The sequence below is a fragment of the Ornithodoros turicata genome, chromosome 4 (genome assembly GCF_037126465.1).
Source record: "Ornithodoros turicata isolate Travis chromosome 4, ASM3712646v1, whole genome shotgun sequence".
NCBI lineage: Eukaryota > Metazoa > Arthropoda > Arachnida > Ixodida > Argasidae > Ornithodoros > Ornithodoros turicata.
This window is the reverse complement of record NC_088204.1, coordinates 34,849,896-34,994,074: the sequence shown is the minus strand read 5'-3', so window position 1 is coordinate 34,994,074 and position 144,179 is coordinate 34,849,896. Positions and strand designations below refer to the sequence as shown.

Sequence of the window (144,179 nt, the reverse complement as noted above, 5' to 3'; positions counted from 1 at the left end):
GTCGCTGTTTAGTTGAGGAGAGTTTGCGGGGATCAAATTAAAACGAACACTACGGCACATTGGTAGAGAGTCACATGTACCTCTAAGTCTGTGTGCGTGCGCGAACGATAAACCATTACAAAGGGAGCCTAAGGGTCATAGTATACCGACATACATTCCACCGTAACCGCAACCCTCGTATAGTATACATGACATGACTTCAGAGCATACGACGTCTGTTTCGTTCGCCTATCCGTAGTCCAAACCGGCGAAGTTTTTTCTTGGACCAAAAACCGTTAAATATATTTTTTCGGTTTCCCTCCTGAGCGAAAAAAACGTATAGGGTTTCGATTCCGTTCCGGTTCGCACCAAAATAGCGGTTTTTTTCGGTTTTCGGTTCCGGTTTTCGGTTCGCTCCGACACCCTGGTAACGCTCTGAATACTGATTTGCTCAAAAACGGAATCTGTGCGTTTCTTGTACTAACTTCCCCTTATGCAAGGTTGTAGAAAAATGTTTTCAGCTAATGGGGAGGGAGAGGACATCATTCTGGAGTCTCGTTGACCTACAATGTGTCGTGTGTGAAGGTCATTTTGAAGAGTGTAGGTGGTACAAGACTGTGTTCCCACATTCTTGGCAGTGTTGACTAATAACCATAATAAAGTAGAGGGTACATTTGTTGCTTCATATATTTGTGTCATGGCAAAGTATATAGAGATACATCTGTCTCAACATGCAGGTGACAAAACTGCTTTTTATGCCTACTATGACAAATAGTTGGCTGTTCAGCACCACTAATCATGTGCCGGCCTCCATGACATGTCTGTGACATTCCAAAGTGGTTAACATGTCCCATAGATGTGTGCAATGCTGAAGATGATTGTGTACCTTCTATGGATTCTTGTTTCAAGAAAAGTACTGTGTGATTTGCTAGCAGCGCCTCGCTGTACCTTCACAATTCTACATAAAAATATGTCAAGTTTCCGGAAGGTCATCATGAAGGTCCATAGCGAAAAACCCTGAGACGAGGGATAGGAAGGGATATGCACAATGTCTCAACATACTGTGTGTATGTCCCTTCTTGTATCTCCTCTTCAGGTCTCGCCATCATGGACACTATCACCAGCTCGCTTACTGTTTAACCGTTCTTTCAACGATAAGGGTCACTTTCATGAACTGGATGGCAGCCAACATGCTGTCAATAAAAAGAATAATAGAAGGAGCTCAATATGATCCTTAGGCTGTGCGTGGTCATTGCTTTCTGACAAATGGTGACTTAGAATTTCAGGAGAGTGCCTGCAGTGGTAGTGTCTTGTGTTCTCACCCTTGACGCCCATTGTGTGTCATCGGTCACCTGTAATCTGCTAACATGCACATAGCTAAAACAAAGTGTATTTATATTTCTTTGAATACAGTTGGTACAGTACATTGTTTTTACATGTTCTTTCGGAAATAGAAATTAAAAATTCTCTACTCTGCAAGTCTCCTGTCAGCTCTACAGAGCAGCTTCGAATTTTACTAGAAGCCACATGTGAAACCTAGACCAAACTAGTGTTGAAGGTCCATATAGGTCATAGATAGATATTATTATTAGATCATAGGTCAGGCTTAGGTCCTGGTTGGTAGCAACGCATTTGAATCTTATTAAAAATTGGTGCAGGAGGTGACCAACATAACTAAATACACCAACTGACTCTCACAAATTTTGTGGCGTTATCCTTTTGAAACAACATTAATACGCTGCAGTGGTCTTTTCTCCTTTGTTCCTTTTAACCTAGAAATATTAGGTCTTCGGCATGACCAGCCTTAGTTGCTGAGCATGCAGTTATTTACGTTGAGCACTGCAGTTTCATATTTGTTTCTCTGGACAAGCAAGCCTGCTTCCCCATTTTGATAAGAGTCTTTCAGCTTTGACAGGGCATTTGTGGACAAGGAAAACATTTGGATTATTGTGTATTTTGCTATGAAGTGCACCGTACAAGGCAGAGGACACCATCAACCATTTCCACCAAGATTATTAAATTTGTGATAAGTACACATACCTTTTGTCACTGACTAATTTGGTGGCAAAGTTACTTGAGTGGCAGTTGTGCAATTTTCAGCCCATGTTTAAAAAAAAAATAGGACATGGGAAGTGCTGACTGGTTGAACATGTGGAGTACCCAATATAATAATTGGGGGTTTATGTCGCGAGACAACTGAGTGTGGAATACACAGCACAGTGTAATGTTCCTTATTCTGGCAATGTTAGCATGGTTCAAGAAGTGGGAAATGTTGCACTACCCTTAATAACATCTGTTGGGCCCAGCAAACAGGATACACATACCCTGATCTGAAGACACTATGCCTAACTAAAAAGCAATATGAGATCGACCCGTACGTGTTTATTTGCGAAACTATTATGAATGAAATATGGCCTGTGCGGTATAGAACAATGCGCACACTCGAGTAAACATGCAAAAAATACGTATAAGGGCTCTCGATCTACATACCGCGATGCGCTCTACGAGATAAACAACACACTACAAAACTACATCCAATACTTTTTGTGCGGGGCAACTCTAATGAGCACTTTCATATAACCGACGAATGATTCAACGAATGCAGTTCGAGTGGCCACGATACATTCCTACGTCGTTCATTGCAGTCGCGCTATGATGCTGCACAATATATGTATCTCGTGTAACAAGCCTGGCAATCGCACGATGTGCATGGGCAGAAATACGGCCTTCTTTCTTTGAAGACCAGTCCCCTGCAGGTATATGCTCAAACGATCACCAATTCTCACGTTGTTGCTCAATCGCTCCCATTCCTGCACTTGTAGTGAAAGCAGCAAACGGGTTGACGTGAATGGCAGCTGAACGGTTGAACTGCGAAGTTCTCGAGCACAGAATCACAATTTCACGCCGAAAATGATGTTGAGGTGAGTTCGCAGTTGTTGTTTCCATCGTTCAATAGTTCTCGGGATTACCTCGGACGAAACGATCATCGTAGCCGGCGGCCATAACTGGATTTCCTCGCAAACGCGAGAAGACGCCAGGGAAGTCAGAGGAAGCCTCAGCTTTCATCCAATCAGACGCACGATTCTCTATCTACGTAGATGGAGCAGGTTTATCCCATCTACGTCACAAAAATGGCTGCGCCCATGGCTTGTTTTGGTTTCTTTGATGAATTAATTTTCGTAATAGGAAGACAAAATTGAGAAACGAAGGTGCGTTTCGGGGGCAGTTGGATGTGCTCGTTCTGAATATCACAACCGTTTCAACACATCGGGAAATCGGCGTAGCTGACCTTTAAACATCTCAGCAGTGTTTGAGTGGCAATACACATGTACGAGATAATTTCAAAATATGTACACATCAAGTGTTACGAACCCTCAAACACAGAAAGAATAATCTTAAAACTGCCCACAATGCATACCTATACAGGTGTCCCTGTATTCAGCTGTGACTGCGTTAGGTTGCACCGTTTTCCTTTTCTCTCTCTTTTTTTTTTACTTGCGGTTGTTGACACCCTCGGCAAAAGGGAGAGGGCGCAGACTAACTAGTGCATGATGATGACAGGACGAATAACCGAGAGTCACGAGACACGCAGACAAACTCGAACGTTCTCAAAAGAGAACTTTTCATGTTTGTCTGCGTGTCCAGTTTAGCTTAATTAATAACAATTATACATGACAAAGTCTTCATCGATGTATTCCTATGGTGGTTTTAAGTTTTAAGCTTCATGGCATACTTGTGACAGTTTAAGTTCATTCTCTCGTTAGACACCCTCTATATGTAGCCGCACCTTTATAAGTCGCCAATTCGCCTGCTTCCTTTCTGCACAGCTATTATCTGCCTAGGACGAAGTAGGTGACTTGTGATTAGCTAGGTAAGGCGACCGGGATGGAATGTTGTCCACCGGGCACTAATCTCGGATGGAGAGATCGTTTGGTATAAAGCGGCTTGTATTGAATTATGTCGAAGATAGCCGGGGTGAATTACACCTGAAATAACGCCTTGGTGACTGAACAATACAAGTAACTTCTGTTGTGTCTATCCAATAGATGCAGATGCCGATGGGGGAAGCAACGTACAAGAACAGACATTTCGAATCCTGTCACGTATTCTGGATGTGTCAGTTGGAAAAGAATTCAGTCTGTATGGTGCGAAAGGAAAACGGAAGTTTTGCGTCTTGAGAACCTGGAAGATACTCTCCAGTAAGTACATAAAACATTTACCTAATATACATTTGTCCTTCAAATCCTTCAATACCCTGCAATTTGAGCATGCAATCTTTCAAGGTTAAGAAAACCTTGGAATTTTGCGCAGCTCCTGAAAAGCCCTAATTTTCTGTAGAAGATTTTCCGTGTTTTCAAGTTGCATGAGAGTCCACATTGCAACATTGAACTTTAAACAGAACTGCAAGTGTGCAAATAAGAAAAGCCCATTGGCACTGGTCATCTCATATATTGCTTTCTGTTACTGCATTCGGGTATATTCGAAAGTTTGGTGCACGCTTCTTCTTCATCCGTGAGAACATCTGTGCCATGGGCATTTGAACTGGCTCTACTATCTTGTTTATGCAACACATTTAAGCACACTTGTATGCACGAAGAGGTCATTTTTTTCTGTTGGAAGTAAGACAGCACTTATGTATGCTGTTTAGCTGTATACTAGCAGCAGTGACTCATGCTGCAAATCAAACATATTTTTATTTCATGGTTTGGCCCACTGAGACACAGTTAATAATTACCACAGTTGCATGCTTGTCGTGCAACATTGTCATGTGATACGTACCTGTAGTTTTTTTTTTCTTCTGTCATGAAGCAGTAAAATACGGGCTGCATATTAACCTCTAAATTCGATCCCCCGCTAGAACTGAGTCGCGAGATATCTTTGAGGGACACTTGGAATTCCTCTAGTATTGAGTGATAATAAAACATTAAGTGCTTTTCTAAACGTCGCAACACATTGCTATCTTCACCTGACCCCATCTCCTGACCTCATACATTTCTGTAGGAGATTGAGGGCAGCAGTGGGCATTTGTCTTTGTTATTTATAATGCAGCACGCAGCTTGACCAAGAAATTCACTAGTACCAAGCACAATGCTTGCCTACTTGCTGCATTGATCAATTTTTGCCACGCAATAACTCTTAGTCTAACTGATGACTGCTTTCATCGTTAAAACTCAGGTTGCCTAGCGGGAAATGCTCACAACGCAAGTACACTCAAAGAGGTTGAGGGCGCAGCCATGTCGTGGTTACACCATGCTCCCCAAGCACATGACAGACAGCAGCGCAGAACAACAACTGAATGAAGAGCAACTGTGGCGAGGCATTTTTAACCGTATTATTGCACGGGAAAGGCTGTCAGCTTGGCATTGTGGGTTTAAAAGGCATGCCTTCTCAACCACAACATAACTCAGTAAGAATTATAGTGCACTATGATTTGAGCTCGGTAATGTATGTATTTAGTACGATTTGCATCGTTGCTCTGGCTGCCGTGCCTATCAATACTTGTTTGTGTGCTTTTTGCGTGGTTCAGCGGAGCAGTTCGTTCATACGGCCTACAATGGGCTTTACGGCTTTAGAGCGGATTATCTCAGTCACTCAGACGAATGACAGCGATAATGTGTCAGAAGAGGACGAGTGAGACCGGTTTTCGCTGGCCAGTGGGTGGCGCTCATGATGGGCAAGTAGCAAGGCAACGCCATCAGCATGATTTACAAGTTGATTCGAACAGTGCAGTGGCAGGCTCAGTTGGGTTCCTTTGACTGTTTGGGTTAGTTAGGCTGATTTCAGTTTAACAGCAAGTTAGTTTTTTTCGGAGTTGGTTGGGTCTTGTGCATAACCCTCATTCCAGACGGTGCCACATCCGCTTGTACGGGGGACATGCCCAAAGCTGTTTTCATCTAACTTAACCTGCCAAACTATCCTTCAGACTTGGAAGTCATTGCGATTTCCCACTTGGCCATCTTGAGCGACACATGGTGGCCAGAGAAATCCAGTCTCGCTGGACCGTAGCTCACATTTGCCTCTCAGTTGCCTGACATATGGCAATAATCTGCTCTTAGACCAATATTATCCAACCGGATCACAGACCTGCTCCCGTACACCAATTCTACATCTACTGTGATATCGACTTTATCTGTGATACATTACTATTATCTGATTTAAGAGTGCTGCAGTTGACAGCCACTAACGACATATCTTGAGATATCATTGACTCATTTATTTCCTTGTGGTTTTCAGTGCTCATTGAAGTACAAAACATAATGTACTCAAAGTTCGAGGTGCAGCTTCTCAGTTGAAGGCTGCTTCCGCTTTTATTTTACTGTACTTTATGCTGCATTATAATTTGACTGGTGTAACTGCATTTTGTGATGTGTTGTCTATAGAACACTCTATACATACATTCCATAGAAAATTCCTAACCAAGTTTGTTCCGCCTGAGCGTCCTTGTGCTTGGGTAAATGTTTGTGGCAACTAGTCATATTTCAAGCCTGTCCTATTCACTTTTGATGAACCTGACACCTTTAGCTTTGTTTGTGGCCTCTAGTCATACCTTACAATTCGTGCTCTTTTTCTATTCACTTTTGATTAGCCTGGTTTGTTACTTTTTATTTGTGACCTGGAGTCATATTCTAGTGTTTGGACGCCTTATTATATGGATGCATGCAATAAGCTTTCACCTTTTGCTGCCATGCATATCATGACAAGCAAGCAAGTGGAACATGCCAGCTTTAATCAGTGTTCTTATTGTCCCTTTATTGTCAGTTTCGTCTTGGAGCGCTCCTATAATTCTCATTCATTGTACACATTTTATCAGAAACGTGCCTTCATTTTTGACTTAAAGGGACAGTCGCATCGACCACAGATCGATTCCGAAACCACAGTGAAATGAGATTCCCCGTCCTTCACTGACCATGACTCCGAAAGTCCCGTTCCGATCGACGGAATACTTTTTGCATAATTCGTGTGTAAGCGGCGCTACAGCAGACGACGGAAGCGGGCGTCAAGCGGAACTCCCTGCTGAGAATCTTTAGCAACGTCACATGGAATCTGACCAATAAGAACGCGGCGAGCCAGAGGAGTCCCCGCAGCTTGCATGAGCAAGGTCAGGGAGACGAAGGCGAAGGCACATACGGAGATGGCGGACTCGGAACGCGGAAGTGGCGAATCGTGCTGTTCAAATGCCTTTAGTAATAGCTCCCGTGACGAATATACATGTTTGATGACGGCCCATATTCGACGGATCCGCTTATTGTGCAAGTCGCTGGTGATGTACGTGCCGCAGCTGCGTTAGCGCAACAGAACGAGCCTCAGGACCACTGCTTTAGGTACGTTCATGATCGGAGTGCTCAATACTTAATCCCGTGACATTCACACTACGACGCAGGAAAGAATCCAAGTGTTTGTGCGGCGTCTGTGTTCCTCAGGAACTGGATGAGTACCTATATGCTGCAGTGCTGGTGAAGTGGTAGAGTTGTGCAATGACGGCACGCACCACACGCACGCATCACACTTTGTTCCCAGCTCCCTGTCATCGGCCAGAACTTCTAGTGGTGTATCTACCGCAGTATTGCAGCGACGATCACAGTCCTCGCCTACTGTGCCCACGCTAGATAGGCACGTCGAGCAATCCTTATTTTCGTAGTTGTCGTCGTTGTTTGCACACACGACGAATGCCCCTTGAAAGTTACGAAGGCTATAACCAACTGTGCAACTCAAGGGCCGGGTTAAAATTAGAATGATTGTCAGGAAATTACTATGCTACGTGTTTAGGAAAGTGTCCTTTCTTTTTACAGCTACGTCAGGTTCACTGCTTATTGTGTGTTTACAAGCTGAGTTTGGAGATTCCTTGGACCGAAAAACAGACGACAGATACCTGGGTGTGTCGTCCGCATGATTCGCCAACGTTTTTCCATCCTGGTCCTATCAGGACTATCATCTTTAGTGTGCCTCATTTCCTGTTCACACCTACACCATAATAGACTTGCGTAGTTTCCAATTGAGAAGTGTGAAACAGAATCTGTGTTACCACAGTAATCCCGAGAAGTGCAAGGGAATAGGCAGGAGCAATAAACTACCTGGCCATAAGTGACAGTTATACTTTTAATGATAGTGTAATGCTTCTTATCGTTGGCAGTATTATAGCATGTGAGGGATATAACACGTCAAATAATTTCAGGTAACGTTTCATAACTCACTAATGGTACAGTTACACCTCATTATCATAGTAAGTGATACATCTGTCTGGGAATGTCCAAAATTTGTCATTCCCACGGAAGATTGTTCTGCCTTGATACAGCAAAACAAATTTTGATACCTGCCATTGATCCAATTTTTTAGCACCACTGTCTTGAAAACAGCTTTCAAGACTGTAACTTCAGAGATCCTTGGCAGAGCATTACCTCTTGTCTATGTATTATAATAATTATTATAATGACAGGCAATAAGTTACGCAAATGTGAATAAATCTTTGTGTTGACTGAGTGTTGTCCATTCAAGAGCCATTGCACAAGTCCACATTCAACTCTTCACGCACAAATATTTATTATTTGCTATGTACAGACAGTTATCACCGTGCACCACACTGGCAATGTCCCTTGGGATCTGAAGCGGGGACTCACAAAAATAAAAAATAAAATAAACAGTTTTGTAAGTACTTCAATTGCAATGAAAACGGGACGATTGGACAGTAAATTGGACGGTTTCATTATAACAGTGGTACACAGGAAAAAAAACTTGGGGTGTTGGGGGGATCTGGATCGATCTCTGGGCATAACCAAGTGTAAAATTTTAGAAGGGTTAGTACATCCTGAAATGGCCCTCATGCCTCAGACCCCACTACTCGATTAATGCACCTCCCTTTTACAGTAAGAGGCCTCTTACTATCTACGGCATATCCTATCAAAGCTCACAGGACAGCAAATTTGGCCAATGCTTATGTGACAGTGCCTCGTAGAACATGCAGGTTTTCTGTTGAATTGACACTACATCTCTGGTAGCCCCTTTAATGTCTGGAGGTAGGTGCATCATTTTACATTTAACCAGCAGTAATGTATAGCATTGCAAAAAAGGAAACAAGGGCTCAATCTCAACGCTGCATCAGCATCATTCATCATCTCACAATAGCATTGTTGTTGTCAGCCTCTGCACAAAGATTTGGGTGGACCTGAAACGGACCTTTTTTTTTTTTTCATTTCCTGCTGTCAAGTTATTTTGTCTTGGCATGTAGCTGTGAGATGTCAGTAGAAGCCATGAAGTCATTCTCTTTACTTCTTGAACTTGGATGAAGAAAGCACTGTTCTGGAAGATCCTAATTTGTCAGAGGCGTCGTAAAGGCATTAGTGTAAAAACCAGGTCTCTCAGCAAAATTGCCGTGCACACACGTACATTGTTTGATGCCGTTTCATGGATGGATGGGACTTGATCAGCAGCACCTGGTCCTTCTATAACACAGAACGTCAAAAGTGCACCTCAAGTTGGCTACGACAACCGCGAAAACCGCCGCCCTACAGCACACAAACAGTTCACAAACAGAGAGATAAAAGGTAACTGGGAAGTGGGTTATGGCGCTTATGTTACGGACAGAGGTACTGTTTGTATAGTGCCTGTTTCTAACATCAGCACACAAACAGCGTCAGTTCTTCCTTTTAGTGATCGGGGTTCATAGTTTGCGAATTGTTCTGTGTCCAAAAATTGTAAACACATTATATGTATTTAAGTAATACACGTACCACTTGCGCTTGACCCTGTCGAACTGCCTGTAATACACATGAAAACCACTCAAGTCTACCACATTCCACAAAAGTCACAGGTTCAGTAACAGTGAAAGTTTCATGATAACGCGTCCGACAACGAGAAAAGTCAATCACGTTCATATGAATGACATCACTTGAACTTGTTTATTGTATTTTATTTATCTAGTTATTAATCATAGGTTAGGGGATACCTTACGTTGTACCGATTTCGTCTTTTGCTGCTAAGTTACTCACGCGCAAGAGTGACAGACCCGATTGGGAAACTACATAGACATTGTGACTTACTGTCGAAGTTGCTGGCTCGCTTTGTTCGTGGAACACTGTCGGAACGGCGTCAAGTTTCAATTCGTTCCTTTTTTGTGTCAATCCAAGTTGCACTTCCATGATGTTCTCATCCAGGTACACATTATCGGTGAAATGCGAGGAGCATACACGGACAGCATGAACACTCCTTGCTTCATCTGGATACCCGCTAGTGATGTAGCTGCTTCCAACTTTCGCTTCGTCTGGGGTCTGGCTGTAGCTGTATCCTTGGCGTGCGAAATCAAACATCGAGGTTTTCGAAGGAAGTTTTCCTGGAGTCGGGAACGCTGCGTCGGTTTCCAAACGACATCCCACGCGAAGGATGCAAGCGTAGCGATAGTATCCGAGTCACTAGAAAGTGTCACATGTGAATACGGGCGACGTGCCGGAAAAAAACAAAGCAGCCCCAGACTTGGCGGCAGACGACAGCGTCCTTCACAGCGGATTAGCCAGATTCGACCTTGCGTCACGCGATGTTGTTGGCGCTGGCGCTTTCGAGGATCAATACGAAACCGGATCTTTTAAATTCGATTCCTCATCACCCGGTCCGTTTTGAAAGGAGAAAATTTGGCAAATAGCTCGTGGTAGTGTACCGAACACATTGGTATTGGATTCGTAACCACGGTTCCGGATGCGACAGTCCCTTTAACTGTACAGTATAGCAACAGGCTGTTGTTTTATAGGTGGAGCTGAAATATATGTATATTTGAATTGAATAAATCTTGATATATATTCTTAGATTTGTTGTGCACTAAGTAGCAGATTATACTCAAAGGAGAATTGTGCTCCATAATTTCTAAAGTGCAGAGTGGGCACAATAGGGTTGCTTACGGTTCTGATATCTGTTTTGTAACAGGCTACTACTACCTCCACATATCTCAGTTCAGCGCAGGGCCAAGTAACACACAAATGCAAAGTGCACCTAGGGCGCTTCCGTATTTTCACTCTAGAGCTGTAATAGATGAAGACGAAGATAAAAAAAAGAGGGGCTTCTTGGCATATATCCGATAGAGCGCTCAAACACATCCGAATGGCATCCCGCAGGTACGTCTGCTGAACGTCTCTGTGATGCACTTCGGTGGTGCATTTGCTCGTTTTTGATATTTCTGGAGGATTGAGTTCGGACGTCCCAGGGATGTCCCCAACGTCTCCCGATTGACGTCCCAGCGATGTGTTTCGGATTCGTTTGTGTTGTCGCCTTCCACTAGTTCCAGAAAGTTACACATTGCTCATTTTAGGGGTTTGAGAGGGAAATCTGAATAACATGCATGGCTACGACATGGACAGTATGACAAGTGAGAACACAGCGGAAGGTGACAGCGTTCCGTTGAAGAAGGCGTCATTCACTACGTATTTGGTAACACAACGGCGGCGCACGTTTCCCGTTATTCTAAGAAGCTCACGGCATAAAGGGCGTAATGAGAGTTCACATACCTTCGAAATCGTCTTGCGAAAGCCCACGAGGGCAGGCAGAGCACAGCATTGACTTTGACGGTTGTGACAGTTGGGGCAAACATACTTTCTAGTAATGTGTCAATCTCGATCAGAGTGAACGAATCACCGGACTGAGCTGTGGGTGTCGATTCTTCGATCCACGCAAATATCAGTTCACCAGCTCACCCTGTCAAGACCACATCCACAATCGCCATAACAAGCACGAACAGTAGCGACAGCGGCTGCTTCTTGGCCGCGAGCCCGTCCCGGCATCTGTGAACGTTGTTGCCATCCTCAACAAGCTCTTCTGCAGCGACGGCACCAACATGCCCAGACAGCCACGGCAAGTGCAGCCGAAGTACAAGACATCCCCGTCCCTGACATCACTACCAGAGAAGTCGAAATTTGTATAAGAAAACTGGCACCCGGAAAAGCAACAGGTCCACACGGCATACCTAACGAATTTTTAAAGGCCCTTGGACCAAAAGCAATAGACGCCCTGAGACGGTGCTTTAACAGTATCATCGCAACTGGAAGCGTACCACAAACATGGAGGGAAGCGGATATAAAGCTAATATATAAGGGCCAGAAAAAACCCAAAGAAGGCCTAAATTCATATAGACCAATAGCAATCCAAAGCAACGTTTACAAACTTTTTGCTACAATTCTATGCCGGAGTCTACAGTACGAGTGCGACGCGAAATTCTCCGAAGCCCAGAACGGGTTCCGAACTGATAGAAGAACAAGTGATATTATCTTCATACTCACAGAACTGATCGAAATCTACCAAGCACAGCGCAAATTTCTCTACCTGGCCTTCTTAGATCTTGAGAAGGCATATGACGCCGTGCCGCATGACCTTCTGCAACCTAAAATGCAAGGCGTACACGTCTCAGAAGGACTATCAACGATAATTACTGTACAGCAAGATCTACAGCAGATACACCATGGAGTTCTTCACGTCCAAAGAAATTGTTCAGGAAATAGGACTACGACAAGCTTGCCCCTTGTCCCCGACACTGTTTAACTTATACATAAATGACCTCCTCAATGAGCTCGATGCCACCAAAAAGGGAGTGCACATCCGAACACAGAAGACGGATGGTAACTTTGAAGAGACTACAATAACCTGCCTTGCTTTTGCGGATGACCTCGTCCTCATCGCGGACGACGCAGCCCACCTCCAAGACCTTCTAGGTGTATGCTCTCGAACAGCTGAGAAAGAAGGCATGAAGTTTAGCCGTGAAAAAACAAACGTTATGAAGATAGGAGATAACACGCCGGGACCGCCCTTGTTTCTCCAAAATGAAGAAGTGAAATACACCACCTCCTACACATACCTGGGAATACAAATCGAAAGTAAAGAAGACTACCTGCTGGAGCACGAACAAGACCTCCTCCGGAAGATGAACAAAAGGAAAGGACACTCGTGGCACTTAGCACGACATTCGCTCAAACCATACGAAATTGGGCGACTACACTGGAAGACGACAGCCGTGCCCGCAGCAACGTACGCAAACGAAGCAATATGTTACAGTAAAACCACGATAGACCAATTGGAGAGACAACAAAGAGATCTCGGAAGGTGGGTCCTACAGGGATCGTTCGCTACACCGAACCCTGCCATAGAAGGGGAACTGGTCTGGTCGACTTACTCCTTCAGAGAAGCCAGATCGAAGACCAACTTCCTGGGAGGAGCAATACACGGACCAGAGCAAGCGTACATCACTCGCGTATTGCGGTACCTCCGGTTCACCGGAGAAAAAACAAATTCGATAAAGAGGATTAACCAAATAGACCGAATTTACAGCATATGAACGAAACGACACACCGCAACCAATTAAAAAGAATGGACCAGGATAGCCAGAAAGGAACTATACCAAACGGAAATTCAGCGCTGGACCTCATCCGTTGCAAGGAGAAAAAGCATGGCACGGATACGGTGAAAACAAAACATCCCCTACGCCGGAAAGGTTCTACCGGAGGAATAGTAACAGTGGACTGTTATTTCAAGCACGGACAGGCTCCCTCCCAACACGAAAGAGGATCAGCGAACTCTTCAGCTCGGACAATCCAGTATGCACACTCTGCAACACAGGTGAAGAGGAGGACCTGGAACATATCCTGCGATCCTGTCCAGCTCTGGAAAAGACAAGGAACCCAAACCTCTATCCGACTGAGGTCCTTTTGGGCTTCCAAACAGGGGCAGACTAAGAGGACGAACCACAAATCGCGACCACTAAACGGCATCTTCTCGCGTGGGAAACACGTCTGCAAAAGGCCAACATAGCATGGAAGCGAACATAACATGGAAGCGAAAAAGAGGATACGGACGACGCACAACCAACTTCGAGCCACAAGAGGGCCGACAACGTAGACGACGATGATCCACAACCGGAGCCAGCGCCAAAGCCACCACCAGCCAGCAGGCCAACCAGCGCAGGCACTGAAAAGTTAAACGCCTACAACTGTCCGACTGGTGGACTAGTGCAGGGCGCTACCGCCAAGCTATTGCCTGTGGCACCCTTGTGGTGCCTGCCCTGATACAAAAGGGATTATGCGAACCTGGACCTGAACCATGCTCGAAGGCTCGACGTAGCGGAGGCGGCGGAGAAGGCGTACTGTTAAGTGCAGTTTGTAAGGTGGAGAGACCCATGGAGCCGCGGGTGTTTCGTTCGTACGGTGAGTGTTCGAGGGAATCGAGAGTCGCGGAACTGACGAACTAAGCAGCTGAATCGCGGGGTGGGAGAACGAGCTGGAGGCCAGGAGTGAGATACGGGTATCGAAGCGGCAGCGGCCGTGTCGTAGTGTGTACTCGCAGCGCTGTTCGGTTAAGAGAGGCTCGCCGACGCCGTTTGTTGTTTGCAGTCGTGGCTCTCGCTCTGCCGCTGTCCTACTGCCGTATGACGGAGGGCGCCTTGTCGTGCCGACGTGGCTAGTTGACCTCAGAGGCTCATACTAATGAGTTATTGGATGACTTTCAATGCAGGAGCAATAAACGAGCTCGGAGAACGGGTGAACGGGATCGTAGCCGTGGCGCTCTGAGTTGTTTGTTGAGAAATGTTTTTGGCTGCACTGTGAGCTCCTGTGCTTTTGTGTATGTGTCGCCTCTTCCTTCTTGTGCTCGCTGTGGCATTGGTCTGCTGTGGCTTTGTGAGTTGGCTCGTTGTTTACGACTCGCGCTCTGTCGTCGTTCATGCGTTGATGTGATCTGAGAGCTGAGGGAGGTGTGGACTCCTTGTGCACGGGATGGAAGGCTGTCTCAGGTGGAAGGTACTTCTTCGTGTATCGTTTTAAGTGGTCGTGTCATGTCAAGCGTTGACGGACGCGGCGTAGCCCGTCCGACGACGAAGGCTTTCAATGACACAGCTGTGATCTGTGAGCCCGCGTTCCAGCAGACAACAGCAATGATGTGCTCATGAGTGGCAATACCAGTGTGACGTCAGAAAAACTATGACGTCACTGGTTCATGAACGAATCATTTGAACGAATCAGTAAAGTGAATTGATCGAAATGAGCCGGTTCACCAAAATGAGTCGGACTTCCTATCACTATTGCTTTCCTCACACGAGTGCCGGTTGGGTTGCTGCGGGGAGAAAGCCATGCAGATCCAGTGCGCATGCCCAGATTCCACCTCTCCCGCGAAATAACAGGAAACGCGTGTGATTTGAAACAACGAGTTGGCGGCCGTTATTTTCGCGGCGATATGTACGTATTTTTCACGACTATTTTTTGCAGTGTAGCTGTTATCGCACGTTCCTTCTCTGACCGGCAGCCAGACCAATTTCCTGGAAAAGAGTGAGAGCGAGGAGGCGAGGGAGAAGGCAGGATTCGGTATACTTAAATTGATAGGTAAAAATACCAAATCAGACCCATCGGCAAGGCTACCATCATGAGGTACGAGCGATTGTGGGTGTTGATAGTAGAGGCACGATCGTAAACAAAAAACTTTACAACGTAGGCATGGGTTGTGTGCGCACTAATAGGGTATTCATATATTTCAATGTAGAAAAAAAACTTGTTGTTGCCCCACTCGCGCACGCATACGAAATCATCTACCACCCGAGTATACATTTCCGTATCCTGCTCCTTTGCCGACGTGTCGCAGTGGGCGCGTTTATCTGTGCATCTCTGTATCCGTGCCGTGTGTCCCTGCGTTGTAATACGGAGTTTGTACACTTATTTCGCTAAACAGGAAGCGACGATCACATATCGGAGCTGTAAACTAAAATTAACACGTGTGAACATATGGATACCATTCATCCCCTGTTGCTGGCCCCGCGAAAAAAAAAAAAGAAAGAAAAAATCATAGGACGAGCGACCATGATAGCGCGAGTGTTAGCAGGAACCAGCTGTGCACCAACGGTGTCATGTTTTGTTGCAATGGCCACTCATTAAATAAATGCGAACTTCTAATCACTACGTGTACATAGAGCTCCAGGTGAGAAATGGACCTTAAGTGAACATTTCTAATTTCTGTGTGGCCATCACGATGCCCTTCTGTTTGGAGTTGTCAAAATCCGTGATAACTACATGTATTTCGAATTGATATGTTTCAATATCAACGAAAAGGGAATACAACGCAAACGAAGCGCGCGAACGTAAACGTGTCATGGCTAATTATGCACTACTTATTATTCATACTGCTGACGTCATCTCCTACGCGATTTATTTGAGCATATCGCAGTTGCGCTACCTGTTTAAATATACCTTAGACAGGAGACGTACGAAGGCACTCATTTGTAAACATAGGGCGCATGTACATGCTAGGTGCCTCTGACGCCTCTCAGGGAATGATCTCTGGAAGAATTTGTGGAACCGAGCGCCGCTTATTGTTAATGGATTATGATGCACCTTGCATAATTTTATTCAGATATGTAAATTTCAAGGTTGAAATCCAGTGTCAGACAGAAACTACACATGGTCCGCCACAGCTTGTTGTACATCCAAGTGGTGCCTTACACTCTTAAAAATGAACTTCACCGCATAGCACGCTCCTAGCCAACCATAATCTCGAATGATATCGTTATCTGCCCCGATTTGTTGAAAACGGGAGGCGTACGCCTTTTTGTGACACTTATGCTGTTCATAATTGTCACAAAAAAGGCGTACGCCTCCCGTTTTCAACAAATCAGGGCAGATAACGATATCATTCCAGATGATGGTTGGCTAGGAACGTGCTATGCGGTGAAGTTCATTTTTAAGAGTGTACTGTGGTGAATCGAAAAAAATCCTGACGAAACATGCCTTCCATTCAGCAGCTCCAGCGCCAACTTTTGCCGGATGATGAAATCTCTGTCCAGGATAACAGGCACTCCAACGCGAGTAGGTGCACAAAGCGCTGCTTTCGTCGTCTCTCATCGAAGCAAATCGAAAGCACAACAGCAGCCTAAGCTGGAATGGCGTTATTAGAAGCAAGACAAAGAGTGACATCTGTGGACCGCAAATCCACATGCCGTGGTACGCAATGCTCGTAAACACTGTCGCCTATAAGGAAAAGCAGCCTAGCTCCAGCGTCGATACGAGCGATGTAATCTCTACCCAAAATGCGAACGGCAATATTTTGTTCCTTATCCACGATGAAATCGGGGACAGAAAAAGCAGCAGGACCCAAAGCGTCTCTTTCGGTTACCTTGCTGCTTGCAAAGCCAGCTGGGTAATTCCAGGCCAAATCACCCAAAGGTCGTGCTGGACCGCCCTCAGTTTTGCTTCCAAAAATTATCATGGACTCCTCATTGCAAATAAGGACATTTTCCCGAGTTTTACTGGACAATGTTGAACCGTTGTCGATTTAGGCGGGGTCAAAGTTCGTCAGAATCGCGAAAACCATGCTACGAGAAAAGTTACCTACTGAGCAGGGTTTTGCGTCTAGGTGGACTCTAGTGACATAGAATGAAAGAGCGTGGCCCTAACATTCTGCTAATATCAAGTTCTTCCCTCGTGTTTGATTTTCGGCCAGCGAAACAGGGCTGTTTTTTTTGGCGCTATTTCTTACAACTTTGCGCCATGCTAAGGACACTTTTCGCACAAGCTGGAAGGGACAAATAAATTCAACGTGTTCTGGACCTTCCATACTTCAAAATCACATGTTTTGAAGGCCGACCACACAATACTTTTTGCCCCATTTAATCCCAAAAGCCGTACTTTTGGTAAAGTTGGCCGTATTCAACGCCATTTTTGAAAATCAAGCGGTCGGCCGAGAACAATCCAAATAGATAGGGATGACATCTCAATATATACTAAAGCATATGAAAAAATTGAGAAGGTACTTTTTGATAAGGGCGAGGAAATATTTTTTATGTCCCACATGGTTACTCGAGGGCCGCACGAGACGGCTCCCTGTGAGGCGCGCGAACAGATCGCGTGCCTCTTTCACAAGCCGCGTCCTGCGGCCGGATATGAGCATGTCCACTTTTTTGTCAGCCCGTTTTTTAGGAAACTGTGTAGTTTTTATTGTTATCAGTGCATCGGTAAGTATTGTTAGTAGGTGCTTCTCAGTCTTTCATTCGCGGCATTTTAAAGTGGTAGTCATGAGAAACGACAGCGATGTTTTCACTCACAAGAAACATTATGAGCAAACCCTTCATCCTATCACTGAGTGAGTATGAGTATATCTATGAGTATCCCTTCAAATGCGCGTTTCTTATGATTAATAGCAACGCAGGTCACGTTGTGAGCGGATGGCTTTAGCTGCATTGTAGCGTCCAAAAACGCGCTCGTGCATCCACGCAACCTTTAACACATGGCGTTGATATCCGCTTAAGAGAGCTCATCCGCGGCTCAGCTGATTAGTTCATGATAGTCTTTCTCACATGTGATGCATGCCGGGTAACCAAAAAGGTTGTTATTGCTCCAAGGTTCTCGCTCAAGTCATTGTGTTGATCAATGGCCGAAGTAGGAACGTCAGCAAATGTGCGCGTGCAAAATGAAGGACTGCGGTATGAAAGTGCGTGGCACGCACGGAAACTTCAGTCGGAGCAGCGTTCAAGACCTATCTTTTCGCCGTACAGAAGTCACTTTTAATGAGATACCCTACCAATGGTCGCTTTTGCTTTTTAACGTTCGAAAACAAAATATGAAATAATAATGAAACCGTCGTGCATTCATTTATGTGGGTATCTCTTTGCTCTTACTACAAAGTGTTACAATCGCGAACATAAAATATGTAGACTGTCTGAATTGCTAATAAACTGCTTTTATCATTCCAGCCTGCTTCGGTGATCATTAGCAGCCAGCTGTTCGGTCTGGATAGATTAACAAGCACCACATGAACGATTCGGGCTAGTACGCGGTAGTAGCATGGATGTGACTTAGCTGTATATAATGTCTGTCCTGGTCCTACATAACGGATAGGAAAACTTCCACCACACGGAAAAACTTTTTTCGCCGAACCAATCCTCGCAACCCACCCGTGCGTCGTTCAGCGTAACTATGTGTAGAGTGGGTGCGATATAAAAATTATTTTCTCGCCTTTATGAAAAAGTACCTTCTCAATTTTTTATATGCTTTAGTATAGATATTGATCTGTCATCTCCATCTATTTAGATTGTTCTCGGCCGACCGCTTCATTTTCAAAAATGGCGTTGAAAACGGCCAACTTTTACAAAAGTACTGCATTTGGGATTACAACTATTTGGGATTACAAACAACTATTGTGTGGTCGGCCTTCAAAACATGTGATTTTGAAGTATGGAAGGTCCAGAACACGCTGAATTTATTTGTCCCTTCCAGCTTGTGCGAAAAGTGCCCTTAGCAAGGCGCAAGGTTGTAAGAAATAGCGCCAAAAAGCAGCCCTGTTTCGCTGGCCGAAAATCAAACACGAGGGAAGAACTTGATATTGGTAGAATGTCAGGGTCACGCCCTTTCATTCTATGTCACTAGAGTCCACCTAGACGCAAAACCCTGCTCAGTAGGTAACTTTTTTCGTAGAATGGTTTTCGGAGATTCTGACGAACTTTGACCCAGCCTAAATCGACACCGGTTCAACATTGTCCAGTAAAAGTCGGGAAAATATCTTTATTTGCAATAAGGAGTCCATGATAATTTTTGGGAGCAGAACTGAGAGGGGTCGAGCACGACCTTTGGGTGAGTTGGCCTGGAATGACCCAGCTTTGGAATGACCAAGCGGATACTAACCGGGGATGGTAAACGTTCGCTCGCTTTCTTCGGATCTTCCCGACCCACTAAGAGAGCATTCATGGATCCCAGCTGCGACCGTTTCCCGATGGCACATCCATAGGTGGGCATTTTCCTGCGGCCTCACTCATCCTCACCTCACGAAGCAGACTTTATAGGCCTCACTCACCCTCACCAAATTTTCCTCACCAGTAACTAAACCTCAGTCGCCCTCACCCTCACGTTCCATTTTATATTTCGCCCTCACAAACCTCACCTCAGGGCATCGGGATCCCGAGAGCCCTTACCATCCTCATCCTCACATGCCTTCACCTCATGAGGCTATTCACAACACTTATGGCCTCACGGATCTTCACCTCATGAGGATCCTCATCCTCACGTGCCCTCACCTCATGAGGCCCTCATGGCCTCACGACCCCTCATCCTCATGAGCCCTCACCTCGTGAATACCCCATGGCCTGACGTGTCTTCAAGTCACTAGGAGGCACATGAGCCTCAAAAAACTTTCCGTCATGTTCACGTGACATGTATGCGTTGAACTACTGTGTCGGTAGTTGGTACTAATGATACTGCGCGACATTAAACTGTTTATAGGGTTTCGTGCTGTGCTTGGATAAATTTGGTAACAGTTGTTACTATCACAATGAGGTTTAACGTTAGTGTTTGCCATCAACAAAGAGGAGCCCGAACCCGTCACCTCATCCGTGAGTTTCCTCACGAAAGGCCTCACGGCCTCATCCGTGAAGTTACTCACAAAGGGCCTCACGGCCTCATCCGTGAGGCTCCTCACAGAATACGTTGTACTCTCAGGTATTGATGGCCTCACGATGGCCCAGGTCGGATTTTTCTCTCCAGGAGGTAAGGAAGATTTGATTGGCTTCGAAATGGGAGAGGATGGTCAGTGACGAAATAAAATAACAAGACAATGAGCGCGATGTCTCGAACAGCTTTTGGTCGCGCGTCGGCGGTTAAATAGTCTGTCAAGGGGGTGCAACACCCTTCGCGTTTTGTAAATTCCGCTCGATAGATGGAGCACAGGATGATCTAATTGATTACCTAGCGTTCACGGCGGAGGCTCCTGGTACTACGGCGGCAGACGGTTACATTTTACATTACGCGACTGATGCACCATATCAGCGGAAATGATTACAAGACACTCTTTTCCTCTTGCTTTGTTCTGTTACCTTCGACCTCTAGCTTGCCTTTATCACCTTGAGAACAGCGTCCGCGTGTTACTTGTTACTTGTGCGTGTGATAGCAGACGGATCGACAATTTCGTTCAACAGAACCTCGCGAACACATCAAATGTTTCCAACACTCGTTGTGGAACCGCGGTGAAACAAGAAGGCACAGGTGGCTGATTGCGCAGACCTTTACATGAATTTGAAAAACAGTCGCTGGCCTATTGAGAAAGCAATAGAGTGGTATGGCTTGCGGATGTCCCGATGAATCATGAATAAATTCATGGCAAGCTCACTTGTGCATCTGTGTATTCGGAATCGTCGGGATCATTTCGTGAACAGGAAAATTACTGCACCATCGTCAGCCCCAGATCATTAGTGCACTGTCCTGTAAAATTATTGGGGACTGTTCTACGATCACGGTGCTTTGACACTGGCACATCTAAAGCTGTATTTTTGGTTCAGTGTGATCGGTGAAGATAAGCCAAGTTATGTAGTCGGCAGTGCGGTCTTACGTGGCGTTCATTCTCAGTCTTGACGGCATCTGATCACCTGAACAGCGATGGGCGTCTCAGTATACTTGACAGTGCTGTTGTCGACTCATTTACGCCGACGCCACAACTTCCACACTCATATTTGTACACAACGTCTAAAAAGACGGGAATGAAGCTGCATATGACGGCGGCGGCAGTTATCTTCCCGAGCACAGTGCCAGCGGTACAGTGCTTGTGGTGGATTGTACAGCGTGCGGGGGCGTCGGACAGGTTTCTGGTCGCCATCGGTGGGCAGCAAGGGGAGGCTGTAACAACCGGACAACTTGATAGCCACACGCTTTTGTAACTAGGTGGCATGCATCAACAGCTCTGCACTGTAATTTCTAAGGTGAGCTCAGTGCACAAATTGTGACCAATGAGACGCGGACGCTGACCATCGGCCACCGTGCTTGCAACAAGTCCCTCCGTGCCCTCACCTGGAGAAGGGCGATCTGGCATACGTGAAGTTCTATACCAAGTTCTACGCCACGTTCTACACCAATGTTTTGACTGTCAGCCAAACAGTTCGCTGCCAGATGTTTTAGTACACAGAATGCAGAACATCCAAGTTGTAGAGCTGTCAGCTGTGGCAATTAGTGTTGCCGTTCCCTGAAGTATTTTACCCCATGAAAAGAAAACTAAGCAGGCATGTGAACGCTCTGTTATTTCACTGAAACTCACGCATCCCTCATGCAGCACGTCCTAATCCACAAGGACAGTTCAAGACAACGTAACGTTTGAGTGTTGTCAATAACAGGATGCGACTGCCGCACACAAATGTGATTGGGCAATAAGCTGACCAGCTACAGCGTTGTGTAGGATACGCATATTTCAGTTAAGCGACATACCGACTAAGAAGAGCTCAAAGATGTGTATGTAAAAAACTAGTATATAAAAAACAAACAGTCAAAACGGTGGTTACAAGAGAGAAGCTTCCACAATATGAAATCCACGCTTGAAATCTGTTGAACAAGTGCACAGAGCCCACAATGCTTCGCCCTTCCACAACACATTGTCCGTTTCCGGACGTTCCTGCAGACACGTCTTGCGTATTGTCACTTCTGCTAGCTCTCGATTGCTTGATTCGTGAGACTCTAATACTACTGAAAGATTATCGACATGCCTTCTCTTGTAAGGCTTGTTCTAAGTAGTATTCATACAACCCAAGATTTACACAGAAAATCCACGGCAAGTATTGCACTTTTTAGTTTAAATTATTTTAAAATTACTTTAAATAAAAAAATTAAAATCTTTAAATTGTGCAAAATCTAACTCAATGCAATACTTGTCGTGGATTTTCTATGTAAAACTCGGGTTGTAGAAGAAAAAAACTAAATAGAAAGGAAGCAGACAGTGGGAAATAATTTATTTGAAAGTCAACGACGCCATCGTAAAGAAATCACGCAGGTGCGGGCGAGTGGGGCAGGATGGTTGCAGAAGCAGGTGGCCACCTAGTTCCAAGGCATCACACCAGATGGCGTCATCATCGTAGCTCTATGCGAGAAAGACAGAGAACAACATAGTACTAGCGGCACGTAAAAATGGCAGCACTGCTCAACAAGTCTAGGTATGCGAGAGAAAAGGCCTAACCACAGTGTCACAACACTACGCGGCTAACACAAGGCGTGAACCACTAGCCACACGACGGTAAACGTGCGTCAACAGGCTTGGTACGGGACACCGCTAAACAAGTCTAAACATGCGCGTACGGCGAGAAAAGGCTTAACATGAGCACGGTAAAACAACGCGCAAACGTCTGTAAATCACTCACCTTTTTCCCCTGCGATTGCTCCATCCGATAGCCAGGCAGAAACTGAGCGGGCGCGTGGACTACGGAGCAACCGAGCGCACGTCTACTCTCCGCGACAGCCAGAGAGCAACTGACTCGGACGCCGCGCCGCGGCAGCTACAGGCTCCAACAGCTCCCCATAGAGCCCATAGTTTGAGATAATTCACACAACACTGGGCACACGACCAATGAGAGTGCAACGTTGTAGAAATTATGCAATGCCAGTCGGCCAATCAGGAGCCTTAACTTTGGCTGACCTTTCGACCGGTTCTGGCTACCATCGACTTCTACCGGATTTCACGCCTACCGCCGTTTCCCGATATTCAAAATAACTGAAGCTTCTTTTGGCTAAAAGAAATATTTATCTGACACAAAGCACTGATTCAAAGATCTGATACATGGGTGCACTGTGAATACAAAGTCCACTGCGTTGCTGACGCGCTGTAACTAAGTTCGAACTTGAAGCAAAACGAACACAGCTCTCAAAATCCGACGGGGCCCGCGCTTGTTCTTCACTCTCCAACCGCTCCAACTCACGAAGCATTACAGTTCCGGAGTTCATAGACTGTTCGTTGGATAATAGTCGTGTCCAGGAACAGCATAACACACGTTGAATCACATCGACGCATGAATAAACCATCGAACACTTCTACAAACTGTTCTGCCGATTGACGTCACCGAAACACGGAACACAAGAGGACGCCTTGCCGGCCGATTTTATGATGAGCATCTTCTTTCGTTGTTTGCAGAGCGGAAAAGGCGCTTGTGTGTCACGTAATCGTAATCCTGTCTTTGTTGTCAGGCCTCAAAATCCGACGGCGCCCGAACGCATTCTTCACGCTCCAACCGCACCAGCCAACGAAGCATTCCAGTTCCATAGTTGACAGACTGTACGTGGGATAATAGTCGTGTCCAGGAACAGCACAACACGCGTAGAATCACAAACTGTTCTGCCGATTGACATCACCGAAACACGGAACACAAGAGGACGTACGCCGAGCCGACCGATGCGAGCTATTTCGAAACTATGCTGAAATACTGAAACGGCCACCGGGACGCTGCACACTGTTAGCCGGCGCTGGGTGCGGGTCGGGAGACGAGGAGGAGAAGCGCCATCGACGAAGACATCGTCATGATCATCATCGCCAAGAAGGTGGGAGGCAGCATGCATGAAACGTTCCTCTATTGTAATCCAGTTTAATCTGTTAATAAATCGTTTTCGAGATGACGTTCGACTAATGACGACCTAACATGGCGACGAGGACAACGACCACGAAGCAATCACGTCATCAAATAGAACATCGAAAACTATCAAAATGAGAGGACACCCCGACAGCCATCACCACGAGGTGCACGTATGAACCAGTTCGTCAAGACAAACGTGCTCGTCCTACAGTCATCGGGCAGCACGAGAAAAAGCCAAAGGAAAATGGACATCTCAAACGACACGAAGCAAGAGGAGCCTGAAAGCCTACGACACGGCACGAAGGACAATGAAGGCGAGACCAAGCCCCAAACGATTATGTCCCAGGCCGCAGCTTCACCATCACCTCAACAAGGAATGTACACAGACTCCGACATTGCCAGTATGTTAGCCACCACAATGTCAATGATAGCGCACGTTATCGAAAGACAGGCTGGGCCCGTCCACGTGACGACAGGACCCGACTTGACGTCGACATTACCCACGTATGACGGAACGGACAACAACCTACAAGAGTGGATTGCGGCGGTGGAATTCATGCGCGACTTATCATCATGGAGTGAGGCCGCAACATTGAGTGCTGCAATTACACGACTGCGAGGACGCGCAATGGAGTGGCAGAAGATAGACGGCATTGCTCACAAAAAGTGGGACGAATGGGTGGCAGCCCTGGAGAACGAATTTGACAGGCCTCTCCTATTCTGTCAATGGATTGCACAAGTTAACAATAGAAGACAGCAGCCGAATGAATCAATAGTGGACTACATGTACTCTCGTTTGGAACTTATCCGAAGAGGGCACTACGATCTGTCCAACGAAGAAATCGTCGACTGGCTAATACAAGGTGTGTCAAATGCAGCAGAGAAACCGATTCTTGCCGCTTACTACGATCTACGCCAAGGAAGTTTAAGTGAGTTCCTGCAGTATGCAAGCCAGATCGAGAGACAAGGGCAGTACAACCGAGGTCACAACAAGAGCACTGCCGTGCAAAACGGGGCACCCCGATTCCAACAACAAACGCCAAATACGGTACCGAGCCACAAAAGCCCACCAGCACCGCAAGTTCCCGAGACAACTGTTAAACTTGGGAAAATACCATCAGACACATGCGCAAGATGTCTCAAGACTGGACACCGAGGCCGACAGTGTGACCAGCCAGACACACGAACGCCAGAACAAAAGGCCGAGGCAACAAGACGATGGCAACAACGCACCGATCGCACCACACCCCAGAAACATATCACCTCAGAGAAGCATGTTAACAAGGTTGTGACTGCACACCCAAGCAGTAGACAGAATGTCATTGTCCTGCCAGCAACAGTCAACGGCATTGCAACAGAAGTGATGTGGGACACGGGCTCTGCCACAACTCTCCTATCCGAAGACTTCGTCTCTTGCCACAACTTCCACATCGTCCCGGATAACGAAACTGTGCTGCGAGGACCATTTGGAAACACGAGCCAGCCACTAGGAGTCACTCAAGCGCTCATTTCAATAGGATGCGCTACAGCCACTGTCCAAGCTTGTGTGAGCCGGGAAATACCGCACTCAGTAATCATCGGACTCGATTGGAGAAAGGCAATCCCCTTCGACTATGTTGAACGCTGCAACGAGAACAGCTTCAGTGTTGAGTGGATACCAAAGGCAGACTTCACGAAAAAAGAGTCAGTGGCACTGGCAGTTGTACATACAAATCTGATAGAAGTCTTCAAAAGACCACCAGGAGTACCCACAACAAACGATGAGACTGTGCCCCATATGTATATGTCATGCGGAACAGTATCCATGTCACCCGGCAGCATCAAACTCGAGCAAGACTCTCGACAACTTCCGACACCAAATGAGGCTGAACACCTCGTGACGCATCTCAAAAATGCCTCCAACGCTACAACTGAGCAGTTTGAAGCTATGAAAGACGTGCTCGGAAGAAACTCATCAGTCTTCACGAAACCTGACGACGATTTGGGTCAGTGCACCACGGTTCAACACGAAATTGAGCTAAACGACGACAAACCAGTACGAATGCAACCATACACCACAACGGAAACCAACAGACAATTCATCGAGAAGGAAATCAATGACTGGTTGCGCAGAGGAATCATCCGTCACTCAACATCGAGTTACGCCTCACCGGTGATCGTTGTAGATCAACCACATCATGACTCTACACCAAAGAGACTCTGTATCGACTACAGATTTCTGAATGCTAAGACCGTTCAACGAGCATACCCAATGCCGCGAATAGACTTCATCCTGAGAAAGACATCTGGAGCACAGTTCTTCAGCAAGCTTGACATCAAAAAGACATTTCTTAATGTACCTATCAAAGAGACCGACATTCACAAAGCTGCATTCGTGACAGAAAGCGGACACTATGAACCACTACGAATGCCTTTTGGGCTAACAACAGCACCTGCCACCATGCAAAACAAAATGAATGAGGGACTACGAGAACTCGTCGAAACGAGACACGTTGCTGTCTATATGGACGACGTGTGTATTTTCACCAGCAACACCAGAGACCATGTCAAATTACTTGACCGCACGCTCAAGAACATCCTCAATATTGGACTGCGCATCGACATCAACAAATGCATATTTATATCAAAGAGCATACCCTTTTTGGGACTGATTCTGTCACAAGATGGTATTGCCATCGACCCAGCACGAACAGCAGCCGTAAACAACTATGATGTACCACGAACCAAGAAGGACCTGCGCTCATTCCTTGGATTTGTGTCGTATTACAGGAAGTACATCAAGGGATTCGCCAGGATCGCTAAACCCCTAACCGATTTGACAAAAAATGACACACCAATGACATGGAATCCCGAGTGCCAAACAGCAATGGACACGCTTAAGGAAAAATTAATGGAAGCACCTATACTAGCCAACTTTAGCCCAGACTTGCCAACAAAGGTGTACGTGGACGCATCGCAGTCAGCATTTGAAGCAGTCCTGACTCAACTCCACGGATCTGACGAAAGAGTCGTTGATTATGCAAGTAAGAAGGTACCTCATGCCGACCAGCATAAACATTCAACAGAACTTGAAGCAATAGCAGTTCACTGGGCCATCACAGAGCGGTTCCACCACTATCTACAAGGCCTGCCTGCTTTCGACATCTTCACAGACAACTGGGCAGTCAGCCACATAATGTCCAAAAAGGATCCGAACAGACGATTCGCTCGCATAATGCTAGACCTTTCGACATACAACTTCACACTACGACACATGCCTGGGAAAAATAATGTAATGGCCGACGGTCTTTCACGCATGCCTACCAAAGTCCAACATGTGTGTGTGATACGAGCTGAAGACTCTCGCATCAACACAGCACAGCGAAATGACAAAGATCTGAAACACATCATGACTGCGCTCGAAGGAGACGAAGAGAGCCACAAGGACTACAAGCTTAAAAACGGAATTTTAATGTATGTTACCACGCTCAATGGGAAAGAGGTCCTACAGATGGTGATTCCATCATCTCTCAAAGAAGCTGTGTTACAGTGCTACCACGACAACGGCGGTCATGGAGACGCTCAGCGCACTATCTCCAGAATCAAAAGACGATACTATTGGACAGGAATGTCACGTGACGTCACTGCATACGTCAAGGGCTGTGATCAATGCCAGCAATACAACACACCAACTGGCGTGCAGCCACGAAGACTGCTACCAAGGGAACCACCAGACGTACCATTCCAGGCAATCGCAATAGACCACGCGGGACCAATCAAGTCCAATGATGAAAATAAGTATTTCATCACCGCAGTAGACCTGGCAACGAGATTTATAATCACAAGGGCCGTCAGAGACAAGTCCACAGAACACTTGTTACGATTCATCGAGGACGACATCCTGCAGGCTTTTGGAACACCAGAAGTGATCATCAGTGATAATGACAAGGTACTAACATCACGAGCAGCGCAAGAATACTTCGAAGACCGACACATCAGGCGAGTACTGACAGTCCCGTATGCACCAGAAACCAATGGGCTCGTGGAACGTGCCAATAGCAAAATTTTGCACATTCTACGAAAGAACGTCAATGGAGACACCCACAATTGGAGCGACTACCTGCGAAGAACAACGTTCCAAGTGAACAACCTACTACACGCAGGCCTCCAGATCACTCCATTTGAAATTCTCTTCAATTTTTCTCCTAGATACCCCATCGACAACGAGCTCGAAACCGATGCAGAGGCCCGCGATGAAAATATCACAGAGAGGAGAGAAGCGGCACGCGCAAGCCTCACAGAGTACCTAGCCCAAATGAAGAAAACTGTCGACCGAAGGCACCGTGAGCCAACTTTTGCACTTGGTGACAATGTTTTGTACCGTACGCACATTCGCGAAGGCAAACTTTCGCCTGCCTTTGGCGGACCCTACAAGATAACCAAACTCAACCACGGCGCAGACGACGCCGGAGGGTGCAAAGCAAAAGAGACTGGCGATATCTACACAACTGAAGTCATCATCGGACCAACCAATCCTGGACGTTGGCACCGACACCGAGGAAATTCTTAACACAGCACGACCGAGACGTCCCCGGCGATCCCCACGCTGGATGGCAGACTATTTGGTCGATGATCGCGAGGACGCAATCTCGCACGGCGGGACGTGTTAGCCGGCGCTGGGTGCGGGTCGGGAGACGAGGAGGAGAAGCCCCATCGACGAAGACATCGTCATGATCATCATCGCCAAGAAGATGGGAGGCAGCATGCATGAAACGTTCATCTATTGTAATCCAGTTTAATCTGTTAATAAATCGTTTTCGAGATGACGTTCGACTAACGACGACCTAACAACACACATGCGCGCGTACAAAATGCGATTTCAAAACGTTGTCGACCAATCGGAGCGCGCACGCAGCCTGGGCCAATGAGCTTGCAACGTTGTAGATTGGCGCAGTGGTACATGCTCTACAGCCGCATCCTCGGTTACCTGAGGAGGACTGGCAGCTACGCATACGCGCCAGGGGAATGAACGTGTAGTATATTTCTATTGTTGGGAAAAACTCACGTGACCTCTGACGTCGGGCCAATCGTTGGGCCTCGGTAGAGTAGTTTTTTGCATTGTTTTATTTTGTCTCCCTGGGTGACGGGTGACGTAAAGCGACGCTGCCGAGGCGTTCTTTTTCCCTTTCCCCTCTGTTCTCTCCTCCGCTTTGGCGGTTCTGGATTTTCGTTCGCATCCGGTGAAATAAATAAAACGCGGAAGCGTTGGCTCTTTCTGTTGCACAAGGTGCTTTATTTTTCGGGATTGGTATTTCCAAATCACACATATGCAGTCTCCTGTATCTGCGCCAAGCACAAACTTCACATGAACATTGTTTCTGAAGTTCGAGTAATATGCCAAAGCAACTTCGCATTCACTGTTAGCTGATATGTCTCACGTGGAAGATTACAATGTAGATCAGTAAATTCACTGCACAGGCACACACATCCACACAAATCCAGCATGGCAGAAAACATGTCCATATCCCTTTGCTGCTTGTGTAGTGTCACATGTCAAGGCTGACCCGTCACAAAGCAACCTGTGCAGCTGCTAAGCCGAAAGATGCCGTTCCAACCACTCAGAGTGGTATATCCATTCTATTGCGTCCATGCAGATGCTTTTCTGAAGCACATATGAGTTGAGCAGTACCTAGTTGATACCTGAGCAAGAAAGACCAGAACAAGGATCAGAAAACGTGAAAACTAAAAATTCTACCGGTCGAAATGTTGCCTATACGCCACAGGTGGTGCTATGCTATGCTACGCTAAGCGGCAGAATGGAATAGGAACTGACTTACCTGCCATCGAGTGGGAAAACACAGTACTGATCCTTCTTGAATCGTTGTCGCGCCAAGCAAGCGAAGCAGACCTGCCTTCCACTTATCTATCACTGAATTTACTTGCACAAGTATCCAAGAGGATTCGAGTTTTGCAGAGTCGGTATCGACGGGCACTAAAAACCATCCAAAGCGGTACCGGCAGAGGCGGAGAGTTTTCATTTTCCCAGGGGGGGCAAGGGCGCACCGCGAAATAAGTACTCTGGCGGGGGATATGTTTATTAAGAAAAAAAAGAAAGGTAAGCCAGATGGATGTCGGCGTGTTATTCCAAAAAATGTGAAAGGAGAAGACAAAAAAGGAAAAGCAAAAAAGCAAAAGAAAACAAAAAGAAGGAAAGGAAAAAAAATGAAGAACACAAAACTAATCACACACTCTGGCGGGATCTTATGATGTATGCAGAACTGGTATAGAAATAAGAGGAAGGAAGAACAGAAAAAAGAAAAACAGAGAGAACGTAAACAGTGAACATGTGCACAACTGAAGGCATTACGCCTTTGAAAACTGAGTGAAAGGAACAAAATGCATTGAATCCTCGGTGTTTTGACCCGAAATGCGCGCAATATAATGAATATGGTCAATGAAATGGACCAGCGGGAGTTGAACCAGCTCCCAACGGATATGCGTTCCGAAAATTCTACCGTTGCACCTCACTGGCAGCTGCAGGTACCTTTTCGACTGCTTTCGTTTCATTGATCTGACTGCTTTGGAAATTCAGTCAATGTGGTATGTCATCCTCTGTGTTTCTTCGCCTCACCTTCTACTGTGATAATGAGTATGGTGGGCGGATACATATTTTACAAATTGCAAGATGCATTTTTGGGGTTGGTGCCTCTTCGCTCTTTTGACCCGGGCGCTCCGAGCCCCAAAGGTTGGTGTCAGTCTCTTAGCGGGACTTCCCGGGGGAGACGGCGCCCCCCCTAGTTCATGTTCCGGGGGGGCAAGGGCCCCCGCGCCCCCCCGCAGTCGGCGCCTATGGGTACCGGCAAAGATGTTTTGCGTGCGTCCCCGCTGCATCATATTTCGAAACTTTACGGCGAGCTTCTCCGGCACCCCAGACACGGCGGTGCCGGTGCCGGCTTACGCGCGCCACGAAAAGGTTAAAATTTAAAACCTACCAATGAGCGCTCGCATACCAGGGGAGCGGCCGCAGGAGCCAATGGGATGCTCTCGGTAGAGAACTCTCGCTTCGACGTAAAAATTTTGACGTTTCATGACGTTTGATGACGCGAAAGGCTCGCAGCGCCTCACTTTAGTCCGCAAAGGAACTCGCCAGTTTAATCCCCTTGTACGCGCGCGCGCGCTCCTAGCGGCCTCTGCGCCGCCCGTCCGACCGCGGGTATTTTCGGTTTTGGGTCTCTGCTCCTCCCGATGCGCGCGCGCGCGCTCCTAGCGGTAACGGGTGGCTTCTTCGTTTCCGTTTCGCTCTCGTTTCTTTGCGCGCGTTTATCTGTATAAAGGCAGCGCACACCGCGCTCGCGTCATCAATACGTGAAGATGTTCAGCTACCACTCGTTACAAAATTGTTCCCGCACCCACGCTTCTTGGGAAGAAGTGGAGAAGGAATGTTTCAACAGCGAAAGTCCCCGCAACGAGCTGGTCATCACTGCTTTTCGCTACGTGATAGACATGGACTTTGGATATCTCTAGAATGGCAAAGGCCACGTAAAGGGGGTGCGTGCATTTGACCCTCCTATTCTGCATCTCGTACAATATGCACTTGGCCCTGAGAATGCTGACTGCTGAAGGAGCTAGCTTTTCGAAGCGCGCTCTCTTTGTCGTAGGCTATAGCGTACCTTTTCATGCGTCTCACATTTTGTATCGACTTACCGAACGTACTGTTGGACATGGTTTTGTACAAAAGTCGCTCGAATTTCGTGGTGGCGGTATTCCTCAACGCAACGTTTCTGTGCACGAAGGAAAAAAATTGTCTTCGCGGAACGAAAGAATGCTGTGAACACGCTTTATTTCCATGCCCAACCTCACATACAAGGCGAGCAATGCATAATGAATGACGTAGCGTTCTTTATCGTAGCACGTCAGCAAGAGTTTCTTTGTGGGAGGGGCGTTCAGCGCCAACGCGTCTTTCAAGTGTCGCTGATAGGGGGAGAGTTCGTTCTCGTTCACACACCTGTGTTCGGGTGCCAGGGGAAAATCCCTGGTGAGCGCGTGGAGTTCTTCGGGATATGACAAGTCTACCACGTAGACGTAACCCATTTCTGAATCGTGAGGAATGTTGAGAAAATCGATCTTGCTCCACCTCGAAGGATCGCCCCACTCAAAACCACCTGTCGGGAGATGGAAAGTCATCGTGTACGGGTACAAACTATACACGTCGAGGTACTGGATAAAAGTATTTTCTTGCTGGGGATCGTAATCGTCGCACTCCTCGTGATTAGCCCGACAGTATCTGTGGAAGCTGTTACAAATGCCTCCCCTGATTCCTTTCTCGATCGTTTCGTACATCTCCTGATCACTTATGAGCTCGAGCTTGACTTTAGTGAACTTCACAGCGCTGCTCCACGCGTAACCGGCAACGGACACGGTGCGTAAGATATCTATCCTATCCGTTTCTTGTGCAATTCTCCTGAAATATAGCACGACGTCACACAGCTGACAAGTGTCGAGCGTAACGTACAGACGCGTGTAATCGCCCAGGTCCTTGCATTCTAACAATTCGAAAATCTCGAGGGCGTACTGATAGTCCTCGTCCGTGATCTCTTGGTCGTTCAGGTCGCTTTTGAAAGCTTCCTTTGGCGGTAGCGCGGGCAAATTGTCCACTTCTAGACTATCGACGAAGGTGTACGGGTAAGTGCCCTTCCTGAGGAGGCGCCGGAAACGGTCACCAAACATTTGACGGGTACAATGAAACGTGCTCTCGCCTCCGCTGGCGAGCAGAGTTTCCGCCAGGTTCGACAAGGAGAGGTTGAAAAACTGCGTGGTATCGCGGAAGTAGAGATCTCCAATATTGAACCATCTTTTATCTTTTCCGAACTCGAAGCTAAGATCTACGGTTCACCCATATTTAGAACGTGCATGTGTCCTAGAAGGGAGCTCAAATCGTATTGCAGGTTGTGCACGCACACGACGAGTTCTTTGGTGTTACGACACGTAAGGTTACACGTATCACACAGCGTCGCGGCAAAATTCGAGACCCGGGCTCTACGAAGTGGGTGTGGTCGTGATGCGACACTTTCCGTGTGTGCCGGTTAAATTCGATTCCACAAAATTCGCAGTGCGTCGCGCACTGGTGTCGAAGGCGGTCTTCCACACTCATGACCAACGGTGAGGGAAGACGGTTCAGCCTATCGATTCGTTCGCTAAATCCCTTGAGCGCGAGCAAGCATTTTTCTGCCGCGTTGGGTCCCAAATAGCCATCTACGCCGATTATTTTCCCGTCACAACTCCGCACTAGAACGATGCTGTACGAACTCATCCTGTGCACAGTCACGGCGTCCTTACAATTGCATCCTCTTCCAAGACGCTCTCCGTGTCTAGCACCGCGAAATAGGGGAAGGGATGCATGTATTGTATCTTGGTGAAGGATACGCTCTCTCCCGCTTTTGGCATTTCGAGGATCACTTCGTTTACGTCTCGACACAGACGTTCGTGCTGCTCCAACGCCTGTCTTGTCCCATCGCTGCTCGTACACTTCTCACAATAAAAATAGTCACCACGTCCCATGAAAGTGCTAAATTTTCGAATGCCATAGAAATGCTCCCTAACCTCGAGCAGATGGACTTTATCCTTATAGAGCGTACAGGGAACCCGTCCGGTAGATATCGAACTCGTCTGCTCGTCGAACACGTAGATGTACACGGAGATTTTATTTTTTCTCTCCCACAGGGTAATGTCTTCGTAAGTCACTGGGAAGCAGGGTGGCCAGTACGTTACGCGCGTCTCCGGGTTCCGCGGATTCATATATTTGTGATATCTGACATAATGGTTTCCATTCCTCTTCAACGGATGCAAGAGTGCCAGCAGCTTGGCGTTTGTGAGAGTCTTTCGTTTTCTTTTTAGCAGCTCGGGAAGCTCGATCGTGCACCCAATCCGCTTGGGTCTCAAACGCGTTAGTTTTAAGTCGACACATTGAACGTCGTTCGAGGTGAAACCGGATCCTTCTCTCGAATAGTTTTCTACGCGTTGCGAGGATTCTGCGATGGCAGCATTTATCGCGCCTTCGATTTCTTGGTGATTATGAACCACTCTCATGTGAAGGTTCACGTGAAGGACATGAGAAATCAACCTGTGAGCTCCGTCCTTCACCATGAGCGCCTTCGAGCACAGACAAAATTTGAAAGGCATGGGATAAGCTTCCAGGACGCGCGCGATTACTGGAGCTATGCTCGGTAGATAGAGACGCAAATCGTCGACGTTGTCGTCCTGGGGGGAGCAGAAAAGCGTGTACCTAGTAGCCGTTCCGTCGAATGCCTCGTCTGCGACAAAGGAAGAAAGGAATCGTATCTCCGTGACGGAGGGACGATTCTCTACGACGTGTTCTTTCAATTCTGCGATTCTACGGCCCTCGACGGGGTCCCCTTCCCTTCGAAATTCTGGGCTTGCATCTGGTGGTTCATCTCTAGCCCTACCAGACAGAGGCATGAAATCCGCATACGACTGATCTCCTTCCCACATGAGCAGCTCGTCTGCATTGTCGCGCCCATCTAGTGGTTCGTGGTCGTCGTCCGTTTCACTTATTACGAAAGCCGGACTGCTAACTCTGCCGTCGTCGTCGTCTGAAAGGACGACTGGGCTGTTACCGAGATTCTCTATTCTAGCTTCGTGCTCTCTTTCTACGGCCACGAGCATGGCATCGATGGGGTCGTACTGACATACGAGACAGCGTGCCACTGCGGTCAAACAAAATCAGTACGAGATTCCCGCTTTCTTAGACTTTCGCAAGGCCTTCGATATGGTGCCGCACCCTAAGCTTCTATACAAACTCTATCTGCTTAACCTCGACCCGTATGTCGTCCGTTCGATAGCTCAATTATGACTAATCGTACGTTATTTGTTACTTGCAACAACCACCTGTCCTCAAATGTACCTGTGCATTCTGGTGTCCCTCAGGGTTCAGTCCTCGGCCCTCTCCTCTTCCTTATCTCTATAAATGACCTTCTTTCAGGCATATCTTCCACGATTCGTCTCTTTGCTGACGACTGTGTAGTGTACAGGCAAATCCTCTCTCCTTCTGACCAACTAACCTTACAAAGCGACCTTTCACTAATCCGGCGTTGGTGCAATGAGTGGCAAATGCCTCTGAACATTGCAAAGTGTCGCATTTTGTCGTTTTCTCGAAGACGGTGAGATATATGGCTAGGGGGCAGCAGTATAGAGGAGTAGAGGAAGCTATTGTGGAAGGTTTTGTGAAAAAGTAGCAAGGCAGAAATCCTACGATGAAGGGTCAATGTGGTTAAACCGAGCTTCAATTTTATCGCAGAGACACTGCTGTCGGGACGATAGTCACAGGCTATGAACCGGGCGGCCCGGTTTTGAACCTTCTCCAAAGAGTCTATGAGGTACGCCTGATGATTTATGATTGTTTTCACATACCTGAAGTCATCTGGAAAGTGAACAAATCTCATCATTTCAAGGGCATACCCTCTCCTATAGCATGTTCAGAATCTGCTGGCATGTGTTTTCTGTAGGTCTTATAGCATCAGCTGACCATATTGGCTCAGATCATGTCAGAATGCAACGCAACAGCTTTTGGAAACAATTTATTATGATCTCGTGTGCCCTGCAACCACAACAGAAAAAAAGCCCACAGTCTTTCTTTCAGTGGAAATAGGTGTTTTTGCTGCATTAACAGAAGGTGGCTCAAAGTAATAGTACCTCCTTGTGGCCTGGGTGGAGCATGCCTCACTGTGCTTTATGTCCAGTAATTTCTTCTCCAACCTCTCTTCTCCAACATCTCTCTGTGGCTCTTTCGCTGTGAGCCACAACTTCAAGCTTTCTTTCACCCGCAAGAACAGCTTTCAGCTCTGCAGGCATTAGAATATCTGCACGCAATAGGGGGCTGCAATCTAGCCCTATAGGTACCAACGTTTTAAATGGTACTGCGAACACAGTCATAGTACCCTTTATCACGGCGCAAAGCAATTATGTCAAAGTCATGCTTGTGGAGGCAAAGCCATGCTTGCCAAAGCCAAAGAGGCAACGTGATGCTTATGGAGGGTTTTATTATCCCCTGCTGCTCAGTGTATGGCTTCTGTTTTTAGCTGGAACAAACCAATACAAAAAAATCCGAGGAAAGAAATATGCCACCTTCAGTTGCCATCGCCCAAGCAAACTAAGTCAATAATGGTGGTTGTTACTCACTCACATGTTATTGGTGGTTGTTATTGTGATTGTGGTCATGTTAATTCACCTGGTTGGTACTGTGGTACCAGCTAGCTTCCTTGTAGTGTAACATATATGTGACCGCATGGAGGACAAAGAGGAGGAACTAGCTAGTCTGGCGTAGGAGCTTTCACACTGGCATAGCTGGTCAAAAAGAAAATGTGGGCCATACATCACATAACACACAAATACCAGTATAGTTTCAGCAACCACTGGTTAATTTCTAGTAGGTGCGGTGCATATAGCGTGTCCATGGACTGATTTTTTTATTCTTAGAGAAATCATATTTTTGCAGTTATAAAGGATGACAACATGTTCTACATCCGAAGTGGATGTACTGATTAGGTCTCGTTTAATTATTGGAAATAGGAGGTCAGTGCAAATGCAACGTCGGTTTCCCTATGTGCCGCTATAGTTTTCAAAAGTATGCTCGTGACCATTTAGTGCGAGGACATGGCCCCGAAATAATGGTTGTGTGAGAGTAAGTCTCGGAGCGTTCTTTCTGCCTTTCCACTTGAACGTGAGGAAGAAACAACGCTGCAGAACTGCAAGCAGCACATTTAATGTAATGTAGTGCAGGATGCAAGTTTTACAGCGATTTCATATTTCAGCACAATATTGATAAGCTGTAAAAATAGGTGCAAGGGTACCATACAATGAAGTAGCTGGTACCGTAAATTTTAGACCTCTTCTTGGTGTGGGTGCTCGGCATAAAGAGTGACCTGCTAATCAACGTACTTGGGTATTTCTGAATGTGAAGATCATAGGAGAGAAAGGAAGGCAAACAAATACAACAGTGGGTGCCATTCATTTCTCGCACTTCTGATTTCAGTTACTTATTGCGCTTGGTTTTCTTCTGTTCCGACAATTGATAACCAGAATTTTCACTGTATATCCACGCGAATAAAAAAGATGCAAAAATTTCTGTGAGAAAATTTCATGGTTTTAAGACCTTGAAAATGGCATTCTTCGGTTCCAGGGTATTCAAAGACCAGTGAAAACAAAGTGCTTGAAGTATTATGTCTAGATACATCTTTTTCAGCTTTTGCATGGCAAATCGTTGTCTAGGAAGGTGCGCGAATCAATGTGGATGTTCCTGAAATTAGAATCTTATTTCGTTACACTTTGAGATTACCGTATGCTGGTTACAAAAAATTAGGGCACCTCTGCTGACTCAAGTTATTCATCCGAGAGAAATTAGATTTTTCTTCACATTCATATGCAGCTTATTTGCAGAAATGCATTTCGAGAGTCTGTCCTGTACCTGTTCCCTGCGTTTATCAGAACGTAGGCTCACAAGGAAAACCACAGGCAGGTTCCGATTTCACGATTCTACGGTTCTGAGGCTGGAACACACACAAACACACACATTTGACACACACAACACATCCACACGGTATCGGAATCAGGCTTTTTCGTCGATCGTCACTTTTCAACTCTACGATTTCACAACCAAGGCAGCCCTGCAGGAGAATGGCGATGTTCGCGACAATGTTCATAATATAGCAGGTGTCCACAATAGCTGGAACCAACACCGGGAAGTCATTTGGTGACACGACACGAATTCAGAGTTCGACATACTCAAATTTGACAGGATAGTAGCAGAACAAAGCAAAGCAGCAGACTGCAGTGTCAACAGAATCCTGATAGCCGGCGGAGAATACAGTAAACGATTCGTCCAGACTCGGTATTCTCGTTCCCAGCCCGCCGCAAAAGCCTCACCCTGCGGGGAATTATTTTGAGACGCGGGAGCTAAAAGCTTTCGCTGCTCTGAGGCTGCCGTGCCTGTGGACCAATCAGAGACGATTTATTTTGAAAGTTTGAATCCGAAGCGTTTGTACCGCAAAAGTTTATTTTTACGGCTTTATCTTTACACCGTGGATTTTTTCGTGATTTATTTCGAGGAGTTTATTCTCGAAGTTTATTTTGCGAAGTGTAAACCAGAGTGATCCCCTTCGATTACAGTTTTCTACGGCGCATTTGCATGGCATGTTCACTTTATTGCCACAGGAAACCTGAAAGCAAACGCAGATGTTTGCCGAATAGGAGTGCTTTGTAGCGGTTTTAACAAGCAGCGCTTTGCGCCGCTAATTAAAGTTACCTTGGCGCAGCTTATGGTCTGACAGCCCCAAAGCAGAAACTGCAACATGCATAGAGGTGAACCACGTCTATTTAAATAGAATGGTAAAATGCACAGAACGCAACGCATTTCTGTTTCTAATCGTTTTGCTCGGTCATGTAAGAAACTTTTCTTTGGTATGAGCAAGAGAAAGTAGGAAAATCGGAACCATAACATAGTTGAGATTTCTTTCGCCAAAACTAGCGGGATGCATCAGCTCCGGTCGGACAACTCGGGGCCACAATATGGCAGACTCCGTCATTTGATGGCGATTCTGAAGGAGTTTAGGTCACCTGGTGCAAATGCAACATCGGTTTCCCTGTGTGCCGCTGCAGTTTTCAAAAGCACGCTCGAGACCATTTAGCATAAGGACATGGCCCCGAAATAATGACTATATGATATGATAGGTCACGGAGCGTTCGTTTTGGCCTTTCACTTGAACGTGAGGGAGAAACAACGCTGCAGAACTGCAGCCCGCAGGGTTAATGTAATGTCGCGCAGAATGCAAGTTCTGTAGTCATATCATATTTCATCACAATATTTATTAGCTGTAAAAATAGGTGCAAGGATACCGTTGCATAGAATGAAGTAGCTGGTACCGTAAATTTTACGCCTCTTCCTTGAGTGGGTGCTTAGCATAAATAGTGATCTGTTAATAAACGTACTAGAGGATTTCTGAATGTGAAGATCATAGGGGAGAAAGGAAAACAAACGAATACAACAGAGGGTGCCGTTCATTTCTGGAACTTCTGCTTTCAGTTACTTATTGCTCTTGGTTTAGAGATACAGTTCCGACATCACATAAGCAGAATTTGCACTGTAGATCCGCGAGAATGAAAAAGATGAATTTTTTTTTCTACAATGTCTGTGAGTAGATTATGTGATTTTTGAGACCTTGGAAATGGTATTCTTTGGTTCCAGGGTATTCAAAGGTCAGTGAGAACATAGTGGTTGAAGCAGTATGTCTAGATACATAACTTGCACCATTTGCACGGAAAATCGTTGTCTAGGAAGGCGTGTGAATCAATGTGGATGTTCCTGAAATTGGAATCTTATTGCGCTGCACATCGACATTACCGTCTGCTGGCTACAGTAAATGAAGGCACCTCTGCTGACTTAAGTTGCTCATCAGAAGCAAAATATTTTTTTCTTGCAAACAAACAAACAGTTTATTCACATTAATATGCATCTTATTTGCAGAAAGACATTTCGAAAGTCCGTTCAGTACCCGTTTCCTGCATTTATCACCATGTAGGCTGTCAGTCAGGTTCCGATTTCACGATTCTACGGTTCTCAGGCTGGAAAACACACAGACGGACAAACACAACACATCCACAAGGTGCCGGTACCTAGTTTTTTTCTTAAATCGTCATTTCTCAAATTTCCGATTTCGCAACCAACGCAGCCCTGTAATAGAATGGCGATGATGCCGTGCCATGATGGTAAAAGATGTCCGCGAATTATGCTCACAATATAACAGGTGTTCACCATAGCTAGAACCAACACAGGGAACTAATTTGGTGACTTACGACACGAGTTCAAAGTTGGACATACTCAAATTTGACAGGCGAGCAGCAGAACAAAGCACTAACTGCAATATCAACATAATTCTGGTAGCCGGCGAAAAATACAGCAAGCGATTCGCCCTGAGTCGTTACTCTCGTCCCCAGCCCACCGCGTGTGGGGAACTATTTCCAGATGCGGGAGCCAAAAGCTTTCGCTGCTCTAGGCTGCGTGCAGGTCAACCAATCAGTGACGATTGATTTTCAGTTTGTATGTGAAACGCTTATATCGGAAAAGTTCATTTTTCCGGCTTTATCTTAACGGTGTGGATTTTTCCGTGATTTATTTGGAGGAGTTTATTCTCGAAAGTCACTGAAAAGGTTAGCCAGCTGTAGGGATCGAACCCACATCTTCTGGATTGCCGTACACAACTTCTGGATTGCACATCTTCTTATTTTACGAAGTGTAAAACAGAGTGATCCCTCGGATAGCCTTGATGCTGCTATTACCAAAGCTTGGAAAAGGGAACGGAAGGGGAGAATCATCGTTTCTTTCTGCAGCTTTGTACATTACGTGACGTAGCCCTTTACGTGGCCGACAATTTGCGCATAAAAAAGGAAAGAAAGAAAGGATTCCCTATACTCCTTGTAGTAGGAAACGCTATTTCTCGCGACTGATGAAGTGCTTGCAAGTCACAACAAAAGTCTGTCAAGGACAAACACCAGTGACACCGCAAAGTAGCTATTTAAACATATTTTGCGACAAATTACGTGAATCACCCGGTATATATGCATATTTGCTATACGTGTATTCGGGGTCGGTGGGTTGTATTCGGGTGGTTATCAAGCTATGTGCTTCGTATTTCCTTTTTCTATGTGCCTTCTCAAAAGGACCCGATGTGAATTTGAGCATATGTGAACAGACAGGGGCCCTGACTGCGACGACAACACCAGTTTATGGTAAAACGTCGCATATCCGAAAAACCCTGGGTCCGTACACCTGCAAGCGCTGATTTCGAGGTGCTGCTCCGCTGCATAAGAGTACCGACGGTTTGCAACGCCCTGCACATGCAGTACCACAATGACCCGCTGGGAACGAATCTCATCCGTCCTCCCACATAGATCTCCCACCGCAACAATCATCGCCAAAAAGTGCATGTACGTATTTCGCATACTACAAATTTCGCCAATTATTTTATTCCCCGTACAAGCCAGGAATGAAACATGGAATGTTTCCACAATGGAATGAATCATGGTTTTGCCAGTATGTATTTTTTGCATTTATTAAATCTTTTTTGTATTTAGCTAATACATGTTTGTATTTTATGTGGAGGGGATGGGTGGGATTGTTTTTTAATTCTTTTTGATGTAGGCGTCTAAGGTTTCTGCAAAGGTTTCTTGAAATATTCGTATCTCTTTTGTATACATTTTATATTTAGGCTGTAGCTCTCAATAAGAAGTAAAGCTGTTGTCTTTCTCCGTGTCTTACTGGAAAAACTCACCTTCGCAAAGCAAGGAAACCACACGAAAACGAGAAAACATCACAGGACCTGCAGCCATGACGTACAGTGTCGTACGTGGAGAAAACAACAACCTTGTCCGCAATTCCGTGACATGAAGCGCAACTTGCGTGAAACGTCGGCGCTGCGCTTCATGCGCATGCCGTGTAATGCCATGTAATGATTGTTAAGCTTCTTTTTTACCATCACGCCCCTTTCTTTTCATTATATACAGCGCAATCAAAATATACCTGACGCTTGTGTCACAATCACGTCGTCACTGCTAAAGTGTCACAAAGTTCCGCGTGACAACAACAAACCGTGGTTCACGATAACCGCGGTTTTGTCGGGTAACGGCGGCTAAGCGTAACCGAGGTTAAGACCGCACCTGTGACAAGGGTATTAGTACAGATCACTTCACGAAATGGGTTAAACTTTACCCGCTGCGGAAGTTGATGTCAGCTCGGATCTGGGAAAGACTACTGGAAGTCTTTCCCGATTTGGATTCCCTGACCAGCTCATCACGGATTACGCCTCCTACTTTTCAAGCAATGTGTTTGTCGACAAATGGTCTGCGTTGAGCATACGTCACTTAAAGACGGTCGCTTATCTCCCTCAGGCGAACATAGTTTAGCGGGTTAATCGCAACATCACGATGATGTTGGCAGTTTTTACCCAACGGCATAAAAATTGGGACGCATGTCTAACGGAGCTTAGCTTTGTCACTCGTAGGACGGAAAATAGGTCAACATGATTTACCCGGACTTATTTGAATTTCGAACGGGAAAGTGTTCCCGTTGAAAAACACATTGCGGACACGGCACGCACAGGCTGGTCGTTCGTACGCGAAGTATACGAATGACCTTCGCAGCTTGAGCTCGCAAGGCTGGACACTCTCTGTAGTACAACAAAAGTCAACACCAGGTCACTTACTGCACAAGAGACCTGGTTCTAATGCGAACACATCCCCTTAGTGACCCAGCGAAATATTTTGCTGCGTCACGGTGGGACGGTCCTTATTGGGCAAGGGCTTATTGCAGCGACAACGACGAAACGGGTCCCCTCCACGTACAAGACCTCAAGGATTTCCGTCAGCGCAGACACCGGCAGGTGGGAGGAGTACCATGGACCAGCATCGCAAGCCTATATTACACAGGGCGCGGTTTCCGAGACTACCATTATAACGTTTGCCCACGTAAGCGACAAAGGTGACATTTTCCTCTTTTTCTGATGCAGGCCTCGACCGAGGTCCAGGACCTCCAGGGGTTCTTCCATGACACGTCAAAGACGACCACTCGGAGGCGACGATCGATCCCTGCCTAACCGAAAATGGCCAGATTGGCCAGATGGCCAAAATGGCCGGATTCATGTCTCGGCTTCGGTAGCGAGACCAGGCTCGCCCTCTACGGACCGATCCATCAGCGTCGCTCCCCGAACCCTTTCGAGGTTTGACACCAGGTTGAACCTCCTGCCGTCTACACACCAGAGGAGAGGTCACGGCTGTGCCCCATCTGTGGCACCCTCACTCAGCTTCATCAGGAAACCCATCGTGCCGGCACACTGCACTCCGCCCCCGTTCAACAGCAGCATGCTACTCCTGCCCTGGTTTTCTAGGGCGGGCCCGCCGAATGCCCGGACTGTCCTGGACCTGATACAGAGATACCAACCACAGCTATTAGTTGACTACCACGCTCGCATCCGCCGCGGACGAACGCATTGGGGAGACCGGGGAGAGTTGTCACAGTTTTTACTTCTGGCTTTGCTGTGACAAAAGCATGTTGTTCAGGCTGATAAGACCAATGCTGGATTTTAGTGCGACCTTTTGGGTACACAACGCACACATTAAACTAAAACTGGCTTCTAAAACTAGTTTATAAAAGACGTTTGCGCGCAGGTCGTCAAGTGTGACAATACGCCCCAGTAGCGGGGAGGTTGTCATACGAGCTGGGGCAGGGTGTCTCAGCTGCATTTTCTGGTAATTTTTATTTTGAAGGTGTACCGAATGAAATACAATTGGAAGTGCGCATGAAACACAAACTAACGGAGAACAACTAACGGAGAAGAACATGTTATATTTAGCCTTATATTTTATATTTCCACGTAGCTGTACAGGATTCATGCAAGCTGGAGATTACTGGCCGGTAACTTTACCGACATGCATTGCAAATGTAAAAAGCGACACTAAATTGTTACACGATCTCTATCATGTACTAAAAAAAATATTGAAACACTTTCTCGCGGATATAGTTTCCACTGTCAGTTTCTCCACCAGTTGAATCACGTGACAACTTACCCCCATGACACCAGCAATGACTTTACCTCAACTGTGAAACGTATTCCGGTGAAAATCCGTGAACAAGTGACCGCAAGGTGAATAAACATGAATAACTCATGCATTATTTAGAGCTTTAGTGTGTTTCTTGTACTACTTTACTACTTCTACTGTGCGTCTCTCTACTTTGCATGACAATGAAAGTTTCTTGTGTTAGTGCTTGCTCCTGCCGCTAACAAACAGGGCGAAATGGCTCAGCTCCTCTGCTTGTTTTCCTTTACGCAGCGAGTGTGACAACTGGCACGTGTAGCAACTCTTCCCGGTCACCCCTACTGCATCTCGCGGACCTTTTAGAAATTTGACTTAATGTCGGTAACTCTGTTAAGAGGGGAAAATGTGAGATGTCGCTGCTTTCGTGACCGAGAGGGCGCACCGGTGTTGCGGGGTGGGGGTGGGGGATTGGGAGCGGATCCAAGTGTTGTCTTTATCAGGAGATAAGGAAGAGACATAAACGTAGTGCGCAACGGGTACACGATCAGGAAGTGTGCGACGACAATGTTGCGGTTAGGTCCTCCTGGGCTTTCTTGGACTGCACATGATGTGAGTGCTTTTTTTGTCTGTTCTCTGAATAAAAAAAAGAAGAAACAAAAAAAGGAAAGGATTGTATTGCTGTACCCTGGTTGTTGTCTCCTCATTTGGTTTAAGGATACGAAATCCCACAGTTGTCCGTTAGAAAATTCAATTTGTCGCTATTGTGAAGCTTGAGGAATGTACAGGGTGTATGGTATAAAAGGTCAGTCACATTTTCGCGCGTGGCGCGATACCTACTTGACAGACAGACTTCCGCTGCCGCAGAGTAAAGAAGTTACGGCAGGAAACCCTAAAAAAAAATCGTCGATATCAGGCACTGCGTAACAAAATAGATACAGCCACGCAAACTTTCGTCTCCATGCATTTCCTATGCGCTATACCGACGTAAACACGCCAGTCTGTCGATAGTTGTTTGTAGCTTCCGCATGGGGCGCTAGTGACGTTGAATCCGAAACAAACTGACGTGGGCGCGTATTTCTGTTATGCACGTTACGTACCCGTGGTACTCATTGAGATTTACGTTTAACTAAGCTTGATACGATTTGTTTTAGATGTTTTTTTGCACATGTTGCGGTTCGTCTGCCGCTTCCTAGCGAAACATTTCTGCTTCTTCTCTTAGCAGACGACAGTCTGTTTGCCATTGCTTTGTTGCGAGAACGACACTTTTAGCCGCCCTTCTAACGTTTTTATTTCATTCATTTTGTGTCTCTATACAGTTTCATTGGACTCTATTATTCCTGTTATTATATTTGTTGGTGTTCCATTTGTTTATGTCGTATTTTGTATCCTTTGTGCCTTGCTGTGCGCCAGTTGACGGTTCAGGAGCGTACACATGTGGATTCAACGTCACTAGCACCCCGTGCGGAAGCTACAAACAACTATCGACAGACTGGCGTGTTTACGTCGGTATAGCGCATAGGAAATGCATGAAGACGAAAGTTTGCGTGGCCGTATTTATTTTGTTACGCAGTGCCTAATATCGACGATTTTTTGTAGGGTTTCCTGGTGTAACTTCTTGACTCTGCGGCAGCGGAAGTCTATCTGTCAAGTAGGTATCGCGCCACGCGCGAAAATGTGACTGACCTTTTATAGCATACACCCTGTATATGGATAATTATTGAAGCTGCAACTATTATTATTTAAAGTATTGCAGGCACTCTGCGTTGTTGTAATACGGCATGGTGTCACACCCATGAAGGCTATAGTAAGGCTGCATGAGAGCTGCAGGCTATGGTCTGAAAGCACGAGCCAAGGCGCGGAAGTGGAAACGAAGAAAACGGAGTAAGAACGTCGAAGAAGTGACGGAGGATCCAGAACACGCAAGTAAAATCAATCACTCTACTGAATGCTCTTAGTTAACTGAAGAGACGCCAACATATATTCATCAGGTATTGTGAACGCTGATTAATACAGTGTCCCCTCTATTGGCGCGGTAATGAACGCGTATTCACGGATGTCGGGGTACAGAGCAAGCTGTGCGGATACGGGAGGTTCATAGGGAGGCAGAATGCTCGGTAAGGAAATAATAATCACATCCAGTGGTAATAAAAGTTGTAGGTATCATGGCAACGTATGTCAATGGTCCCTAACGCAGCACCATGAGTGTCCAACGCGAATGGGTTTCGAATGGGTTCTTCGACCCGTTGTGGACGTTCTTCCGATAGGTTTCCTTTTCGCGCACGACCACCAAGGCGCCAACTTCTTTCAATCTATTCATTGCACAGCAAATAAAAAAGAAGAACTTGGTCTAGCGCGCTGTACCTGTAGCTGCGGGGGCTTTTTTGTTTTTCATTTATTTATTTATTTTTGACGTTGCGGTATTGATTATTACACCAATGATTTTAACCTACACAAAGACAGTAAATGGCATTTGCATCCCTTTACAATTAAGCTTTCGTGCATGCAACCGCACTTGTTCAAGCGACACAAAATGATTTGCATCAAGCAAGAGGAAACACGAGAGTCACATGGCAATTTGTCCTGCTGAGTGTAGGCTGTGAGGAAGGGATAGTGTCGGGACGTGCGAGAGAAGGTACCGTTGCACATGACATTGCCTATACATGCGGTAGACTCTTCAACAGGAACGCGTGTCATACAGTTTCACTGCTTGTGATATGCAATGCAGTGTGCTTCGGCATATCGATGCTCCGATTACTTGCAGCGATGTAACCTGTGGCGTCATTGTGGCGCGTGCAATAGTAGCGCCTCCTCACACGAGTGAATGAAAGAATTGGCAGAAGGTGATTTGCCAAACCGTTCCGCAAATTCGTTATCACTTCCCGCACCAAAAAAATTCTCACAAAAGTAAGGCTGTGTGGTATCGTAGGCACTGCCCGAAAGAACGAAGGAGTGTGTCCTCTTCACACAAGAATAGTCTGTTCAAGAGTTCCATGTTCAGTACCCAGCTGAGCTGGAGCTTGGTCCGTCCTTGACTAGAGTTTGTACAGTGCATTTGGGGGACGTGCTTCGGTTACTCGCAGTGTTGTTCAATCACTTTTCTCATTGCATTCTAGTCGCGCCTGAGCTCTATTGACTTCATGTAACGTAATCTTCCGTTTTCAGGATCTAGTGACCTACGTCAGTCCTCAAAGACGTTCGGAGCAGACAAAGAATCGTAGAGCACTGTGCACAATGCGTCCAGCTGTGATCACATCTTGCGCAGCCTTACTGGTGGTCGCTCCCGTGTTCGCCGCGCCGCAGGACGATGTCTGGTTCACATCGCCGAATGCGATGCAGGGAGATGGTACGCAGAAGCTTTTAAACCATAGAAAGGGCGGGTACAAGATTTAAGCACAACAACTCCAAGGTGCAGTGAGGCCAGCTACCGGATTCCGATCTCCACATTGTTGCTGTCTCACCACGGCAGAGCCAGCCCAAGCAGCACAATGTACTGAAAGTAGAGTGCAATAGGGGTGGACGGGTAGTGGAAGGCTTTGAACAGGTTCGCGAAGCTGAAGAACGTTGATGATATACATACCGCCCACACACTCAGTACACTGTGCAGTTTGGGAGACTAGCACACAGACTCGTCTAGGTACAAACGTTCCCGATCTCGGTTCAAGCTCAGTGCAGAATCTTGCATGTACATTGTAGATACGAAGGCAGAAAAATAGGCGACGTCAAGTTGCCGGTGGTGAGTAAATCAAAGAGGCCATAAATCCGATGTTGTGAATAACCATCCTACACCCGTTTCTACACACTTTAACCTTCCTGGACACGCTTTGGGTACGGACCTCAAAATCGTTACCCTTGGGTTATAACAGTGACATGAAGCGCAAGAATCGCGAATCCTTTTTAACCGCAAAATTCCAGTCTCTGAAGCCTCACGGTTTCAACATCCAAGCAGGCCCAGTACAATTATTTAACCCGTAAATATCATTCCTCGCACAAAATAAAATAAAATAATGATAAACACACACAAACTGTAAAACAACTCTCCATTTTCCTTTCCATATTCTCTTCGTTTGACTCTCTCCTGAGATCACCTCTGTCTTCACGTTCTCACGGACCACTTGTCACCTTTGTACTCCGCATCTGTGTTCTCATTCCGTCGCCATAACCCCCTTTTTATCCTTAATTCCTGGAACGTCACCTACATGCGTTCTCGTTTCCTGTGTAATCCCTTGGACTCCCGTGATGTTGCGCTTCTGATACCCCTGCGTTTGTATTTATGTTCTTTTCATTTGTACCTGTATGTGCCTCCTTTCAGTCACCCTGTTACCCTCTCATGCCAAAACTCCCCCGTCAATTGTATGTATGTTCCTGTACCATGTTCATATTTTTGTAACCCGAAGAAGTGCAGTCTTGTGCACGAAAGTCTCGTTACCAAGTGTATATAAAGAAGTTGCTCCTACCGTTTAATATCACTCTTTGATGTACATTGTACCTGAACGACACTCGACGTGTCTATAAAAGTACCCAGCATGCTGGGAATTTTAATATCTTAACTGACAACTGGGATATCTAGCCGATTTTGTGTACTGGCCACCGACCTGTTGGACCTACTGACCACCGGATGTGTTGTCTAGGTGGTCCCAAACAGAGATGCTCCAACAGGGTCAGATATTCGGACGCACTCTTCAGCCTCGTGTCCACTTCGAGGCTGTCTACATGAAAGATTGATTGATTGTCTCTCACCTATTAGCAGTTCGAAACTACTGTCGACGCAAAGCAGAAAAACTGCTTCCGACTTTCTGTGATACGTTTACCGTTATTTCTCTTAAAAGTAACGTAAAACTTGACACAGTTTACATATGATGACATACATATATAACTGTACAATGACAATTTTCTTTCAGCAAGCGCCCGAAATGTGCAACAAGTAGAATCCTGCTTAAAAGTGGAAGCGTTGAAGCGATTGTTTGCTTGTTCTTCAACCTTCAATTATTACATGAGGAATGAGGACGACTTCAAGGTGAAAGTAGACGGCAGCAGAGAGTGCAGGTAGGTAATATTAATACTTAATAATTCGGGGCTTTACGTTGCAAGATAACGGAATGAAGGTAGATTACACCACCTGCGAAGCCGGGCATAACAGCCAGTGGTCGCGGTCTGATGTCACCTTGACCTGCTTAATGTTTTGCTGACATGCGTCTTATATCGTTCATTGTAGTATTGCAAACGGGTACAAGGACTGCGTCCAGTATGGCCTGAGACATACAAATTGCGTGGATGATGAGATATTTGCTTACGACGTGCTCTACTTGATGCGAAGCCACGTTTCTAGTTACCCCATGAAATGTCGTGCAACCAACTCCCAACTACTGACACAGATGAAACCTTCGGAAGGTGAGCTTCAGATCTGTAACAAATTCTGGGTAAGGAGGGAAACAAAATCCGTAGCTCAGAGAAATGACACAACCCCAGTGCAATGGCCATCTGCAATAACGATGCAAACCAATTTGCATCGCTTTCAGGAGGGGGTCACTAGAAACGGGTAAATGGAACACATGTACTTTACATACGTGTGTAAGATACATTCACCGCTGGATTTGAAATCGCGTGCAGTAAGTACTAGTTTCAAATAGTTTCCAACACAAATCATCAACACATTAGCCCCTCGTTCAACTTCAAAACCCATCACGCTGACTTCAACTTCAGATCCCATCACGTTTGAAGTTGATTTCTTATGATCGGTCTGAGGTCGGTGATAGATTTTGAAATTGAAGTCGACGATGGCTTCTGAATTTGAATTCCAGCGAGGGCTTATGTTGTGTCCACCACAGTGTTGTGCGAATTCGCTCATAAGGCGCCCTCCTTTGGTAGTGGTTGTCGTTGTTATAGTGCAGATTAAAGGGGTGCTGAGCTGCGCTTCGGTTCTGTTCACCTTTACACTCTTTACCAACAGAAGGCACAATCGGAAGTTGGCTAGGGTTCCCAACGTCAGCGGCTCCATGTCACACCCTAGCCAACATCCGATTCTGCCTTCTGTTGGTAAAGAGTGAAAGGTCGAATAGAACCGAAGCGCAGCACCCCTTTAATCTGCATTTAGAGGGGTGATGTGCCGTGCATTAGGTTCTATAATTCATTCACAAATATACGCAACTATAAAGGACAAATCCGTCTTATCACTGACTCCAAAGCCACAATGACAACAAATGATTATCTGAAATTCACTGGGATTGTAACATAGGTACACACAAAATTCAAAAGATGCAGCACAATGTCCGTTTTACCAGAACTTTGTAATATGAACTAGTGTCCTGGTGTTGCTGGTGCCAAAGGGATGATTGTAACAATACACACACACAGCGCGGACACATACAGAAAACGTTTCAAGCTTCGCAAGGATTGCAACAGCGGAGGCCGCAAAAAGCAGCACCAGACCCTTTTAATATGGACTAGTGCCCTCGTATAGCTGGTGCCAAAATCAAAATATTAACAGGAAACGTTTTAAACAGTAAAATTTGCGAAAAGTAGCACCGGACTCTAAAGACAGTGACGGATAGGTGCCGTCTGATCAACTGGCACATTTCTTAAAAAGAATGTGCCAGATGAATTCAAGAGGCACGCGGTGCCTGCGAAAGCTGCAGGTGCCATGTGCCCCCTGAAGCAACTGGTACAATATCCCTGCTGACGCCAGGAGCCACAGTGTACCGGACGTATCGAAGGGTTACTTGTACCCACTAATGCGCGAAACACATTGCGCCTCTCGAGTTCCCTAACAGAAAAATTACCTCCAGGCTTCGCAAAAAAAGAAAAAAGCAAAGAAGAAAATGCTCCAAGCACATCGAACATGAAACACCAAATTTTATTGGCTTGCACATACCTTTAGATTGCATCCAGTACATCATCGTTTGCCGAATGGAAAGCATACACGGTTCACAAATCCCAATACACACATATGGAGCATATGTTGCACGGACCCACCCGGTGATCCGATGCACCAGGCAGTCCTCCAAACGCCGAACACACAATCCTCGAAACTTCGAACAGACTGGCACTGCAAAGCTCAATGAAGATCCTTAGTGACGAACACGACGGTTCCTCAAACGAGATGGCCGAGGAACAATTGTCCAACAAGTGGCAACAGACACCAATTCCATGTGAGAAGCAGTTGCAATCTTGCACGTGTATGTGTGACCGTTGAGACAGGAAACAACCTGTAAGGAAACCGAAGTGAATATCACGCTGGTATTGTTCCAACGTTAAAGCTGGAATAGTACTCCATTTTGTAACTCACCTCCTCGCAATCGATACAATCCCTCGGTCACCTATAGCGAAATAATACAATTAACCTCGCTTGTAATGTACATCGTCGCTTCACCGATGCAGCCGATCCTCTCCTGCCGCCATTTGCAACGCGTCCACCGTCTGCAACAGAATGTACTTCGATTGTTAAACACGAGTAAAACGCAGGCGTCGTACGATGCATCACAGCTTGGTTGACTTACCTTAAGCAAACATTAGACCTGCACTTAAAAAGCAAGGTGTCGCCTTCTCAAAGGCGAGGTTGCAACGCAGACAGCGGGCAAGAAAGCGGGAAGCGGGAAGGAACGTACAACGTACTGTGGGAGAATACTTTTTGCCTTGTCACTCCTCACCGGCGGAGCGCGGAGCAACGTAGTACGCTCCAACGAAGCCACGCATATTCAGCCGGCACACGCATTATTCAACAAGCGCACGGGTACAAGGTTCAGGAGGCACACATATTATTCAGCGCGCACAAAGCCGTTTCATACCAACGTAACGGCTTTGTACCTATTGAAATTTGGCGATGAGGATCGCTGTGCTTGCTACTTGATAACTGTTACGGCTGTTTCCAGACGCTTACGGCTGTGTCCCGGCTGCACTTTCTGAGGGAACTTTCTAAGCACATGTCCGTCACTGGATTTAGAGTGTATTCTATATTAAAGAAGTCCTTTGCTACTTTTTGCAAACTTGCCAAACAAATTTGCAAATTGTGCATTCGTATCGCTGGTGTCAGTCATGATAACAAAAACGAAAGGAAGAAACGTTTTAAACTTCACACATATTGCAGGAGTAGAGGCAGCAAAATTCGCAGAAAGCAGCATATCACTGCACCTTCAAACCCCGAACCCATCACAATGACTTCAACCTCAAAACCCATCACACCACATCACAGCCCTTCATCCAACTTCAACATCACATCACCTCAGAGCCCTTCAAGCTCATCCAAGCTCATATCACTCCCCGTGATGTGATGGTAAATTAGGTCGGTAAAGGCCATCATGAATGAATTCGCGGACCTATGCGTACAGCTCAACCATGTATAAGTGGCGCGTAAGCTGCGAGGAAAAAACAACGAAACAAAGCACTGAACGTCCACCGCATCACATGACCATCGTGTCGGCCTCTGCGGCTGCTTTCTCCGACTTTCTTTGTTTTTTTTCTTCCAAATCGATTGCACAGCTATAACGCACCGCGGAGCGTAAATATTTTGAAGGGCGATTCCTGGTGGACAGCTTGACAGACGAGGCAGAATTTCGAGCGATGTTAAATGTTACCTCAGTGCTCATTTAAAGGAAAGTAGAAATAACATAAAAAGTAGACCAGAGAAGTCGTATTTACATACGAGAGAACGCGATGGGGACGAGATGGTTGTAACACAGAGATAAAAGGCGTAAAAACACACGAGGAACGGCAAATATAGGGTGAAGTAGGCAACCAACATCTGTCCTAGCAGGGAGATAATTGGTTTATCAGACTGATCAATGGAGTTTGGGTGCCTAGAGAAAGGCGTGTTGAATGGCATGTGATGTGCTGTATGAGGCACGTGCTACTAAATCATAGCAGGTAGAAGTTCCTTGCAAACTCTCCGTAGTCTCTTTGGAATGAACTATGTTTTCTCATGCTACGGTTTCTTGAATCCTGGTGCAGTATAGGAAAGTGTGCTATGCCGTAAGCCCAAGCCACTTGTACATGTATATTTTGTTCTGGATTTCCCCAGATGCATCATACACATGCTTATGACCTTTGCAGTCGCTGCGCCAGAAGACCCCTAATCATCATCACGATACACATGCGCCGGACAATGTTCTGTACTGGGCCATCGTTCCTCTCCTTGTAGGCATATCTACGGACCTCTGAAAGGGTTTCCGAGTCTGAAATAGTTTCGTGTGGTTCATTACACGCCAGATTATTGTCGTACACGCAAGATTACTGAATTATAATTATTTTTTGAGCGTCTTATTTGGCGAGGAGCAAACCATCGTGCGTACGCGTGGGTCAGTATCGGGACAGTGAGTGATACATTCATTCTCATTGGTAGAGCGTGACGTCTCACGCGCTGTCACTCTTGCGGATGCGCATTGTAGTAATGTCAGTCAACTTGCAATGGAAGTCCGCATTGATGCAGGTAGACGTCTCTCACATTAATTCGGAGTAATTTGGGGTCCCACAGCCCCTTTAAGACGCATCGACTTCGACCCTGCCATTATGTGTGCAAAAGTAAACAGCGGCAGCGCAAACCCTAACAATCACGCGAACACTGGATACTTTTACAGCTACCGTTAGTTCGATTCACGAAACTGGGTCGTAGCGCTAAACGTGAAGGGGAACGGCGATATATTCGAAATAGAACAAGTGGTTCGTGCATTGCTAGCACAATTAGGCCTAACGAATTATGAAATGTTTACAGGCGATAAATTATGCGACCGAAGCAAGGCAACTTACACTTACCTAGCATGCGGTAAGAAATTCTTCGACAGCATTGACGCAAGGAAGCTTTATAAACCACGTGGGACACGCTTTCGTGCTACCATGTCTGCTAAGCTAACGAACCACTTAAGATCGGATTATTCTTCACCACCCGAGCTCGGAAGATCGGTTCACGCTGAACCTTGCGGGTAAGTATCAGTGTGAATCGGTGGAATATATCTTATACTAGATCATGTGCCTGGCTGCTGGCATCTTGAGGACACCAGTTATCAGAGGACAATGATGACAGTTGCACCACGTATCGAAATCACACGAAATTCGTGGCATCCGAAGGTGGACTTCATCTGTCCAAAAGTCCTCCGATGCGAGCTAGTTGATGAACGTGGTGAACACAGCTGTTCTGTACTTCATAAAAACTTTCTTCCTGGCTTGCTGTGGCATCACCCGGATACCTTTTTGTGAAGACAAATGCGTGACCAAATTTTTGTGATCATTAGCCTCCACATGCGTGATGCTGCTCGCGATGTAAGTGTAGTTAGGTGAAATGTACGCCAGCTCAGGAGGAAGCTTGGTCAACTGTAAGATATCTTGGGCGCGTTTCACATCATCGGTCTCTCCACTCGTGAACTACTGTATAACCGCGCAAAGTCCATCAGAGTTTGTGGGGGGGTACGCAACCGCTCTCAGCCACGTGCCCCAACGCGTCAAAAGCTACTGAGAAGGGGGGGGGGGGGGGGTCAGACAGTACGTCTTTGAAGGCCTTAAGCAACACCTTCTTTACCGATGAGATCAGCTTATTCACGTCTATGAAATTGTTCCAGATTTGTTCTGAAACACGATGCAAAGCGTGTGCGAGACAGGTGACGTGAGTCATTATAGTTTAGAGGGGCGAAACAGCGAAAAGGGTGAAAGAGGATAGCTGGGATAGAACACTTTTAGCAATATTGCGGCGCGATGCATGTATGCTGCAGCATCAGTGTAGAGAAGCAACACTTTGTCATCTTTAGCTCCAGATGGATGCAGCACTTTCATAGAATCGTTGACATAGTAAGCACCGGTGTCGCCGTTTGTCTTTTCCTGTGGCTTCCATGATATCAAATACCGGCGGCTGCTTTGATCTGGATTTAATTTTCCGACCACCATCTCGGGTATATATCGCCGCTTTGTATCCGTCGTCTCGTCCACCCCAATCCAGATGCATGACTTTCCTATTTCAGAACAACTGGCACTCAGTACCCAATTATATATATGTATTTATTTATTTTCGCAGCGGAATGTTCGTCTTGCAGTGCCTCTCCAATCAGATCTTGGAAACACAGTTCTCGACTTTCGCCCTCTGTGTGTTTGCTGTAAAGAGTGTCGTACACAAATCGCTGTGCAGTTTGGTCTTCCTTCCTCACAATCCTTAAGAAAGCTTTGTCGAGACGACTACAGAAAGTACTTTGCGCAGTTGAACTTAACGTGGCTGTAGCAGCATGTTGCTCTAGGTAAGATTTCGCAAAGAACCTGCAAATCGGAGACCGATTCTTAGTCTAGACAGAGGAAAATCTTAGGACCTGAACTGCCGAATGTTAACGCGCGGAAGCAAACTCTGTGCTGATACTTGCTTTCCGGACGGCTGACAGAGCACCACAACACCGTCAGTGGTGTAGCAGTTAAAACTCTCATTCTATGAATTATATAACCAGACTTCGCATGGTCGCTTTTATTTTCGGCATTGTGCAATGCCTGCGAACGTCTTCGGAGCCCACGTTGCAATGTGTTGTGCTGCGTCCACGCGCCAGAACGACGAACGTCAATTGAACTCGTCGTTCTCGCTATACTTTAGTTTTGCTCCGTGACACTATGGTAGGTAGAATGTATGGTACTGCAACCGTACAATACTCTAATTACCATAGTGTCACATCTTCGACTAGCTCTGCGTGTTTTGCTGGGCGCAGGGTCATGCGAAACTCATATTGCGTGGCGCGTCGTGGGAGTGGTTTAGGAACGCGCATCTGTATTATTTTCGGCAGCGATGAAAATAGTACTATTTTAGATGGTATATGTAACACGACATTGTCAGTCGAACGGGTCTCGTCCTGTACTTTTACGCAGACAGAAAAACAGGTGTGTACAGGTGTGCGCAGGGTGTCCCGGCGAAACGTGAACGTATTTTTTTTTAAATATATCTATCACATTTTCTGAGATGAAATCAATTGCAATATAGCATATGCTGAAGCGCACTCCCTAGGAGGGCATTAGCAGACTCCTAAGGCAATGTCCAAATTGACTTTCAATAATTAACTTTTTAATTATAAAAGCTATGAAGTTGTTCGATTGAGAACATCTGATCTCTTCGGTCAAAAATTCGTTCAATAGATCGTCCGCAAAGAATTCGTTAAGGAACACATTTCTTTATCTTTATTTTGTTCATTGCGCATCTTCGAAGAGCAGAGGTCGGCATTTTGGCTCACGATCACTCACGATCACAATCATCTGATAAGAGCGTGTCGACCTCACACTCACTATACAAATTCACGCGAAGGCCGATAACACGCCCTCTATCGCAATATTGTGATCCCAACCCAGGCAGCGAAATGTACTGAAAGTCGAGTGCAATAGAAGTGGACGGGTAGGTGGAAGGCCTTGAACAGACGGATAAAACTAATGGAAATTGATAAGACACATACCGTCCACCCCTATTGCACTCGACTTTCAGTAGATTGTGCTGCTTGGGCGATATTTTCGGGAGCTTGAAATAATCAAACGGCTACAGGCGATAAAGGTTGACGATCGCAGATGATCATGACCAGAGGTGTGCGAAACTCCTCACGGTCTTTGCCCTCACCTCAATTTTCCTGGACGGAGCTTTGTCCTCACCTCACCTCACCTCAACTACTTTTCGGAGAAGTTCCCTCACCTCACCTCAAAAAAATTCAGAGATTTTTCCTCGCCTGCCCTCACCTCAAATAATTTTTCAGAAAATTTTTCTCGCCTCACCTCACCTCAAAACATTATTCGAAAAATTTCCGCACCTCACCTCAGCCTTTCCTGAAAAAATCTTTCCTCACCTCACCTCAAAACCTTTTCAGAGAATTTCACTCACCTCACCTCACCTCAGCCTTGCATAAAAAATTTTCCCTCACCTCACCTCAAATTCCGTGAGGTGAGGGGGTTCAAGGCGCCCTCACCTCACTTGCAGTTAGGAGGGTGCCCCTCCCTGCTCAAGGTCGACGCTTCTCACTTTTTTAAATGACGAAAGTACGCAGCTTAAAGCAAGTATCGAGACTAAAGCATCAGGTCCCGACTCTCTGCTTCAGCGGTAGATTGTGACTGTAGGTGTTTGTGGCGTAGGCGCAACAAAGGCCAGAAAGCGCCACGACTGCGGTGAGTACCTGATGAATGGCGATGATAGCTAAAATTATTTACGGATCATGTCCTACGCATTATATCATGGCCGCTCGCCATCAGCTAGTGGGATGGCAGGTGCATTGCTAATTGTCTCGTTCACCGCCTTCGCATGGCATCCGATAGGTTGAACGCTACAGTGGTGGTCGAATCGAAGCGCAGCTTTGTGAATCATAATCGTATGAGTGTCACGTCATCAGTGCACCCAATGTCGTGCCCCCTACTTTTTGTGAGATGTGCAGCCAGAGTCTCTAGACCCATCGTCAGGACCAGCCAATAAGCAGCGATTATTGATAGTGAAGTGCAACGGCTCGCGTCGTTTGGTTTACAACAGTCACTGAAAAAACAAATAAAGAAGACAGCCCTAACAACTACCTTTTGCCAACTTGCCTCATACCACCTAAAAATGTTCGGACAAATTTTCCCTTTTCTTCTCTCGACACACGAAAAAAAGTCCTCACCTCACATGAAAAAGGAATCCTCACCTCAGAAAATTTTAACAAAATTTCCCTCACCTCACCTCACCTCGAAAATTTTTCAGAAAATGTATCTCATCCCACCTCACCTCAGGCTTTCTGGAGAAAAAATTTCCTCACCTCACCTCACCTCAAAAAGTTTTTCAGAAAATGTTCCTCACCTCACCTCACCTCAAAATTATTTCAGAAAGTTTTCCTCACCTCACCTCAGTCTTTTCCAAGGAAAATGTCCCTCACCTCACCTCACCTCAGCGTCTTCTAGGAAGATTTTTCCTCACCTCACCTCACCTTAACCATTGCTCCAAAAGCTGCTCCTCACCTCACCTCACCTCAAATTCCGTGAGGTGAGGGTGAGGGAGCCCTCACCCTCACAAACCCTCGCGAGGGTGCCCACCTCTGATCATGACGCCAGACGGACTTCACACGAATCATTGACTTATCGCACTCTCGCGCTCACGATATCAGCACACGATGTCAGTTATGGCATATTCCCAAGCAGCACAATGTACTGAAAGTCGAGTGCAATAGGGGTGGCCGGTATGTGTCTTATCAATGTTCTTCAGTTTCACGAGTCTGTTCAGGGCCTTCCACCTACCCGTCCACCCCTATTGCACTCGACTTTCAGTACATTGCGCTGCTTGGGTTACTACACTCAGGAAATAATATAAAAAATCACACCTGGAAATGTACAACTGAGTTACTTGATATCAAAACTTCTTGTTTGTGGCACGACCTTTACCATGACTGAATGTCATGCAGGGAGGGGGGTGGGGTACGACTGAATGTATCTCTTCCTTAGGCATATATTCGATGAACGATCGACCACGTGTGCTTCAGAACCTTGATAAATAGACGAGGAACACGATAATTCTTCTCCTTTGCTCTATTTCGAAAAGCCCTACTGCCAATTATAGCTCCCCGAATGCGAAGGCGACAAGGCAAATAAAATTTGGTGCATAATACAAAAGTCACTAGTGTGTACTAGAAAGGCGGAGGAAAGAAGTGCTGAAGGATTTGAAATCTCCTTGCATAAAGGTTAGGTCAGTAGGTGCAGGGTTTCTGGTTTTCGGTATTTAGCGGAAAGCAGAATAGATAAACGCAGTCCGCCGCAATCTTCCCGCGGTGGATGGAAATGGTTTGTACACCATTAATCTCCAGAATCAGCGCTTCAACTCGCTCAGTTTCCTTTCCTTTGGCTTCATGTGGAAGCCACGGAAGAAGTGAAATCATTTCCAGAAAAAATAGTGAACAAGTAGACTCCTACCTCTCACAGGGTCAAATTACACAAGGGCCATGCTTAGTATAAGCCCAGGTTAAAATTAGTCCTGCTTCATCGAGAAGCGACCTAGCTGGATCCTGGAGCAATACGTTCATGTACATGTGATAGTCCTTTCCACCAACCGTCTTCCAACCGTCAAAAGCCAGCGACAGGTGGTGGCCGGGCGAAATAATCATCGATCAGATCCGACTTTGCACGTCGAACGTGTGAAAACCAGAATCAAACATCACATATCCCACCAGTAACCTACGAATCGGTGCACACGCATGTGATATGAGGCTCAATTCACAGGGATAGTGGGCCACAAATCACCAGACGAAGTTCCTCATACATCATCGTTATGTACATTGTTACTGACATAAATTACTGCAGCAAATAATCAAATCCAAACATACGGGTAGAATGGATCGTTTGGCAAAATTATGATGCATTCGCCTGCGTGCCTGAAAAAAAAAGAGAAAAAAATTGAAATATACGAGTAAGCAGCATGCGCGGTTGCAATACTTAAACACAGTACCCCATCGGTTAATTTGACAACGCGTCCTGTTGCCTCCGGCAGGGAAAAATAGAACTAACGGTACACTAATGCAAAATGTTCCAAAAAGCAAGCGCGAATGTGCAGCAGCAATTTGAACATCAACGTCAGACTGCTGTAGCGAACGCAAGGACAGTGATCGCGGACTCATCGCAGATAATGGCGTTGAAGCGAATGATTTCCTTCGAAGCCGTACACGGTGGTTCCCGTTACTACCGCTGAGAGACGCGTCAGCTTGGGACAAAAGTTTACGGAACACGGCAGTGGCGTATTTCTTCATCGGAGCGGCCGCCTGCTAGATATCAGGAAGATATAGAATAAGAAACGGGTGACCAGCTATTCTATCCAACTCTCAGTATGTCTGTACGCTCCTGTTCGCTGCTAGAGTGTCGCTGCAATGGAGAAACGCGCGACCCCGGTGTTCCGTAAACTTTTGTCCGAGGTTGTACACTAAGCGAGCTCACGATATCTGAGTGCAGCGTGAGTGCGATGACAATAATCGCGGTCCTTCGCGTTTCCATGCCAACGTGATGACAGATTATCGCAGAGTTGCTTCCACGCGGTGCGAAAACACGCGGGACACACGCAATCGCTGATCGTGATTGTGCATAGCGTGAGTTATCACGATGATGAGTCATTTTGCCGACCTCTGACGAAGACACGTCTTTCCTTCACCCCCAGTGTGAGAGAGTGAGGGAGCACAGTGCCGCCTCATGCGTCGTAGATGAGCTTGAACTTGCGGAAACAAAACAAAAACAAATGTATCGGGTGCCTCTATCGCAACTGCCCTTATGTTGGGTTGCATTTCTCTTTTCTCTTAATCTTTTTCGAGGACTCAAGAGCCGATAGTGAGCTCTTTCATCCTCTCGTATTGGGGGTGAAGGAAAGACGCGTCTCTAGAGATGCGCAATGAATAAAAAAAAAAGAAAAAGTGTTCCTTCAAGAATTTTTCGCGAACGGATTTTGTTCTGAAAACGGTTTTGGTATCAGGTGACCGAAGAGATCGGATGTTCTCATTGGAACGAGTTCGTAGCTTTTATTATGAAAAAGTTGCACAATTAATTGCCACTAATTAATTGAGAAGGGGCGATGAAAATATATTTTTGGATGGACCACACAACTGCCAAGCACGTACAGTTGGTTCCATTTGTGTAGAGCACCCCAGTGTTCCTTTGGCCCCTGGCCCTTTTTCGGTGGGACACCCTGTATGAATTGAGCCTTGTTACGGGAAGAAACTGACCTTTTAGGCGCGATCGCCGGAATAGGCGCAAATATCGAAAGAGGCATTTGTAGGCACATTAGGCTTTTTTATGATATCCTTATCACTCAATTCGTCCTCTTGTACCAAAAAGGCACCATATGGGTTCGTGGAAAATAATAGGCATTTATCTACAGATACAAGGTGTCCTTATTGGCGAAGGCATCATAATATTCCATTGGTGATATCGTGGGAAGATGTGAGCCAAAAGAGAGCAACATGGGAGTTGAAAACCTTTGCTTTGCGTTTTCATTTTTTTTTTTCATTCGGGGATTGTTCCAGTCAAAAGCGAGACAAAACACCATCCGTAAGTATAAGCTGCTGGAACAGCGGGACCACAAGCGCAAAAGCGAGGACTGTCCCGCATTGTCCCGTCTGGTCACATCCATAATGTATCAGGAATAGTACGCTCTAAATCTGGTACCGTCTGGCTATTGCTTACCATATCTTAATCATATACTGCTTATCATATATCTTAAGATCAAGAAGTCGAGGTCACCCTCTCGTTATCCTTTACCCTTTCCCTCTCGCTAAATTTTCAACCGCCGTCGTCTCCACGGCACCATAACGATACAAAGCAAACGAGTCCTTTTGAAACACTTATCTCTCTCCAAGCAAGCAATGAAGCAGTGTGCACATCTGTGTTGCTGTCTTCATTGTCTTCCGTTGACGAGAAGTTCATGACCCAAGCAGCACAATGTACTGAGTACACCGAATGCAATAGGGGTGGCCGGGTAAGTGGAAGGCCTTGAACAGACTTGCGAAACTAAAGAACATTGATAAGACGCATACCGTCCACCCCTATTGCACTCGGCTTTCAGTACATTGTGCTGCTTGGGGAGGTACACACGTCGGCTTGCTTGTTTTCTTTCTTTTTCGTGGCCGAGGTGAGAAAGTTCACAGGGGTTCACGACGCAGTAAGGCTGTTAACTCATGCTAAACCTGCTATGTACCGCTTGAAACTATTCACGCTGCAGCCCGAACATCATGAATGAGACTGTTTCAGAAGGCACACCGTCTATGAACCGCCAGTTTCTTACGCACCCCTTATTTGTCGGGTACGTGGCAGGCACATATTTTAGAGTGCACAGGCGGTGGCACTGTCCATATAAATTAGGAAAATAAGTATAGCGATGGGATTCTGATGGCCTGCACAGAGATCGACCCAGTGATATGCACGATATTCGTACGACGTTCAAACTAAATCGAGGCCACATTCTGAATAAAGATGCACATGTCCTCAGGGCCATCGATCCGTGTGTTCAGGAGGCTGACAAACAATTGTTTTCCTTCATGACGGCCTGTATATTTTGGCACAGCAATAGCACAGGAATGGCGCTGTCCTCCTCCCATATAATATAAAAGGTGTGTCCTTATAATTCCTCTTTCATCAGGGCTGTGCAGGCATGGATCGACTGCTACCACGCAGACTTCATTGATGCAAACTGCGTGGAGGGTTTGGAGCTCTACAAGCGATCCAAAGAGTTGTACGACACCATAGTGGCTGAATTCAACTGCGTCGACCGACAATGTAAGGAAGAAGGAATAACAGGTTCCTACAATACCTCTGTTTCTAGTTTTACGCATCCTATCTTACGTCTATCTTACGTCAGAACAGACACGACATAAATGCAGGTATTTATGAGCTGTTGCGGTGTATTTCTCTCCTCACAAAAAGTTGTTGTTGCCTTTCTCCCTGTCTGTTTATGGCTTAGGTTTGTCTACATCGAAGTGCACCTCAGAACAATGCGCCTCTCTACGTTACATGCAGGAGTGGATACCGGCGATATCTTCTCGAGTTTTGTTCAGAAGACGGAGACAAAAGCATTAGACAAAATTAATTGTACACTGCTGCTGCTGCACCAGGAATAGCGAACCTTATTTTCACCTATTTAGAAGTCAAGTGCGGTGGAAGTTCAGGTTGAGCTCTTCGGCACCATTTGCTATCCCTTTCCCAGAAAGCGTGTATAGCATGTCTCAAAGACGTTTCCTTCACTTCCTCAACGCGACAGAAAGCTTAATACTATCATTTTGCATAGCTCTCAGCACTGAAATTTGGCTCGTAGAGTATCATAAGTATGGATCAGAGTTTTTTTGCGACGGGCATTACTTTCTTCAGCTTCGGGACTTCACCAGTAATGTCGTCACCGACGCTTCCTTTGCGTGGTCAACATACAGATGGGTACAGCGAAGTAAAGCGCGACGTGGATGGCAGGAATAAGTTGAGTAAAGTTCTTGACCAGTAACTGCTACACCTGATGGCCTTTTCCTCGCGAGACAATTGTGATTGTCGCGAAGTCAAGTCACGACAATAAGCGAGACAAAGGCAACAACCACTTTACTGCGTGACGGCCGGATCTGAACTAAGGAACTACTGCACGAACAGTCAGCACGAGCAGGGCAGAGACAGGGCTCGTCGTTGTCAGCCGGTGCCGCTACAAGCCCCCCCCCCCCCCCCCTAGACCGGAGGTTGACGAAGGCAAGGCCGGGAGACGTATCGGAAGTCGGTAAGGCCGCGCACGGCTGGGTCGTCACCGCAGACTCACGGGTGGGTACGAAGCTGGAAAGGTGTGAATTTGCGGGGAGTCTGGAGCCCAATGGACGCACCGCGGAGCTGGGAGGGCAGCTTGCGGGGGTACAGGGCGAGGAGACAGGAGCCGACGGGTCGGTGCTGGAGAAGTGTCCAGTAACGCCAGCTTGACGCGGTCTATGCATACGACCTCGAGACGATCCGGAAATTTGAGGGTAAGGGTCTTGTCTTGCCTCGAGTGCACTAGGAAGGGGCCGTCGTAAGGAGGCTGGAGTGGACGGCGGATGGCGTCGTGGCGAAGAAAGACTTGGGTGGCGGTGGAAAGGTCTGGGTGCACGAAAATCGGACGAGAAGATGAATGGCGTGGGACTGGGGAGCGAAACTCTGCAACATGTTTTTCGAGGCGTGTGAAGAGTGTCGGGTGCGGGCTGGGCTAGAGTCGCGGCGTCGAAGAACTGCCCCGGGAGACGCAAGGCAGACCCGAAGACCAGGGTGGACGGTGCAACGCCACAGTCTACCTTGGAGGTTGCACGAATGCCAAGGAGCGTTAATGGCAAGCGCTCGACCCCATGGGTCGGGTCTTCAGCGGCGCGTAAAGCGGTCTTCAGCGTGCGATGGAACCGCTCGACCAGACCGTTGGCGCTTGGGTGGTAGGCCGCGGTGAAGTGATGGCGAGCGCCAAGGAATCGGCAGACGTCAGCGAAGACGCGGGACGTCAATTGCCGTCCGCGATCGGTCGTGATAACGGCGGGAGCTCCAAAACGCGCCACCCTTGAGGACAGGAATGCGAGAGCGGTTGTCTCAGCTGTGATATTCTTGATAGGTACCGCTTCAGGCCACCGGGTGTACCTGTAAATGCAGGTGAAGAGGTAGGCGTAGCCGGCAGACGGAGGAAGAGGTCCCACCACATCCAAGTGTACATGGCGGAAGCGGGCATCAGGGGTGGGAAATGGCAACGGTGGGGATGTCGTACAGCGCTGAATCTTGGAACGCTGGCAGGCCAAACAACTCTGAGCCCACTGGCGGATGTGCGGATTCATGGACGGCCACACGAAGCGGGAACCGATGAGTCTCTTCGTCGCCTTGATGCCAGGGTGATGCAGAGAGTGGTAGCGGTTGAAGATGTGGCGACGGAAGTCGTGGGGAACCAGAGGACGTGGGTTAGCCGTAGAGGTGTCGCATAACCAGAGGCTCGAGGTTCCAGTATAGGGAAGCTTGTGGTTGTCGAGGGACAGGGATGACTGAATAATGGCATGCATGTCGGGGTCGCTTGCGCTTGTAGAAGCTCAACGTAGTTAACGTCTGATGACAGATGGTGGGCCAGGCCAGCAATGTGAGCTCGAGAGAGAGCGTCCGCAAAGACGTTAGCATGACCGGGAACGTGCCTCATGTCGGTCGTAAACTCGGCTATCTAGGCCAGGTGACGGATCTCTCGGGCAGGCGTCGGCCAGGCAGACGTGATTGCGTAGGTGAGAGGTTTGTGGTCAGTATAAACAATGAACTGGCGTCCCTAGAGAAGATAGCGGAAATGTTTGATAGCCAGGTAGACCGCCAACAGCTCGCACCGGAAAGCGCTGTACGAACCTGGAAGTCGAGCCGGACTAAGACGAGTCGAGCTGAGGCTGGAAGTCGAGCTGCGTTGAGCAACCTGCGCCGCAGCTGTGGCTGCCGCTGAGGTGTCGGCGCCCGATCGGAGTAGTGGCATAGATGCAGGAGGATCAGGCATCGGCATTCAATGTTCGGGTCACCAGACTGTCGCGAAGTCAAGTCACGACAATAAGCGAAACAAAGGCAACAACCACTTTATTGCGTGAGGGCCGGATCTGAACGAAGGAACTACTGCACGAACAGTCAGCACGAACAGGCCAGAGACAGGGCTCGTCGTTGTCAGCAGGTGCCGCTACATGGTGAAAGCGATACCCCGACGCCCCTTACGGAGGATAGCACTCGCACGATACCACCGAGTTGCTGAAGACATTTCCTGTATGAGTAACATGGGCGTGTATCTAACTAGGTTTAGTAGACTACTTCAGAAAACCCCAGAGTACTTAGCGCCGCTCTGAACTCTGGGAACTGTGTTCTCGGAATGAATGTTCTCTCCCAGCCACGACGAGTCAAGGTCAGCGAAAACGAAACTTGTAGTAACATCCTCCCCCAGAATACCCCCAGAATGCAACGCGTACGCGAAGAGCACTAGGATTCCTTGAAATAAGGTCTACTAGTGCGTGCGCATGAAATGCGTACGTAACATTCAGGGATACGTTGCACAAGCTACACGGTTGCCAAGCTCTGCGGGCGCTTTTTGTCCCTGACGCCACCAGTTTGTGAGAATTCTTATATAAATAAAAATAAAGGTACACGGTCGGGACTTCGTGTACATTGCATACAGTGTAAAGCCGGTATTAGGAAACTGAAGTGCAGTGATGGCCACTAACTACTTCTACAGTACTTCTACTTCTACTTCTAACTACCAACTACTTTGAGATTGAGCAGGTTAACTAGTAGTTCAACTACTTTTCAGGGGACTAGTTAAAATTACTTCTTTAACTACTGCAATGTCGTTTAACTACATCTATAACTACTTAACGTTGTCCATCAACAACCATTCCTTGTAGTGTTCGTGGACACCTAAATATGAATCACAAGCAATGATAAAGGTTGGCTCAAGCCATTGCTACGATCGCCAAATACAAAGCTTCCGGCGAGATTTGACAGCAAATGAGGCTAGACAAGCATTACAAGTGAAGATTTAGTATACATTCACAACACAATTGCTCGGCACCTCCGTTCTCATCAAACAAGTAGCTCAAGGTAAAAGTCAGAAGCACAATCGTGCCGTAAAGCTTGCGGCAAAATCGGAAGTAGTTGGCGCCTTGAGTAACGTAACTACTGTAGTTAACTACATAAAATAGTAGTTTCACTAGTAGTTGTCACTACATTCCTGCAAGTAGTTGATAACTACTTTTTAACTATAATCAGGTAGTTTAACTAGTAGTTTAACTACATGTAGTTAACTACTGGCCATCACTGCTGAAGTGTCGTGTGTAACATCACGGTGACCTTGTGCGGTTTCTCTATACAGTTCAGGCATCGATTCAGACGCAGCAATCGTGCCAGGAACGACCAGTGTTGATCAACTTCTTCACTTGCACTATCAGCTACCATATTGATACGAAACTTATATCCGAAAAAGGTCACGCAACATCCGAAGTTACCTGCCCGTAAGTGTGCTCTCCTGTTGTCAAGGGAAGCAAAATATGCAATGTACGTGTGTTTGGTTTAGAAGTGCACTGGAAGTTAGGATGAGCCCACAACACGTGTTACTAGCCTTCCGTTTTTACGAGGGGTGTGCAAGTCAAACCGGGACTTTTCATTTTTCGCTAAAGTAAAATGATGAACTCTTACAGGCGAGAAATTAGTTTTATTTTTCAACGTAATTTCCAGCTGCAATAATGCACTTGTCCCAGCGTTTCACGAGGGCTTGGACACCAGCAGCGTAGAAATCCTTACCGGCGCTTGGCAGCCATGATCGGACCACATTCTTGACCTCCTCGTCGAAGCTCAAGTGGCGGCCCCCAACGAACGTCTTCAATGGCCCGAAGAGATGGAAATCGCTGGAGGCGAGATCAGGACTGTAAGGGGGATGTGGTAGCAACTCACAGCCAAGTACCTGTAAGGTGCGTGTCGTGAGATGCGCGGTATGCGGGCGTGCATTGTCCTGTAGCAGGAGGGCTCCTTTTGTGATGAGGCCCGGCCGCGTTCGCTTCAGCGCCTTATGCACATCCCTGAGGACCTGGCAGTATGCACTATTGATGGTGGTAACACTGGGCAGAAAATCAGCCTGAACAACTCCAGCCTTGTCTAGAGAAGCGAAGCCCCGGAAAAACCAGGAAATTTTGGGAACAGAGCCAGTTTGTTTGTTTTTTTCGTTTTTTTTCCTCGTCTCCGGAAAAGTTGCCCAAAATTTTCAGGCGACCAAATTGAAAAATGTACATTTCCGTGCCTTCGATGCGTTCGAACCCGCAAACAGTGCCTTGTGTGCCTCTAATCCGCCAACAACCAACAACTTAGAGCTCAGTCTGGCTGCTCCATGCGATCGCTGTCGCGTTCACATAATGTCGGAGTTCCGGTCGGAGTGGACGGGTTGTTCCAATTACCTATCGCTGAGTAGACAGCAGTCTCATTTGATGCTCTGCTCTGCATTTATGCCTGGAGGATGAACACTACTAAACTTTCTAGCTCATTGTATGCGGCCGGCAATTCTTCGACTCAGCAGTTACCGCGTTTGTTTCCATTTTTTTCAAATTTTTCCAGAAAAAAAAACGAAAAGAACAGGTTTTTTTCGAGCTATTCAAAATTTCCGGAAATTTTGCATCTCTAGCCTTGTCCCAGAAAACCGTGGCCATGACCTTACCTGCAGATGGAGTGCTTCGGAACTTCTTGGGAGCTCGCGAGCCCGGATGCTTCCACTGTTCTGATGCGCGTTTAGACTCACGAGTGAAATGGTGCACCCGCTGTGATGATCCGATCAAGGAACGGCTGTTCTTCAGTGTGGAAACAGTACCTTATAGCTCTTGGGAGATTTCCAGTCTTCGCTGCATGTCAAACACGGAGAACTGCCTCGGGACCCAACGAGCACTAACTTTCGGTGTTCATAAATGATAGGGTTCAAAGTTCCCACAGAAAGGTCCACTTTTGAGCCAGTTCGAGACATGTTATCCGTCGGTCCTTGAGGATCAGGCGCTCTACAAGTTGGATGTTCTCAGGAACTCTGACACTGGGCCCTGAACCGCCCCGGCCTGGATCGTCCTGCACTGATGTACGGCCGTCTCGGAACAGTTTGCACCACTCAAACGCTTTGCTGCCACTAAGTGGATCGTGGCCATTCTGGGCCTGAAGTTTTCTGTGAATTTCAGTCGACTTTACGCCTTCATTCACGAGAAACTTCATGACAATTCGCGGTTCGATGTGCGCGCTCCCCTCGTTGTCGACCATCTTGTCCAGCAGGTGTCTTCTGTTTTGCACAAACTTTACTTCACCACGTGGTGAACGCGGAGGCCTGTCGCGTGTAAAAATGAGGAGAAGAAGTAGCGCGAGCCCTTTGTGTACCCAGGAGATAGAATGTCCCGGTTTGACTTGAACACCCTCGTATAAGGCAGTACTTGAGGACGAAGTACTTATCACAAAGCTAGTCCAGAGATTATTTCCTGATCGCGTCTTCGCGGTACAATTTTCCACATTTTCACACGATCGCTGTCCATGATCGCTGTGAACGCTCGTCCACCGAAAGTGGCCGCTTTCCAGGGCTTTCATTTTGCGAAGATGTATTGCGTCAAGAAAATCTGTACCATCATGTGTTGGTGGTCATTAATTCAAAGCGCAGTCAAATGCTGCTCATCTCTCACATCTGTAGGTCGGAGCAGAGTCTACGAATGCGTACCTTATGCAGGACCAATCGATAAAATTATTTGTCAGCAAGACAAAGCTGAACACAAAACCCCGTTGCCTTTTCACTTTTTTCTGCTTCTGTCGGCTGCAGGTCCGCACAAAAATTTCACAGATGTGTGGCCTCTGCGATGAATGATGTTCGCTGTCTCGAAGAAAATAAGGATATCAAGCGTCATATGAGGCACCTCGGCGATGTCCTTACGAGATCGGTTGGTTCCTGCAAAGAGCGCTCCGGTAAGATGATGCTTTGCTGTCATCCTCTGTAGACAATCTGTACGCAACTTCAGTATTACAAAAATCACGAATGTTATTAATGATGTGTGTTATCCTTTCATATATCTGTTGCTATAAAACTGTGGAGAAAACTTAAAATAGTGGAGAATGGTGGAAAACGGGAAAGAGGAAATAATCGTGTTATCATATTCGTATGACATATAATCGGGGATAAATGAGGTGACAACAGGAATCCTGTACCATGGAACACGAGTCAGAACAAACCCACTTTATTTTTAGCTTTCGCTATTCGAAGCGAAACAGGCGCTGAAACACGACGTAAACGAGAGAGAGAGAGGGAGACAAGTTCGCTTCTGAAAGACTCTGATAGCTCAGAAAGGTGGCTGATAAACTGGTAGTCCCGAATGGTTTATTTTATACTATCAACGACTACTGTTAGAACTGAACTGACCACACACATGCGCATTAGTTGTAGGACACGTGATTTCGCTCAAGCGACCACGCCGGCTCTCAGTCGGTTCAGTTGATTGGCATTGGAATCGCGAAGCAAGATGGTGGCTGCTTCCAAAAGGTGGAAAGTTGAGTTGTCGAGTTTTAGTGAATGTTACAATGGGATTGCCATGTATGTTGACTGTTTCGAACAATGCGTATCATCTGCGGGAAGTTTTTGGATGCAACGAGGTACTGAATTGGGCATTTCACACGCTTCAACGTCCAATCTTTCCGTGCTGTTTGTGCAACACGGATACGTACGAACCGTATGAACCACTGTCAGTGCTAGCAAATAACATGTTCTTACAAGAGACATTCCCTGGCGAACTTAAACTGGCGAAGGTTGTACCTGTCCATAAAAAAGGAACCAGAGAGGATGTAGGAAATTATCGTCCCATATCGGTACTTCCTGCGGTCAGCAAGGTGTTTGAAAAATTAATACTTAACCGACTAGAAAGATTCTTTAACAGACATAAGATAATACATCCGCTCCAGTTCGGCTTTCGCAAAGGTAAATCCACAACTTTAGCATTAATAAACCCGACCGAACAGATAAAGAAGAATATCGAACAAAAACTGCTTACAATGGGCATTTTTGTGGACCTGACAAAGGCTTTTGATTTAATTGATCACAAAATACTTCTACAAAAGGCATACAGGTATGGAATTCGAGGGCTTCCGCTCACGTTGCTAAAGAGCTACTTGCAAAATAGAATACAGTATGTCCATGTCTCGGGCTACGATTCTTCTATTAAGGCTTTATCAGCTGGCGTTCCTCAGGGGTCAATTTTTGGTCCCTTCCTTTTTCTTATGTATATTAATGACCTTCATCTCTGTCTGTCTGAGAAGTGTTTCTTATATGCCGACGACACCAATATTTTTGTTGAAGACCCCACTATTGCAGGGCTGTTCGTGAAGGCTGATAACGTTTTAACTAAGTTTTCCGCATGGTTGACAGCTAACAAACTCGTTCCTAACATAGGTAAGACTTCATATGTAATCTTTCGCCCACGCCAAAAATTACTTAACCTAAGCCAATACACATTGCATTTTTGTGGACGCTCCCTGTCAAGAACGACAGCCGTGAAATTCTTGGGGGTTATCTTGGATGAACATTTATCGTGGACTACCCATATCCAGTTTGTGCGTTCCAAGATCACCAGCGGGCTCTATGTTCTTTCAAGAATTCGATACCTGGTCCCCGTCACTTGTCTCCTAATGGTTTTCCATGCTCTAATCCAATCGCATATTTCTTATGCCCTGGAAGTTTATGGGCTCACTTATTCATCCAGCCTGCTTCCTCTACTTCACGCTCAGAAGAGAGCAATGCGCATAATGATGTTCGCACATCTCCGCGATAGTATCTCATTTGCATTCCAGTGCCTGTCTATCCAGAGCATATACAATTTACTGAAATATAAGGTTGCCATCTTTATCTACAGATTATGCAACGGCATGATCTCAGATCATCTTATTTCAATCACACATCTTCAAAAACCTTATTCGCTGCGATGCGAACCTGGTATGCTACAGGTACCTCAACCTCGAACGAATTATGGGATTCATTCAATGAGTTATTTCGGATCTAATGTCTGGAATTCATTGCCGTCTCATATACGGTCCCTAACATCTTTTCCCCATTTTAAGTATGAGTTACGCAGTTTCTTACACTCCCAGCATAATACCCCATCATCACTGTAGATGTAACCATGTGTTGAATTATAAGATAACATATCTTTTGGTTAAATTTGTTTTTCTCAACAACTTTATAAGGTTGCTGTGCTCACAAGGCTGCTCAATAACTTAACAGTTTGTTTATTGTGGGGTAACTCTCTGTGTTCTTTAGTAACTTATCAGTGTATTAGTTATTGGGTAACTCCCCGTGTGTACTTCAGTAATTGATCAGTGTATTAGTTTTCTGGTAATTCCCCATATACTTTGTTTTTATCTTATATCGATTTAACAAAATCTTAATCACAACTAAACTGTATCTTTTTGCTGTTAATTCTTGAGCTGTACCGGGGCTGTACTACAGGGCTTGCCCTCACAGTCCCGCTTTCTGTACATTTTGCATTATCAACTAAATAAAGATTACCAATTCTGTGAGTTCTGTACCATTTTTTGTATTTTCAGTCAATATGGTGTGTACACGGGCAATATGGGCCCATGTTGCCAGGATTTTCCCAATATTGGCTCAAACTGGGCAATATGTGGCACATATTGCCCAGTTTCAGCCAATATTGAGAGAAATATTGGTGAAACGGGCCCCATATTGGACCCGTATCGCCAATGACCAGCCAATATGGGCCCAAAATTGTGTGTTGCTTGGGTATATAATGGAACGACCGAAACGTGGGTGTCACGAAATCCTACGCGCAACGGTTGGTGTTCCATATACCGCTTAGCGTAAACAGCGTGACTCGTGCAATAAAGCCTCAACATGCCTGGGTTTGTAACGCAAAACACGTTGGAGTGCGTCGGTTTGGATAATACGTTTCATCGTTGGGCATTTATGAAGGCAGATCGATGCAGGGTACTAAATAAACAGCTTCTGACAAGAACTTTCTTAATGAAAGAAGGAAATCATGATTCTAGATTACCAGTTCAGGGCTCTTACCCTCTGTGCTAAGCTAACATGCCTCTCCAGTGTCTTCGAAGGGTGCTTCACTTGAAGGCACAAACACATACACTCACTCCACTTTCACTCTTACATGTTTTCTCACTCGCACACGCATTCACACGACGGGGCGACGCAAGCGGGTTTTGTTCAGCATGGTATGTTCAGCATAATCGGATCCGATTATGCTCCACATTCTCGGAATTTCGGGGACCCCACAGTCAATGCACGGGCTACATTCTCCGTTCGCGGAGATATGCGTCTAAGCTTCCCCATTTCGAGAGCAAGGCGGAGCTTATGGCGCCAAGATCCTTCTGAAAGTTGCTACTGCAATGACAACGGCGACAACTGCAAGCTGCTGCTCTACTCTTCGCTCAACCAATAGGCGACGTGAACGACTTACCCACAGGCCGATGTCATGCGTGACGTTACCTGAGAGTGAAGCGCCGGTTTCGTTGTGTGCCATTACGGTACGTTTCGAGAAATTCCTGGAAGACGACTTCGTCATTCCAAATGAAACTTTGACGATTATATATGTACAGAACTCGTGGAGATAGTTTTGGCTGAGTTACGGGATCGCTCCGGTTGTACGAGACCGTCCCTTTAATGTACAACAAGAAGAGACAAGTCCCAAGCACGGAGCCCTGCTGAACACCGGGATTTACTGTACAACTTTTAGAACAATTTTCATCAATAGTGACGCACTCCTGTTGCAGGATCGTGATTTGGGAAGGTTTTACGCGCCAAATTCCCAGGCAGTACACAATACTGGGCCAATATTGGCTCGGTGACTGCGATACAGGTGCAATATGGGACGTTTTGTCACGATTTTCTCCATATTGGTTCAAACTTGGCAACATAGGACTCATAGTGCCAAGTTTGAGCCAGCAAGGCGGAAATGTGGGCAATATGCAGTACGCACGAGGAGACAGTTACCCTCACCAGCCCCTGAAGGTAGCAGCGGTACTCGCTGCCCTTAAGGCAATTGTCTCTGCTTTTCCTGGTGCGTCGCAACTGCCCGAGGTCCAAGCGCTTCTGCCACTGGAGGCATTATCTTTGCATCAGCATAACGGCATTGTATAGAAAGACCATGGCGATGCAGTGGAATCCTCAAACCTACGTAACAAGCTTCTTCATTTTAAATTACGTCTACAACAGTATAAGTTCCATTTCATAGCTGTATGCGAACACGGCATGGATTCTACACATCGCGTTAATGGATACACAATCTATTGATCTTATCAATCCTCTGAGAGCAGAACAGCGCTATACGTTCGTAATGACCTCGTTGCTGCGCCCATAGCGTCAGTTTGTCATCGCTCTTATGATTACGTCACCTGCAGGATCCGCCTTGGCCCCATGCTGTTAGCGGTCGTCAGTATCTATATACGTACCGGGGTACAGGTCCCGTGGAGTGACCTCGAACGCTTACTTGGTTCTCTGGAAGCCCCGGCTCTCGTGCTGGGTGACTTCAATGCCCATCACTCGGTCTGGGGAAGCCGAAGGACGGACGGTAGGGGAAGGAGGTTGTTGGAGGCAATGAAGAATAATAACTTGTGCCTGCTGGACAATCGCGAGCCAACTTACATGCGACCCCAACGTCACTCGGTGCATTCGACCTCTCGTGGTGCTCAACCGACATAATTCGCCACTTGTCGTGCGCTACGGACGTGGACACGAGAGGTAGCGATCATTTTCCTCTATACATTTCGCACGACAGACTGCCCCTCTCAGCAACTACTGGACTGATTTCTTTCACAAACTCGATACTTTTTCGTGCGGGTCTCAGAACATCTGTGCACACCGGTATGTCCCCAGAGGCTCTCTCGCAAGCAATTACCTGCGGTATTCAGGACGCGGTGGTCATGTCTAAAAGGGAAACAGGCCATGTCGGTCATTCCCCAGCAATTAACAACCTTAGGCCATTACGTCGCCGAGCAGAAAGAACGGCTCGTCGGACAGGGCAACTTACGGACATCGTGGAATACTGCCGGATGAAAGCTTAAGTAACACGAGAACTTAAGAAAGAGGGCAGGAAGCGTTAGCGTAAGTTTTGTCACCATCTTTCACGGTTTGACCCGCCCACGAAGATCTGGCGGACAATCCGATCTCTGATGGAGGCGCCCCCTCGAAAGAATCCTCTCGCCGCCTTGGCTATCGTTAAGGGTGTAGACGAAAAGACGCTAGCGACGGTCTTCAGTGTGGTACTAACGACACCGCTACACCGCAGTTTTGTCCGCAGTCTGACGGCTGAACTTCACCAAGACTGGTCCCGTCCCCCGGAAGTTACGGACCACGACTTCGCACTAATCGAGCTAAAGGCAGCGTTGAAGCTTGGGCCGCACCTATGCCGCACTGCGAAACCTTGACGCGCGGTCACTCCAAGCTCTCCTTCAATGTGTATAATACGTCTTCACAACAAGGATCTGTACCACCTACCTGGAAGAAGGCATTAGTTGTTCCCATCTTGAAACCAGGCAAGCCCCCAAATGCCTTATCCTCCTTTCGCCCTGTGAGCCCGACAAGCTGCATGGGGAAACTGGTGGAGAGAATGGTTTTGCATCGCCTCGACTGGTGCTCGAAAAACAACGTGCGTTCCCTCACGAAACTGCTGGATTTCGTCCACCGAAACTCCACGGATCCAGTTCTCGACCTGGTCCTTACAGTCCAACATGCTCGTGCCCATCGACGGATCGTCCTATCGGTTTTCCTCGACATCAAGTGCGCTTATGATACCGTCTCGCACATTTGTGTGCTGCACGCCTTGTGCTCATTTGGGTTATCCGGTCGCCTCTTCATCTTGCTCCAAGGCTTCCCTACGGACCGAACTGTTGCTGTCCGTACGTCCCAAGGCCAAAACCCTCAGCATCCTGTTCCTCAAGGAGTCCCCCAGGGAAGTATTCTCAGTCCGACACTCTTTAATGTGGTGATGGCTGGCCGACAATCAGTAATTCCTCGCAAAGTGTCGTTTTCCACGTACGCAGATGACGTCGTCCTTTGGACAGTAGAAAAATCACGCCCAGCCATACAGCACCGCCTGCAGCTCGCTTTAAATAATGTCCATACGTAGCTCACGCACCTTGGGATGGACCTTTCACCCGAAAAGTGTGTCGAGCTCCCTTTCACGCGCAAAGCTATGGCCAATTTCCCTCTTTGGGTTGGTGCAAAGAAGCTTGAGCCGGTACGCTTCCACCGCTTCCTTGGCGTGGTCATCGACTCGGACTTGCGCTGGACTCGCCACATTAAACACATTGAAACTAAAATGCAGCGATGACTCCCAACAACATCTTTTCTGGCTGAGGATGGGGCTGCGATCAGCGTTCCCTGCTCGCAGTTGACGCAGCGTTGGTGAGGGCGACTGTGCTTTACAGCCTTCCTATTCTGCACAGGATATCAACATCATTAAATACCCTTCGGTCCCTGTTTGCTCGAAGCCTTCGTCGCTGCACTGGAGTTCCAAGAACACGGCAAGTACTGGCTGAAGCTGGTTTACTCCCGATTGAGGTTCTACGTGAACGTGGAACGGCTCGGCTCTTCCTAGGTTTGCGTGCTCACATTCCCCGTCACCCGGAAAATTCGATACCGCCCTGAAAAGCGACTTCTATCGAGTAGCGCAGAGGACACGCCAGACACTCACTGGCTTCATAGCTAAGGACATTATACCGCCGGAAGCCCGCCAGTCTCTGCCGGTACCGCAGACTTTTGTAAGCCTTTCAAACCTTCTGGGAAGAACAAATCAGGTCTCCCCCCAAGTTCTCCGAGCCCATTTTTATGCTCTGGTAGACAAGAAGTTTTCTACGTTTACGGCAGCATATACCGATGGCGCATCCCGAAACAAGAAGTCCGCCTCAGCATTCGTCATACCATCCGAAGGCGTAGTGCACGCCATTCACATACAACCTCCTCCACAGCTGCGGAACTCTATGCCATCATTTTCTTTCTACAACACATCGCTGATTTTACAGCGCGGGAATGGGCAGTCTTCACCGACTCCATATCTGCACTTCAAGCTATTGAAAATTCCGGCATACGAGGCCCATCCGCACCCCCTAGTCACAGATGTGTTAATGGCTTACCACACTGTCTACGCAGCAGGCCACAGGCTCGTTCTCCAGTGGGTTCCAGCCGATTGTGGTATCGTGGGAAACGAGCAGGCAGACAGCGCCGCAGAAGCAGCACGTCGTATCGGAAACGGACCAGTATTTCTCTGCTGAGAGGAGACCGCCGTTCCATTCTGCGACGCTTCGTGACACCGTTAGCTTCCCGCCAATGGACAACCAACATTCTCCCCCAGCTATGTTGAGCAGAGTTGATCCAACGCTCGCTTTCCGCATGCCACGAAACACCTCTCGTCAAGATGCTGCATTAATCCACCGAATGCCCCTCGATGTGGCCTTTACAGCTCAGTGGCGTTACCGCTTCAGACAAGTTGAAGCTCTCCCACCTGCTGCCACTGTGGTGCTCTTGAGGATCTGGAGCACTTCGTCAGCTGGACACTCGCCCCTCCTCCCTATCGAAATTGCTTGGTCCCTGGCCCAATCGAGCCCAGCAACGATCTGCGCTCAAAGCTCTTCTGACATTCCTGGACACCATCAGATTTCGTTCGTTGGTGTGAAGGGGCTCGTTATTTTATTCCCCACATCCCCACCGGCAAGGGGGCAGAGTATCGCCTGCGGCGATAAACCTCCCCACTCTCCAAAGTCAAAATAAAGTTGTTGTTGTTCGGCAATATGGGCCCCATATATTGCCCCTGTGCGCCACATATCGGCTGCAAATGCAGAAAATGGGACGTACCCGTATTGGTACTTGTAGTATCCGTGTGATAGTTGTAGGAAATGACCAAGCACCACAGTGAGATTGGACGTCGAAGCGTGTGAAGTATGTTTTGCTCAATACGCGGTTAGATACAACAACTTCCCCAAGAGGATAGGCATTGCTCGAAGCAGCCAACGCGTATGGCGATTCCGCTGTAACATGCACTGCAGCTCAAACGGCAACTCAACAGCAACTCAAACTGCAAACACCCGCCGCGGTCTTTGGAGATGCCAATCTGTCGAAACAACTCAGAGCATGAGGCTGCTTGAGCGAGATCACGCGTCCTACAAATAATGCGCAAGCGCGACAGTCGGACCGGTTGTTTCACTCCAGCAAAAATTGACGTTGGTGTCTACAATGACAATGGAAGCGACAGGTCAGGTACAAAACACAATGTTCAATACAAAGGGACGTCTGTTCTCTAAGGCTAGGTGCCTTGCATTTGTGTTCCATCATCCGTCTGATGGCAAGTTCTCATGGTCTATCTGAAACAAGCGTCGGGATCTTCTGTAACATCCAGCTACGAACGAACCGAGTCACTGGCGAAAAACAACGACACTCATATCAAAGAAAGAGGCGGAAGTCACCTCGTGCATGCGGCAGCATAGCGCCGCATATCTGCCCGCCACCAATTCAAGTTGTGTAACATTTTCAGCTTTCTGGCGGCTCCTCAAGTCAGTGAAGCTGGTGACTCGCACAAAACGGAACATCCTGACGTCCGAACCGAAGCTTTCTCAGAGGCGCAAGTAGGGGTCGGTTCAGATAGACCAGTAGAATTGGCCACAAATTTCGTCCAAATTACCGGTGCCGTCCGCGTGCCGCACAACCTGTTTCGCATAAACTCTATTGGGTACGAACGGGACAGGCAGGGGTAGTTGCACATGCTACTTATGTACTTACGAACGTACTTGCGTGCGAACCAACGGCGACAACAGGTTTCGGTGTACATCACCTGAACAACTTTTCACGAATGCATACTACTGGAAAACATTAACAAAAATTATCTGAAATAGACGTAAACAAAAAGGATAAGTGCAGTCTCTGTTGCGACCTGCATTGTGTGCCAGGGACCTGAAAATTTGAACCGAATCGTTACAAATTCATTTGAGGAATTTCAGGAAACCACGTCCTGTTAATGCAGGCTATTACCAGGAGACTCCTCGAGAGAGAATGACGTGCACCAGAACGCTACTCTTCAAGAATTATTTCCAATGTGGCCTCGTCTTTGAGCGGAATTTTGAAGTGCACGCAAATATCTTGGCGAGAAGTGGAGAAGACAGGAGGTGCAGGTTGGTGTAATTGGCATCGCGTATTTTGTTTCTCTTCACCAGGTGTACGTCGTCTAATTCAGGATGCACTACTGGGATTCTTGAATATGATTTACGCATTTTCTTTCGAATAAGATCGTTACCCTTCAAGACGCGCTAGCATGCTAGTGGAAGGTTATAAAGGTCAACTGGTTATAATACCAAATGTGCACAGTCCTTAACCGTGCGAATGTCGTAGGGCAGTTGGCAAAGGGCCATGACGCACAACATTGAACAATAAAATATCGTCCCGTTCGCTGTAGCGCAAAGTGCGGCTGCTTTGTCACGTAGTGGACTTAACCAGAGGTTTTATTTTGACCACCTCAGCCGTCAGTGGCCCGCACAATAATGGTCACCATATACCCTTCCTCGTCTTCCGTCCTTCTCGCTCCTCCTTCGTCGTCGTTTTTCACGCCTGCCCCAATTCCGTCACATGCCTGGAAAGAATTTTAAACAGTTTTACAATGAAAATATGAAGAATAGTTATATACAATGACTATGTACAATGACCGCACTGGGTGGCGTGTCAGGTCTCCGTGAAGTAGGAGACAGGTTGAAAGTACGGTTTAAACTTCTCTACGTGGATGAGGATACCATGCGGTGAGGATAGGATGCAATATGATGAGAGGATACGATGCAGGCCTTCGAATAGAGTCTTATTCGTTATCCCCACTGGCAGACTCTTTAGCAACACCAGCTGTCCTTTTTCAAAGACGACGTCGCGGCGGTGTCTGTCAAAAAGGCACTTCTGCTTTTCTTGGGCCAGCTTCATGTGCTTTGCGGCCAACTTACGAGATTGCTCCAGGTTCGTTCGCACAGTTGCTGCATAGTCTGACGTCTGCTCTAGGTCAGCCAGTTGTCTTCTGTTGTACACTACGTCCAATGGTAGCGAAGCATCACGTCCATAGACTAGGTAGAAAGGCGTGTGACGCACCGTGTCCTGATACCCATTATTATAGCAGAACACGACGTAGGGCAAAACGTCAGGCCATTTCTCGGATGTTTCTGCCTCAAGAATTCTAATCATGGTCTTCAGTGTCTTATTGGCTATTTCGACTAGTCCGTTGCTAGCCGGGTGGTAAGCAATAGTGGGAGAGTGGCGTATCCCACGATGCTCCAAGTACTTTTCGGTGGATCTCGTCATCATCTGTGTCCCTCGGTCCGTTATCAGCACTGCAGGGCAACCGTGTATCAGGACGATGCGTTGCTCGATGAATTCCTGAACGGTTCTTGCCTCGATGTTCCTAGCAGCTTTGGCTTCAACGAACTTTGTCACATAGTCAATGGCTACAATGACATACTTGCACTGACGAGCTGGTTGTAGCGGACCAACGATGTCGAGTCCTACCCTGTGGAATGCGGTGTCTACTTCCACTGGCTGGAGCAACCCAAAGGGAGCAGACTGTGTACACTTCATCCGCTGACACAGGTCACAACTTTGAACAAAGCGCTTGACGTCATTGTACATCTTCGGCCAGAAATACCTTTCTCGGACACGTTCAAATGTACGACGGATGCCCGTGTGGCCACCGAATTTCCCGCTGTGGTATTCATGTGGGACATCTGACCGAGCGCTGCCTGGGAGACACAAAAGGTACCGTACCAACAGAGGACCGGCGTCTTTCTTGTAGAGGACACCGTCAAACAAGAGGTATTCCTTGCTCACCCTCTTCTGCTCCTTTTTGGTGCCACGTATCGCGGCAAGTATGTCGAGGTACTTCTTGCAGAACGAGTCGTTTTGCTGGTTGGTCTGGATGTCCACGGATGTGACGAAGTATATCGCAGGACACAGCTAAGATCTTGTCCTTTCTCTCAGTTGTCGAGTGTGGCGTACGCGATAGGCAATCAGGGCCTTTATGAGTGGCTCCGGATTTATAGATCACTTCGAAATCGTACTCTTGGAGTGCCAATGACCAAAACAGCAGCCTCTGGTTCCCCTCTTTGTAGCGAAGGACCCAACACAGGGTGATGGTCCGTAACTACTTGGAATTTTCTTCCGATGAGGAATGGGCGCAGTGAAAAGCCCATTTGACTGCGAGTGCTTCGAGCTCTGTGGTTGTTTTCTTTCGCATAGTTCTCTTCCGCATAGTTTTCGCATAGTTTTCTTCCGCAGTTTTCTTCCATAGTTTTCTTCCGCAGGACGAAGGGAACGGCTGAAAAAAACTATGCGTCCACAGAGCTCGAAGCACTCGCCGTCAAATGGGCTCTTGACCAACTGTGTTGGGTCCTTCGCTACAAAGAGGGGAACCAGAGGCTGCTGCGTTGGTCATTTGCACTTCAAGAGTACGATTTTGAAGTGATATATAAATCCGGTGTCGCTGTGACAAAGGCTGAGGTAGATAACCGGCCGAAAATTCCCAGTGTCGTTGAAGGTCTTTCATGTGCTACGGAAATGTCTCGCTGTACACTATACAGTCATCCGTATATGCGAGGGTGCTGCGATATTTGATGCCAGCAATGACATTGTCCACAGTTCGTTGGCACGTTGATGGTGCACCATACGAAGGTACTCGTAAAGTCCCGATTGTGTGATAAAGGTTGTCTTTGAGGTATCATCAGGGTACATTGGTATGTGATGAAATCCCGAGAGTAAGTCCAACGTAGAGCAGAACTTGCTTCCGCTGAAAGCGGCAAGTGCGTCATCGATCTTGGGAAGTGGATACACGTGCTTTTCAGATAAAGCGTTGAGCTTGCTGTAATCGACACACATTCTGGTGCTACCATCTTTCTTTTTCACCAGAACAGGAAGCGATGCCCATGAACTTCGGGAAGGTTTGATAACGTTAGCGTCCATCAAATCCTTCATCATTGCTTTAACAAGATCTCGTTGCGCAGGAGACAACCTTCTTGGACGTTGGGAAACAGGACGGTTTTCACCAGTAGGTATAGTGATAGCCTATTTTGCAGTCACTCATGTCCATGAAGTCGGTTGCAAATGCATTCGAGTTATCTTCCAGCAGGGTCCTTACAGCCTCCAGTTCTCGTGGAGGGTTCCCACATTGAATCCAATGTCACCGAGCTTGACATCTTGGTAGGATGAACGAACGATCGGCTGACGATCACATTGTTCGTCAGGAGAATCCAAACTGCATGCTCTGCCAATCGTTTGCCTGTCCTCCTCAGTCAGCTCAATCGTTTCCACTTCTTAAACTGCGTTAGAAAGACCCAAAGAAGCTCCTCCTTGAATTATTGCTGGTCTGAGCGATGAGCTGGTGAGGAGGACTTTGACAATGCCTTCAGCAGCAGACGAAGGTGGGCTTCATATCCAAAAGGTACCGTTCATGTAGTGTTGAGGAAGCGGTCACTTCGTATAGATTGTGCTGAGGACGATCAATTCGCACTTCAACGAACTTCCAGCTCAAGGGAGGCACAACTTCCGAACGTACTGCGCGGACCCTTTCTTCACTGGTACGCTGGACGGCGAATGAATTTGTAGCCGAGTGAATGATGGCATTGGGTGACTTAAGAAAATCGTCACCAAGTAGCACCCTGTCTTCTTCGAGATGAGGAACGACTACGAAGCGCTGGTGAAACTGAGCACCATCGACTTCATTCTTTGCCAGGACTTCACCCAGGTTGACAAGGTCAATGCCATTGGCTCCGACAAGACGAACCCTAGAAGGTTGTGGTCCGAGTCCAAGGTCCCATGCAAACTGAGAGTTCATTAAGCTTTTCGTGGATCCTGAATCAAGAACGGCTGGGACTGAACGTTGCATGATCTGGACGAGGACCTTTTTGGTGCCTGCCGCTTAACCACAAGAAACACGCTGCGTTACTCATGACTCCTCGCAGGCGTAGAAGACATCAGTCTGCCGTTTCCCTGACACGATGGCACAGAAGGCATTGTAATAAAGCTTGCTTGCCAGTCATGGAATTGTTGTGACAGAGGCATGGGGCATCTGGTGACAAAGTGTCCCTGTTTCTTACAGTTCAGGCAGATCCTTTGAACATCGGTATGACCCCTCGTAGAGCCTGCTTTTGAACTCGCTGCCGAAGCGCGACGATTCAGGCGGGGGCTCTTCTTCGAATGGGCGTTGTCGACTTTAGGCATCTGGGGCACTTCCTGTCTCTGTGGCGAGTTTGCCTTTGTAGTGTCTACAAGTCTATACACAGGAGCCGTGAATGAAACTTGTGTCTTATCTTTCGACGTTTCTGGAGAAGTACAAATTCTATCGCACAGCAGTAATACTACTTATACTTACTTATAGCTGTTGCTGAAGGGATTGTATCCTCGATAATTAGCTTCCCCACAGACCTTGAAACGTATCTTACTTGGAGTGTGTTATCGTCCTCCATCTTCGGCCTCAACCTTTGTCAATGAGTTGCACGATGCGTTAAACGTCCTCGTGAATAGATTTCCCGGATGTCCTATGCTCTTAGTGGGTGACTTTAATTACCCGAATATTAACTGGCTTGATGTCGCGCCCCAGGCAGCTCAGTCGCCTGTGCAATTGAATGCATTTGTAAACATGTGTCACGATTTCAATCTTTATCAGCTTGTACACTGCCCGACAAGAATAACATCCACAAGTGCAAATATCATTGACCTTGTTCTGACATCTGCACCTGAACTTGTCACTAATTTATCTTGCATAGATGGGATTAGTGATCACTCCGTTATTCACTTCTTTATTAACATTCCAATACAAAAGCGCGTGTCAAGGATGAAGCCCATCAGGAATTACAACAGAGCTAACTTCACAGATATTAACAATGAGCTCAGTGTTTTCCTGGATACATTTATCACGGATTTCACTTCTCGCTCTGTTGAGCATAACTGGTCACTATTCAAAGCCAAAGCTTTAGAACTCATCAACAAACACATTCCTCTCGTATACATACATTCCAACTCAAAGCTTCCGTGGTACACCAGACATATTAATCGACTCTGTAATAGGAAGAAGCGACTTTTCAAAGCGGCCAAAGCGTCCCAATGCGCCACCAAATGGAGTAGATATCATGAGACCGCTTCTCAGTACAAAAACGCCATTAAGGAAGCTAAGGCACACTTTTTTTCCGTCTCATTGTCAGACATGCTTAAAAATAACTTGAAACAGTTCTGGAATACAGTTAATAACCATCAGCAGCGCAACTCCTGCATAACCTTAATCGACTCATCCGACGAGCCAATCCCTCCCCTTGAGTGTGCAGATGTGTTTAATAATGTTTTTTGTGGTGTGTTTTCTCACACTGCAATAACCGTCCTACCTCACATTCCTACTTCAAATCACGTTGTCATGGAACCCATTGCCATTGATCCCTACGGGATTAAAACGGTCATCGAGTCGTTCAGGCTGTCATCAAGTTCCGGTGCAGATGGTATCAATTCAAAGTTCCTAAAAAATACTTCTTGTTATTCTTCATTAATGTTATCTATGATTTACAAGCAGTCATTAGAAGATGGTTGTCTTCCGAGCGACTGGAAAACTGGAAAGGTAGTTCCCCTTCACAAATCCGGTGACAAACACTCCCCAGCCAATTATCGTCCAATATCTCTTACCAGCATCTCATGCAAAGTTCTTGAGCATGTCATATATTCCCACTTGGTACAGTTCCTCGAATCCAACTCTTTCTTTCATCATAGTCAACATGGATTTCGGAAATCATTTTCCTGCGAAACTCAACTGGTGTCATTCGTGCACGACTTAAGCTTTGTTCTTGACCAAGGGTCCCAGACCGACTGCATATTCCTTGACTTCTCGAAGGCATTTGATAAAGTATCGCACCGTCTCCTACTTCATATACTCGGTGCACTCAACATTGATACTAACGTACTGTCCTGGCTGCATTGCTTCCTTTCTGATAGGAGCCAATACGTAACCATTAACGACGCTGATTCTTGTCTAGCTCCCGTACTATCTGGTGTGCCCCAGGGTTCCGTGCTTGGTCCTCTCCTTTTCCTAATCTACATTAACGACCTGCCGCAGTGTATTTCGTCATCGTCTATTTGTCTATTCGCCGATGATTGTGTTCTATACAAAGAAATTTTACAGGAGTCTGATGCCCTGCTTCTTCAGTCTGATCTTAATAACATATTAACATGGTGCCACACTTGGAGCATGGAACTCAATATTAACAAATGTAAACACATGAGAATAACACGAGTCCGTGGACACTGCCAGTCGTACACTCTTGATAACTTTACATTAGATTTGGTTCTTTCCTACAAATACCTGGGCGTCTTCATCTCATCTGATTTGTCTTGGAAAGCACATGTCGAGTATGTTGTAAGCAACGCTAACCGTACTTTGGGTTATCTTAGGCGCACCTTTCATCAGGCACCTCAGCATCTGAAGTTATCCTTGTACACATCCATTGTCCGTCCGAAGCTTGAATATGCTGTTTCGGTCTGGGATCCAGGTTCATCAGTCCTTGTCCAGGCCATTGAAACCATTCAGAACAGGGCTGCCCGCTTCATATTTGGCAACTACCAACGCACAGCCAGCGTAACCTCCATGAAACGTAACCTGCAGCTTACTAACCTAGCTTCCAGACGAAAAATTTCCCGTCTGTGCCTGTTCCATAAAATTTACTACCATAACGATAGCTTGCGATCTCGCTTTATTTTTCCGCCCGCGTACATATCAAACCGCACTGACCATCGTCAAAAGGTCCACATTCCATCTTGTTCAACCAAGACTCACGCTGACTCATTTTTCTACCGTACTGCCGTCGACTGGAACAACCTCCCCGGTTCACTAACGTCAATCTCGCCCATTGCTCAGTTCAAAAGTGTCATTAGTGATTTTATTGCATTGTAATCATCTTCGTTGTTTTGACATCATTGTTATATTTTGTACTCAGTTTTGTTTGTTCGATTGTTTTTGCTTCTGTAACCCATTTATTCTAACTACCACTCCCCTCTGTAACGCGCAAGCCCTGAGGGTATTTAAATAAATAAATAAATAATGAATTCAGCAACTCATCCCATGAAGCGAATGTGCGATCAAAATATCGACGTTTTGTCTGACTGGAGAGTGAACCCAGGAATGTCACATTTTTCTTGATCGCTCCCTGTGTAGCCGCATTCATCCATAAGTTCAAGCTTCTGTATGGCGTAGTCCACACAGGGATCTCCTGGACGCTGGCCTCTGAGAAACATTTTCTGCGCCGCTTCTGCTGGCTTATCGAGGTGATAGCGACATCGAAGAGCCGATTTGACATCATTCTAGGTAGACAGCTTCTTCACTCCCATCTCGTACCTCATCCATGCAAACTCTTTAGACGACATTTTCTAAATGATTAGCGGCACAGCTACGTTGTTGGGAACGCGGTATATTCTCATCCAGTATTCCGTCTGATGAATCCAAGTCAAAACGTCTTTTGAAAATACTGGGAGAGCGTTCACTGCAGCTGTAGAAAGCGGTGTAGGCGATGATACCACATCGGCATCGTCTGTTACTAGCCCCTTGGCTGAAGCTGTGAACGGCGGCGTTGGATGCGCAGAAGACTGTCCAAAACGCTGAAGCCAGTCTCTGAAATCTGACCATGTTCCACGGCAGCGCGTGCAGTAGAACGATGGGTCCCAGTAGGGCAGGGAGATGCTAGCAACTGACGCAATGGTCGGCGACCCCAGATGCAGGTGTGCGACGTATCCGGCTTGAAGTGGTCCCCGTTCGGGTGCCAAGAATGTCACATAGTGGACTTTGCCAGAGGTTTCGACCACCTCAGCCGTTAGTGACTCGCACAATAATGATCACCATATACCCTTCCTCGTCTTCCTTCCTCCTCGCTCCTCCTTCGTCGTCATTTTTCACGCCGGGCCCCACTCACGTCACAGAGCTGTATATCGTGTAGCCGTCTGGGGAACATTGTCTTCACTGCCCTTCGGAGCCCGCTGAAACCTTTTATGTACGTAACATAACGTCCTGTCCGCGTGAAGTAATAGTTATGCAAGAGTAGGGCGACGTCAGCTAACGTTTACAGCACCCTCCTGGTATTCTGCAATCGAAGGAGAATGATGCTGTCTCTCATGTCAAGTGCATGAGCAACCGTTATACTACGTGATTGATATTTCTTGAAACACCTCTCCTCGTTTACTGAGCATGTTGAATGTGTGCTGATGAAGCGGATAATGAAAATGTCTGGTCGTCTTACAGTGAATGCCCTTATCACGAACATTCCCGACAAAGAGAGACACAGAAGGCAGAAACTGGGGAACAGGTTGCAGTTTTTGTACAGGCAGAGCGGCTACAGTTTGGTGGCCACTTGTGCAACAATGGCGACCAACAGTAAGATTCCACAGGGGACGAACCCACACCAATCCTTCATTAGTCTCGAGCTTCCAGAATTTCGGCCTCCACTGCACCCATTCCTTTAAGGGGGTCTTTCCAGAGAGATGGCAAGCTGTGATGTATATATTCGTGGATGACTGTTTGGTTTGGTTGAACACGGCTATGACTTGTGCTGAAGTACAGTGTTAAATTTTGCACATCCTTCGTTGTAATTGGATGATGTCCTGACTGATTCATTTTGTGGCGTAGATCGACAAGTGGAAGTACACCGTGCAGAAGACGTGCTAATTCAATACCATCTGCGGTGTAATTAAATGATACCCTATCTGACTCCATTTTTTTATGTAAATCATCACCCTCAAACCATGGTGTAACCTGTGCAGCTTTGTTTCCATAGTGAGTGTATTAAGCATATCAGCCAAAGTAAATGCATAACATGAAAATGTAGTGCATTGCAGACCAATCTTGTCTCATTATGGTCATTCCAAATTGGTGCCACAAATTTAGTAATGCATTTGAGACATCATATAAATGGAATAATGAACCAAAAGCTCATTTAGGAAGGGGTTGGCATTACGTACGTAAAAGCTAATACCCCAACCACACGCCTGAACCCTCCGCACTCATGTTCCGCATGTCCGCATGTTCGTGACCCAGGTATTCACTGGACGCAGTCTGGCGAGAGCTTGGCACAACACTCACTGGAGTTTCAAATGAAAAGAAACAAACAACAAATTAACAAAGAAACAAATGTGTTCCTTTCTAAGAGCAAACAGATACTGTATACATTGTTTGTCTTGCGAGCGTCCGTAAATTCGAGAGCCCCGCTCGCCTTCGCGTCAAAACGAATGGTGAGGTCTCCATTGTGATACTCAGAGGTGAGGAACTGCTTGGACTGCCAACTCACAATCAAAATAACGGCTGTGTGTCTTACCGGTCTTGGTATGAGGAGAAATTAAGACTCAGCGTACTCGGCATTCATATTACACGAGAATGCTACACATTTTACACCGGCTACACCTGTCGACGTTCTCAGTATTTTGGTCCTGGGGTAGATCCAGATTCTTATTATTGGGGGTGGGTTCGGCGGTTTTTTCGTCGAAGCTCCTATAGTAGGGGAAGGGAGAGGTGGCAATCTAATACATACACTAACGATCTGGGGGCGATCGCCCAACTACCCCGTTGGATACGCCACTCTTTTGGCCTCTCTGTCGATACGCGGAGCCCCACCCGCAACCCCCGGGTTAGATCATCATTCTCGCGATCACCACACCACACCTCATCGCACATTGATCATCCGTCCAAATAATCCCACGCTCATTATGCAAAACTGACAGTCTTTCCTGCCTTCGGCCACTAGAGATTTGAATGATCTCCCTTCCATAAACTAGGATTTCAAATTTTTCACATTGCAAAAGTGCCATCACTAGCTATGTTGTTTGTAGAATGTCGTGTTTCCCTTTGATGTCATAACGGGTATTAAATTATTTATAAGGTCACACTCTGTGACACCCTGTTAACGGCCTCGACGGTATTGTGAAAAAGTTAATAATTTAAAATAAACTATAACCGAGAATATTATAACGGAAACTTTGCAGGGTGCTGAACGAATACAATGCATGTCATAAGAAAGCTGTCAACGAATCCGGTTGTCTGTGGAAGTCGTCTGTTTTAGACACTGTGCAATATCTCATGGAAATGCAAACAAAGGACATCGACCTAAACTGCGAAGCTACTTCGCCGGTGTACGGTAAGCTACTTTTTCACTAGATGCACTGGAGCTGCAATACGAGCGGTACTACGCCCTTCGTTGACACAGTCGGCGGTAACACGGAATCTATAAAGTTTATTGTGACGTTTTCTCGAAATACCGAATTTTCAATATGAAAAAAATAAGGAAAACATTCGCATCCGTTTTTCGGCACTTTTCGGCAAATGTCGAAGGTCGGAAACCCTAGTATAGAGTAGTACGCGTAATATATACACTCACTGTTGCTGTGACTCAGTCTACGGTGGCCGTAAGTACAGTTACTAACTACTACTGCTAGTTAGTAAGTAATAATAGTTCGCGGCTTTACGTAGCGAATGAACTATTATCAAATGTATTATCATAATACTTGATGAAAACAGTTGGCAACATAATATTGCGAAAAGATTACATAGACTACAGACTACACCACACGATGTGTTAATTTACGAATAGGGCTAAGGAGTAATAGAGAGCAGCTCTCTAGAGCCTTGCATGCTGCGATGCTTGCACGCATGTACAGCGATTGAGAAACTTGCAATTGTCATTTCATGTTATTCGTACTCATCAAGACCGTTTGATGTAGACCGCGCTCCTCAGATCGTACTCACGTCACCTGTAAGGCAACTGTGAGCCGGTGCGAACGGAGACGATTGCAATGCGTAATACGAAGTCCTGTGCCCGGGTAGTTGATGTACACAACGTTTTACACAAACATATAGGGATAAAATAGTCGCTACCATGTGGCAGCGGGTAACGCGCTTATCGATGCTATATATATATATATATATATTTTTTTTTTCCTGATATTCTAAATCGGAGGGAACAAGGGTCGGTTTAGTTTGGCTCGCGAAAAAAGACAGACGTTGATCCCAACAGGTAGTGTCGGAATGCCGGAAGTGTTGTTGAAATGTGAGGTAGCGCCAGGATCAAATATATATCCGTATTTATCATCCGCAGTGTGTCAAAATGTTGTGTCAAAGACCATGAAACAGTTTCGCCTGTGATAATTTCACTTTCACATACGTTAGAATTTCTTTCAAGTTGGGAAGAAATCCTACGCATGTTCATTCGGGTGAAGCCCTTTCTTTTATTTATTATTTTTTTTTTGTTCTTGTTCTCGTGTCTTGTTTACTTTTCAGTGGAAAAACAGACAAACATATTGCGATACATTAATACTTCATACGCTAAATTTCCGGAATGCGTAAGCTCTCAGATTTCGCATTCGGCTAATATGTCGAGCAAAGAAATTCAAGCTGACAAACAGACGTCCGCCACGCGAAGCTAGTGCAGGCCAGCCCGGATTGGTAGACAGGTATCAAGGGGCACTGATGGAAGATGTGACGCGTCCACGACAGATTGTAAATTACTATCCAAATGCTTCGAAAAAGTCGCGGCAGCTCCTTGTGTGACCCCAAGGAATGGTCAGTACAATGGTCAGCGGATACGGAGCACGTATTGGTGGACGGACATGAACGCGTGAAGGACTGTGTTGTTTGTCAGTCTGCTGATAAGGCTGCGAAAGTATTTCCGGCACAATTGCATCCGGTGCCACTACCTGAGAGGCCTTGGCAGATCTTGGCGATAGAGATTCTGGGTCCGTTTGAGTGCACGACGCCCAGCTGTAGGTTTGTCATATCGTTGATGGAGTATCATAGTCGCTGGCCCGAGTTCGCATTTGTGTGAACTGTGACGTCGGAAGCGGTCATAAGGTTCCTTCAGCAAGTGGTTAGCCGCAAGGATCTGTCAGAACTACTTTCGGATCATGGACCCCAGTTTGAGGCATTAATCTTCCAACAATTTATGAGTGATTGGGAGGTTAAACATCTGTTTTCATCAACCTATTATGCGCGGGCTAGCGGCCTGATTGAACGATTTAACTGGGTGAAGGACCAAGCGCAAGACAGTGCCTGAAGTAGTGCAACAAGGTCGTCGGGTGTTCCGATGCACACTCCATGCTACAACGGGGTGTGCTCCGACGGTTTTATTGCGTCAAAGGATGCCGCATACGATGTTGCATGCGACCGGCATTCCGGTGCCTTCAGTCCCAGCTGGAGCAGATAATCTTCATCAAGTGCGTACTCGTTAAGAGCACATGAAGCAGTACACAGATGCTCGCCGAGGTGAAAGAATTCCACGGTTTGGACGTGGAGACTATGTACGTATGAGCCTCAAGGGGAAAGGAAAAAGAATGTCCCGGTTTTCAAAGCAATTGATGGTGTTGATAAGATGTGGCAGCAATTCATTTTTGCTACAGAATCGATGGATATGGTATGTATTATCCGCGATGTGTTTCTACGGGGACGGACAGTTCGTCGCAGTGGTCAGTGCCAGTCGTCGATCGCGAAACCGTCGGTTCATTCAACAGTCGACAGACCGTTCCGTCATGGCGGGTTCTTGCTGATCAGGAAACCCATGAACTGCTTAGTGAAGGCATGGTGACCGGAACTGAACAGGAGCCTTTGCCTCCTCTCACCGAAGGAGCACAAGAGCAATCGGTCGTCAGAGCCTGCTCCAGAGGAGCGGAGACGGGTAGGCCTCGCAGAAACCGATATTCTCCAACATATATTCAGGAGTATGTTTTGCGTTAGGAGGAAACTTAGGAGGCTTTGATGGATTTTTGTATTGATTGTATCATTTTTCGGTACTCTGATTGACTAACTAATCGTGCTAATAACTGTGAAGAGGGAAGAGATTTCGTATGTGTGTGACGTATTTTACTGATAATCTGTTGCGCACGTGTGTTGTTTAGGCCTTATGTCGCTAGACGGCATTGACAAGCTTTTAAAAACAGTGGTACAGGAAATAGAGGTTGTTGTTGCTCGGATCTTGTTTGGTACCTGCCTCGTCCCTCAGTGCCGTCAGGATAGGACAGTGTGGCTTACGTTGTAGTGCTCTTGGACGCAACAACCGTGCATCATCGACGATTCGACGACCGCTGCCCACTACAGAGCATTGCATTGTAGTTGCTTGGGTTGTCACTAGATGGCACCGGAGTCGCTTCGGGGTTGTAGCATCGGAGTCCGCAAATTTTGCCTGGGGCGCCAACCTTTAAGGTTACATTGCTAAAACAGCACTTCTTTAACAGCGTAACTGTTTTGTGTGTGTATTATCCGAGTTACAAGATTTCAGGACAACAACGACAACAGTTTTATTTTCAGTTGACGAATGGGGAGTTTCATCGCCATGAGCGATAATCTACATCACCGCTGGAGGTGATGCGGGGAATGAAATAACGAGCCCCTTCATGTGGGTTTACCATTCACTGTACACTACCTGTAAGGTATTATTGGACGTTTGAGATAACCCTAGGTCCTCAGGTAGGCGAGAACCCAGGACCTTTACGGCAATACATTCAGCTCTGGGGTTACCCCAGGAACAAATTTTCAATCCTGAGACATATGGAGTGATTGGGTCTTGTGAGCACTTCCTCAGATTATTTACGTATCACCCTTCGACCTTTGTTATCACCCCCAGAATATGGTGAAGCGATGCCAGGTTCCTAGCGTAATGCCGGAAAATCTTAAACCACATAAAATTTTACGGTGCACCACATGGTTTCTTCTGGTATGCCTAGAACATCTTACGGTAGCCAAAGACGTCTTGAGGTTACCTCACGGAGTCTTGTGGTAAACCTAGGCCGTCTTAAGGTAATTCGAGGAGTTGCTGGGCTTACTTCAACTGAGCCCCATAATTTCTCGAGCAACCTCAAGGTTTTCTGAGGTTACCTCAACACCTGAGGTTTCAGTAGGGGTTCCAACAGATAATGCCGCCTGCAACCAGACGTCAGGAGCACATATTTAGTGTCGATACCTATTTTTCAGCAAACGAATGTATACTGTAGAACACAGGATTAGGTGACAAGCAAGGTGGTCTTGATGGAGGCATCATATTCTTTGAGCCCCGTGTGTGTGTCTCTTCTATTGCTACGTTAGGCTGCGATGGTTAGAAGTCCTGAAACTTGTTAACACTTGGTTATTGGTACGTGGTTATTTTAGATTCCGGAGTCATGGCGGTCAAGTGCATAAAAAATATCGCCATCAAGAACACATTTTTGTGTGCAATGACGTTCGAACACCTCGTCGAAGACCTGCAACTCAAGCGTCAAGCTACGGCGGCGAACGTTTGCAAGTGAGTGGTTTCGCAAAAAGGATGATACAATGAGGTAAGGTGTTGGTAGAGCAAGAACGGCTGAGCTGCCCCGGCCCATGTACACCTGTTCGAAGAAATGTTCACTGCTACGCATAATTTCGCGCCAGTAGAGCCTATTTGCAGATATAGACACTACACATAGTCTCAGGCTGCTGATGTACGGTCTAATAGATAAATGGTTTACTGAGAAAACCAAACAAGATAACCTTGGCAATATCTCACCCAAGTTTTTCTTGGGAACAAAACGACAGCGCTGGGCGGAGTTGATGCCCGCATTTTTTAGGCAGGTAGCAGACATAGAAATGCATGTAACACATACATTTGCACACAATCCCCCGTTAAACATTATCAGTTCATAATACGTATTGGTATTGCATCAAGTCTGAAACACTTAGCGATGCCGACCGGGAGTTGACCTCTTGCAGGTACCTAGAGGAGCTGAACAGGTGCACGGAAATGGTGATGAAAACTACTGGATGCGGCAGAGACGAAGAAATTTCAGACCACGTCACGCCAATCCTAAGCACGTTGACGCACAGTTATAGCAAGGCTTGCAGGAACATTTCTAGTGAGTATTTTACGCGCATATACTGAACCCTGTCTTGTTGCAACCAGGAGGCAAAGACATTTGCTCTTAAACCTACTTCTATAAGCCCAAACGGTAAAAGAAACATAATAGTAATAATAATATTAATAATAATAATATTTTTATTAGTGCCGAAGAAGGGCCGCTAAGGCCATGGTGTTGGCCCACACAATACACATAACTCAGAGTGGATACAATACAGTCATAAACGCACAAATAATTATGTGCAGACATATAAATAATACATATACAGTGGGATACTAACAGAGGTACATTACAAACATAACAGGCATACGTACATACATATTGCAGACAAATATACCACGCAGTACACGCGATGATACATCAGCAACAAAATACATAACACGCATACGTACTTACATATTTACAGAAAAGTATAGCACGCAGTACACGCAATGAAATATCAACAAACAAAACTACAATGCATAGATTACGCGCAGCACATAAGTTATAAGATGGAATGGGACGATATACAGTACAAAACAAAGGAAATATCACGATTGAAAATTCACTGATGAAGGAAATAAATAACGTCGCGTTTAAGGGATGCGCTGGAGGCGTGGAAAATATCACATGTGGGGGGAAGCGAGTTCAGAAGAATTTGGCATCGGTTAATTGGATCGCTGGGCGTTGCGACCGAAGCGTTTAACGTAGAAGACTGGTGGATTACGAAAAGCCGCGCGAGGAATACAAAAGTTTAGGAGGCTCAGCAGGAGTGGGGAGTCAACACGGGCATGGACACATTTGCACAGAAATAGGGCGTCGGCGATAGAGCTACGTGTGGCCAGTGGGTGAAGGTGAAAATATTGCAATAGTGTGTTACAGTCATATAGTAACTTTTTCCGTAAAAAGCCATTGTGTATGATATGGAGCGCTCGTTTTTGTACAGCCTCGAGACGCTTTGTATCAGTACCTGAAAGTCCGTTCCAAGCAACAGAGGCATATTCAAGCCTGGGAAGAACATAGGACTTGTAAAATTAGTAAAGTAAACCAGGACAGCAGGAGTCTCAAACTCCTTGCATGTATATGACAGGAGGCCCAGCGTGAGAAGAGCGGAAGAACGAACCGCTGTGACATGTTCATGGAATAGCAGCTTGGCATCAAAAATAACAACTAAATCTCGGATACTGTCAACACGACATATTTCAATGTCGGAGAAGTATCGAAACACAGAGATATTTGTCTTGCGTGTGAACGAGACAACCTCCGTCTTTGCGCTGTTAATTTTGGGACTGTTAGCACTGCACCATGACAGTATATTGGATACATCTGCCTGTAGCTGTAAGCAGTCGGAAACCGAAGAAATCACTTTGATTAATTTGAAATCATCCGCATACTGAAGTAGAGTAGAATGTTTGAGGCAGGATGACATGTCATTATACGTCGTCATAATACGTATCATACATGTCATACAATACATGTCATAATACGTTGCGAACGTTCCTGTAACTTTTCCTTTTTCGATTAGTGTATATACAGGGTGTCCACGCTAAGTGTGAACAGATTTTTTAAAAATATATCAATCAATTTTTCTGAGATGGAATCAATTGCAATATAGCATACGCTGAAGGGCACTCCCTAGGGGGCATTAACAGACTCCTAAGGCAATGTCTTAACTAACTTTCAATAATTAACTTTTTAATTATAAAAGCTACGAAGTCGCTCCAATGAGAACATCTGATCTCTTCGGTCACCAGATACCAAAGCCGTTTTCAGAACAAAAATCCGTTCGATAGATCGTCCGCAAAAAATTCGTGAAGGAACACCATTTTTTTTTCTTTATTTTATTCATTGCGCATCTCTAGAGACGTGTCTTTCCTTCGCCGCCAATACGAGAGGATGAAAGAGCACACTATCGCCTCTTGCGTCCTGGAAAAAGATCAAAAGAAAACAGAAAATGTAGCCCAAGATAAGGGCAGTCGCGATAGGGTCGCCCGATAGATTTGCGTTTTTGTTTTGTTTCCGCAAGTTGAAGCTAATCTTCGGCTCATGAGGCGGCACTGTGCTCTTTCACTCTTTCACACTGGGGGGTAAAAGAAAGCCGCTTCTTTGAAGATGCGCAGTAAACCAAATAAAGAAAAAAATGGCGTTCCTTCACGAATTTTTTGCGGACTATCTACCGAACGGATTTTTGTTGTGAAAACGGTTTTGGTATCTGGTGACCGAAGAGATCAGATGTTCTCATTGGAGCAACTTCGTAGCTGTTATAATTAAAAAGTTAATTATTGAAAGTTAAGTAAGACATTGCCTTAGGAGTCTGTTAATGCCCCGCTAGGGAGTGCCCTTCAGAATATGCTATATTGCAATTGATTTCATCTCGGAAAAAATGATTGATATATTTTTAAAAAATCTGTTTACACTTCGCGTGGACACCCTGTATAATATGCATTTGGTACGATTAAGAAACAGCAGTACCCTCGCGTGTGGTGTACGTAAGGTCTGTGCGAGGCCACCTCGTGGGATGCAAAACAACACCTATTGGAGAAGAACACAGCTTCGCCGCGCTAACATCGAATCAGACTTGTGCCCGTTACCCGAAAAAAGTAATTGATTACCGTTACCGTTACTTGTACGGAAAAAGTAACTGATTACCGTTACCAATTACTGGACTCCAAATGTAATTGAGTAACGAGTAGAAAAGTAACGCGCTACTCCGGTCGTTACTCTGCATTCACGCAAATTATACCCGTCTTTGTGTGCCTCAGAGGGGGGGAAAGAAAGAAAGAAATCGTTCAACAGCAGAACAACTGAAATACAACCAAAAACAAAAACGCGCAGGACAAGTAGATCTGAACGTCTACTGTATTTATCGCCTGGGAAGACGTTGACCCGATTGTGGAAGAGCATTGCGTGGATCTTCGCATGACTCACTACACCTCCAAAGCTACCACAATGGTACCACCACACTGGTGTAGTAAGAGATTACGGAGAGAGACCCCGAAATTCCATAACCTTATTACAATGACCTCCGCTTCGTATAGTAGAACGGTCCAAAAAAGGTTCACTGCACGAGGGTTTTGACTTGGGGCAGACATCTGAAAGATGAGTTAATCTCTACCGGAAAAGTAATCAATTACTGAGTAATCGATTACTCAGAAAAGTAATTGATTATTCGAAAAATTACTTTGACAGTAAAGTAACTGATTACTCTAAAAATCACTCATAAAAGTAATTGATTACAAGTAACGCAATTACTAGTAACGCGTTACGCACAAGTCTGCATAGAATAATAAATAAAAAGATCCTACTTTGACGAGAATTTGGGATGCCTCATAGCGACAGGCGGTACTCTAATGATGAGTCTGAGAGCGAGGTTCCACGTCCTCTATCGTGAAAAGCATCTACATTGGCTGTGTACGACGACGTGGAGGAGAGAAGAAATCTCACAATCATGTATCGTACAGCTGAAGTAATCACGTGAAAGCCTGTGTACGGGCACAGCTACAGGGACAGGACGAACAGACGACTGAAACAAGCAAAAGTAGAATCTTCAGAAGGCAGGTTATATGCTGAGCAGCGTGACTGGGGCAAAAAAGAGCACGAATGGGAGGACGAAAATCGATTGAAAATGCCAACCAACGCACGACAGAAGGGAACCGCGTCAAGTGAAAGTCATAGGGCGTCGAAATGTCTGAAAGGTCGCAGAAGGCCTCTGTAGTTTTGATGAATAGACAGCGAGGCGGCACTTAAGACTGGTTCACACTGCTGCGTGTACGTTAGAAGCGGAACATGTCTTCCCCCCAGAGGGAGCGGAGCTGGGAGGACCGCTTAGTCCAGAACAACCATCCGACGGGTCGTCCGGCAGGGACCACCGTCCAGGCGACTCGTCGATTTAGCATCGGACGAGATGGGCTCGGCGAGCAGCGGGAGCGCCTAGAGTGCCCATCAAGCGAGTAGTGGTTCCCATAATGTCGGGTGTTGCCTGGCAGCAAACTTTCATCGAGGAGGCAGGGAAATGAGAATGCGGTAATGAGGAGACTTCCGCCGTGAGGGCCTGAACAGGAAACAGGCTCCCTGAAGATTATAGCAGATGACTGCGAAGCAGAATTCACATAAATGCCTACTAGGCAATGACCGCAATAGTGGTTATTACGTACGTTGCCTACGGGGACGCAAACTGTAGCGACTGGAAGCAAGTCCGGGAGGAGCCTTCTGATCCTGAAATAAGCTGCTGTGAAAGAGGTCGTCAGCAAGGGTAATAACCTTCCCGTCTTTCTGCTGTAGGATAGCCTACCCCCATTATATAAACTTTTTGTTGCTTTCTCTCGTCGGTAGAACACTGATAAAGAAAAATATCACGGTCCATGGTATAATTGATACTGGAACTGCTGCAGAGTTTAATCGAAAAGCGTGGCTCGCATGACAGTGGCACAAAGGCAAATATAAATAACGCATATGTCTGCAACACAACATATGATAACTATGTACATCAAATGTAGAGGAGGTGGTGTTCCTCTGTATGAGACCCGACCGGCTATGATGGTATGCCACGGAGAGGCGATGACAGTTGCCTATACCCGCGGGCGCGCCAGTAGAACTGTGGAGCGGGTGCTCCAGGCGTATGTCTATCATCATCGTTGTCCATGGTCCGCCATATCTGTAATGAATTGTCAGAGCAACACGACCTTATCACTGTCAGCCCTTCAGAGCGCAGTCCGCTGTTGCCAAGGTCGACACACTTTCCGTACCAGCGACTGTCTAGGCCCCAAAGGGAACTTCTTCCTGAGTCTGTCTCGTGAAATCAATATGCCGTCCCGACTCGACAGCGAGTGACCCAGAGCGAGAGCCGCCGATATTTCGAACAGAGATTATTCTTTTGCTGGGCTTTCTCTATTCGAAATATCGACAGCTGTGGTCCTGCGAAACTTCCCTTCACACTTCCTTACCCGTTCGCTAGATTTCTACCCGGATATGTTGTACAGTACCCCATTGTACGGTTTAGTACTTGATAGACGAAAGAAACAGATGACACAGTGCTTAAAAACAAACAGCGGGTGGGATGTCAGAGTGACATTGCACTCAAATCTCCCATAGCTCATTGGTGGAACCACGTCGGCGTAGTCGGAATCGTGCACTAAGATGAGGTCCATATCGCTAAAACACTTCGAATGACGCTCCGTAGCCCATTTCACAAAACGGCCAGGAAGTCGGAGTGGGAAAGCCGTGTTATGTGTTGAATTTGAGCATACAAAAATGACGACAAAGAGTTTCGGCAAGCGCGCGTTAGTGGAACGTTTGTAATTGCGTTGGAACGATTAAAAAAGAACAGTTGTTCCTAAGTATGCTCTAGACTTGCTTATGGTATAGAACACTGGCGCGACGATGGCATTCCGAGTCTATGTCTAGACAGGACGGACATTCAGCACCGCCATCGTGGTATACAAGCGACAGCTTTCGTTCCACAGCTTCGAAGCAGATGAGTGAAAGATTCGTCACGTGGACGCATCATGTTTCACAGCGTTTGGGAAGCATGCCGGAGTTTTATGGAAAGATTGACGACATGCGGTGGCGTGTTGAGAGGTTCCAAACCTTTGTGAATATAAATAAAGTGCCGGACGCGAAGAAAATGAACCTGTTTCTAAACGTTGTTGGAGGTCAGGCCAATGAGCAGCATCGGAAAATTTTGATTTCTCAGAGCCCCATCGACGAAACTTTCGAAGAAGTACGGAAGTTGCTCCAGGCTCATTTCAGTCCGGCTTAGTCAGTGATCGCTGAACGCTGCAAATTTAATAGGCGCGTACAGCAAGGAGAAAGCATGAAGAATTTTCTAATACAGCTGAAGCATCTGGCATGCTTTTGCGAGTTCAAGATGTTTTTAAATGACGCCCTAAGGGACCGACTGGTGGCGTGGCTACGCGACCAGGTGACTCAACGGGCACTTTTTGCAACAGAAGGACTTACGTTTGGAGGGGCGTGCAAAATAGCGATCGAGAAAGAACTTGCTGCGCGACAGACTAAAGAACTGCACACTGCAGAGGCTCAATCTGCTGAAGTAAGAAACACAAGGGGGCAAAAGCATGCGGCTGTGAGACAAAAGGAGAACACCACAAGGAAAACCAGCATGTATATTGGTTTCCCCTCAATGTCGAATGACTTTTCACATTTTGTAACCGTGCTTCCCTTCTGTTGCGTGCATTACATGATATACTTGTGATTTATCTGAATCCCCGTCTGGAGTAACCACATGATGGACACATTTTTCTTTTCTTGGCCCAAAATTTGCAACTGCCCAGTCTTTCCACATGTTCTGCATTTTGTGTTACGATAAAATGCGTTTCGCGTTATTGCCCCTTACTACAACGGAAGTATGCGCTCTAAATATCTCTGCACAATTGCAATTTTTCAGAGGGCTTCAGGATATCACTTTCAAAGATGAAGCCTCCAAGTGCTTGTGATCGTCAGAGTGTGCTGAAGAAGTTATTCAAATGCGGCCTCACCTTGAGCAACGGTCTGAACGACATGGAACATCGAAGTGCTGGGGGCAAGCACCTCAAATGCAGGTGAGCACCACAGCCCCACAGTTGATGCCGTTTCTGTTGTCATTAAGCGGCAAGGCAGATGATGACGCGTCTATTGGTAAAAGGAATAAAAGGGGAACGACACGCAAGCGATAGGAAATTGATCCCGCTCATTCATGGAACAAGGGATAACGTTTTCGCAGGGAGTGTGATATTTATTTCCGAATAATCCGTGGTTTGTGCTTCGCGACACAAATATGATCGTGAGCGCCGTCACAGTGACCGGTCTGTGGATTAGTTTTGCTGAACTGGGAGCTTCTTGACGGTTCTTGAAAGCTCTGCACACGGCTCATCTTACTTAACGTCCCTCGAGGAAGGTGGCATATCCAAGGAACTCCTGCCGCGTTATCATTGCGCTCCTCGGCCGTGGTCCGCAATACTGGGATCAAAAGGCGGACACGATTCTGATTGATCCACCGATATGGGTGTTTATGTTTATGTGGCGCTCCTTTCCAATATCTAGGAGTTTTAAGTGTTGTATCCGCGTTCAACCTTGTAGAGGAGTTGGTATTCCTGTACATGAGTCCTGACCGGTGATGATGGAATGTCCCAGCGGGCAGATGGTCGTAGCCTCACGCTAGGATGCTGTCAGTAGAACTGACTAGTAGCCTGTGACAGCTGGGGCATGGTCGTCATTGGTGGCCACCACAGTACTCTGCACTCAGACGCGGAGCGGGTAGAGAGACGCGAGAGAGGCATGGCGCGGGAATGAGCGGTCACTTGGAGGTCGCTGATGGGCTACGAGTACCGGAAGGTCGAGGAGGGTGGTGAAGGCCGGCAGGGCGTGTGCAGTGAGGGCGACGTGAGCCGAAGCTACGAGTGTGTTCAAGAGTTGCCGAGCTGACGCGTCGTCGGGGTGACACATGAGCGGCTTGTCGATGCGGTAAGGGAGCGCGTTGCTCCACCAGGTGCCGCTGGTAGATCCAGGGAGTATCATCACGATATACATGGAGGCCTGGCGAAGCGTGAGGGACCACGGCGTACCGCGACCGGTACGGGGCGTCAGAGCCGAAGAGCGAGAGGATAGTGGTCTCTTATTACCAGCCTCCGGTGGAACGACGTGCTCGGGGACTCACGAGTTGTGCCGTAGCACAATCGACTGCTGTCTGCACTAGGTTTGGTGGTGGTGGTGGTGATGAGGTGGGCCAAATTGTTGCATAATGTTGGCCGTGGCTCTCGAAATTTGGGATGGTAAGAGACCGAATTACACCCAACATGGTGTTCTTCGTTTGGGTCACCAAATGTAGAGGAGGTGGTGTTCCTCTACATGAGTCCTGACCGGCGATGATGGAATGTAACAGCGTGCAGATGTGCGTGGCCTCACGCTAGAACAGTGCCGGTAGAACTGAGGAGTCATAGCACGTGACACCAGGGGCACATCGTCGTCATCATCGGTGGCCAGCACACGCGTATCAACTTTGCAGCTCCAGTAAGAAGTATTCAAACTCCACTACTTGGTAATCGAAGGGTGTGGGCTCGAATCCAACAAACTGTGTCTTTTCTCCAACTGTCATGATTCAACCGTAAGCCCGTTTATCTAAAAAACTACATTATCGCTATCCTCAAAGGATGCCTATTGATATGTTTGCGTGCAGTTTTTCTCTTAAATATTTCTCAGCTCCACCTGCAGGATTTGAACCCATGCATACAGTACACCACGAACAAAATCACATCACATCATCAGGGGTCACGTGCAATGCTCCTCTCGTTGACTGGCAAGAGAACCACCAAGTCCATAGAGTTTTTGGTCGGCAACCAAATCGGAGCAAGTCGGATTCGTCGTGGTCGATGGTGTCGGCAGACTCGGACCGACTGCAAAGTTGGTTATACGTAGTTGGTGCGTAAAGTTATTCCTCGATAGGAACGTTATGCCTGCGGCAGCATTACTCAAACTTCGGCTCACAGTAATATCCCTTGGGTAGGTGGTCGTAAACCGACCGCTGTGGTGTCGCTGTGACCATAGCTCGTGACGGAAAGCAGGGTATAATCGCCACCGTCAACTTAGTCTGTAGTGTCATCTTCAGTAGTGCCATATGATTTATCTCGCACAAGATATCGCTTGCATTGCAGCTGTCCTCCTTAATGACACATTTCTTATTCGCAAGACTGCTTCTTCACTACGAGGCCTGTATCGCCAACGCTACACAGGGCACAGACTGCCACCGTGATCTAGAAATGTGGGCGCAGATCGTCTCTTTTTCCAAAATAATCCGGGAGGACTACTCGAAAGTATGCCCCAGCCAAACGTATGGTAACATTCCGGTGCAGAAAGGATTGGTGAAAGACGACGAGGATGATGACTTATTGGACAGCGATACTCTATGGGATAACATGAGGCAGCACGTGGACCGTCAAAAGGGACGAGGAAAGGGAGCTCTTAGGAATACTGCACAGGAACGATATTCATTCAGCGGTGTGCGGAGGGAAGTTGATGACGCCGAGGACTTCGTTTACCAGGTAAATCGGATTCTCACAACAATAGACGATTTCTCTTAATAACTGGCACCGTCGTCGCCTCCAACTTTGCCACATTCAATTTTCGTAAAATAGCATGTGCACGCATGTGCAATGCATGTGCAAAGGTAAGGGTTCAGTGTCGCTTTGTCTCACACTATCCATCGCATGATTCTTTTGAATACGCGAAGAAGCTTGTGTAACACATTGTAAGGCCCCTGATATACCCGTGCGAAATGGTGCCCATTACGCCAAAGTGACTGTACACCAGAAGAAATAGAAAAGCGCCGACAGAAAGGTACCAATCAAGCAATACTGGGCAGTGATTGAAAGTATTAGAAGGAGCAAGGGAAGCATCACATCAGTACATTTATCAATGTGTGTTCTCTTAAGTAGGTTACAAGTCGTGTACTTTGTAGTGTACTTGATGTACTTTTCTCTAGTATTTTCCTGTTATGTACTACGGCAACCAGCAGCAATGGAAATGAAGTCAATATCAACAAACAAAGAAATGATTCACAGCCAATATATTCTATTCTTCAATAGTCAAAATTTGGAATTCCAATTATACGTACACGCTAGGACCCGCGACAGACAGCGTGGTGTTCCTCTACACAGTTCATTATATTTGAATAATCTTTCGCACATTTGTCGTCGTACATTATTACTTGTACTTGCTCAAGCTTACAAGGGACACAAAACAGTCCTACAAAGGAAGGAGCGCAGATGGCTGCCTTTGCAGCTGAGCAGAGGCTAATGATCCAGGGTCAGGTAAAGAACAGCTTTTTTTAATATTATTTTTCACCCGTCAAAATGAGTCGTGTTGAGCCGCTACATTTACATAATATGCATAACCTTCTTAACCTTCAGTCCTTTCTTAAAACCAGGACGTTTTCTTGGCCGATTTAGGAAGTTAAGCGGTCGATAGAGAACTGCCAGAAGACCGGAGTAGATCGGCGATTGAGAGATTGTACTTAAAAAGTAAGAAGGTACTTTTAAATAAGCGCGAGAAATCATTTTTTTGTTCGACATATACACCGAGGAGCGCAGGCATTCGTAGGAAGGTATCCAGTCTCTGTCTCTTTCATAAGGTCTTCCACAACACAATCTTAAGCACAGACTTTTTAAGAAATGCGGCGTTTATCTCTGCACGACTGGATCACGACTACAAGGTTGAACTAACACATGCCCGTAACATTACCTCGTAACATTGGCTGTGCTTCATAATCCTTTAGAATTCAAAAAAGCAGTCACCGCACTCATCATAGGGGACAATTTAAGCACAGTGTGTAGCTGAAGTCTGTACCTTTTGTGTCTTTGTAAATTTTTATTTATATAACCCATGTTAACCCATATAGTATGTACATAATGTGTTCTTATATGTGCTGTGTCCGCCGTCCGTTATGTAGTGCCCAAGGGCCTTTAACGTACCACGAAAAAAATAAATAAAAAGAAAGGAAGAACAAGGAAACTCCAGCGTCACCGGACCTACGCATGCTTCTTCTCCTCGGTCGTGTTCCGCTTCCTTAGCCCCAAGCAAATCGATGGGTCGAAAACTGTTCCTCCTTAGAGCAAATGTCTCGCTCCTGCTCCACGCCTTCAACAACATTCAACGCCTGACCTGATTTGCCAATGGACCAATTTTGGCCCTTTCCTTAGCGAAACTTTCACTGCTTTCTGCCAAAGAATGTGCCCTAAATGTAATTTCCTGGGCCTTTCACGAGCCTTACAAAACTAGTCGATTTACGGCACTCGCCAAAGGGAGAGCAGTTTGTCTTTCCGCATTTTCTTCACTCCACACATGGAATGACGCATACGTTGGCGCATCGCCAGAATAGATGGATTGAGCGACTTGAAATTGGCAAATCTGTTGCATCAGCGACGCGTGTGTGTGTGTGAGAACACTTGGCGCGGCAGTGCCTACATATCTAGTAAACTTTGTTCTGAAGCACACTCAAGATCTGTGCAGTTCACGTCAGAAACGGAGGCAAAACCTTCTTTTGGCGAAACGGAATAAGCTTGTTGTTGGAAACTTGAGTATCCTATTGGAAAAACATCTTGAGGTTACCCCAGAAATCCTCAGTTACTCAGTTACCTTCCTCAGGTTCCCTCAGAACTGCTTGAGGTTCTCCTGGGGCTACCCCAAGAAAATCTGAGGCTCTGCCTCAGGACCTCAGACCACCTTTTCGGTCCTTTGAGGAACCCTCAAGCAATTTTGAGGTTGAATCTCAGAACCCCAGACCTGGCTGTGGTTTTTAGGGCTCCTCCTCAAGACTTCGGACCAGACCGTAGCCCTCCTAGGGTTACTTCAGCGCATCTTTAGTGTCAACATAGGGCCTCACACCTTGAGACACCTTACAACTTTGGGCATTTCTCAGGGGCCCTTTTCGTTGAAGAGGTTCGCAAGGCTTTTGGAGTACAACTTAGTTTGGTGACTTAAGTTAATCACGTTAACTTCATTAAATAGGTAACGTTAACTAACCCTACACCAAAACGTTACATGAAATTTCGGGTCATCCACATAGGAAGGCATAAATTCATCTATATTCTGTTAAAAATTAAAGCTCTGTTAGCACAGTAGGCGTAAACAAGTTGTACCCCAATACGGATGTTATACAAAAATCACAATGAAAGAATTGCTAAAAAGCAAGTGAGCTATAGCCATTATGTAACAGCAAAACTATAAAACACTGGAGCTTTCAATTATTGGATACAAACGTTCATGCAGTGGACTGTATTTCGTCAGGTACAAAAGTAACAGCATTGGAGTTACAAATATATATACACTCCGATGGCACATACGTGAACATATGTAAAGGGAGAATGTAAAATACAAATTAATCGAGGGATGACATGTACCACGTGGCTGCAAAGGGGCTGTCACAAACCCGCAGGTACAGTGCATGGGACATGGAAAAAATGCAGAGACCGGACATTATACCTCCATTAATTTGTATTCTTTACTCTCTCCCTTTTCGTCTGCTCACGTGTGTTCCATCCGAGTGTATAGAAGGCGTTTCGTTTTACCTGCAACAAATTTTCATTTAAAGGGGAGTTGCCCTAAGACGCTTTGACTTTTGTCAATGGATTAGTCGACAGGGTTGTTACTACGAAACCGCATTTCTTTCTTAGTTAGGGCCCTAATTAACGGATGTTTTAATCAACTTTTTAGGGACTTTAGGGAGCACATTGCAATTGTGATATTAAAGGCTGATGTCCACATGTGATCGAGGCACTGATGAAGCACATAACAGTCACAGCGCGCGTACGGAGCAAAATATTTGATCGCTGCCGTCTTCTGTAAACCGGAAGTGGTGGGCAAAAGAGCGTCAACGACGTTGACGTCTCCGCCCTCACTTAACGTCACTGGGAAACGTCATACACGATGTAGAAAACCCTTATCGCGATACGTTTCTCGATCTTTGTTTTGTATTCCTTTTTTTTGTTTCTTTTCTTCCTGCACGTACTCTGAGTCGCTCGCCGTACCACTTTCATTCTGCTGGGCACAGCTCTCACCCTTCCCCGGTACGAATGTAGTGTAGATGCGCGAAACTTCTTGCAAGCAAAAAATGAAACATACCGCGAAAAGGGTTTGCCAAAATTCGTGTGACGCCCCTCTACGACGTTAAGTGAGGGCGGAGACATCGACACCACTGTCGCTCCACAGATGACGGAAGTGAAATTCTTAAGTTTGTAGCGCGCGCTCTGATTACTGTTGTACTTCACCGGCGGTTCGAGCGAATCATGTGGAGATCACGCTATAATATCGCAAATGCGCTGTGCTCCCCAAAGTCAATAATTAAAAAGTTGACTAAAATATCTTTGTTAATTAGTCGCTTGATTGAGGAAACCGCTTTCTTAGTAGCAGCCCCGTCGACTAATCCAACTACAAAAGTAAAAGCGTAAGGCAACTAGGCAACTCCCGTTTTATGAAAAAAAAATATTGCAGCTAAACAGAAACATCCTGTATATATCTGTAACGCTGTTTTCTTTTTTTTTTTTTGTACCTGACGAAATGTAGCCCACTGCATGAAAGCTTTTTGTTACGTTTGCTAAGTGGATCTTCGTTCTTTGGCAGTCACTAGCCATTATGTACAAGAAAGAGCAAGGGATAGCACGAAGCTGCATACAAAGAATGAGATGTTTCATTACGGCTTCCCAAAAACACCAGTGACAGACGGGTGTCGCAACATTACCCTGTAAATTTTAAGCAACTTTTGTACACGCGCTACACACTAAGAAGATCGCGCCTGTGAGAGAGCAGCAGCAGCACAAGCTGTAGTATGCTTGCGTGTGCAGGGCTGTCGCTGCTTGCTACTTCGGCCTCGCAACCGGTAAACGTGAAATTCACTTTCACGAAGTGGGGTTGATGAAACACACCAGAACTTCGTAAATAATACGGACAACTACTTCGGTAAACTCAGTGAAGTCTACCAGAGTACGAGTGGCGTTTAATACTCGTTCGCCTTCAACGCATCGAGCATCAACATGACAGCCTAGAAGCAGAAACGTCAAAATCCAAACAGAGCGACAACACCGATACGTCCGCCATGTTGGAGTTTAGATGCGCCACCTGCAGGTCATGCAAAACGCGAATATAGGCAGGAACCGCACACCGAGTGTGGCTCATTCGACTGCTCTCGTAGCACGCTCTTCACATTCCTCCTCACACCTCTTCGCTTTCGCCGTAAACTCCCCCTCTACTTTCCTTCTCACACTTTCCCGTACTTTCTTCCTTTGCTTCTGTCCTCGTTCGCTCTGCCGGTTACAACCAGTGTTGTACATATCGCCGTTACAAGTAACGCCGTTACTGTAATCGATACCGATCGGAGTGCGTATCGCGATACTTTTTAAAATTGGTATCGGAAGAGTATTTCCGTTACAAATTTATGGTAACGCGATCTCCGTATCGTTACCGATACCGATACTTTTTAGTGCCCCACCCTTTCTTCACCGACGACATTTCTCACTCTTGTTTATTGTCAATGGTTCGCCTATAGCCCTCGACAAGAAGCCTGTGGACATGTCCAAGTGCTCCGTAACCGGAATTATAGAATTACTATACCAAACACATGTTCACTGCTTTTCTTAGAAACTGGAGAAAATAACCACAACAAAAGAGTTGAGGTCAACGAACAGAGGTCAAGTCATTGACAGTACGCTCTGGATTCCACTGCTTAGCTGCCGTGTCGCACTGAGTCACGCTCACATATACTGTGGTATTGTTAACTTCGGATAGGATTCCTTGGTAATCGGACTCCAGGGTGTGTGGGCCTGACACTAACGTAATTGTCATACTGGTCTCTGCCAACTGCCGGAGAGACCACGGCCTGAAAGGATGGCAGAAGACGAGTTCCAGAACGAGCTATTGATAAAAGTCTGTTGAACAAGAGATAAACTGATGTTCTGAGGCATCTTTCATCGTTGATAAAAGTCTGCTGTCTTTTTACTGCAAAACTGTTTACGTAAGCGATACAGTATTTCTATGTTGCATCATCTTCGTGTTTCAAACAAAAGTATCGGGCAAAGTATCGCGTTACTTTTTTTAGTAACGGTAGCGGTATTCGTTACTTTAAAAAAGAAGCATCGTTATCGGTATTTCGATACTTTTTACTCAAGTAACGAGTATCGGTATCGCGATACCATATTTCGGTAACGGGTACAACACTGGTTACAACGCCGACACCGCTGAACCCAGGAACAAGCGTATAGGAACTCCGCTCTAAAACAGAACCCTCTGATGTCAGGGAGCGATATACACTTAACCCGTGTTTGTTCTCATAGGTATCTGATAACTGAGAAGCACTCCGGAGGTGGAATACCTGTGCGGCGATATCACAGGCGAATCAATTTCTGTATTTGTAGATACAATAATTTTATAGCGTCAGTACCCTACTACTGTAAAATTTTGAACGCAGATTCACATTGATGCAACTAAGCGTGTTTCGCATTTATCCTGCACAGCTTGAGCAGGCTGCCACGACCACTTCAAGAGGCATGCTCGTCATGTAGTGGAAAGGGGGAAATGACATTGTTATTTTTTGTTTCATTCCTAGCGTGGTGGATTTGCCTCAAACAGATCGTCACCGAACGAGATGGAGCTCAGTGATTTTTTGAACCCGGGTGCAATCAAGAGTACAACCAAAGGACCACGGCTACATGGACAGAAGGTACTCATTGGGAAAGAATACCTGGACGATTCAGACGATGCTTTATCATCCGATGACCTTAACACGGACCAAGATTATGATGAGGGTTTCTCCAAGTCCTCAATTCGAAGGGGACGGAACTGGTACGTTCTTTTAACCTGTACTAGTGGAAACTTTACAGGCGCTACGCATACCGATCTCAAATTATTTTTGGAACAGTTACGAATGTACAACTTTGCTCGTGCAAAAAGCTGCAACGAGATTCACTACACAGGGCAGTTCCATAACTGTCAAAAAGTTTCTTACAACCACGGTCCCTTGATTGCTTACTGGTCACGCAGCTTCCCCGTAACTCTATGGGAGAGTTTCGCCCAGGGATCGGAGTGCACGCATGGCAGCGCTGTCATCTGTGTGCGGGAGAGAAACTCCCCCGTCTGGCATTGCAAGTGCATGTGTTTCTGCTGTCAGCGCGCGAAAACCGTGTGCTAACAGCATGCCACAAACGTACTGTGTTACGAAGTGTCGCTCGTCATACTCGGGAGGAGAGAAGGTGTCGATGTTTACGCTTCCTACGGACCCTGTCAAGCGTGAGAGGAGGAAACGCGCCATTCCTCGCATTGAAGATAGCAGCTTCACCTTCGACTCTGCTCACACACGAGTTTGCGAGAAGCACTTCGACAGGACCGATGTCGTGTAGCACGACGAATTCATCATCAACGGTGAGAAAGTGCTGCAGAAACGTGATAGACCAAAGCTTCGAGATGATGCGGTGCCGCGCATATTCGACGGCTGCCCGTCGTACCGAAGCACGCTCAAACCACGAAGCAATCGGGTTAAGCCCGATTTCTCCCCGATTTCCAGTCACTGTGAAATTCTCAAGTGACGGTTTCCACTGAAGACAAACAAAGGTTGCCACGTGTAACACGTGTAAGAATGAGTCGCTTACGTTCCCAGCAACACACCCATAAGTGTGTCACCACTGGCATTCGGGGACTAGCGCCTGGTAGGCCACAGAAAAACAAAAAAAAAAAAAAACAAAAGACTTAATGGACAAGAGGAGAAACAAATGCACCCGAAGACACAATTATTCCCTAACTTCTCCCCGAATTAGATATTTAAAAATAGCGCCCGTCTTTACCCTCTGTATCTGAGAAAAGCATTTAGCCCGAAAAAGTCCCTCCCTAGGTATAAGGGGGCATGATTTGTTAAGCAGTCACTTGTCAGGCATATGGAATTTCAAGGAAAGCTGCAAGGAAATGCACTTTGAGCTTCATTGGCCCAGTGTATGTTGAGTGATGCAATAAACACAGCGAGTTTACATTGTTCTTGCCAGCTCGTTGCCTGTGTCCATCTCTGTCTGTCTTCGGGTTCTCTCATTATTTGTTCTCTTTCACCAACCCAGAAGTAGAATCCCAGTGGGATCACATATTCTACGCCCATATACGTGTGATGCCCCCCCCCCCGCCCACACACACACACACCCATGCCCGGGCGCCGTCATTCGCGCCGTAACGGTTGCTGTTTAACTATGAAAGAGTCCCTTATGCTCTAAATAGAATAACTAACATCTTATCATCTGCCATAATGGAAATAAACGGCGGAATTTTAGGTTGAATGTTGCGAAAACACGCCACTCGCGACAGTACATCGATGACACTCCACTGGATCGACAGCAGTTTTGAGCAAAAAACGAAGCCGAACAAAAACGATTATTAACATCAGAGTTGCTGCAGCATGGCAGCAGGTCGCCACAACAGACCAGATTTTTGTTGCAAGCCGAAAAAAGCGCAAAAACGGTCCGGAACGCACCATTCCCTAGCCTGGCGAAAGGGACGTTTTATCCTGTATAAGCATCACAGCGCCACCGCGCGGCGCCCGTCGTCCCTAGGCCAACTGTTCGGCGGAGCTGCGTGACCAGGAAGCTATCCAGGGACAGTGATACAAGCACGCTACCGAAACGTATGTGATCAGTAGGGATGTTTTGCACGAACTGCAAGTAGTTTGATGGAAGCTTACTCTCCTGGTGGTAAAGTAACTGTTCCAACAAAACGACACAAGCCTCAAGCTCTCCAAAAACCAGATGGTGACGGGAATTAGACCTTGCATCTCTCGAATGCTGGTCGAGTGCGCTAACTACGGTGGCATCTCCTGTCCGATGTCTTACCAAGGGGCCCCTTTCGACTAACAGGACACGCACCCAGTCTCATTGCATTCTCACGTGCACTTTTTCTTATATGCACACACACACACCAGAGCTCGGCAAAATAACCCAAGCAGCAAAATGTACTGAAAGTCGAGTGCAATGGGGGTGGCCGGTATGTGTCTTATCAATGTTCTTTAGTTTCACGAGTCTGTTCAAGGTCTTCCACTTACCCGACCACCCCTATTGCACTCGACTTTCAGTACATTGTGCTGCTTGGGAACTTACCATCGCGATAAGTCACGATACGCACAATCACTATCGCCGATTGCGTGAGACCCACGTGTTGTCATACCGCGTGGCAGCACGTTTGCGATAATCTGCCATTCCTTTGGCATGGAAACGCGCAGGACCGCGATTATTGTCATCGCACTCACGCTACACTTAGATGTCCTGAGCTCGCTTAGTGCACCTATGCTGACGCGCCTATCAGCGGTAGTAACGGGAATCACTGTGTACGGCTTCAAACCAAAGCGATCGCTTCAACGTCATTCTCGCGTGAGTCCGCAATCATTGCCCTTGCGGCGCTGTCTGTCACTGCTGCAGTCTGACGTTGATGTTCAAAATTGCTTCTGTGCATTATAAAAGTTGCGCGGAAATTGAGGTTCAATTGCGGGTATGCGAATGACGCGCAAAGTCGGGACCAGCGGCGAGAGTGGAGGGCACTCCCCGCCCAGATGAGAGACATCTATCCCGAAAATCCAGAAAGATATCCCGTGTACGTGCGGGAAAAGTTTTCATAAAGTGTGCGTTCATAAATTTTTCCTCACCTCACCTCCTCAAAATTTTTAACAAATATTTTCGTCACCTCACCTCAAATTTTTTTAAACTTTTTCCTCACCTCACTTCACCTCAAAATTTTTTTGAAGATTTTCCTCACCTCAACTCACCTCAATATTTTTTGAAAATTTTCCTCACCTCACTTCAAACATCACCACAAAAATTCGCCCTCACCTCACCTCAAATATTGTGAGGTGAGGGTGAAGAAACCCTCACCCTCGCACGCTCTCGTGAGGGTGCCCACCTCTGCTGGTAGGATATATGTGGTATTTGATTCCGGTTTTGCACACGTTCGGCGTGCAAAATCTGATCTGATCAGTAATTATTTCGCCCGGCCACCACCTGTCGCTGACTTTTGATGTTTTAAATTCAAAGACAGTTGGTGGAAAGGACTATCCCACGTAAATAGTGAACGCGCTGCTCTAGGCTCTAGATAGATCGGTTTTTGATGAAACAGGACTAATTTTAACCTGGGCATATCCTAAACCGAGCCCTTGTAATTTGATCTGTGGCAGGTAGGAGCATAATTGGTTTCTATTTTTTCAGGAAATGAATTCACTTCTTCAGTCTATTACTTCAACGAATGGAAATAAGGCTGAGCGAGTTGAGGCGCTCGTTCCGCAGAATAATGGTTTACAAATCATTTCCATCCACCGCGTGAAGATTGTTGCGGTCTACATTTATCTATGCTGCTTTTCGCTAAATACCGAAAACCAGAAACCCTATACCTGCTGACCTAACTTTTAGTCAAGGTTATTTCAAACTGTTCAGCTTCTTTCTCTGCCCAGAGAATAGGTACGCACCTATTGTGAACCCTGGCGGCATGCACGAGTAAAGGTGATCATGTCCGTAAAGCGAAATCCGGGAACACTCCCGGCGTTGTCACTAGGGGTTCTCAGGATAAAGGCTGCGGGGTGCTCAATAGGTCGGTGCCGTGTGCAGTCGGGGTGGTGCACTCGGTGCCACTGTCCTGTGACAAGGTGTCTCAACCAGCGAGTCAGGGAGCATGACCATAAAGTCAGCTTCATTGACACCACCACATCTCACATGGAGGCTGATGTAGCGGATTCGTGTGTACGCCAGACTTCACTTTTACTAAGGTCATCTTTATTAATTCCAAGGACGTCCTCGTCTGGCAAGTGGTTGAGCCCTCCCGCATAAACAAGCAAAGGAACCAATGTATCATTTCTCAAGCTGTTGTATTATCGAGAAAAAAGGAATATCTTATCGGCAGAAGTATTTGATTCTGGTGATAGTGGGTCGCGTTATCACACGACCCGTCCTGTCTCCGTCCTTTGTTCCTTGTCACTATATGCAGGCACCTGAAAGTCTCTCTAACCTCCTAGCCTGTGTATATTGTGTTATTCGCGCAGCCATACATTGTACTTTTTCTTACACCTTGAACAATTTCCTTATTACGGCATATTTATAGCTAGCACTTTCTCTTTTGCCTTTTCGAACCCCGGAACACCGCCATAGTTTTCTCCGCACAAAATATTCAGGCGCCGTTTTCAGCCTGAAACAGCAAAACCGGTTACGTTGATGCAATGACGCGTGCTGACGGAGTTAAAGGGTCGCTAAAGGGGTTGGTATTCGTGGTTCTCATACACTACTGGAAGCAGGTATATTCTGTACTCAACGTTCAGTACTTCGAATACAGTCGGAATGTAACGTAGGAAGAATAACAAGTGCGGGCTATTTCGCGACGCGCGCTGATTGTGAGGCGTGTGGAATGAGGAGTGTCACGTCAAAATGACGAATGAGTCGTCGTAATGACGAAATGTCCCACCTGCCACTTCGAAATCACGTTCGCACGTGCGACTCGGATGCTCCAGCCGCGTCTCTGCCTGCAACCAACCAATCTTACGGAAATTGGAGAATGTGAGTTCGAATATAACTGGTGGCATATTTCTTCTTCTTTTTTTTTTTTCTGCTGCTGTTTACCACATCTTAGCTTCCTTATTTCGCCAAAAGATCGCCATTATCTTCAGCAAATGGTTATTGGCATGTTTGTGTGGCATTTGTAAAAATAAAAGCATAAAAATATTTCTCAACTGACCCTGCAGGATCTGAACCCGAGAACCCACGAAGGAAATCGGGAGTCACGTGGCAGTGCTCCCGTCACTGATTGGCGGGTGCACGAACAGCTTCTGAAAGTTTCATTCTGGGAACGATGCCGAGCAACTCGGGTTGCTGGAGGATCCCTGTTTCAGCCGACTGACAGCATAGTTTCTGAAAAAAGTAACCCCGCATGAATGCTGCCTCATGATGTGCCTGTTACATCGTTGTGTGGCGGTATTAGAGAAATCTTCTGTTACTACACATGCCCCCGGCGATGTGTTCTGTAACCACACATGCCGCCGGCGATGTGTGTATCCCTACGCGTTACAGCCAAGTCGGAGCTTCTCTGGCGCCGCGTTGATTGGACAAAGAAATAAGGGAACGGGCAGTTCCCACAATGTTTGCTTCAACAATTGGATGCGCTGGGACGTACCCTTGACGATTCGCACCGATTCCAAGGAAGGAAAGCGTAACCTCTAAACTGGCACCTTTATTCACGTTTTAATTACAAACAGCGCAACGCGTGAATATCGTTCCTTTTGCATTATTCTTACGACGAGGGAATCTTTCATATCGTGAAGAAATATTTTTGCACTTTAGTGCCCCTTTGAACATGACTCGTGCATTTTGGTAACGCAGGATGCGGCATTCACGGCCATTAGAAGGCAGCGGTGACTTTGGCGTTCGCTCGGGCAGAAGGAGGTCCATTAAAATCTTGGATGATGACGATCAAGATGAGGAGGCTGACATCGTGAGGTTCATGAGACCGCAGAAGCGCGGCTCAGATGACGGCTATGATAGTGACGGCAGGAAACCAGGCGACGACGATGACGACAACAATGATGGAATTTCGTCCGACAGGGAAACACGCAGAGGGGGTACGTGGCTACAACTCATTCTGCAAGAACTGTTTGCGCATATAGTATGTCATACTTCACTCTCTGCAGAATGCAACGTGAAGAAACTGAAGGTGGAATCTCAACTTTGCGACAACAGCTTTGCTGACAGCGTGAAAATGTCATGGGGTCCAGACATACCGGGTGAAAAGTATCCTGGACCTACGAAGGCAGTGCAAGCAAGGCTATGCGTGTAGGTATCTCATACAACAATGCACAGGCCAGTTACTTAATGATATTGGGCAAGTAACTTGTACGTGTAAGAAAATAAGGTCCTGCGGTACTAGCGAATCTCAAGAGACGAACGACGTCGATTCTCGAACATTGGGAACACACAGCGAGCACTACTATCATGTAATTACACTATAAGAAAAAAGGGTAGACTTTTCTACCCATCTCGGTAGAGCTGTATTGCAACTATATTCCTACTCAAACCAATTTTACCTTTTGGGTATAACTGCAGAGTATAAACAAACTACAGAGCGGAAACTGTCGTTCTACCAGCGTGGGTAGGAAATTCTACCTTTTTTTTTTCCTTAGAGTGTACTGTAGAGCAGTGTTTCCCAAAGTGTGGTCCGCGGACCCCTGGGGGTCCGCGAGAGTGTCCGCGGGGGTCCGCGACCGTCTCTCACATTTCAGTGTAGATTTTCGTCCCCACAAACACGCGCTCGTACATGCGGCACGATTTCCAAACACCCAGAACTTCCAAAATTGCTACAAGCATGGTTCAACGGCTAGCTTCTAATTTCTGATCCTGCAATGCACGTTTGTCCGCGTCATACACATACAAACAAGAAGAAGAAACTAGTCCGGAATCGTTTCTGAAGCTGCATCGAAAGCACGCAGCAGCTGACGAGGTTGCTGGTTATGCAATGGCTGTGACGGTGTGTGTGTGGGGGGGTCCATGAATTGGTTCTCATCGCTTCCGGGGGTCCGTGACCGCCAAAAGTTTGGGAAACACTGCTGTAGAGCACGGATAAATATGCAGTACTCACAAAACTATGCATAGAAAATAGCGAAAATATGCAGTACGCATCCTTAAAATACATGGAGCGTTTCTCTGATGATGATGATGATTCGGAGTTTAACGGTGCAAGGGCAGCTCAGGCCATAAACAGCAGCGTTTCTCTATCTTCTTGGTATGAAAGGAATACATCAATTCATATTTGACAAAAGTTGAGTATTTTATTAAGGATCACGCGCTAAAACAAAGCCGACTTCGTTCGGGAGCACCCAAGAAAGAGTTCTTCAGCGTCATATACGCGTAGAAAACGTGCAACCCATGATCTTGCTCTCGGAAGTGCCCCGCAGCGCAGATTTCAATTATTAAAAAACAAAAACAAAAAAAAAACGTTGACCGTGAGGAGAAACGAAGGACACCCACAAACAAACCAGACACGGCTCATCTAACGGCAAAGCAATACTTAGGAGAGCAGGAAAGAGTTGAGGACACCGGATTAGTATGTGTCTCGGCAGACTTCAAGGGGAACTGCGTTGGGAGTCGTCTGGAAAGTTGCCGGAAAACCCAGGGAAAACCTCAGACAGCACAACCGGTGGTAGCATTCGAATCCACCGCCTCCTGATCTTCAACACGACGTTGGCTAGCACCATCGAGCGGAGGGGTTTACCCGCACGACCATGCCGCTACTGTTCGGCGTTAATATCCAAGAGGTTGAAGGAGGAGGACGAAAGGGTGTCGTAAGGGAAACTAATAACAACCGGGAACCGTGCTGATTGGTTCCACATCCATGAGTACGAGAGCTGAATATTGGAATATTTGGAAAAGGCGTTGAGTACCTCATAACGTGGAACACAACTATCGAAAGGTTGTACGTGATTGGACAGCTCAGAGGTCACTGATGAATTCTGTATTAAGGAGGGTTGTAGGGTTTGTACCACTTGTCGCTAAAAGCGTAATAACCCAGAAACACATTATACAATTTTGCACATACATTAAGAATACCGTTAACCTTGAGCTGCCACATTTTATGGCCATCAGCTTGCTTGCACAGCGGTCTGCTCGCGCTCAAATCTCAAGGTGTGTTTCAAAATGTGATATACCTTTTCTCAACAACCAAAACAAATATTCTGATGATACTTGGTGGTTTTCTTCAGTGCAACAGTGGCCAACACCTGAACCTCGCAAACAACAAATCCTCTGAAACGTTTATGCAAGAAAATTTTTAATTTGAACTCATACTCCTCTCCACTGGGAGACTGGGAGGCCCTTGCAATTTTCGCTTGAATTACAATGAGACTGCGCCGGATTTTTAGTATATTTTAGGCAAATTATATTTCTGGATGTATAAAGTACATACCTGCAAATTTTCTTTGCAATCGGTTGAGTAGTTTCGGAGAAACGGTACACCGGAAATTGCAATTTGAGAGAAACGCAATTTTATATACGTGTGTTGTTCATGAGTACTTGGGATGCGACAGATTGGAACATTTTCACACAACGTGTTTCGAAAGATGCCCAGTAGGAGTTCGAAAGCAATTAGACTAGCCCTTGATCAGGTAGGAGCCCTGTCCACGTTGGAGCTTTTATTGCCGTTCTCACCAATTTTTGTGATGCTGCACTTCGTTTTGCTGGCTGCTTCTCGGTACTGGTCTGCCCTGACTGATTGCCCTTCACATGTCCTTTTTTTTTTTCTCCACGACTTCGACCACCGAGTCATCACTAAATAAAAGGATAGCCACAAACGAAAAGTTCAGGAGCAACGGGAAAGAGACTGGCAAGTAGCTACAATAGCACCCATACTGGGCACATTTGTCAGCCAAAAAAAACAAAAAAAAAGACGAAGTTGTGGGTTCATCTAGTTCATAGGCACCGTTCTTTGTCAAAAGTAGCAGCGATACTCTTTGGCACGGGACTTAAACGCTTCTACAACGCTCTACAACTACTACTTTACTTGGAGGTGATGGAGAGTGCGCCAGGTGCGATACTCTACCCTAGTGCCGGTGATGATGTGGGGAATGAAATGATGAATGAAGTGGGGAATAACCTGCGCTCTATTCTACTTCACCAAAATTAAAAATTCTTTTTTTTTTCGTCGACGTTCCCTACCATCCCCGTTAAGATCCAACGTTGTCGTATTCTTTCATTCATACAACGCGCTCCACAGGACAAGTGGGCTATAGCGGGTACTTGCTACACATTCATCATGGGTGTATATAGCACTGAGATGAAGGCTGAATTGTGAGAACAGAAATAAGACAGTACGGCTGCAGTAAACGGGACAACACTTTTTTCAAGCACACTGCTGCAACGAGACTGGCTCCGCAGGTCAACAGATTGCAAGTTACGAAATTGAAACCACATCAAACAAAAACTGTTTTCCATGACAAACACACGAAGGGGCTTCGATCATTGCTGAAGCGTGTGAGTTGAGTGAGCTTATTCTTTGCGTAGGCAACATTACAACTGAGCCTCGGAATAATATTACCTTGCACAGAAGGGGATAACTACCAAGCGTTTGTTCTTACAGATGAGGGTTACGTCGATTAATATGTTTCAACTGAAGGGCACAGCATATTTGTTTAAATAGCTAGTCTTTCTCAGGCGAGGTGCACACACTCCGCCAGTAGGTGTGATCGCGAGGCTTGAGTTCATCTCTATATGAACGCAAGGTACGGTCACCGGCCAGTATACTTAACACCCCTGTCACACGGGCAGCCCTGAATTTTCATTGACAACAATAGACATTAAACATGCGTGTAAAGTGCAAATATCTCAGGGAGCATTGGACACAATTTTCAGTACGAAGTTGTCTCGTTGACATACGCGCGTTTTCGATTACCATTGGAGTGACCAATGACTGGTGAGTAGGATATAAGCATTACGAATATTAAGTGGCTTTCGATAGTTCACATTCTGCGTTGGACTCTGGCGCGCAGTGCGCGGCGACATAGCGGTGCATCTTGAATGGAACCATGCCTGGCGTGCTTTACACATCTTCAACGCTAATCACTCGTGGCGTCACGAGAGAACTGTGATGATTGGTGTTAAACTACCGACCCGAGTGCTCGTTACCGTGCGGATAAATCTTCCACGGGATTGCATTATACGAGGCATTCTTTTCACCTCCTTTCGAGAATGTTTATCAGAAAGCTATGAGAGCAGCATAGATGGCGTTTTGGGAATGAACTTATTCGGCTTCCCAACATCCTCTCGATGAGCGCGGGTAACTACAGGATAATTATTTACCTAAATTAATTACTTTCTCAATTAGGGAATAGCGAGATAGCAGGATGGGAGACAGCCCACGTTGAAAGCCACTTTATATTTTTAAAAAATTGAAAGCTAGCGCGTTCGGTGAAATATTTATCGCTGAACCTCGCTATGCAACTATGCCAATACCAAAACAGCGCGCCTCGATAGCACATCAACTTCCCCGATGGAGGCTTAGCTGGGCCGCGAAGCGGTTGATCTGGCCTACTCGTTGATCTGGCAAGTCCTACTCTAATCAACTCCATCGCTCTATAGCATTTGACCCTGTGAGGTGAAACGAGAGATGTATTCCCTTCGTTCCCAATCGGGGCAGTTTCGGCTTCCGCTCCTTCACGTATCAAACTTCGGCAATGAACATGATTTTGAAGCACGTGCGTGTTTCAGGAGTTGGAATGGCTTTCCACGAGGATTATCTAACATTTTGCTATCTCGTTTTCGCATGAGATCCCTAATCTCATGCGATCCCTAATGAAAGAGTTAGTCATTTTAGATAATTTGTAAAGGTTTCTTCGAGAGGATTCTGCCTGGCCGCATAGCTGAACTGTAAAAAGGCTACCTATGCGACCCGCATAGCTTCTTTATATATATAAAAATGTAACGGATCAAAGAACGCCCTCTATACGGAGTACGCCGGGTTTGACCACCGTGCGCAATACTGCCAAGCTGTTGGCTTCTTCGTCAGGCGGCACCCATGAGCTTAACATATACATAGTAAGATAGTAGTAGTGAGATTGTAATAGGATAGGTTACCAAACGTTATGGTTATAGGTTATAGGTTAAACGTTATGTAATCCAGGGTGTCTACTAACCTTGAAAACAAGGAATTGTCAGGAAATTCTGATGCGATTGGAAAAGACAAGGGGCTATCAGGGAAACTGCTAAAAAGCATCTCAAGTGATGGAAAATTGTAGACAAGTACGATGACGATATGCAGCGAACCTCGAGTGTCGGTCGTTGCAGGTGAACGGTGACTGGGAGGAAACGTTGCCTCAGCTGAGGTCTGCCTACTGCAATGAAAAAATCTATTGACTTAAACAGTAAGGACGAACATCTACGTTTATTCTGTTTATTTGAATTCAATAAATGATCAATATTTGATCTGTCTGATGAGTGATTTGTATCAAAACGTTGGGGCAGCTAGACACAGATTTCGTTTTTGTTTTGGTCAGGGAATTTGCATGAAACAGTGGGTGGAAACGTCAGGGAATCGGAAGGGTACAGTTTGGTGGACACCCTGCGTAATCCTCCTGTAGCAACTGTAATCATGCCGCTTGCTGTTGACTCACCTCTGTCCCACTAGAATGCACGGAACAGCTGTCTCGCCACACGTGGTACACGAGTGTGCGCGCATGAAACATAACGTTGTTATCCGATACACTTTCAGGTCTCTGATGGCGTACCGTTCCTGTCTACTGGAAACTGCACATCGCATGCACTGTAGCGAAGTCGTGGGAAAAGTTTCTCTCGTTGTTGACGAACAAATGAAGAAATTGGGCGTGACTACCTGCAGTGCCTGCAGACTGTGTCTCTCCACATGGACTCTGATTGTATTCACGTCTGCAGCGGCACTGTTTCGACTTAATAGATGCAGATACGCAATTTGATCTATAAATTCACCTATAGGTGCATGCATGTACATCTGTTTACTTCAAGCGAAATTATTATACTGTAGTTTGGCGATACCTCGATGGACGTAGTTTACATATGTTTTTGCCTTTCGAAACCAAGAGCGCAGTAAATAAAACAACTCCTACAAATTCTCGTGAGCTCTGCGTCTTGATGCTTTGTCGGTTTTGCCAAACTCCGATGTAGCTCAAAATGTCACGATAGCGTTACCATGAATGTGATAGCATAACGTTGTACGAACATCACTAATGACGACAACTTGAATTTTCAGCATAGTTTGAAACATTGCAGTAAGATCCGCAGATAACATTACAGGAACGTACACCTTTACTTGGATAGCGTTCAGGTAAACAACTTAGCCTCTCCGTTGTGTCCTTTACGAAATCCAGAGCATCTATAGTCCGTGACACCACTTTTGGGTCTCGTGGTGTATACCACTGCCTTGGGCCTTCAGTACATGACTTGCGTTTGGGGAAAGCCTTCAATTCATGTGTTGTGACATACACTAGAGCATAGAGGCAACAGCAAAAATGTTTGGAGACTCCGAGACCACCCGCGCTACAGTTACAGCAGATATTTCCAGTTGCTTTGTCAATCACTGCCCTCACTCTGTAGGTAACAGAAGTCTGCATGCTTGCAAGTATATCAGCCCGGACCAGTGTATCTGGGCTGCAATGATCTTCGAAAAACTTTAGCTCCTGAACGTGACCGGACGTGAAGAGCCGCAAGGCATCATCCTTGTGCTTTTTGGCTCCATGCTTTTCAGTGTACCTGCAAGAAAGCACACCATTGAAATGTTAAAAATGATACGTTCCAATGTTTGATAGTATGATATGTATCAAGGGCCTTGTTCATAATCCTGCATTACAATAAAACATTTTTCGTACTGGTATATATGCTTCTTCCCAAAGAACGGGTTCAGGCTGCGTGTGGAACTTGTCAATCGTCCTTCGTTTTCCCACTGCCGTAATGACCTATAAGGGGAGGGTGAAGTAGGCTTCTGTCGGTGAACCTGGAAAATGCAGAAGTAGAGGTTGAAATAGTCTATCATGCAGATTGGTATAACTCGCGCGTTCTCTTGACGTAGAAGCAGCTACGCGATATTCGCGTTTATTATTTTTTCATTTCGTCGTGTTGCACCGCATTGTTTATGTGCCGGTCACTGCTACATTCGCAAGTACGCCATATCGCAGTGTGCGCAGAGGAATGTATCTCGCGATGGCTAAACTTGCTAAACGTACAGCCGGAAAGCGCGCAGAATCAACAGTGTGTGATGGCGACAATGTCAACCTGCCGAAATTATGAACAAATACACCGCACGCAAAAGCGAGTCGAGACAGGTGCGAGTCGGAGCACCTGTATGTTTACGTTGGAGCAGCGCGGAAAGAACTACAAATATGGCGTCGGTGGAATTCCCCCGTGGTGCGCGCGCATGCACACAGTGGCTGGTGAAATCGTGTCCAGGACAGTTGAGCGTTGTGAACTATGAGAGTCCAGTACTTACTACTATGAGATACTGTGGGACTGTGTATATGGTGCATAATGTAAAACCCCGAGACTAGGGAACACGAAAGGACAGACACAAACACGAAGTCTGTCCTTTCGTGTTCCCTAGTCTCGGGGGTTTTACATTATGCATCATCTTCACCAGCACGCTTGCTTCCTAGCCATTTTTTCATTGTGTATATGGATTGCGATATTGTGGAACTATTCCCTTGTGTACGGATATTGCCCATGCGTTTCATTAGATATACGGGTTTCTGCACTGTAATGGGATACTGTGGAACTGTGGATCTTAATTAGGATATTGTGGGACTATTTCCATGTCTATGGGTATTACCCATGCTTTTCATTCAAAATGCATGTTTCTGGAGTATAACGGTTTACTGTGGGATTGTCTATCTGGTTTAGGATATTGTGGAGCTATTCCCATGTGTGCGGGTATTACCCCTGCTGTTCATTAAATACGTGGGTTTCTGCACTGTAATGGGATACTGTGGGACCGGCAATTTTGATTACGATATCCTGGGACAATAAGCATTTTGAATGAAAAGCATGGGTAATACCCATAGACACTGAAATAGTCCAACAATATCGTAATCCAGATTGACAGACCCGCAGTATATCATTGCATTGCAAATAACCACGTTTTTAATGGAAAGGAAGTGGAATACCCGTAGACGTGCATATAGTCCCAGGATATCGTAATAAAGATCGACAGCCCCACAGTATCCCATTAAGCTGCAGAAACCCGCATATTTAATGAAAAGCACGGGTAATACCGGCACACATGTGAATAGTCCCACAATATCGCAAGCAAGGTTGACGGTCCCACTGTATCCCATTATGATACGGAAACCTGTATTTTTAATGAAAACCATGGGTAAAATCCGTAGATATGGGAATAGTCCCACAATACCACAATTCAGATTGACCGTCCCACAGTATCTCATTATGGTGCAGAAGCCCGCATTATTAATGAAAAGCATGTGCAATACCCGTAGACGTGGGAATTGTCTCAAAATACCGTAATCAAGATCAGTCCCGCAGTATCCCTTTATTGCAAAAACCCGCGTTTTTAATGAAAAGTAGGGGAATAACCATAGACACGCTTATAGTCCCAGGATATCGTAATCAAGATTGCCAGTCCCACAGCATCCCATTACAGTGCAGAATCCCACATATTTAACGAAAGGCATGGGTAATACCCGCACACATGGGAATTGTCCCACAGTATCCCATTACAGTGCAGAATCCCACATATTTAACGAAAAGCATGGGTAATACCCGCACACATGGGAATAGTCCCACAGTATCCCATTACAGTGCAGAATCCCACATTTAACAAAAAGCATGGGTAATACCCGCACATATGGGAATAGCCCTACAGTATCCCATTACAGTGCAGAAACGCTCATATTTCACGAAAAGCATGGGTAATACCCGCACACATGGGAATAGTTCCACAGTATCTTAAACCAGACAGACAATCCCACAGTATCCCGTTTTACTCCGGAAACCTGTATTTTGAATGAAAAGCATGGGTAATACCCATAGACATGGAAATAGTCCCACAATATCGTAATGAAGATTGATGGTCCCACAGTATCCCATTACACTGCAACAAACGCGTTGTTAATGGAAAGCACTGGGAATAACCGTAGACTTGCTTATAGTCCCAGGATATCGTAATGAAGATCGACAGTCCCACAATTTCCCATTACAGTGAGAAACCCGCATATCTAATGAAAAGCATGGGTAATATCTGTACACCTGGGAATAGTCCCACAATATCGTAATCCATATACAGAGTCCCACAGTATCCCATTACAATACAGAAACCCACGTTTTTAATGAAAACCATGGGTAATACTCGTAGACGTGGGAATAGTCCCACAACACCGTAATCCAGATTGACAGTCCCACAGTATCTGTTATGGTGCAAAAACCCACAATATTAGTGCAAAGCATGTGCAATATGCGTACACATGGGAATTGCCCCAAAATACAAAAAAGTCATGTAGCCCACACACAGTCACTTTGATTAAATTGCATGAGAAACGGATTAATTCCGATGGCAAATGGATTAAATGGCATGGTATAAAATTCAATATAAAATAAATAATATAATAAATATGTATAAATAAATAAAATATATTAAAATGTACGACAAGTGGATTAATAACGGCGGAAAAAGCTGTAGTGTCTCTTTCGTGAGATTTTGGCCTGTGCGTCGGGCACTGCATCGTAAGGTTTCTCGCGTGGCAGGAACGTATGCTTTTGGAACTTTTGGAACGCTCTATGTGGAGATAGGCCGTGTCCGTTAACTGAAACGATGTTGGTGAGTCAGTTCCACATGAGAAATTAGTACGGCCCAGCATGATCCCAGATAACTTTGCGCAAAAAAAATCGCAAATCAAATCAAGTTCCATGGGCAGGTGCTGCGGTGCTCGCTGTCGAGACAACAACGACGATGGCCCAATAGTGCATGTGTTCTCGTTCCCAAAGGATGAAGCTTCCAAGGTATCATAGCTGAAGGCGATTCCATGCGCAGATTTTAAACCGATCATTCGTTCCAAGGTATGCAAGTAAACTTGAAACCACTGCCGCTGAAATGCGCTGAGGGATCTTGCTTACATGTTGATTGTAATACGGTCGTCCTCATTCTCTCGCAGGTCTGCGAACTGTATTTTCATCAATCGGAATTGTCGCGAAGCTCACGCACAGCAATGCGGCCACTGGGAAGACGACTGAAATCGAAAGCTATCGACTATGATTGGTGCCAGGTGCTGTGCCTTCAGTTTATTCAAACTGACCGGCCTACATGTCATCTACGCGTGCTCGTCGGGAATCAGCGAATTCCAAACGCGCTAGGATGATGAACACGACCCTTCAGAAAGCCCTAGAAAATTCGTTAGGAACCAGAAGAGAAGAAGTTATGAAGAATTGAGTGTCTTCTATGACGACCTAAAAAGTAAGTTAGGAGGCATCTGCAACACCAATTTTGGACAACGAGTGTGACCGACAAGTGTGTGATGTTTCTCCACATTAAAAGCAAACCATAATCGCACTTAAGGTTTTATGTAACCATTTAAATGTTCAAAGGAGTAAAGTAGTATTTTCAACGTTCGGATAAATATATAAACTTAAAGTGCTTCACTCATCAGTTGGCCTTCTTCCTGAGTTGATGCTAAATTCCATTACGCAACTTCAACAAGAGCGCGACTTCACTTGCTTAGGCATGCTCTGGGTACCGTCCAACTATATCAGAGGGAAGCAGCAGAGGGACAGCTAGCGTGACGTCAAGTCATGCATGAGGAGGCCTTGTGTTATCTAGGTGGTGTTGGTCGTACGCTGCCGTGTACGTTTGCTAATAAATCATGGCTTGTGTAAGCCTGTTGTCCCTTGAACACTACAAGCAGTGTATGCGTTGGTCATGGTGTTTTCTCTTTTTTTTTTTCTTTTTCATGTCATAAAGTTAAGCAGAACCATGTAATGTGGCTCAATGGTGCTTCTGTATTTTGTGTAGGCTCTGGTCTGGAGCATGAGTTTTGCATAATCTGTTTTGCGCACGTTTTGCATTTACTGTTTGGAATTGCTTGCTACCTGCCATTCTACCTTCAATAAATTGCACCAAATTTGTGTTCTGTAAATGTTATGTCTGGAGAAATTGCTACATTAAAGCACATCAAATGTGGGGGTTTAGGATTCGTATCTTCAAGCAGAAGCTATCTGGGAGGGAGGCGTCCGAGTGGACGGCATTAAATCTCGAAACTAAAGCTAAACTCGCACTTGGAAACGCATTTATTCAGGCTGTAGCAATTCAATGGGGCGTATCCTCAATGGTGCTTCTGTATTTTGTGTAGGCTCTGGTCTGGAGCATGAGTTTTGCATAATCTGTTTTGCGCACGTTTTGCATTTACTGTTTGGAATTGCTTGCTACCTGCCATTCTACCTTCAATAAATTGCACCAAATTTGTGTTCTGTAAATGTTATGTCTGGAGAAATTGCTACATTGAAGCACATCAAATGTGGGGGCTTAGGATTCGTATCTTCAAGCAGAAGCTATCTGGGAGGGAGGCGTCCGAGTGGACGGCATTAAATCTCGAAACTAAAGCTAAACTCGCACTTGGAAACGCATTTATTCAGGCTGTAGCAATTCAATGGGGCGTATCCTCAATGGTGCTTCTGTATTTTGTGTAGGCTCTGGTCTGGAGCATGAGTTTTGCATAATCTGTTTTGCGCACGTTTTGCATTTACTGTTTGGAATTGCTTGCTACCTGCCATTCTACCTTCAATAAATTGCACCAAATTTGTGTTCTGTAAATGTTATGTCTGGAGAAATTGCTACATTGAAGCACATCAAATGTGGGGGCTTAGGATTCGTATCTTCAAGCAGAAGCTATCTGGGAGGGAGGCGTCCGAGTGGACGGCATTAAATCTCGAAACTAAAGCTAAACTCGCACTTGGAAACGCATTTATTCAGGCTGTAGCAATTCAATGGGGCGTATCCTCAATGGTGCTTCTGTATTTTGTGTAGGCTCTGGTCTGGAGCATGAGTTTTGCATAATCTGTTTTGCGCACGTTTTGCATTTACTGTTTGGAATTGCTTGCTACCTGCCATTCTACCTTCAATAAATTGCACCAAATTTGTGTTCTGTAAATGTTATGTCTGGAGAAATTGCTACATTGAAGCACATCAAATGTGGGGGCTTAGGATTCGTATCTTCAAGCAGAAGCTATCTGGGAGGGAGGCGTCCGAGTGGACGGCATTAAATCTCGAAACTAAAGCTAAACTCGCACTTGGAAACGCATTTATTCAGGCTGTAGCAATTCAATGGGGCGTATCCTCAATGGTGCTTCTGTATTTTGTGTAGGCTCTGGTCTGGAGCATGAGTTTTGCATAATCTGTTTTGCGCACGTTTTGCATTTACTGTTTGGAATTGCTTGCTACCTGCCATTCTACCTTCAATAAATTGCACCAAATTTGTGTTCTGTAAATGTTATGTCTGGAGAAATTGCTACATTGAAGCACATCAAATGTGGGGGCTTAGGATTCGTATCTTCAAGCAGAAGCTATCTGGGAGGGAGGCGTCCGAGTGGACGGCATTAAATCTCGAAACTAAAGCTAAACTCGCACTTGGAAACGCATTTATTCAGGCTGTAGCAATTCAATGGGGCGTATAACCGCATGCCAATGTACGTAATGTACTGGAACTTGTTGCATTTCGGTGATCTTCCCAATCAGTGTTCATGTACGAGGGGTGTTCAAGTCAAATCGGGACTTTTCATTTTTCGCAAAAGTACAATGAACTTAAAGGCGAGAAATTAGGTTTTTTTTTGCAACGTAATCTCCAGCTGCACAAATGCACTTCTCCAAGCGTTTCACGAGGGCTTGGATGCCAGCAGCGTATAAATCCTTACCGGCTCGTAGCAGCCATGATCGGACCGCATTCTTGACCTCGTCGTCGCAGCTGAAGTGGCGGCCCCCAAGGAACGCCTTCAGTGGCCTGAAGAGATAGAAATTGCTGGGGGCGAGGTCTGGACTGTAAAGGGGATGTGGCAGCAACTCCCAGCAAAGTTCCTGTAAGGTGCGTGTCGTGAGATGTGCGGTATGCGGGCGTGCATTGTCCTATAGGAGGAGGACTCCTTTGGTGATGAGGCCCGGTCGATTTTGCTACAGCGCCTTATGCACACCCCTGAGAATCTGGCAGTAATATGCACTATTGATCGCACTATATGCACTATTGATATCAAGACATGTTATCCGTCGGTTCTTGAGGATCAGGCGCTCCACAAATTGGATGTTCTCAGGAACTCTGACACTCTGGCCGGGGTCGTCCTGCACTGATGTACGGCCGTCTCGGAACCGTTTGCATCACTTAAACGCATTACTGAACTGGCCATACTGACCCTGAAGTCTTCTGTGAATTTCAGATGACTTTATTTAATTAATTTGGTATTGCTCCCCTGCTGGAAATAGTCCAATTCAATCTAGCCCGGAAATCTCATTCGGTTTATGTGGATATCGATATCACAATTCTCATTGAAGGTGACCAAAATTTCCTATTCACCATCGACAATGTCGGACAAACACCATATTGAAAAGAACAAGAATTTAGTGGGTTTCAGTGAGATATCGCTGAAAATATCAATGGGAACGAAGTGGAACCACGCTTAATGACACCCATTGGAGGCCAGTCTTGTTTCCCCTTGGCCCAATGTGCCGCAGCAAGGATTTTTCCCTTAAACTCACCTTCAAATCGTCATCGTTAATGTACCTTTTATATGTACAATGACATTCGATTCTGCTGCTGCATCAGATGAGCAGATAGTATGTTTTTTGCTGTAAAAAGGAGTTACACTAGATCCCGTTTCTGCGTGAACATTTATGTTTACATATAAAACAATACAGTTAATATGAGAATATTACAAGTGGCAGATGCTAAGGTGAGAGTTATTTCAGATGATTTGTATGAGTGTGAATATTCCCAGGCAGCACAGTGCGACGACCCAACGTCGGTGCGCCGGCGGCGACCGACCCGACCGGGTCGGCTCCCGACCATGGTCCGGCATACGGTTTGCAACACGGGGATGTTAATGGTCCGTTATCGGCAGCCTGTATCGTACCCCAACGATTTCCCGAGGTGCAGCCAATGCACACTGGCGGGTACCTCCTACCCCCCAAACAAGAGTCAATTTGCGCGATTTTTAAAAACAAAATCAATATGTCATTGTAGAAAACTCCTTATTGCATCATAGTCACAAGATACATGGGTTCTTTAATACATCACTTCACCAGCAATGAAAGAAAGAGTGTTACATTGAAAGTATATAACCACCAGTCCCGCATATGTACTATTTACTTCACAAATATTCACTTAACACAGGTTATATGGAATAGAGATAGAAGTTGGAACTCGTTACCAGTTAAGTTAGACTGTTGAAAGATGGAAGCCACTGAAAAGGTTAGCCAGAACATAATTGTAGGCCGGTTCCACGTTAGCTCAGACAGGGAGGTCCCATGGACCTTCTGAATTTTCATGAGTTTTCATATATATTTAGACGCTCATCGCAGATGATGATCAACATTGGTAAAATTAATCATTCGAATACTTTCCGTGTAAAAAATCGAGAAATCCAGCCCTGAATTCGACTGTTGCAATTTAGCCGTGTTTGCACGTGTATACATCCTGAGTTCTACAAGATATCGTAGTGCATTTTTTTTGTGCTTTAGTATACCTACCTGCCAGCACTCCAAGCGCAAATTTAGCGCACAGGTGCAGCACTGTATCGTATAAAAAGCTGCGAACATGCTCTGTCGCGCAGTTTTGTTCAAACTTCTTGCTCTGGCTGTCGATATCACCGACACGTTCGTACGCAGTGGGGCCGCGTTTTAACGCGCTAATCAGCAGTATACGCCTTTGGAGAAGAAGTTTTTGCGTTGGATGAAAGGCCTATAACATCGGGCCATATCCTGGCAAAATATATACGAAATCAAGTGGGACCTTTTTGAGAAATACACGCGCAAAATCCATGTTTATTTCGAAATATGCCTAAACATTTGCCTATTTAAGCACATGCCGCTAGGAAGTATATGCAGGATAGATATATCAGATGAAAGAGCATTAAAAGATGAGTGAGCTGATACCAAGTATTGCGATCAGGGACATCTATAGCCAGAGATATCAGGCGTTGAAATTAGGACAAAAGTGCGCGAGAGGGCATGTTCGCCATTTTTTATAGCACACAGCGTTGCACCTGCGCGCTAAAATTTGATCTCTGACAGCTGGGCTGTAGGCATAATAAAACAGCATAAAAAATTTCACAACAGTATCTCTTAACACTCGGGAGGTATACGCGTGCAAACACGGCAAAACTGAAACATCAGAATTCAGGGCCGGATTTTCTCGATTTTTTTGCACGAAAGGTATTCGGCAAAAATGTTGATCATAATATACGATAAGCTTATAAATATAAAAAATACTGAACATCCAGGAGCTCGATGGGACCTCCTGGGTGAAACTGACGTGAAACCGTCCGGTAACTAAATTTCAAACGCAGTTACACGTAATAGAACGTAATGAAAATTGACGTGAAGTTAAGCTACTTTAGAAATGCAACAGGTTACCTTCAAGTTATTTGCTACTCAATATATATACTTTTCAGCTCTTGACCTGTCTATATGGTTAATTCAGACCTTGCTGTCACAATGGGCGATTCAAGACGTTTCAAAATACGGTAGTCTTGATATACAAAAATGATATCAATATCTGCTACGACAAAAGAAGCCTACATTTACGGGCCTCTTTAGGAAGGGATTTGATGATTTTAATCTCGTAATCTTTTAATGAAAAAGGAGCACAAAGCAAGTTTATGCTCTACGAGTTGTCCCCAACATACATATCGTAGAACTGTGCCAAGTTTTAATCCTGCTACTCAATGCCCTCTATCATCATCAATACACTTCTTATCGTTAAGATGGGGGATACCTGAGCTTCGTAATGCTCGGCTAAAACATAATTTGTAACATTCACCGTGTAACAACACCGTGTAACCGGAGTTAGTCGCGCCATCCGCGTGCCATCTTTCATCTCAAGTCATGGGGGGAGGACTCAGCCTGCGATGTTTGTAGACCAGGATCGAACAAAAGGAACTTTGAACTTTCTTCAAGTTACTTTGACGAACTTAACCCCCCACCCCCGAAACAAAAGAAAAAGGGAAAGGAACGAGCTCCTCAAGAAGTTACTGGTGCTCAAAAGCAAAGAGCTATGCAAACAGTTACTGAAAATAGCTAAGCCGAGTAGCCTAGTTACGGCATCGAGTTGCTGGTAACGAGTTACGCCCAACATCATGGAACACGTGAACAACTTGAGAATCGCAAAAATATTCCAGAAGCCAGGAGAAGTCATGATCAGAAAACAACGAAATTGCACACCGGCTTGACGCAACAAATAACAACTGCTTGAGTCATGGCACCTGCGAGGAGAACCTTCAGTGTGTAATACCGGTAACATCTCATTACGGCCGAAAGTCTCATTACGGCCGAAAATCCTTTAATCCCCAAGTGTCTCGTTACGGCCAAAGTCTCAATACGGCCGAAGGTAGTCTCATTACGGCCGAAGATGTCTCATAACGGCCAAAAAGAAGCATCCACCATATTAGCTCTCCATATACTGTGTTCAATATGCATATACATATACTGCATATACATATGCTTCCCAAAATGTGTCTGAGGCGCTGTGCCACACAATGGTTCATGCACACAATATTGCGACAGTGTTTCATGCATCCCTCGTGAAAAATGTTTTTTATTGTCATATGTGTCACACGGTATTTGTATGTGTTACGCCATTTTCTCTCAGTATTCAAGCAACATCCTACTCGTTAGTTCTGTGAGCAAACTGTGTGTGTGTGTGTGTTCTGAAAAGTGCTCCACAAGGGAGCCCACTGGGAGCTCCAGGAGCCACATGACCTGTGACCATGATCTTCTCCCCCACTAGTTGCCTTCTACAATTTACGTCCACCTGAAATTTAAAAAAAAAGTACATAAGGCACTGACCAAAATGACATATGCTCTTGTTTGATGATGACCATAAGACATATGCTGTCAAGCAGACTTTTTTCCATATATTCAAAACATATTCAAGAATTATGGACAACAATGACAATTATGTCATAATGATGCAGCTGCATAGCCAGGAAAATATTTCAGGAGATGTTTTATGAGGCTTGACTTGGGGTGGAGGAGTCCCCCTCGTCAGTGCTTTACCCAGACCACCCTAACTTTTTGGCCTGTGCACCCCCTACAGGGGGTGCCCTTGCGATTTCAGCTTCAGATACGTCTGTAATGGTATGTTAAGCTGTAATGACGTAACTATAATGATGACCTCCCCCCACAATTTTTTCCAACACCCCTCTCGTGCTTGGGATTCTGGATAAACCACTGCCCCTTGTTCATTTTCGTGGGGCACTACATTAGAGCTTATGCCACTGCACTGATGTCACAATGTTATAAGTGTGTGTGTCACTCTGGGCATTCGGAATTCCTCTAAGCTACAATATGTAAATTCAGAATATCCGAAGGGTAAGCATCAGATGTTACCTGCAGGCTTCATGCTGAAACGCGTGTACGCAAAACACTTCCGCCGTGGTCGGCGACGTCGTTAGTGTAATCATACACGCAATGCAATTGCGGGCACATGGAGTAGTGGCAGCACCTGAAAACGGTACATTTTCTTGTTATATATGAGTAATCAAAAATACACATTCCCACATGTTTCATTTTGTAGGAAGCGCTAGTAAGGGAACAGCACTTGGTTGGTCACATGCAAGCCACAATGCGAGAGGTGCCGATATTTCGATTACGCGATCGAAAATTAAAAGTCTAGAACCATGCACACTTCCCCATGCAACTACTTCCCCAGCATCGTGAGACATGACACCCATGACATGAGACCATGTATTCACGTATAGTGTAATGTGAAATGATATGCAGGAATGAAAAAGATGCCAACATACCTGTAATCCAGTGTCCCATAAGTTTGATTCGATTTTCTGGCAGCTACCATGAAGAGCAAATGCACGATTCACAAGTTTCGTTTCGCCATTTTCGTCAAGCAATCCCACGTGACCTCCTTTGGATCAGTGAAAAGTGAAAATTACTCGCGTCATGAACTTATATGTTCATCTCAACGCAAATCACGTTTTGCATGCTATAGAAGGAGGGGGGATCAATACTCTTCCTTTCGTGTTTTGATATCTTGTTGTTTTGCTACTCTCACTTTGGAGTTCGGATGGTGTCTAGCAACGTTGGGTACCTCGTTTTTTGTGTGAGCGAGTGGTTGCTGTTTACGACGTGTTCATATATCGATTTGTAGTGCTGTAATGTGCAAATTAGCGGACTTTATAGCGGCTCTCTATTTTCCGTCGTTGTCTTTCGAGCAGCGCCTGTTGTTCCGGTAAAAATCGAGTTGAATGAATCGCCACAGCCCCAACGTATATCACGCAGTGTTGACCAAGACCAAGTCTAGCAGGAATTCTGGTGAGTAATGCTTTCGTAGATTGGTCTGGCTTTGTGCTGTCCACACATAGTTGGATTCTCATACGAGTAATTTAAATGAATCAAAACAGCCGAAGTGCCTGTAATAGATGTAACTCGGTATCTGTTCGTAGGTTTGCGCCGTTTCAGTTGGTTGCGCGTTTAGGAACAACAAATTTATTCGAAGACGATAAGATACCGACAATGCATCACCGTACAGCAGCATTTACTCGTATCATTGTGGGCCATATTTAATTTGTTAAAATTTGTCGTCGTATTTCTTCAAAAATAAAAGCGCAAGTCGGCGTACTTGAATTGATCTCCTTGAACTGCTTACGTCGAACGTCTGCAAATGTTGTACTTATGTGCCTTCGCGCACCATACTAGGCACAAAAGCATATCTGATTAGAATAAATACTTCAAGAGGAAGTCATTCAAATACATTGTTATTTATAGCTGGTTTTCCATTCCAGGCATGGTATGTGGCTGCACGGAGGATTCCGAAAAAGAAAAACAACAACATGGCTAATAGGATGTTGCTGCCCAGGGAGTCCTGGCCGAAGAGGTGAGCTGTTAAGATCATCATAAGGTTCTGTTGTGAAGTGAGAGATTTTGTAGTAGTGCACGAATGTTAATTCGTGCACTACGTTTATAAAAAAGAAATCAGAAATGGAAAGTTATGCATGCATCATTTCATGAATTGTAATGTATCACTATTTGATATTCACATGTTTCCATTAAGGGAATGAACTACTGAACCTATATTCATATCATGGTCATGCTCTGTGTTTACCTGGAAGTCACATTTTTAAGGCTTGTCATTCTTTTGTCTAGATGAAGATTTATGTTAACCTTGTATGAAATAACAGACACGTATCAACACATGTGCAGCTTGTGCACATTAAAACCAGCCATGTAGAGACAAATGCTTGTTTTTCTTTTTGTTTTTTTTTAATATTCTAGTCTATTCATGGTTGCTCTTCGCTTCTTGCAGGTTTACTCATTCCAGAAGCAAGAATTGTACCATTGTAAGGCGAATGGAAATAAACTGACATCGACTGAGATAGGCGTTCCGTCTTGGCCAGTGACTGTAGGATGGCTCCAAAAGCGTCAGAACAAAGCCAATCTAGCTCTCTACAAGTAGCTAACTCTACATAGTAGCCTGCTTCACAGCAACATCAATACTACCTTGTGGGAGTACACATTACACAATATGTTGCATTGTGCTGTGGTATGATAACATACCGTTTGTCTCGCAATATGTGTATATAAATATGATAAGGGCCCTAAGGGCACAGTGCATGGCTTATACCCTGCTGAATATATATCTATACCTGGCTGCGACATTGCATATCAATGCAGGTTACAATAGACATTTTGACATTTGGCCGTTATGAGACATCTTCGGCCGTATTGAGACTTTGGCCGTAATGAGACACTTGGGGATTAAAGGATTATCGGCCATATTGAGACTTTCGGCCGTTTTGAGACATCGGCCGTAATGAGACTTCGGCCGTAATGAGATACAATCGTAATACCAATCGCGGCCCCCTCCCCGAAGTGTTCGCCGACCTGGTTAAGTAATCCGCTGGTTGCGGTCGCCTCTCATTTTGCTCTCACTGATGATGTCCCCCGCATGGGAGACGAAACGTCTGCATTAAAATTGTTATTTGTTGCGTCAAGCCGGTGCGCAATTTCGTTGTTTTCTGATCAACTTGAGAATCCGTACTACATGTGTCATGATCGTTCTATACCTTCTTTTAAGAAAATAGAAGAAATGTTTGCGCACCTTTGCTAATACGAGGACAACATACACACAATTTGGGAACCACAATCTAAGAAAAAAGGCGTGAGAAGGTGGTAACTTCCTTAGTTACCTCCTAAGCCAACATGATAAGGGGTGTAAAAAGGTGGTAAAAGAAATTGTCATCCATCCAAATTACAACAAAAAGGTGTACGCCCCCTCCCTCACCGAATCAGAAGCGGTAACCCTATTTTTCATGGCAGAGAGTGAGGTAGCAGGTAGAACTTTCCAACCTTTTAGGCACAAGATATGCGACAGCTATTACCTCCTAAAAGGTCCACCCTTTTTTCTGAGTGCAGTATGGCACATGTAGTGTGACTCGTACCCTTGTCTTTAGGAGAAATATGAATGTATCAAGAAGATGCCTTTTCTTATGGCTTTCTTGCTAGGAAGGCCTCTTATTATGGATACCTGAAGTTATTTTAAAAGAAAAACAACACATCATACCAGACTGTATTCCTTTCAAGCAATCATCACAGCGCGATAGGTTCATGGTGTTGTAACCGAAGTGCGGGGTGGATTCTGAAAGTGGAAGATAGCTCGAGGTCAGGGTTACACTGAGAAAAGTACACCACACCACATGATGCACACGTTATTGAATACAGACCAAATAGCCAAACTTACAGTTTTCAGCATGACATGACAAGATCCGCTAGAAAAATCTTGACCATCATCACTGGCTCTGAGGCAGAGAGCTGGTGGTGGGCACTTCGGTGATACCTTCATCAAGGCATTGATTCCTTTAAGCACGCTCTGGTAGTGGTCCAGCATGACATTCTGAACGAAAGATCAGGATAGCTTTCATTCACTCACAGTTTCAAAGAAATTGACATATCATGCGTCGATCACAGTACGCAAACGGATTAAAGCGGAATAATTTATTCACTTCGGAGGTTCCTTTTTTCTTTTCTTTTTATTTAGAATGACTCCAAAAACGAACCTTGAGCTGAAGTCATCCAGCATTCCAGCTTTGTACGCACGCAGGAGATGAAAAGCACAGCTTTTCATTTCATTTGATGTCAAATACACAATACATACGATTCCACACTTTATACCATATTTTCACCAAAACCGAGTCCATTATCCTAAAAGCAACGCATAAACCACAATGGATCACTGAAATCGAAACTATGCGATGCTAAGTTTCGAGAGAAGCCTTGTAGAACGGTGTCACTCATGTTGAAAAGCATCTATGAGTAACATTTATCAATGCGAGGAATACCACAAAAAGAAATAGCACTTACCACTCGATGAATCGCTTAAAAATGTTGGAATTCCTCAAATGTTTCGGGGGCACGGCCGGATACATTCGTTTCTCGCAGCGAGAGCGACGGGGACTCCGACAGTGCAAACACGGCTGGATGATCGAGGAACATCATTGGCCAGATTCGAAACTGTCGGTTACGTGATTGCATCACTCGGTGCCTGACTGTCTGGGAAGAGAAATCCGTTGCTGCACCCCGGTCATGTGACTGATTATCGTGAAGTGATCAGATCAGCATCGGGGAGCGATCCTATTTTGATCACATGACCAAGGTCAGTCCAGACCGGGAAATGATCAGAGCAGCATCGGGGCGCGATCCTATATTATTGTTTACATGACCAAAAGGAGACCAGAGCGGGAAATGATCAGGGCACCGTCGGGGGACTTCCTCATCTTCTCTTATGTTCTACCTCCTCAGTTCCCACACCGCTGGGAACCAGTCGGGCACTATCGCCCGTTCAGGAGCCGAAGCCCCCATTGCGTTCCCATTCTTTTCCCGAGGGTTTGTGCTGCTTGGGTTCACGAATCAGTTCAAAATCGCAAACACAGCAAAAACAAGACTAGAAACTTGATTCAGTACTTACATGCTTTAAAGCACAGTGTCAATAAAAAAATGACGAATAAAAAAATGTTTCAAGCACTGAGTGTCACGGCGATCATGCTCTTCTGCGTTTTGTAGGTGATTCGCAATGCCCCGTCCAGCTTGCCTTCCTTGTGTGAAAATTAACGCCGTCCAACTTCGGTAAGATTCCGTTTTCACCACCTGCTGACAAATGCCGACGCCCCTATGCCAGCCGCGTCGTACAGGTTGGGACAAAAGTTTACGGAACACGCGAGCGGCGCACTTTTTCTTCGGTGCGACACCCTAGCGGCTGCAGGAAGCGGGTGAGTTCACTGTTTCGGAGGGGTGGAAGGGTACGCTGTTAGCGACACACAGCGGTAGCTTCCACTTCCCAAACACAACCAGGCTATACCGGAACTACCGCTGTGTCTCTGGCATCGCAGTCGTACCGACGAAAAAATACGCCGCTCGCGTGCTCCGTAAACTTTTGTTTCAACCTGTACGAGCACAACATTCAAGAAATACGATTTTAAAAGATACCCGAACACCAGTATGTTAGTGTGGGTGGGCGTCGAAATATATTACATACCATTGCACACAGCGCGGGTGGTAACAGTCTCAATACACTCCTCCCATCAGCGGTCGTAATGCCTCCAAGCAGGGAAAAAATACGTGAAGCAGCGTAGAAAGAACGAGGATGCTTGACACATCGACTACATACCTTAGAAACGGATAAAATCCTCCAAATGAAGCCCGGATGACGCCAACTCCTTGTGAGCTACTGCGGGGAACGGCGAACGTCCGAACACTCGCAACAGACTACCTAACCCGTTAAACGCGGATAAGCCACTATGTGGTGCAGCACGGGTGCTTGTTAACGTGCCTTCGCAATCGCCCAGCAGCAACATCGGCGAACGGCTTGCTCAGTTGATTTGTTCAGAATAAATTTGAATTGCAGATTTTCATTAGTTTTCACTTGCAGTATTTGTCGATACGATGCGTATTCTGCAATTTCATTTGTTCGAATTGGGCGCGTCCCTCGGACGCGGTTGGAAGGCGTTCTTCCTAATCATATTATTAATTCATGTTGGAGTGATGATGTACCGTTGGTCGCCATTACGCTAGTTCCTTCAAAAACTGCGTTCTCACTTATTGTATTGGAGCCGTGCAATATGTGGGATCCCATTAAATCAATTGGAAAGCAGTTTCTCATTGATACACAGTACGTTCCTCCAACTGGCTTCTCATTCCTCCTATTGGTGCAGTCTGTAATACACAACATGTTGGAACTCATTAAAACAATTGGAAGTCAGAGTTTCTCACTGACGAGCATTAAACCAATTCATTCAATTGGTTCTTTCCTCCGTGATGTGGTCTTCGCAACACAACACGGCAGAGCCCGGTTTCGCGAAGGCAGCTTCCCTGCTTAACTTCCAATTGAGTCAACGAGAAATAGTCGGCTTTCACACTTTGAACGAATTCGCAGTCTCATTTCTCATTGAGATCACGTCTATTATTTCCAGCAGGGTTGCGACATACTTTTATGAAATGGGCAGTTCATTGTCTATGATATCTGAAATCACCCGTTGTTACAATATTACTTGTGTTACAATATTACAATCATGTGGCATACAGCCCGCCTTCAAACACACTATTGGTAGAGCCTCTTGGAAATCGACAGAACCAATACGGGCTGTTGAACCACCCCAGGCGAAAAAATAACGTCGGAAGTCAACTGGTACCAAACTGCTGCAACTGGAAGGTGAACTGGTACCGGGTCATGCTGGGCTGGTGGAAACTGGGCACTATGTGGTATCAGTTCAAACTGGACTGCGGGCTACTGGAAAGTGAAGTGGTGGTTAGTATAGGGACCGGCCCACACTCGTCAAGCTTTAATCTTAAATCGTTTGTGACTTTCATTTGCACACGTTCAGCATTGCAACATTTAACCTTGCTTTCTTTGATCACAAACAAACAAAAGAAAAACGATAAAGAAAGGGTCTGCAACACAGTGCACTATTGCACAGAGTGCACTATTTTTTATTCCATTGATCTCTCGCTCTCAGATTTCACTGCCGCTCTGTCGACAATCATAACTAACTAACAGCTTAGCCTTGGCCAATCTCAAGTTGCAATTTTGCTTCAAACACAACATTTAGTGATTCTTACGGAAACAGCACGATCTCCCGAAACATCCTGGAACGGCCACAATCTCAAGACGTAGTACGATTCTACCGTCGTCATATTTCGTCAGGCTAACCATTGCGCGGAGATGTTGGCTCCATGCCCATTTCAACTTTCAGCATAGTCTCGCCCGTGCTCGCGCGTCCATGCGTGTTCTCCATGCCACCAGCCAGTGCTGTCTGTCGCGTATGCGCGGTTTTATTCCGTTCACTTCGGCTTCTGTAACGGACGATTCTCGTCGCCACATGTAGTTTGCGTAATTTCGAGCGTTCAACTGAGTCTGCAGCGTTTTAGAGGCTTCGTGTTGTTGTTCCCACTTGATGCTGTCGTTCTTGCACCACGTCTGATATTGCAACTGCCCGTAAGTAGAAGCGTTTCTTCTAATCGCGAGCAGATCAGTCAGTCCCGTTTGAAATGCCAGAGTGGAGAAGCAGCCCTGGACAGGCGCCCACAGCTCCCCATAGAGCCCATAGTTTGAGATAATTCAGGCAACACTGGACATACGACCAATGAAAATGCGTCGTGATGCCTAGCAGCCAACCAATCAGCAACCTCTCAGTGTGGCTCGGCTTTCGGCCGGCCCTGGCTGCCATTGACTTCTACTGGTTTTCATACCTGGCGCCCGTTATTCTAAAATAACTAACACATTTTTGTTAGGCTAAATACATATTTATTGATGCAACGTATAAACTCAAATGTCTGACTCCATATATTCACCGTGCGTACAGGACGTTTCGTTCCTTGAACAGACAGCAACCAAACCAAGTTCGAACTTGCAAAGCACACGCACAGTCTACTTCCGGAGGCGAGCGAAGTCCACGAGTGCGCGCGTTTCACAGATGAGCATCTTCTTGTCATTCTTGCGATGCACCGTAGATCACACAGTCACGGGAAATACTTTTGTCGTTACGAACACTCTCTTCTTAGTCACTGTATTTGAAAATGCGACAGCGCTCGAAAGTGTTCCTCAGGCGTCAGCTCACCAATCATTCCAGTTCCGACCCGGCAAGAATGGCCGTAGGTTGACACTTTATCGGAGATCAGTACATGGCCAGAGTCACTATAACTCACGAACAAACCCGCGCATACACTTCCTCTTTGGTCGTTGTGGTCAACCGACATCGGCGAGGCGCGGAGACGCAGCGACCTCGCTTTGAGCTGCCCGCCTGGCCGGCTGCCCGCGAAAAGTGAGCTCTCAGATATTTCGAAACATTATCTACCAATCCCGGAGCGCGCATCCTCCTTCGGCCAATGGGCATCCGTCATGATGCCTGACGATGTAATACCACGTGACTGTGACGTGTTTTTATTTTTCTACTGCCGCAAATGCGGGGAGCTGTGGAGGCCTGCCCTGGATGTGAAGCCAAATCGCTCTTCGCCTTCAGGATTGTTGCCATTTCAGGTGTGTAATTAATATAACTGTGAAGTAATCTGTTCGACTGCGCCATGCATTCTCATTGTTCGTTTTACTCTATTTGCAGGCAACCTGCACAACGACAGGAACATAGAACGCCAGGTGAAACCGTTAGTGACTGTATACTTTGTGCAGAGGGTATGTCATATGTCTCTACAGTACTCTACATGGGTATCCTGCTTTTGTGTTTTCTTTTGTGATATTTGTTGCAGGCTGGGCGTGTATGACGCAGCAGCCTCAAGCAAGAGCAAGACAGACGCGAGCACCGTGCTCAATGTGATGGGAACCCTTGTTCGTCATGACAATGCTTACATGTGCTTTTGCGGAAGGACAAGTGGGACCGGAAATGATGACCAAGGTGTGCTCTTTTTCATTGTTGTTCACCGTTCGATCATTACCAATTTTCTGCCTCATAAGTTCAGCGCTCAGGTGTGTTGATGATAAATAGATATGCGTTGAAAGGTACGTACTCCGGAGTGGTGAATAAAGTGCTTTGTTGCTACTATCTGCTGCATGTGTGGGTTCGTGCCGGTACTCATCTACCGCAGACATGAGGGGCTTTCTTTGCAGAACATTTCAGAAAGCAAAAAGACTGCAGCATTTTCAAGGTTGCCATAACCAGCATCAATGCAGCTCTCATGTTAACATCAGCCTGGAGACCTCTGGTGTTAACATCACAAGAGCAGCTTTGATGTTAACATCATGCAGGTCTGACGTGATTTGGGACACTGTCTTGATGTTAACATCAGCATCAGAGCGGCTCTGATTAGCTGATGTTAGCATCAAGACAGTGTCCCAAATCACATTAGACCTGATATCACTTTTTTCAAGAGGGATGCCATATTATAATCACAAAATAACCTATGCAAACTGCGTACATCTGTGCTCACCATCTCCACTCAACAATATATAAACAATGCATGTGGACTAATGTGTCGTCCACTGACTCAGTATAAAATATTACTGATGTGGTGATACCAGTCAGAAGCTGGTATTACAGGTACACTGGTGTAGTTGGCATCCGGAAGCTATGCCAGGATGCTAATGAGACGTGCTGACGTGAGTGGTACCAGACCGTTCAGCTGGTACTACCAGGTATGCTAGTGTTGCTCCTTTCCGGAGGCTACACCAGGACGATAATCCGTCTGGTATAAAAGCATACCATTATTTTTTGACAGGGGTGCCATCTGGGAGCTAAGCACAGGGAATGTTTCTAGACGTATCGCGTACACTTCGTTGACATCATCGCCATCGTTCTCACTCTTATCGACGGAAGCCTAGCTTGGAAGGGGCGATAAACAGCCTGCTTCGACATTAAACTTTCCAGCACGATAACGCAGTATGTAGTTGTATGCTGGTAACGTGATAGCCCACCGCTGCAATCGGGCTGCTGCTACTGCTGGAATGGCAGTTTTCGGGCCAAAAATTGTTTCTAACGGCTTATGGTCCGTCAACAGGATGAAGTGACCGAAGATGTAACTATGAAATCTTCGCACGGCAAAGATGAGCGCAAGAGCTTCTCGCTCAATATGGCTCTAATTTCTTTCACTGCTAGTCAGAGTTCTTGACGCATAAGCTACAGTCTTTGTTTGTCCGTCCAGTAATACGTGCGACAACACAGCCTCTATTCCATTCTGCGAAGAGTCTGCCGATATTTGAAGCGGAAGGATAGGGTCGCAACGATGGAGTACTGGAACAGATACTAAAGCGTTTTTCAGGCTTTGGAAAGCATCGTGACAGTCCTTACCCCAGTTCCAGGGAATATTTTCAGTCAGTAGCCAATTTAAAGGAAAGGCCATCGTTGATAGCCCAACGATGAGCTGGGCATAGAATGTCACCATCCCGAGAAACGAGCGGAGTTGTTTCCGGTTTCGTGGGGCACGAGCATCGACTATCGCTTGTATTTTCTCGGGCGACGTCGAAATACCATGTGCTCCGATGATATGTCCCAAGAAACATAGTTGAGACTTCGAAGACATTTTTTTCTTTCTTCATTCTTACACCTCTGTCACTAAGGCGCCGGAGGACTTTTTCCAGATTTTTCAAATGCTCCCCTTCTGATTTACCCATTACCAGAATGTCGTCTAAATAGCAAACCACGCCGTCTACTCCTCTTAACATATTCTTCATTATCTGCTGAAACAGGGCTGGCGCAGAGATCACTCCAAAAGGCAACCGGTTTACAGCAAACAAGCCTTTGTGAGTTCCAAGACTTTCAAGCACACTGCTCAATGGGCTCAGAAAAAGAGGTGTACGTGAATGGACTTGTTCTCCTGTATTTATGTACAGTGAACACAGGACAATAACAGTTCGATCTTACTTGTGAAATGGCCTCCAGCTTCTTGGCGTTCCCTGTAGCTTCGACTCTATATCTTGCAGGGTTGTCCTGTAATTCTTCTGTCCGCAATTTCGTTTTGGGTCCACAAATGCCGCGTGAAATTTTTGACCAGCTTCTTCTCCATTTTGCACATCTCTATACATATGAACTTCTCCGGAGTGAAACGAACATCCTAAGGTGAATCTGGAATTTGCACACACGATGAGCAGCAACGAAATATAATATTGGATATGTAATTTTTTGTTGTAATTGAATACATTGAATGCAGTACCAGCAGACTAAGAGGACAGGCTGATCTAGTACAAGTTACCGCAATGTGAACACTAATACTTGCAGATTGGAATACAATATAGGCTGTACTTCTGACGTGAAGAAAGGTCCATGAGATTAGAATTAGAGAATAGACATGTGGTGATGGTGGCTCCTAGAAAACACAGGAGCTGGCCACTCTACAACACTTAAAACATAGAAAAATAAGTTCGTAAGGGACCATAGTGAACATGCAGATATATTACGCATCATTAAGGTAGGCGATTTGTGGTGCAAAAGCGCTACGATACAAACAAACAGTGCGGGAGACGGATATCCTTCCATTCGAAGAACTTCGCAAACACTGATTCTCAAGGGAAATAAAAAAGACGTCGGCAATACGAGCTATGCATGGTCACTTCCATGGTCACTGTCGATGGCCCGAGCTCGCGAGGATACTGGCATTGAACTATTTGTCCAGGCTATTTGTGCACATAAACGGACATAATGACATAAAAGGATAACAAGTTTCAAATGCTTGTTCACACAACGACACATCGGCGAACACAATATTATTTAAGGAAAAAAGGACTGAACGATATGAATCCTGCACGCGAGTACAACGAAAAAATACATTTTCTTGTTTTTCGCTTGGCGGTAGACTTCATTGCATTGGAAGATATGTGGTATTGCCAGCTTTTTGCCTTTCAATTTCACACGTTCCCTCTTAGTGGCTGCAGGGAGAAAAAAAAATCCACGAATTAAAATGCGTAAATGCGGCGTTAGCGCCGGTGGACAGTAAACACCCCAAGAATATGGCACATACTAGTGCCTCTTCAATGCGCATAAGTATCACGAAACAATAAATAGTACATACCGGCGAGGTCCAGTATATACGCTTCAACGGACTCTTCACGGTTGCTTTTTTTCTCGTTTTCCGAGCACCAGTACGTCATCCACGGAACATTTGTCGAAGGGTGTATCGTTCTCCCGCTTGTAGTCATAAGGCACAACCGGCACAACAAGCTTATACGTCATGAGAAAAAAGGGAATGCTACAACGCAGAGCACGGAGCAAAATCGTTCTTGCCGAAACGTAGCGATGGCTATTCGACACCTGAGAGAAGAGACAGCAAGGAGAAACAGCCGTTCAAAGTCTGAACTACGAGTCGTATGCGGGTTATGCTTTGCTGGCTGTGTTCTTTCTTTCTCCCTACGTGGTAGCGAGACGGAATGGTTTGAAGTCTCGCGACGTAAAGCCCTGCATTGTTATTATTAATAGTGTGAAATCGAAACAAGCGACGGTTGGTGAGTTAATTTTGCGGAGTTGTGGTTTCCGGAAAATAGGCCTCACAGACTACCATTGGAGGACACGGATAACCAAAGATCACGAAATGCATGCAACCATTACGATAGCATGTCCCAAAACATCACCAAAACTGCACCGTATGCACTATGAAAACTCGCATACGTATAGCAGGGAAACCCGTTGCAATCACAAAGCTCATGTATGTCATGTCTAACGTGGCTCCGCTTTGATGTGCCACACGGCGAGTAACACGCTCTTTTCTGAGTGAGTATTATAGGCTGCCCAACATTGGCACTTGGTTGTGCTAAATAAAAAATAAGTGAAGCTATATTTGGATATCATACACTGAATCGCATGGGCAAGCTCAAACGTTATGTTTCACAGCGTTGATTGATCATGTCACCACATGCTTCAGGTAACACATTACCGGCAATGCGTTACATTTCGACAATGATAGCTATTAGATGTGCTGGGGTAGCCAGTCCGATTTAGCCAAGGCTCACCTGCTATTGTATTCTTCTATTCATTGTCATCATCATCATCAATGATAATTATACAGCACATTTTCCGAAGAGCATACAATCTGTAATGTAATGTGCCTATAGTTTTTAGGGGGTTTAATTGCAATCACATTTTTTACGTTTTACAATCACATTTTTGACTGCTAATGTGTAATTGCATTAACCATTACTTGGTTTTTGCTGATTCATCACTGGATGGTTTTCGCGGAGACCATTGTCAATGACCGGACCAAATCATCAATCGGACCCCGCGAACGGCGGGGTCGTCACCGCAGATTCTCGGATGGGTACGAAGCGGTAAATGTGTAAATTTGCGAGGAGTCTGGAGCCCAATGGACGCACCGCGGAGCTGGGAGGGCCGCTTGCGGGGG

At 46.0% G+C, this 144,179-nt stretch overlaps 1 protein-coding gene and 1 long non-coding RNA gene across 2 annotated transcripts; both read left to right on the top strand.

Annotated features, from left to right (window-relative positions):
- Window positions 1-45,927: 45,927 nt before the first annotated feature.
- Window positions 45,928-119,633, top strand: LOC135391425 (uncharacterized). Its single transcript, XM_064621677.1, has 18 exons — window positions 45,928-45,981; window positions 47,030-47,210; window positions 48,766-48,910; window positions 49,080-49,255; window positions 53,568-53,775; window positions 61,920-62,056; window positions 66,138-66,276; window positions 68,595-68,737; window positions 77,803-77,950; window positions 87,801-87,952; window positions 91,948-92,080; window positions 92,527-92,669; window positions 99,055-99,208; window positions 101,332-101,683; window positions 107,737-107,972; window positions 113,510-113,748; window positions 113,818-113,959; window positions 119,382-119,633. Exons 2-18 carry the CDS (start codon window positions 47,099-47,101, stop codon window positions 119,599-119,601), a joined length of 2,979 nt encoding a protein of 992 aa, XP_064477747.1. The 5' UTR covers window positions 45,928-45,981; window positions 47,030-47,098; the 3' UTR covers window positions 119,602-119,633.
- Window positions 119,634-131,959: 12,326 nt separating this feature from the next.
- On the top strand, window positions 131,960-133,223 carry LOC135392970 (uncharacterized). The gene is made up of 3 exons (XR_010422346.1): window positions 131,960-132,167; window positions 132,638-132,729; window positions 133,159-133,223. It is a non-coding gene; the product is annotated as an uncharacterized LOC135392970 (long non-coding RNA).
- Window positions 133,224-144,179: the final 10,956 nt, after the last annotated feature.

Excerpts from the sequence above, each read along its gene's own strand:
- LOC135391425 (XM_064621677.1), top strand. The coding sequence starts at position 47,099 with ATGCGTCCAGCTGTGATCACATCTTGCGCAGCCTTACTGGTGGTCGCT. Across the intron at positions 66,277-68,594 it reads ACATCCGAAGTTACCTGCCC|GTCCGCACAAAAATTTCACA; the intron begins GTAAGTGTGCTC and ends TGTCGGCTGCAG. Across the intron at positions 77,951-87,800 it reads GGAGAAGACAGGAGGTGCAG|GGTGCTGAACGAATACAATG; the intron begins GTTGGTGTAATT and ends GAAACTTTGCAG.